At 33.4% G+C, this 117,414-nt stretch overlaps 1 protein-coding gene across 6 annotated transcripts; it reads left to right on the top strand.

Moving 5' to 3' along the window:
* The first annotated feature begins 23,482 nt into the window (after window positions 1-23,482).
* On the top strand, window positions 23,483-111,831 carry LOC126748538 (trafficking protein particle complex subunit 8). 6 transcript variants are annotated; one of them, XM_050457846.1, is made up of 14 exons: window positions 23,483-23,709; window positions 59,827-59,945; window positions 60,035-60,124; window positions 78,369-78,568; window positions 78,630-79,083; window positions 80,832-81,093; window positions 86,886-87,151; window positions 92,548-92,796; window positions 93,986-94,234; window positions 98,745-98,952; window positions 99,286-99,963; window positions 102,359-102,729; window positions 105,419-106,195; window positions 111,480-111,831. In XM_050457846.1, the coding sequence occupies exons 4-14, from the start codon at window positions 78,412-78,414 to the stop codon at window positions 111,748-111,750; spliced, it is 3,942 nt and encodes a 1,313-aa protein (XP_050313803.1). In that variant the 5' UTR covers window positions 23,483-23,709; window positions 59,827-59,945; window positions 60,035-60,124; window positions 78,369-78,411; the 3' UTR covers window positions 111,751-111,831. The 6 variants fall into 6 exon arrangements, with proteins under 6 accessions (XP_050313803.1, XP_050313804.1, XP_050313802.1 ...); XM_050457847.1 differs by lacking the exon at window positions 60,035-60,124 and having other exon boundaries at window positions 78,389-78,568; XM_050457845.1 differs by lacking the exon at window positions 60,035-60,124 and having other exon boundaries at window positions 78,386-78,568.
* Window positions 111,832-117,414: the final 5,583 nt, after the last annotated feature.

Here is a 117,414-nt window from a genome sequence, read left to right as displayed (position 1 = left end):
GTAACTTTCATAAGAACTACCTATCCGAATTTTATGTAGTTTAGACAGAAATTAAGGTTTTCTATTTTTTTAGCAAATTTATGTCCTCGGCATATAGTGTTTTGTAATGCTGGTAATTAAGACTTTTTAATAAAATTCCTACCACGATTTAAGAAGACTACCTCCTAATATAAACAAACGCATACGAAAAATTTGCAGATACCTCCTGCCACATTTCAACAGGCAGTGGATCTCGCGACCTCATCAAGTATGCAAACCAACGGTGAATGGCAAACTCAACACCACATACGCTACAGGAGGTAAAATAACACCCCAAAACCAAAAACCCTAGGGACATCAGACACCTCCAATGACTTATGGGTGTCCAAAAAAAAGTATGGATCTACTTATACAGCCCAAACAGCATCGTAAGTTCTGAGTACGAAATTTTTATGTCCATACGTCTATTGTTGTTATAAAAATAACGTATTTAGTACGTACTTTTGGATACGTAGTTCGTACGTACATTAGTTACGTCTCGCGGACGTACATACAGGTACCTATAAATACTTAGAAAATGTTTTAGCTCCTATATAATATACAAGAATAAAAAAATATATAAATTTTTGTTAACATACAAAAACTATATGCTAGAAAGACCAAACTGCATACAATCGCTGCTCTCCACATTCATCCTAATCTGAATCTATATAATATATATTCCTAACGTATATCTACAGAGCTCCGCCTATATGATATATGAATGTCGCTATATTTTGTGTTAATGGTAAAGTACATGTTAAATTTAATAATTAATTAATTAATTCGTTAAAAATAATCATGAAAATTAGTAAAACAAAAAGTTTATATATATAAAACAAAACCTAAATCAAATGAAATTAATACCGACATTTTTCCTTAGCACTGCCGAGCAGTTTATTTGGCTAAATACCCAAAACTAAATAAGAGACCCGTGAAGAAAAAACAATAATAAAATTTGCATGCCTTGTCTCGATAAGACAGATGTTTTACATGTGAGATTTATGTACAGACTAGTGTATCACATTAAATTAAACATCCTCCAGAGATTTCAGCTCTCGCTTAGCATTTTGCTCCTGCAAATAGATCTTACCACTCGAAGAACAGAGCTTATTTGGTCCAGATTTCGTCTTCCCTGCTAGTAACAACTGGTACTTATTGCTAGTTAGGTCTTCGTAGATTGTAGATGGAGAGCTCTTTAGTTTTTTTTTGGAGTTTGATGTTTGAAACAAAGCGAACCGTTACTGCACGGTCTTCAGAGTCGGATCATTTTCCAGTGCGATACACGGAATCAATATCAGTTACACACTTTATATCCAGTACTTCGTTGACTATTCCAGACACCAAGGTCTCAAGGTTCTTAGAGAGAGTTTTTTTGATTCCACAGATGCGAAGGCTATTGCGTTTGGATAGAGCTTCCAATTTATCTTTAAAAAATGTGATTTCGGTGCTATTAGATTGAGTTGTCATATTAAGAGAATTAAGAGAGGCTGATAAGTCTGCAAGTTTTTTCTCGACACTGTCAAAACTTCGGATGAATTTTTCTTCCAACTGGAGAGCGAAAGTGGTGCACACTTTAGTAATTAATTTGTCATAATAATCCACTTCATCTCCGTCTCTATTTACGTTTGCACTTCTAGTATTTAGAGGACCCTTCAATATAATTATAAATATTTTTTAAACTATTAGATTTTGGTATAGGACATATATACAAAGTGTTCATTAAAGACGTGCTAATGTTTAAAGGGGTGATTTCTGGATCCATTTTAAGAAAAAAAGTTCCTATGAACATATCGATGACCCAGTTCCATACAGCAACAAGTCCGAATTTTGGGCATTTTCGGATTATTACAGAAATTTAACTAAGATATTAACGAAATTTACGGAAATAAGTTCTCATTGCAACAACTCAATATGTTAATTTTTTGCCTATTCTAATCGACATGTTTCTTTTTTTACTTATAATCAATTTAGTATTTCTGCAATTCAATACGGCAACATACACGCCTTAGTAACACATAGCAATATTTCGAGTTGTTTCTCTATGAAATTGGCTTTTTTGCCTTTTCTTCTTGAGGTTATGTACTCATAATTTTTAAGTCGGGTCTGTCACATTGACAACAATTTTTAATAATAGTATTTCTAAACGCATTTTTTGTGATTTTTCTTTATATAAAGTGACTTAAAGGATGGAGTACAAAAAAGGGTCTCCGGGAAACACGTGCACAATATGTTTTACGTTTAGCTACTCAAAACAATGAGGTAAGTATTTGTTGGTGCTTTAGGTGTTTTTTTTAAGGGACAAACAACTCCACAGCTTTATTTAGTTTTTTTACTTTATCTTAGCTTTCTACTGGAAAATAAAATTAATGTGATAGAAGTCAAATATGTTTTTTTTTTTAATTTTATACTCTATTTCAGAAGTGTGTGGAGCAATAAAACCTCATTAGGTATGCAAAAGTGGTACCTGGTGATCCACCAATATTTTATGCCACTACCTTAGTTGGGTATTAGTTTCAATGTAAAATTCTTTCTTTTCGTTGATTGCAGGTTTTGGGTCAATTTATGAGTTTTGCCCATTGTTACCCACTGATAAACATTGAAAACGGTTCGCCAAAGGCGTGCAACTGGGACTTGTTTTTTACCTTATAATTAATGTACTTAAATGCTATTTTATTTTAGAAAGTTACTTTTGTTTAAATGGAATAATATATTTTTTTCACAAATTTATTGAACATAATATGTAGAGTAAAACAGTTGAAAATGTCACTTTTGGATCTGGCACTTTTTGAACAGTGTATAACAATTTCTTGCACAGTAAAACTAGGGTAATCGTGTTTTATGCAATCATGTACATTTAAAATAATAACTTTTTCACTCAGCGATAGTGGAGAATTTTTAGTACATCTTTTCGTTGGACTGAATACCTCCATTTTTTAAATATTGGGATAATAATACTGTGATTACACTACAGCGTAGCAGTGACTACTAACGTTTAAAATATGATTTAAAAGTATTTATAGTCTGTATATATTACCTGACCCCATTTTTGCATGTTACAAAGCGTTAAAAGATAGGTACCTATACAAAAGGATTAAAAGTATTTATTTAGTATTTAATCTCTTTCAAAATAAAGGCATTTAATCCGTGAAAATTAAATTCATAAATATTATAAGTACCTGCGCCTATGAACTACCACGAAATGTAGCCAAACAGAACGGAATTCCCCAGTTTATTGCTCTATATACTTCTGAAATAGAGTATAGTTAGCACCAAAAGCGAGTGAACCAAACATGTTAACAAATATAAATACCGATAACGATGCCTTTGATATTCAAAATAATATTATAATATTATCACCTACGAATGTGGATTTTTCGAGCATTAACCATCCAAATAATATTATTATTGAAGAAGTAAGTCAGATGGATCCTGGGCCCGATGGGCATGAATATGTGAAAACAAGATTGGATGACAAGGATATACAGGTATATTCTTTTACGTGTACAATGAAATAAAATTTAAATGTTATATACATTATTTCTTATTATTTTAGGCAGAGTTGCAGTCTAACGGTGAATTATTAATAAATATTGTGAGGGCCAAAATTGTTCTTTGGAGCAAAATGTTATAATAGAGGTAGTAACTAATATTGCTTTAGTTAAAATTTTGTGGTAATAATAAATTATTATTTATTTGTAGGAACCACTACATACATTATTAAACTTGGATGTTCAGAAAATGGATAATATAGAACTTAGTGCTGATAATAATATTATAATGATTGAAAAAAATGCATTGCAAAATTTTGTTGATTCCAATTGAAGATTCTTTTGAAATACAAACCTTTTCAAAAGAATCTTCAATTGGAATCAACAAAATTTTGCAATGCATTTTTTTCAATCATTATTATTCAACCATTTTAAATATGTGTTTTAGTGTTTGACTTAATACACAAAAACAGTAAGTTTCTTACGAAACACTATATTATTATCTTTTATAGGGAACCAACAAGAATTTTTCCAACACACCTGATATTGACGATGATCATTTTATCTCTAACGATTCAGATCAAGGTTCCAATTATGATCCTAAAAACGAAACTTCTGGGTCCAGTGAGTATTCATCTGAAAACGGCGAGGAAGTAAGAGGTGAAAGTGAAGTAGATAGAGATAATGAAGATTCTGCGAAGAAACGAACTAGGAAAGTTTTAAGATACCCAGAAACATGAAAAAGATCTATCGCCAAAAAAAGAAGAAACGAGGGGTTAGAATATGTTAATGTAAAGAATAAACTAGTTAAAAGTCGAAAAGTCGGATTACCTTGCGCGGCTAAATGCAGATTGAAATGCAGATATCGGATAAGTCAAGAATAACGTAAGGCAATCCATAAAAGGTTTTGGAAAATTGGAAATATTCATCGCCAGAGAGATTATTTTTTACAATGTATGGACCCAATAACTCCCTAAGTATAGAATGCACACCCCTAATAGCAACCGATCCAAAAATTATGCATACCATTTTGAGATCGAAGGGGAAAGAACCAGGGTATGCAAGTAATTTTATCTGAGCACTTTGGATATCAGCAATAAGCTTATTTTCACAGCAACAAAAAAAAAGATGGGAGCAGTATTCTGATGCCAGACATGCGCGGAAAGCATAAAAAGGGTGGTAAAAAGGTAACCGACGAAATAAAAGGTGAAATCCAAAATCATATAAAATCTTTTCCAACAATGCCATCGCATTACTGCAGAGCCTAAACAAATAAGAGCTACATAGATGGAAGCCTTAATATTGCGTCAATATACAGACTTTATAAGGCAAACTGCGAAGAACTTAATAAACCGTTTGCTAAGCAAAACATGTACGAAACCATCTTCAACACAGAATTTAATATTGCCTTTTACATCCCCAAAAAAGACCAGTGTATGACTTGTGAATCACTAAACAATTGTACTGAGACAGAAAAGGAACTAAAACAAGCAAATTATGATAAGCACATAAAGGAGAAAAAGCTATGTCGGCAAGAGAAAGCAAACGATATAAATAAAGCAAAGTTAGATAACACTAAACAGGTAGCCTGTTTTGATCTACAGGCTGTTTTGTCTGTTCCCTGTGGAGATATTAGTGCCTTTTTTTATAAAAGACGACTTGCTACATACAATTTCACCATTTATGATGTAGTTGGTAATCAAGGTTCCTGTTTTACGTGGCATGGAGGCCTTGGTAAACGTGGCGCCAATGAAATTGGAAGCTGCCTTTATATTTTCTTAAAACATCATGCAAAGTCTGGAGCACAGGAGAAAGGTGGCTGATCTCTGTTTATTTTACCGTTATTATCACGGTAAGTGCTCTTCTGAGCTGACAGGCCTGATTCCACCCAGGGCTGTTCCGGCAAGAAGGACGCGTCTAGCAGTTGCGGCTCATCAACATCGTCCACCTGCCTACCCCAAGGACGTCGCTGTATCGGGACTCATTCATCTGGAGAACATCTTCTTTGTGGAACGGGCTTCCACCTCACATATTTCCCGACGCATACAACCTACAGCGATTCAAGATAAATGCCTACAAATATCTTCGCGCAAGCACCACTCCAAGAGTGACATAGGACTTTCCTCTTGTGCTTGTGTTTACCATAAGAAAAAAAAAAAAAAAAAAAAAAAAAAAAGGGTACAAATATTACACTTTACTCTGACAATTGCGCCGGTCAGAACAAAAATAAATTTGTTGTTAGTCTCCTGTTACACTGTGTAAATTCAATTCAAAGTATTGAGGAAATCACATACAAATTTCTAGTGGTCGGCCATACCCAAAATGAAGGTGATGCAATGCATGCCTTAATTGAGAGGGAAAAAAACGTTGTCTTCAAAGTGGGGCCATTTATACCCCCGACCAATTAATTCCCATAATACGACTTCCAAAAAAATGGCAATGCTTATAAATGCATTGAAATGAACTACACTGACTTCTTGGATGTAAAACATTTGCAATCAGAAATTGGTAAAAATTTTAATCAAAACGTTGTTGGCAAGAAAGTCCAGTGGCAGGAAATTTGTGCGATAAATGTTATGAAAAGTAATCCTTTTAGCATTTTTTATAAAACCTCGTACACAGAAGATGACTACAAGGAAATTAATGTTCGTTATAAGACTAGGGGTAAATATAATTCTAGTAATAAGAATATTAATCTAAACAAGCTTTACTCCAATCCAATAAAAATACCATAAGTCAAAAAAGACGACCTTATAAGCCTATGTGATTCTAATGCTGTACCAAGTCAGTACTGGAGCTATTACAAAAATTTGCCAGCTACTTTAAAAGTTTGTAATAATGACCCAGCAGATAGTGATTCTGAATAAATTAGATATTGTAAATAATAATGGTTACTGTTAAACCCATAGAAAACTTTTTATGAAACAATTAAATGTGCTCATTATGTTTAAGAGCCAATAAATAAAAAACATGCATTTTGGACTTGGTGCTTTATGGAACTGGACCATGGATATGTTCTAAACGTCTTGACCCTTGAGGTACAGGGTGTTAAAGTTTTCAAAAAAAAAATCGTTTTTTAATAATAACTTAAACAATATTGTAGACACTTTTAAGAAATTTGGTACAAAGATGCATTTTCTGATGTGCAAAAAAATATTTTCTCTGCTAGTGGCGTCCTTACAGATCTTCTATTGAATATTTTTTGTGAAAAAATACTACGACACTGCTTTTTCTTAAAATAAAAATTATTTGTAAAATCCCCAATCATTATTGCCATTATTCTAAAGGCAAGTAATTGTATATTTTGATCCCCTCATAGATGATTGAATATTTCGTACTCTTGGGGATGCATAGACCCAAGTATTCAAATTGGAATATAATTGTCGTATATGAATTCGTATGGGACTAATTGACCTCTCTGTACAGCGTGTCCCATTGTCATGCGTTTTATGGGGTATCTCGCTTATGAGTGGAGAGAGAAACTTGCGGTTCTTGCGAGAGTTTGCTACTTTTTTGTGAAACTTAATATGCCGTTGTCAAAACTTACAATAAAATGGATGCCGGAATCAAATTCTACAGAAAAAGATCCTATCAAAACCATTTTTTACTTTTTCAATATGTTATACAGTAACAAAGATACGAGGAGTGTTCGAAAATCTTAAATTTTTAAAAAAGACCCTGTAGATTAAAAACTATGACAGCTGTCAAAGTTTTGACAACGGCATATTAAGTTTCACAAAAAAGTAGCAACTGTCGCGAAACCCGTTTCTATCTTCATCAATAAAATAAAATAAATTTTTTTATCAATAAAATAAAAATTCAAGGTCCATGTTAGCATCCGTTCCCGAATAAAAAGTGGCTTACAGTAGTCCCCAAATCCTACCCCACATAAAAACGTCACAGTTCGCTTCTTCAAAACAAAAACTGACTGCAAAATACAGACTTGCAAAACTCCAAAACTGGATACCATATTTCAGTGACTCAACTAGTGCAAAATAAAAATTTTTGCCGAATCTGCGTCTAGTTCGATGCGAACCAATCTTATGGCATTACAGAGAGGAGCCAACCTCTTTTTTACCTTCGCAATATGGAAATTAAGCTTTAAGGCGGAATATTGTGCTATCATCAGAAAACAATGTAGTGGATACATTCGTTCGAATGAAAGCTAGATCATTTATGTAAACAAAAAACAGTAAATAACCAAGCATTGACCCCTGTGGAACCCCAGAATCAATGCTACCCACAGATGAAACCCCCTTGTCGCCCACCAATAGTTATGATTGAATCCAATCAAGAGGACATCCTCCAAATGCATACATTTCTACATTTTAATCCATCTAACATATAAATCCAGAAGCTTTATTAGCTTCTGCAGCAGTATTTCGCGATCCACACAGTTCAATTTCTTAAAAAAATCGCAAAACATTACCGCATCCAGCGAAATACGTCAAAAGGTTTGTCAAGAGGGACAACTTTCTAACCTAAAATTACTTCACCCCCTTTCACCCCGGCCCCCAGGGTCATTACCTTAAAAATTTTAAATGGCAAGGGGTATCGAGTAATAGCTTGTTTAAAAGATCTTTCGAAGTCTACTTTACTAATCTTTGTTTATCTTAATTTGTTCAGATAGAAAACAAAAACATTAAAATATCAGTTTTTATTTCAATAAGTGTTCAAAATGTTGCCCGTTTTTGGCCAAACAATGATATAGGCGATGTTCAAATTCCTGACGGACATTTTCAAAAACATGTTGTGGGATATCATGACAGCTGTCGATGATGCGTTGACGAAGTTCATCCAAACTTTCAGGTTGTGGGGAGTAAACACAATAGATTTCAAATGACCCTATAGAAAAAAGTCTAGCGGCGTTATATCAGGAGATCTAGCAGGTCAGAGAGAGTCATAGCAATTATTATTCTGGTGGATCTCCCGCCAGGAATAAAAATTTTTAAATGACTTGACGCGAACAGAGGATCAAGCACCCTCTGAAATACTGGACAATGGCAAGCTTAGTATTTTCTCTCTAAATATTTAGTCCTTAAGACATAAAACTAATGATTTATTTCTTTTACTAGAAGAGCTTCATTTTCCAGAAATCGTTGCCATAACTGAACATTGGTTGCATGTTGGTGAGCCTGTGATGGTGGATAATTACACTACAATTGCCAGATTTGATAGAACAAATCTAACTCATGGAGGTACTGTGACATTATCTACTAGCAACGACTTTTCAATAGTAAGCAAGTTCGATAATTTAGTTTCTGAAAAAATATTTGAATTTTCTATTGTCTACAATAATAATTTTGATCTTTACATTGTTTGTATTTACAGAACACCTGATGCTGACGTAAATGTTTTTTTCCAAAAATTACTAAGCTTGCTTGAGTCTCTGCCGTTAAAAAGCAAACTCATTTTATGTGGCGACCTAAACATTGATTTTTCCAGTGTGTGTGCTGCTCAAGAATCTCTCCAGTCCATTTTCGACTCTTTTGGCTTAATCATGCACATTAAATCACCTACCAGAATAACTAAAACCAGCTCTAGTTTAATAGATTATGTCGTATCTTCCTTTGAGCCAGATTTCGTCGATTGTACTGTCTTAAGCTCATGTTTCTCAGACCATGAAGCAGTGTTAACAAAGTTTTCCATAACTGAATCTAAAAGTAAAAATGTTCCACGCAAATTAGGCCGTATTTTCTCGGATAAAATGTTTTACATTTTAGGCACCTTTGTCAATCAACTGACTGGAATATTCTCTCTGACGACGTTGATTCAGAATTCTCTAGATTTGTAAAAACGCTATCTAGTCTTTCTCACAAATCCTTTCCTTTGAGACCTCTTAAAAAGAAGCAACAAAACCCCTGGTCTACCCAAGGCTTGCGTACATCTGCTAAGACATGCGCTTATTATCTCATCTTAAGAAATTGTCAGAAAGCGCTTTCACTTTAAAAGCCGTCAAGGATATTTACTATAATAGGAGACTGGCTAAATCTAAAAATGTGGCTAAGGAGACATGGTCGATTATTAATGCTTTAAGAAATAAGCCTTCTTTGTCGAATACTATCTCCACTTTATCTGAGAACCTTAATGATTATTTTGTAAATGTGGCAAAAAATTTGACTACCGTAACTCCTTCCCATGATCCACTTTCATTGCAAATGAGAATTTCCACAGTTTTTTCTTTAGTGTTACCAGAGCTTTGCAGTTCAATTAGGGAAATCAAAAACAAAGGCTCTTCTGGAATTGATGGACTAACTCTCAAAATGTTTTCAAATCTGCCCGAATGTACATTATGTCATCTTATTACTCTAATTAATCAGTCTTTTTAAAAAGGTGTTTTTTCTAACTGCCTTAAGTTGGCGATAATAATTCCACTACATAAAGAAGGAGACAAAGATCAGTCTTCCAACTATCGCTCTTCTTCCCACACTTTCAAAAATTATTGAAAGATTGGTTAAAAAAAGACCTATCATTTTTGCTAAAATTTTTACTTCCCATCAATTTGGATTTTTAAATAACAAATGTACAAATGATGCTATGTTTCCTCTTTTTAATAATATATACTCTAGCTTAAACAACCAACACCCTACAGCAACAATTTTCTGTGATTTTTCTAAAGCCTTTGATTGTGTTAATCATGACATCTTATTAAAAAAGTTGCAATATTACGGGTTCAGAGGAGCGCCTTTTGAATGGTTTAAGTCGTATCTCAATAACAGAAGTCAAGCTGTGAGAATTGATTCGACTATGTCTTCTTGCAAGCCAATACAAAGTGAAGTGCCTCAAGGTTCCGTACTTGGCCCTATTTTGTTTCTTATCTTCATCAATGACATTGCTAATCTAAATATTAACGGTAAAGTCTGTCTATTTGCTGATGATACTAGTTTTACCTGGAGTAATTTGGATATTTCTACACTTCATAGAACTGTATCAAGTGATTTAACTACTATCAAATCATGGTGCGACTCTAATCTCCTTTGTCTCAACATTTCCAAAACTAAAATGTTGTCCTATAAAAATACCTTGCAATCTTTTGTACTTGATAACGCAACAATTGACGAAGTTGATTCTGTAAAGTTTTTAGGGCTAACTGTTGACAACTCGTTAAAATGGGACACACATATTGACTCTTCATCAAGAAAATTAAGTTCCGCTTGTTTTGCGTTAATATCAATTTCTAAGTAGCTTAGCCTATCTACTTCTACAACAGTTTATTTTGCCCTTTTTGAATCGAACTTTCTATAAGCCCTTCCATTCTGGGGTACATGTAGTGCAACTCAATTTGACCGTATTTTTAGACTACAAAAGAGAGCTTTACGTTATACACTGAGACTTAAATACAGAAGTCATTGCCAGCATTTCTTCAAAAAATTTCAAATATTAACTCTTCCATCTTTATTCATATTTGAGTCCGTTTGTCTAATACGCAAACACGGTTCAGCATCTGATAGGCCTTCCCATAATTATCCACTTAGAAACACGGAACATGATCTATACCTGCCTACCCCACATTCAGAGTTGGTCAAAAGTTCCATATTATATAATGCAAAAAAAATGCACAATCATCTGCCATTGGAAATTAAATCCATCACATCTTTTTTTGCATTTCGTAAAGCATTAAAAGCATTCTTACTGAAGAGAGCTTTTTACACAGTTAACGATTTTTTTTTTGTAATCATTGATTTAAAATTTCGCACTAGCTGATTATGTATTTTTACTGTCTGTATATGTTTAGGTATACTGCTTTGTGTAGCTTTAGGATTTTTTATAATTTTTTACTTTTTTAAACATTTTTAAAAATTTTTTTTATCATAGAGAGATTTTTGAATGATTTTTTTTGACATTGTATACATTAAATTGTATATTTGATAATAATATTTTTGACTACTTACAATTTTTAAATTGTATTAATCTGTATATATTGTAGATATTCTATTTCTATCTATTTATTTATTTTCTTTTTAATTTTGTTTTGTTTTTCTTTTCTTTAATTGTGTTTTGTTTGTATTTTGGTGTCTTTTTTGTTTTACAGCTTTGTCTACAAATTGTAACAATTTCTTGACAGTAAAGCATTGATTGATTGATTGATTGGAATTCTTCTGCCTATACCATACAGATGTTCAAGAGTTTAGGAGTATTAAAAAAAAATAAGAACAAGAATTCAGCAAGTATTGATGGTATTTCTTTGAGACTATTTTGTAACCTTTCTGACTCAGTTCTTGCAGAGCTCTGTAAAATTATGATATGTCATTTAACAAGAGTATTTTTCCGACGAACTTAAGTATGGCTTTCGTAAAGTCTGATCCTTCATGTTTTCAACCCATCTCAATGTTGCCAATAATCTCAAAAATTGTAACAGACAAGAAGGCGTTACTACTAACGGTCATATTTTGAACCATATGCGATTCGCTGATGATACTATTGTAAAGGCAGATAATCTCAAAGATCTCCAAATACTTTTACAAAGAATGAATGATGCATATAGTTTCTACGGTATAAAAATTATTCTTAAAAAAAACTAAGTTTATGGTCATAACTAAACGAGAAAATATCCAAAGTAACCTTATCATAGACAATATACCTATAGAGAGAGTTAGGAAATATAAATACCCGGGTAGCTGGATAACGGAAACGTTGGATCAGTCAGTTGAAATAAGATCCTGAATAGAACTAGTAAGAGTAGCATTCGTCAAATTACAAACATTTCTATGTAGCAAGAATATTTAAAATTTAAAATTTTCGGCTCTACTTTATGGAGCTGAGGCTTGGACTTAAAAAGACCGAAATGGATAAACTTGATGCCTTTGAAAGGTGCTTTGAGGTGCTATCGTCGCACATTACAAATATTCTAAAAAGATAAAGTCACGAATATGGAACTGCCTCTATGAATCGAAAAGAGGAAGAAGTAGTTAACACGCTAAAAAGAAGAAAACTTAAATACTTTCGACACGTTATAAGGGGACCTAATACCGAGACCTTTACTACAAAACATAATGCAGGGAAAAGTAGAAGAGAAAGAATAAGAGCAAATTAAAGGGAAAAGAAGCCATGGAAGAAGCAAATCTTGGCTCAGAAACTTAAGAACTTGGTTTGGACTAACATCAAACGAACTATTTAGAGCAACTGTCAGTAAAATAAGAATTGCCCTGATAATATCCAACCTCCGACGAGGAGACTATTAGGTAATCAATTAATGTACTAGATAATGTATATTGGTTATACGGGTTGGATCCTCTGCCAAAATTTTTAAGTTAAAAAAATAAAATATTTTAGTTGAGTATGTAAAGAATGCTTATCTAAATAATTAATATTAAAATCTCTTGCAACCAATACCTTTTATTTTATTTTAGCTGCAAGGGGTACATCGCTGCAAAATGGAAAGCGAGATTTTGCTTTTCAACCTGCGTAGAAAGTCTGGAACTATAGTGCATGGCCTATCTATACATAGCAGATAAATATTCAACAATCTTGAGAAAATACCAGTGAGACCTCAAATTCATTTTCCACTACAAAATTCAACGAACAAATCTTCACGAACGAATATTACACTACCTACGATCGAATTACTTTTACAGACTGGGGAAACCATAACATATCTAAAAATATTATGTATTTTTGAAACTAAATATAATATTTTGTAGCTAATTTTTTATTTCATATGACAGCATTTAAACGATTTCGCATCCATCTTATAAAATGCTCACAAAAACCCTTACATCCTCGATTTTCTTAACCACTCTTTCTAAAGCATAATTTGACCAAAAATTATTCTTCATGTTTTTTATTTGAATTTTTAAATTATCGGCGGGTACCACCTTTGTTTCTCCTGCTTCAAGTCTTATGGAGTATCCCGACAAACTTATTCTTTATCATTTAACTCTTCGAGATAACTTTCTTTCTTTGAAACTATATTGACTCGGGTTAAAGTTGTATCACACAGGTAGCCTTCCGTAGTATAGATGCTGTATACTTTTAAACCTGTAATAGGTTGTTCGCTCCTGTTCGTGATCCCTTATATTTTTTTTCTGTCTTATGGAGTATTCCGATAAGCCTATCCTTTATCGTTTCACTCTTTTTTTAAAAATAATGCCATAGATTTTCAACGATGCTGATGCCCGCATTTTATCGAGCAGGTTTCGTGACTTGTGTTCTGTATTTTCTTTGGTAAAGCCGTTAATTCCACATTTTTGAACATTTTGTTTAAGATTTCTTTTTAGAATATCGAGGTACGCATGTTGATTTATTATTGCATCAATGAAATGCAAGTTTTCAGGACTCTCAGCACTTATACAGCACTAGACTGATTCGCCACCGTGTTTTATTAATTGTGCTCGCAAATTTTTTGCTGCTATGAATTTGCTGGGCTCCTTCCTTACCCATCTGAACAGACTTTCGTCTGGGAAAATAATGTTTTTCCACAACTTTATTTTTACGTTCAGTAGCAAATAAGAGCGTTTATATTTGTTTAATTTACAAATCCGCAGTTTTTTTCGAGCAATTCGGACCTGATGATTATACTTGTTTAGAATATTTCGAACAGAACCGTAGTATGGAACCGGTTAACAATTTTTGCAATGTGGCAATAAGATTTCACACTTTGAAGCCAAAAATGTCATCAAAAAGTATTGAATTTTCAGGATTTTGTACAAAGACCTGAAAAGTCATCTTGAACTTTCGTTGGTCAGTCTTCTAGACCTTGGTATTTTAAACATAGAGGTTTGCATTTGAAAAATAAACATTGATTTTTAATTACCTGCAAGATCAACCTTAAGGTCATAATTCAATGTTGTGTCTGAAACACTTTTCTCGAAAAGACGTATTTTCGATTTGATAGTGGGGTGCTCTATAATGCGTAATTATAGAATAATCAAATTCTATAAAAAAAAAACACATCATTTATCAGAAATCAATTCACATATAAATTCATTTCACATATAAATATATTTACATTTTTCTAGCATTTAAATTGAAATAATAATCCAAAAGATAATAATTTTATAGGAGGGTATTATTACAATATTTTGAGAAGGGAAAAGTAAGTATTTTTTGTAACTAAATAAATTAAACACAAACGAATAAAAATCTAAAGATTTGGCAACAGGCCAGAGTACGCTGGCGCAAGGAATTCGATAAGTGAAGCTCGATCGCTCTTGTAAATCTAAACGATGTGTAAACATAGTTTCATGTTGTAGTGTGTCAAGGTGCCTATAACTTTTGTTATTTATTCTAATCGCGCTTAAAACCTAAAATACTTTGTTTATTTTAATAAGTAGGACCGCTTTCGTAGTGGAAAATAAGAAAATAGGAAGTTGATTAAAACTGTAATGTATTTTACCTATAATTATTGATAAGGCTGATCTTTTTAAAGATAGCTTAATTGAACTCAACCCGAAATAGTCGCATCTTTATTTGTAACTTTATTACTAACATGCTTTCTGAACTAGGTATTATTTTATTTTTTTCTGGTATTTTAGAAAAATGGATCCGAAAAACTTATATGGTTTAAAAAAACTTGTGGTTATGGATATACCTGATGGTAGTGAAGGCGAAGGACTATCAGATGACGATATTCCTCCTATTATATTATCAAGAAACAGATTCAGAAAGCGGTTCGAAGCAAAGATGATATTTCCTTGAACGAATTACGGGTCCAATAAACAATAAAGGTAAAAATCATCCAATTTGGAAGCGAGGTCAACGAGTGAGCGAGTTTTGGTAACATCAGATAAAGATATAAAATTTCTTGGTTCTACTAACCTGCCACCTGAATTGCAGCAAGCAGATTCCCCATACGCATTTTTCAAATTTCTTCTAACAGATGAAATCATCAATGATGTAGTTTATCAAATTATATTATATTCAATAGAAAAAAGACCTCAAAAACCCTTAGATCTTACTGAGAACAGTTTATAGAAACCTGTATTTATATGTCAATAGTGCAATTGCCAAATGCTAGAAGTTATTGAAACTCCAGCCTGCCATTTCTGGAGGAAATAAAACGTTTTTTACATTTCGCGAACAATAACGATGCTATTGCTGCCGGTAATCCTGGTCATGATAAACTTTTCAAAATCCGAGCGCTTCTAAGTAAACTACAAGAGCAGCTACTCAAAGTTTCAAAAGAGGAGTTTTTAGCTATAGATGAGCAGATAATTCCTACAAAAGCGCATTCGTCCATAAAACAATTTAATCCGTAAAAACCCCACAAATGGGGATATAAGGCGTTTGTTCTTAGTGGAGTCAGCTTTTCCTACGATTATCAAATTTTTGCTGGAAGTCAAACCAATATTTTACCCGATGGTTTTTCTGATCTGGAGGTGAGTTCAAATGTGATTCTGCGGCTAACACAAACAGTACCCAGACATATAAATTCATAAGATATTTTCGATAATTGGTTCCATTGGAAATTTATCTTCCGACACAGGGTCTGTTACCACTAAGAACAGTTCGAATAAATAGAGTGCCAAACAGTAATATGCCAAAAGAGTCTGAACTAAAAAAAAACGTCCGAGGAGCTAGGGTAGAGAAAGTTGCCATAATTGATGGTACAAAAATATCTGTTGTTGCATGGAATGACAACAAATTAGTCAACCTTTTATCAAGAATGCCAACAGTCGAGGTGAAACGATTTTCAAGAAAGGATTAGACACATATAATGGTTCCATGTCCAAGAGCTGTAACGATCTACAATCAGTATATGAGAAGTGTCGACCTCTTGGATTCGATCCTAGGATACTATAGGATCAAATTCAGATCCAAGAAATGGTACATGAGTATTTTTTAAAATTTATTATAGCATAAGGCATACGATTTTCTATAGAATACCTACCTATGTATACATGAATATCTTATTGGTTTTATTTAATTTAATTTTTTTTCTTGTTTAAAGTTAGAGCATCATTACAAATACATATTAGAGCGTCGTTTCTACATGGTTCTTGAATAATTGTTTTTGTTCCGCATTTCAATGGTATGGTGTGTAAATACTATCGTTGAACTGTAGTTTTAATTTAGATTTGTTAACGGGAATTGGAGCTCAAATGAGGTGACGGTTGGCGGGGTGGGGGATGTCATGGTTACGGTAGAACTTTGCGTATGATAATGGCTAACATGAATACAAGTTTTACACAAGGTGCTGAATTCGGCGTCCTGAGAGGCCCTACAGGTTCTGACAATTTCCTACTTGGACATCTTAACGTTCGGTCACTGAGCTTGGGTTTTGAGGAATTTACCTACTACTTGTTGCAGCACTCTTACGATATATTTTGTATCTCGGAAACCTGGTTAAATGCGGATTTGGATAGCAGCTTATTTAATATACCCGAGTATAGGTTTTTAAGAAAAGACAGGCGGACAAGAGGTGGAGGTCTTGGTCTTTATTTAAAAAAAGGTTTAGTTTTCTCTAATTACTATTTAAATTCTAGGTACATAGACTTTGAAGTTATGGGTATAACATACAAAATAAAAAAAAGAAACATTTCTATTGTTAAACATATACCGCCCACCTGCAGGAAATATTTCAATTTTCCTAGACAATTTGGAAGACATTTTAACAGGGGTAGTTACACAATTTGATAATATAATACTTGTTGGTGATCTGAACATTAATTTTTTTATCACAGTCTCCGCATGTCAACCGACTTAAATTATTAATGAACATTTTTAACCTCTCCCAGCGAATCTTGGAGCCTACCATGACTAACTTATATACGAATACCTCTACCCTTCTCGATATGATTATTGCCACTCAGAACTTGTTATCTGTTCACTCCAAGTCTGAAGCAGTATCTGAATCTTTAACAGACCACAATCTCATATATTGCCTGTTCCAAGAGCCTAAAATAGTTGGCCCCAAGAAAGGGGTATTATTTAGAGACTATAATAATATAATTATGACTGATTTTATTGCGGATGGATTTTTGATCCAATGGGACGACTTGTACAATAGTGTCCAAGTTGACGATAAAGTAAATATATTTAATAGCAAGATCTTAAATCACTTCAATAAATATGCACCACTTAAATATAAACTCCTAGTTGAAAAGCCATTTAATCCGTGGATTACTCACAATATAAGAACTATGATTAGACTAAGAGACAAGGCTCTCAAAAAATCCCAAAAATCAGAAGCGCACTTACAGTATTACAGGCAACTAAGAAACTACACTAAGCATGCAATTATCACAGAAAAAATAGCATTCTTTAAGCAAGTAACGCATCAAAAAGGAAAAGAATTTTGGGTAACTACTGGCAAGCTAAAACTAACACGTGATAAAAACCATCTATTTGAACTGCCAGAAAATTTAAATAATGCTTCCCTCATTCATGATTTCTTTTTGAGCCACTCCAATATGGCTGACTCTACATCATTAGAGCTACTAAATTTTTACAAAAATAGTAGATTTACTAATGAGATCTTTAGCATTCCTCTATTAGACTCTGATACCTTAAGAAATATTATTTTTAACTTAAAGTCTAACGCAACCGGTACGGATGGTATATCAATGAGAGATGTAAAGTTGTGTTTGCCTTTTTGCTTAAATCCGCTGTTAAATATTTTAAATTCATGTATTGTTAATGACAGATATCCTACAATTTGGAAGAGAGCCATAATCAAACCAATTTCAAAAGTTTAAAATCCCCTAGAACTAAAGGATCTCAGACCAATCAGTATTTTACCTGCTATGTCGAAAATTATTGAAAAACACATTTCCATTGAGCTTGGTCATTTTGCATAAAATTCTTCCAGAATGCCAGTCAGGATTTCGCTTGAAGTACAGCACAAGTACTTGTCTTACAAAAATATTAAATGATGTTCGCTCCAGTGAGGAACAGAAATCTGGCACCTGCATGGCTCTACTCGACTTTAGTAAGGCCTTTGACACGGTAAATCACGACTTGTTACTAGCGAAATTGCACTATTTTAGCCTCTCAGCGAACACTGTACAATTTTTTAAAAATTATTTTAACAGTCGAGAGTGTCAAGTGGCCATTCCCGGGGGGGCGGGTATCACGAGGTACTCAGAGTTTCAGGCAATCTCTTGGGCGTGCCACAAGGCTCAGTCATTTTACCTTTATTATTCTCAATTTATGTTGCGGATGTGTATAAGGTAGTCAAACATGTCACTTTACAACAATATGCTGACAATTCGCAAATTTATATACCAATAAATAAGGAAAATATTGAAACAAATTTAAAAAAATATATTCCCTCTAGGCAAAAGTATTTGTTGTCTAACACTTAGTTCTGTCTCTTTTTGATTTTTTTTTCATAAAATTTATTTTTTTTTCTTATTTTGACAAATAAACGATTTGTATAATTTAGCTCTGTCAGATTTCAAAATGGCAGTAGCAGAGTGTTTGTACAAAGTTAATAAAGCTGGTTCTACTAGAAAGCAGGGTCGTCCAAGTGGAGCTATGGAAAATTTGCAAAACAAGAAAAGAAGGGATCCAGCAACTGATTTTCCAAAGCAAGTTGTTAGAACAGATATGATCATCTTCCATTATGGTGTAATGAAAGGCAAAGATGCAAATATCCCTGGGGCGCAAAAAGCTTCATAAAATGCGAGAAATGTAATATTTTTCTCTGTTTAAACAAAGATAGGAACTGTTTTTACAAGTTTCACATTGAATAAATTTCATTATAAAATAATAAAGGTATTTTTGACAGTTTTTAAATGTTGTTTTAATGAATAATGTGCCATATATGAACCACAAAAAAAAGTAAGAAAAAATAGAAAAAACTATCGAAGAAGGAATTTTTTAAATATTTTTAACGTAATCTTGAGGTCAAGTTTGTACTAGATTTTTTGTATTAAAAACAAAAAATTCATGCAGTAAAGGGTTAAGAGCAGGATGATATGGATCTTCTGGGACAAGCTGGTAGTCGGACCCACTGACATATGAAACTATATTGGACATCACTAAATCTGGACATTTATTTTTAAAATTTGTTATGTTATTGACCTGATATATATTATCTAAATTTAAAAACTCTTGAATTAATAAGGACTTTTTATTATCACAGTTTAGTGAAGAAATATTAAAATCACCTATAACTAAGATATTACTATTTTGTTGTTGTAATAAAATATCATCAAGTGCATAAAAGAATTTTTCATACATTGGCCCCAACGAGGACGGACCCAGGTAGGGGCGTACCCCCTATTAGGGCGCAGCTGCCCCCCCCTAGAAGATAAAATAAACGTCAATTTTCCTGGCAAGTGGGAATTAAAAACGTGTTACCTACTCTGCGCAAAATGAAGTGTTACAAACAAAATATCTTTTCAGTCAGATATTTTGATTTAATATTTTTTTAATCTATAATTAAATATTCTACAACATTCGATATAGTATACTATTAGCGACTCAATATAATTTAAATCTCCCGCAAAACTATCGCATCTTGTAGCTTCCGCTCCCCACGAGACCATCTAGGATTAAAATCGAATATAATTGGGAGAAAACAACATCTAGCACTAATTACTTCTAGTTACGGATGACAGTACTTTTTCCAGTAATGAGAATAAGAGAAATCTGAAATAGCGTCAATTTATACGGTCAATAGCGACATCTTCCATTGAATAGCACGGAGAACGTTCTACCTGGAAAGGAATAGAGAAGAAGAAGAAGAAGAAGAAATAGAGTCGAGTATGTTCTACGTATTTCGGATCGTGAGGCAGAGCAAGGCAATTCAGTTTGATGAGATGACGAGACAACGAATAAAATTTAATTCAGTTCGGAGTTTAATACGAGCCAATATTTCATGCGCCATAGTGTCTTATAGTCTAGTTATGGCGACACGAGATTTAATTTACGTTTACTGCGCAACAATTGGAAACTGGAAATATTACTCTATCAAATGAATATCATCAATTCTTTGAATGAGGTAAGTTAAAACAAAACAAAACCTAATATGATTATTTGATTTCTTTGTTCAAACTTTGAATATCGCAATTTTAGTTTTACTGTTAGGAAGTCCGAAGCAAATGATATTTGAATGTGATGTTATTATAGGTATCTTGATCTTTATTTTCCATATTTTCGTCCTATGCCTAAACACCGTAAGAGTAATTTTGTGTATCCATTTTTTAGGGACAACACGCGAAAAAATAAAAAAAGGTCAGGAAAGTAGCAGTGGAAGCGGAAGCGATAAAAATAACCATGATGAAACTACTCATGTAATGCCAAGATCTTTGCATGCTAACATTGGACAAGCGTCATATTCTCCAGCAGAACTTGTGAATATATCTGTTGCCGACTATTCTTCTCCATTGACGTCCCAACAAACTTATGAGATCAACGTCGATCCTGAAATTATAGTGGACGATGGCTATCATGAAAATGATCTGGGTCGTTATGTTGGGTTGGCTACCCAGCTATCGACGGGAAAGAAGAGGAAGTTGTTACAAAATCCTTGGATCCCGCCCAGAAATTACAATTTTGAAAGTGATGCGAGCCATTTGAAAAGAAAATTTAATCATGCTTGGTTGGATCAATATGCACCATGGTTACTATATTCCAAGCGATTAAAATTTGCTCTTTGTAAGCATTGTGTTTTGTTCCCTCTGCCCATCAGCACTGTGAGAGGAATTTTGGGATCATTTATGGTCATGCCATATATAAATTTAAAAAACATGCATGAAGACTGCCGAAAGTATGTAACGGCCAACCTTCACCTAACAGCGATAAATGCTGCAAAAAATTTTCTTGAAAATGTTCATCTGTAAAGTGGACACCAAAAAGCAGTCGATGAAAACAGACAAATATTGTCATAAATTATTTCTTGTGTATTTTGCGGTACGCATGATATGCCTCTTAGGGGAAAATAAACAGATGACGGTGTTTTATTAGATTTATTGAAGTTGAGAATCAATTCAGGCGACGACAAATTAAAGAGTCACCTGGGAAAGTGCCGTCGCAATGCAATTTGCACATCGCCAAACATACAAAACGAATTGATAAATTTATGTGGCGATATATATAATAAGTGAGGTTCAGAAAACCTGGGAAAAAACAGCTGTCAATAGGCGTGCGATTCTACGACGAAAGCAAAAGGAAAATCAGAAAAGAATTTGTAAGGTTCGTTGAACTAAAGGCACAAAATGCTTCAGCAATTTCCGAAGCAATTGACAATTTCTTGATTAGTCCTAACCTTCCAACCGAAGATTGCGTAGGGTTTGGATTCGATATCTGTTCTACAGTGACAGGGAAAGAGGGTGGCGTACAAACCATTTTAAGAAAAAAATATCCTCGTGCTTTATATTTTCATTTTTCGAGTCACAAACTTAACCCTGTTGTAAATGATGCGAACGCAGTGCCAAAAATTAGAAATTCTGTCGCGATTGTAAAGGATGTTATAACGTTTTTTAGAGAATCACGTCGACTACACATCAAAACTACGCTCCAAACCTATCACGATTGTGTGAAACGAGATGTCCGAAAAATATAAATCAATCTCCTAGGGGAAATTATGCCACCAGACAATCTGCATATCAGTTGCATTCAGCCGTTACAAAACCAGTGTTTATTATTGCTCTACAAACAATAGCCAAATATTCAGCAGTTTTAAAACCAGTAGTGAGCTAAATCGATCGACATGTTCTCGGTGGGGGAACACATCAAAAATATCATGGACATTCTCAGAAATGACCGCGCGTTTCCTGATAGAATAAGTAATGAAATGCTTTCCAAAAGCGCGAGTTGTTGCAATGGATTTGAACATAGAAATTTCCGTTCCACGTCTTGCTCACAAGCAAATACATAGAAGCAATTCGCCATCAGACAATGATAATGAATATTGGCGGTGTTCATTTCATCATTGAATATTCGATTTTCTCAAGAAAATACTCCAGCGTTTATTTTAAGTAAGCTACATCTTTTGTATATGACCAAGACTTACACAAGAACACAGAATCATTCCAAGAATTTTATAACCTGGATATTACTCACGGAGAACTGAACCTTTGGCATAATTTATGGGTGAAGAAGGCTTTATCAGATGATCAATTAAGGGACCTAGAAGTAGTTTATCTGTTCAACAAAGCCAACATTTTTTTCCCTGCTGTCAGAAAGGCATTGATTATTTGAAGCACTATCCCATGCACCACGGCGACCGTAGAACGGTCCTTCAGTACGCTGCGAAGAGTTAAAACGTGGCTTAGAAGCACTATGGGTGAAGAAAGGCTTACAGATTTATGTCTGATGAGCATACATCGCAAATATTTAAAAGAAAGCAGTGAGTTAATTGAAAAGACTGTCATAGACAAATTTTCGGCAAATCTGAGAAGATTACTGCTAAATTAATATACATATACCGGGGGGTGCGTCGCCGAGCGGAACATAGGAAATCTCATGTAAATTTTAAGGGGGTCAATTATTGGCTTCCCTGTACATTTTACAGAAAAAATGAGATAAGATACCTTTTTGAAGAGACCAATCTGGCAAACCCTCGTGCAAAGTTTCAACAAATTTTAATAAGTAAGTCTTGAATTGTTCAATTAAATGTAATTGCAAAATTACCAAATTTTCGGTTCAGGTAAAACCAAACGAGCACCAGTAAAATTATTATTAAAATAAAAAAAAATAAAGCACATTATTATGAAATATTCAATCAACGATGAAATCAAAATTGTCGAGAATTTATTTCTCCTCATTTTTTGTCTTATAACATTGTCATATTTTGTGATTGTAAGACAAATTTCGAATTGGCGTTTCCAAGAAACGGGTCGGTGGAGGGGGACTATTTTTTTCCAATTTAGGCCCTGTTTGATGGTACTAGGTTCAGAGGCTCGTTCGTAGGTTGGCTGTATTACTAACCGAATTCGCCCGAACAGAAGTACAGATTCTTTGATTTCTGCCCTCCTCATAAGTTTACTTACTTTTGCGCGAATTTAAATGGTGGCGCATTTTACTTTAAAAAATGGCGCGTAAAAATTAATAATACCCGGCAACACTGCCATTACACCCACCATTTCTGTTCCTGTTTGGACGTTTTTTTGACTTTTGTAGTTTTTAGTGTTTATTATTTTGTTGTGAATTGGAAAATTGAGATAAAAGACTATTGAAGTGCAGTGACTACTTAGTGTTGTAAATAGAATGGATCATTTCGCCAAAATTCATTAGACCATAGATGCTAAAATTGAATGTACGGGGTAGAAGCTGGAGGAAGATTTTTCAGGTTAACAAGGAGGCATCATAGGTAATCTTTTTTTTTCTTAATATGTCAACAAACTTTTAACATTTTATTATTAAACATAAAAGTAGTAGTAGTAAAAGTAAGGGTGGGGGAGCTAGAGCTCAGCAAGTAGGTCTAAACAGTCCCTTCTTGCCAACCCTAGAATCACCTACCCCTACACTTTCACTCCCAATGTGCGGTCTTCATTGGGTTGACCCGTTCTCTTAATAAAGGCTTGCATTCTGTTTTTGAAGGTGGTAGACACTTGATAATGGTGGGAGATACTTACCAACTGAAACATCGTGTTACATTAAATAAATAAGACAATGCAAGTTCGACAAGATGTTTTCAAAGGCTTGCATGTTGTCTCAGTCCAGATCTTTAACATCTTCCCATTGGAGTGTTGTTGCATTAAAAAGTTTCCTCCTCTGTATCTCAATTCAGACAGAGCAAGCTTTCTCTTATATCAAGAATTAGTTATGCCAAGTCAGGATTCTCACCAAGGCTTTGATACTCTGTCAGGTCTTTGCTAGCAGTCGCCTTGCTTTAGAGCTGTTATGATATGACATCATTTCCTTGGCTTGTCTACATCCTTCTGTCTTTCTCCAATTCTTCCTTGTTTTTTCCCAGGCCCAATTATTAAGTGCCTGGGAGATTCATTTTTTACTGAGACTAAGAGAAGGTTTAGGGTCTACTCATTGCCCTTGACACCCTGGTGTCCTGTGACCCACCTCAGTCTTACTTCCCTGTGTGCTGTAAGTCTTTTCAATGTATCTCTGCATTCAGCATTCCTAAACTAGTGTTGAGCTGGCTCTGGCATTCTGATCTCCTTGAGGGCAGCTTGACTATCAGAGTAGATGCAAATCCCGCTGTTACCTTCCCATACTTCTTGTTTGTTTGCTACTTCAAGTATAGCAAACTTGGAAAACTGGTGTGTTTCCCTAGCGGAAAAGATTTTCCTGTGTTCATTTCCATCCTTACACTCTGGCTCCGTTCCAATTGGTGCTTTACATCCATGATACATTTGTGTACCAGGCCTGGAAACCATTTGGCTTTTTTATTTGGTTTGCCATCCATCCTTTGCTTGTCGGGATTTTGACTTGAAACCCCTTCTTTAACCTTAGTTTGCCACTCTCTGTAGTGCATCTGGATGTCAGAATTGGTATGTTTATTAAATGTGTTGTATCAAAGTTATAGTATCAAATTTAATAAGAACAAATCAGTCAATCAACTAACTCAATTTGGTAACTTTATTCTTAACATTGTTGTTGATTTGTTACAAGAAGAGTTTCTTAATTTTTGGAAAAAACTTCTTGTTTGTTGAAGTACCCATTGAGCAGAAATGCCTTTCAGTATCAGTATATTTTTATTTGCATAAATTCTTACATAATTGAGCAAATAAGGTCACATTTTTGAATAGCACTACATAGGATATGAAAAGTCCAGGTATTAAGACACCAAAATATGGTTCTATTTCTACAATAAATTGAAATTTTTTTTTCTTAAATGTTTGCTTGGATGCTCCTTGTTTTATTGATTGTGAAAGATTAGTATAGAACTTGTCGTGAATAGAATTTGAACGCGTACATGGGGCCACACTCTGTTAAAGAAAGTCTATGTAATAATAGTAATAATTTATTAGCAGAAAATAAATAATACAGTTTCCATAGAATATATCATACAATATTTTTCTACCCAATACTAAACTGGCAAATTCAAGTCAATATTAAGTGCATTAAAATATCCAGCATTGAAAACAAAATTCACCCAAATATACTCCATAATTAAATCCATAACCAATATAATTTTCCAATCTTGCAGATTATTAATTGGTGCACAATTATATTTCAAATATTGTGTGTGCACCTATATCAAGATAAAAAATGTATGATAAGAGGTTGTAATTTTTAATACACAATTATGCTTTAAGCGTAATTAAAAATAGACAATCCCACTTCAATAATGATGACAAATAGGATACCAGAACAATATTTGTTTTCTTGTATATCCTAAATCAGCTAAGAGATTTGATAATTACTGTTTAATATCCATTCAGTAATTTTCCTTGGCTTTAGAGTAACTCTGAACTTTAAAGTTGTCAGGCAAGTCATTAAATACTTTAGGGCTTACACAATAAATATGATTCTGGCATCTCCCATGTTTGGGGTTCTGTAAAGCAACATTTCCATCTCCCATATCTCACATATCTAGTATTTAATCCATGAGCTAACTCTTTTTTGAGTTATTTTTTAACATAAATCTGATAACTGATTTAATATACAATTGTCCCAGATTGAGGACATTACTTTCTTTGAACACTAAGTCTGTGGGATGCCTCCTATTTTTAAAAAGAGTAATTTTTAAACCCCATTTCTGTGCTACATACAACATTGAAATTATTGATGGACCAGCATTACCCCAAACAAATCAAATCGAATTTTATTGAAATTTAAATATTCATACAATATATTTAAGTTCTTCATAGACATTGTTTTTATTAAATCAAAAATTTTGTTTAATTGGCACCTAGAGGTTGATACCCCTGTATGTGCACTGAAATATTACTTATATACTATTCCCTAAAAATGTAAATGTATCATATATTTATTTTCCTATTTATTTACAAGTGTGGAATTAAATCTTATTTTTCTATCCTATGACATAAGTTTAGAAAAAGTTTCATAATTATTTACAATAAAGTCCTTACACCTTTCATTCTTAATCCTACTTATAAATTTAATTTTACTTGGTATTAAGTTGTAAAATTTTGGTGCTAAATAATTTGCAATTTTTTAATTTATAGTTTTTTTATTTGGTGATATAATTAAGTGTCTCAAAGTCATTTTATCATTTGCTCTTGTTTGATGATAATGGTTTACAAATTTTTTTAGGGTCTCTTTTTTATTTGTATAGGTATATAGGTACAAATATAATATATGTATAAACAGTCTATCTATACACACTCTATAGTCAGTTGCAGATGTCACTGTTATACAATGATTTAGTTGGATATTGCCGATCTTTCTTAAAAATGATCTTTAATATGGTGTTTTTCATTACCCATAATAGTTGTAAATTACTTTTGTATGTATCCCTCCCCCCATACTACAAGGCCATACTGCAGCATTGATTCCACCAGAGATTTGTATATTAATTTGATCAGTTTAATGCACAGAAATTCTCTAAGAAGGTAAAATTTGTGAATTAAGGTGTGAACGTGATATATGTTCTGTCCATTTTAAATCCTGATTAATAACTATCCCTAAATATTTAGTTTTCTTTACTTTTTCTTTACAGTGCTTGTTAGGGAAACTGGGATATAATATGTTTTGGATAAATTTAGAGATAATTTAAAGGAATCCAATCATTGTTTGACAATGCCAAAACAAGTATGGTATTGTCAGCATAGGATATAATTTTACCATTTATGTTTAAATTTAGCAAGCCATTGATATATATAATGAAGAGAATAATAATAATAATAAATATTTTTTATTTGCATAAAAGAAACAAAAAAAATAAGTTTACAAAATCTAGCAATAAATGTTCGCAAATAAAAGGCCTACAAATTCAGAATTCTGCCATGGCAGATTCTGGTCTTTAACATTGTGGCCCCACACTTCATTAAAAAAAATGGTAATTTCAGTAACGCTCATTAACAGTAACGCTTAACTAATAACTGATTAAATACCGCTTTTTCTTCAATCATATACCTAATAAACCTACATATAAGAGTTCTAAATTCAAAAAATAATTGAATAATGTTAAATAACAAAAAATAGAAAAATTATTGCAGACAATAAATAAATAAATAAAATGATCCCAATACCAAAAATTGTAATAAATTACTCAAGAAAACAACCATTCAAAAAGTTAAAAAAGAAGAACTTAAATTATATACCCTGCTGATTCATTAGATGTACAATCATCCTATTACGAAAAGTATTACAAGAAATTGATAATCGGTCCGGATCCAAATTTAAAGAATTTATTTGATAAGCAAAATTGTAAGAAAATCATCGTTTAAATAACTGTGTTTTATGTCTCGGAATGAGAATAGTATTTCTTCTTAAATTTAAATGGTGTACATCATTTCTAAAAGTTATTTTTTGATAGAGATTAATATATAGATAGATTTTAATAATAAGCCTTTAATAATAATAAGCCTTTATTTCCAACAAGCAACTTGCCCAATAACAGGAAACAGTTGCAAAACAATGAAAAATATAGTTAAAAAAAACACACACAAACAAACCTAAAAGAATGAAAAGAAAAGAAAAAAAGTCACAATCTCAATAGTTATCCAAAAAATTAGAACAAATAACTATTAATATGATATAAAAACCCAATTATAAAAGTTTAACAAGATAATCACATATTCAACAATAAATGAATTAACTGCAATATACCTACTAACTATAACTTAAACACATGGGTCTTAACCCCAAGAGTAATGATCCACCAAGATATCGACAATCACATGAACCGGAGAGAAATTTATATCGCACATATGACAGAGCCGATTAAATATAGCGCATATTGTATATAGTGGCGATTTCAACAGGATGTTAGTATGAGGCCTTGGCAGAAAGAATGTTAGGGGATGTCTAACATTAAGCCTAGGCACCATGAAACGTACACCGGAAAGAAGTACAGGGCTATCAATGAATCCATTCAGTAACCCATGCAGGAATTTCACAGAGAAGATCATTCTTCTGAGATGTAATGGATGTAGATTGAAGCGTTCCAATAGTTGCCGATGATCAAACCCTCTTACCGGATATATGCCATCCTGCCTGAAGGCCAAAAACTTCTATAGCAAATCTACGCTGAACAGATTCAACGAGACCAACATGATTCTGATAGAGCGGGTTCCATATAATGCAGCCAAACTCCAGTTTTGTTCTCACAAAGCAACAGAAAAGCAGTCTTAATGTAGATTCCAAAGTAAAACTCTGAGAACTTCTAATTATGAACCCAAGCCTTCTTAGGGCTGACTTGACTATGTTGTTGAAGTGTGGAACGAATGTAAATTCAGAGTCAAAGGTGATACCAAGATCAGTAATTTGCTCTAATCTACTCAAAATAGTATCATTAATAAAGTAATTAAAATTTAAAAGTGTTTTTGATCTAGAGTAACTGACCACACTACATTTAGCCTCATTCAAGCCTAACCTGTTAACAGCGCACCATACCTCCAATGTATTTAGACAGTTCTGAAGAAAAATACAATCCTCCAAACCATATTCATTTAAATATAGCTTAAAATCGTCGGCAAAAGCCAGCCTATGACAAGTGAGTGACTCAATCAAGTCATTTATAAAAAAACTAAACAGGAGCGGATCCAGGTTCATGCCCTGTGGCACACCCGACGTTACGTTAAAAAGTTTCGATTTAAAGCCCTCATATTCAACATATTGAGATCTACCAATCAAGTAGGAATGAAATAAATTAAATAATCTCCCTGAAAAACCATACTGAGTTAATTTATGCAGCAAAATATAGTGACCCAATATGGGACCCAATATGGTGCCTTGTGGGACTCCAATTTTTATTGTCAGAGGGTGATTAAGCACTTGATTTAGTTGCAGAAATTGCTCTATTGGAAAGATAGCTTTTAAAAAGGTCCAGTACCATGCCTCGAACACCATAATGTGACAACACATCAAGGAGTTTTTGATGAGGCACAGTATCAAAAGCTGTTATTAAGATTATTTGCTATTTCTCAGACTAGTGAATACATAGCATCTGTTGTACTTAATATTAGGGGTTTAATTATTTCTATATGTACATGTTTAATAATAATAATTTCTATATGTAATGTTTCTTAATATCTGATTATATTCCTATATCAATTTTTTGTCGGCAACACTCCATACATGGAGGAACAACTATTTTAGTTAAACAAACAATTGATGCTTTTTTCTGTAAAATTAATAAGTACGATAGCTTTCTGTTGGAGAAGGTTTTTGAATTCTCCCTTTGCTTTTGTAAGCGATTTAATTTATATGTTCTTTGTGTTTATAGACCATCCACAGGATATATTGGTATGTTCCTGGACAAACTTGATTCTCTATTATCCCAATTGTCTCTACACTCCATAGTTATATTGGCTGGTGACTTTAATATTAACTTCACTGATGTAAGCTTGCTATCATATCATCTTATCATTGATCGTATGACTTAAAGATGCATGTTCTTTCACCCTCACATATAACATCCTCATCTGCAACTACTATTGATTATTTGTGTACAAATTTAAATGATGTGTCATGTAGAGTACTCTCATCTGGTATTTCTGACCATGAAGCCATTCTCGCTAGGATTCCATGCAACACTGTATTTGCTTCATCTCATTATATATAGGAAGAATTTTCAGCAGAGCAAATTTCAATGCTTTTTATTCTACTACAGCTTTGGTTAATTGGAATGCAGTTGAAATGGCTCCTGACCCGTTTACTTTGTTATTTCATCTACTATGTGACAAGATCAATCAGTGTTTTCCTAAAAAGAGTGTGTTTCCTAAAAGTTGTGCAAGTATACAACTAATGCAAACATTATTCTTTATCATCAGAAATATAGTAGTCTATAGAGAAAGACAATAAAAGCAGCAAAGGTTAAAAATTATAGTGACCACTTGAATGTGTCCTCAAATAGGCAGAGAGAATGTTGGTCAATTATAAATGACTTCAGGCATTCTCACAAGAAAGTTTCAGAACCAGTAGTAAGACCAAATAGTTTAAATGATTATTACTGTAATATTCCTCATTTATTGCTCAAGGATGTGAATACTAATATTGATCCTTTGCATTATATTCAACAAGTGTCAGTTCAAAATTTTTTTTTTTTTATCCCGTTAGCCTTACTGACGTTAAAGATGCAATTAAAAGCTTAAAAAACCATAAATCAGCTGGAGCTGATGGAATATCATCAAAATTACTACTCCTTTTGCCTGACTCAGCATTGAATGCCTTAGCTTCTGCCATAAACAATTCCTTTCATAATGGCATCTTTCCAGCATATTTGAAAGAGGCAGTGGTTATCCCTCTTTATAAGGGTGGAGATTTGAGTGAGCCTTGTAATTTCCGTCCAATTTCGATATTATCTACCCTCTCCAAGATAGTTGAAAAACTTGCAAAAATCAGAATTTTGTCTTTTTTGCAACATAATTGCATTTTATCTGCAAATCACTTTGGATTTCAAACGGCAAAAGGGACTCATGACGCTGTTTTCGGCTTTTTGGAGAGTGTCTGTGTCCTTAAATTCTGGAGAGGCCGCGGCGGCAGTGTTTTGCGATTTATCCAAGGCATTTGATTGTGTAGATCATGGAATACTGCTGTCTAAGCTCAATAATTATGGCTTTAGAGGTGTGGCATTGCAATGGCTGGAATCCTATCTGTCTAATCGTACCCAAAGAGTTACAGTATCTGGATGTTTATCCGATTCCAGATCCCTTAAAACTGGTGTACCTCAGGGTTCAGTGTTAGGACCACTTTTATTTTTGCTCTATGTAAATGATTTGGGTTCATTAAAACTGCAGGGCAAAGTGGTTCAGTTTCCTGATGACACCACCATTTTATGGAATCATAGAGATTCTGATAATGTTAGAGCCCAGGTTTTTAAGGATCGTAAGATTTTATCGGAGTGGTGTGCTGCAAACAGGCTTGTATTTAATGTGGGCAAAACCTTTATTATGGGATTTAAGTGTGACGTTCAGGGCCTTATGTTTAGTGAAAACTCCCCCTTGCAATACAAATAAAGCTGTAAGGTCCTTGGTATTACCATTGATGGTCGCCTTTGCTTCGAAGATCATATCCTAAATCTTGCATCAAAATTATCCTCTGGATGCTTTGCAGTAAGAATGGAGGAGCATGAGCTGGGAGGGGTAGTTGCACGTTCAGTGTACTTTTCTCTTATTGAGTCCCATCTTCGTTATGGCTTGCCTTTTTGGGGTTTAAGCAACAAGGGATTATTACAAAAAAAATTTGTGATTCAAAAAAAGGCAGTTAGATACCTATGTTCCGCTGGGTTAGGAGATTCTTGTAAACCTCTCTTTATATCCCAAAAAATCCTAACTCTTTTTTCTCTTTTTATCTTAGAAACAGCTACTCTTATTCCTTATTGTCCTAAACCTCCCTCTAACACTGGTCATATGACTCGCCAGGTTAACGATTTTCCCTTACCAATCCCTACATCCTCCCTCACCAAGAACTCACTTAAATATACCTTAGCAAAACAATTTACAACCATGTTCCTCTATGTATCAGACAAATTTTAGAAGTTAAGAAATTCAAAAAGAAATTAAAATGACTTTTAGTATCCAGGGCATATTATAGCCTTGACGATTTTTTTAACGATACCTTTTGACCTGTGCTCTGACATCATTTTAGTGTTTTAGTTTTGTTTTTTATTAAATATTTTAATTTACTTCCTCTAAATTCTGTTTTATTGACAGCTTTACTTATTTTCTAATCAAATTTATCAAAAAGATGCTTTTTTTTATTTTTTCAATCTGTTTGGTTATAATTAATTTTGGTAATGTGTGTAAATTTTATGGTAAAATGTTTTAGATGTTATGTTTGTTTCAAATTTGAAATTTAAAGTGAATTTTTTAGTTTTTAGGATGCTTGTACACAAGATTATGTTTTGTCTTATGTAATATAGCACATTTTCCTTCTTTCTTAAATATGCACATATATACCTAATACTTACTATTCTTTTTAACATTAGCATCTCTCCAATAGTTAGCTACATTATGAGTGTCATTGAAATATTCGAGCATTGAATAGTAAGACCGAGTACATTTTTTTATTAGTAATTTAAATTGTTTAGGAGATTTTGCCTCTCTAATGCTTCTCGGCAGATGGTTATAATTTTTTTATACCCTCATAAAAAACTGATCTCTTGACTAAAGCAGAAGTTGGTATAGGAAGACATAAATTACCATGTTAGTAAGTAACATATCTCGGATTTTGGGTGAGAAACTTGTGTTCATTTAGAAAAAATCAGGACAGACACTCATGGGGGAGGCTGCAGTTTTTAAATAAGAGAAGAATTGCAATTTGTGCAAAGTGACAAGTATAAAGATCAGATAGAGGATTGCAACATTGCATCTGTTTACTTACCACAATATAACCTTTCTGTATTTGTTGTATACACACCTCCACAAAGTAATGGGCAAGTTTTCAACACACAATTTGATGAGCTACTCGAACAACAGACAAAAAACAGCTATTATAATTGGGGATTTTAATTTGGACCTGTTAAAACATTCTCAAACTATTATCAACTAAAAAACTGTATTGAAATGAATGCTTTTAAAATCCAAAATGAAATAACGCCACAGAATGCAACAAGAATAACTGCCAACTCAGCATATATCATAGATCATGTCATGGCAAATAAAAACTTTTTTTTCTTTTTTTTTTTTTTGAGCATACAGTACACCCTATAATCCTTCCACGTTTATTATCATTTAATTAATACATAATTTGTTTTATAATATAAATGCTATGGTAAAAAAATAACAAATTTCTTAGTAGCACCTAGGTGTACAAACACCTGTGTATGCTAAAAACAAAATAAATAATTTATTATAGTTTATTATAGTTAACAAAATTAAAAAAAAAAAGTATATATATAAATTTTAAATTAGTTCACATAATATCAATTTACATTATACATTCATTGCATCTTAATTTAATTTAGCATACTTTTAAATTTTTCTTCATAATACGGATAGATGTATGATTTTACTTTTCTCTTAAATAAGGTTATATGTGTTATGTCTTTAATTTGCTTTGGTAAAATGTTGTAAATTTTTGGCCCAAGCCAAGTAATAAATTTGAAATTGATGTTGTTTCGACTTAAAGGTATTTCAATTAATTGATCTGCTCTAACTCATGTGTTATGCATATGATTGATATATGTTAATTTATTTTGATTTTTGTGGATATACATGGAAACTGTGTGAATATAAATACATCTTACATTTTGAATTTCTTCAGTGAAAAGTAAGTGGGATGGGTATCTTCTAGGCTTTTTATACATTATTTTTAGAATCGATTTTTGGATTATAATAATAATAATAATAATAATAATAATAATAATGTCTTATATTACCAAAAGTTACAAACATTATTTACAAATCAATTTATTAACTAAGTATGCATAAGTGGCGCAGTCTAGCTGTATAAGCTACTCTACTGAACCACATACGCACACAGTAAATGAGTTAAAGACAGCTAGCGTGATAAAAATAAAAGAAGTATCTTAATTAAAATTACAGAGAAGGGTTCAATAAAAAAAATAGAAAACAACATTATTCAAAGCACAAAGAATGGAGATCCAATTAACAATTTGAATTTAAAAAGTCTAAGATTTGATATATTATAAAGTTTAAAAAAAAAATATATTAATGACCATCTAGGCGGGAATATACAACCACTATCCTGCAAGTCAAAAAGGTAGGTTTTTAACTTTAGTTTACACAACTGAACATTTTTTAAATTCATTGTCTTGAGAGGCACTGGAAGTGCGTTATAACATTTTACAAAATTATAAGTAAAGGAGCGTTGAAAAATTGCACTTTGATGATGTGGCATAGACAATCTATCTGAAAATCGCACGTTGACATTGTGGACATCATGACGAAAAACAACTCGTTCTTTAAGGGAACTAGGTGAGTCAATATAATTAACTATTTTTAAACAAAAAATGCAAAAATGTAAGACTCTCCTATAATCCATTTTAAGCCAGTTTAAAGCAGTATACAATGGAGAAATGTGTTCAAATTTGTGCATGCCATATATAAGTCGAACACAAGAATTTTGCACTTTTTGTATCCTATATTTACTACTAACATCTAAACAAAATCCGTATATATAATCACATTAATTAAAATTAGACAGAACAAGTGACTCGCATAACATTTTTCTTAAATTAAAATTTAAAATATGTCTATTACTATAAAGTATTTTTAATGCCATATAAGACTTCTGAATAAGTTTCTTGACATGTTCTCTAAATCTAAGTTCACTATCCAATATCAATCCCAAATTCTTAGCAGAGTCGACAAAAGATAATTTATTATCTTTTTTTAAAAATATTTAGATTATTCTTTAAAGAAAATGCTTTACTTTTATTGCCAAATATCATAAGATGTGATTTAACAGGATTTATTTTTAAATTATGTTGTTTACAAAAATCACTCAAGGTATGTAAGTATTCATTGACAAATTTTTCAATTTTTTTTTTTTTTTGTTAAGCTTATTTAAATAAATGTTGTACAACCCACCCCATACTAATATGCCATAACGAATCACAGCTTCTATCAGATTTTTATAAATTGTTTGTAAAAGATTTTTGTTAAATATATCTCTGAGAAGAAAAAATTTATGTAGCAGATTTCTGATCCTATTTGTCACATAATCAATATGAGGACCCCATTTTAGGTACTCATCAATTACTATCCCAAGATATTTGGTTTTTGAAACTTCATTAATTTTATCATTATCTACTAATATAGTTGAGAATGGAGGTCTATAACTTCAGTTAATGAAAAGGCTATATAATTAGTCTTAGTAAGATTTAATGACAATTTATTCACATAGAGCCAGCTTTTAATTACCCTGAACCCATTAATTGCTTTTTGTTGAGTCTCTGGTCAAGTATTTCCACTGAAAATTAATCCAGTATCATCGGCATATGAAATTGATTTTCCATCTATATTTATTTTTAACATGGAATTAATGTAAACTAAGAAAAGAATGGGGCCCAGAACAATGCCCTGTGGCACACCCATTTCTATTCTCAATTCACTACTTAGTGTGTTATTGATTCGAACCCTCTGATATCTGTCTGTAAGATAGCTTTTTAAAAGTTGTAGCACTGTTCCTCTAACTCTATAACAATCAAGCACATTAAGAAGTCTTTCATGAGAAACAGTGTCAAATGCTTTAGACAAGTCAAGAAATACTGCAATACTTTTTTTGCCCAGATTTAAATTTTTAACAATTTCAGATGTCAAAGTCATCATTGCATCATTGGTACTAGAACCCTCAAGAAAACCATATTGTTGTGGTGAAAGGACATGGTTAGCAGCCAGAAACTCAACCAACCTTTTCTTAATACACTTTTCTAATATTTTAGAAAAATTTGTGATTAAGCTCACTGGCCTGTAATTTTTTACAGCAGTGGCATTGCCGGATTTTAATATAGGAGTCACAATCGATACTTTAAAGCAATTTCGTACTTTTCCGGTTTCTAGACAAACATTCATTATATGTTAAAGAGGATCAAGAATTTCAGTTTGTTTAATGACCCTTGTTGAAACCCCATCATGACCAGATGCACAATTATTTTTTAGAGAAGATATATGTTCAATAAGTTCGTTTTTTGTTACAGGGCTAAGAAACATTGAGTGAGGATTATTAAAATCTACTGCATATGTTCAGAAACTACAGCATTGTAGTTTCTGAATAACTGGCGTTTTAATTTATCCCTATGCCTAATGGAAGTTATTAAGCCTATTGTGATCCATTTTTTAACCTTTTTTAGATTATTTTTGGGAACAAAATATTTCATTTGAGACTCTTTCATTATTTGTAGATATCTTACTAAAAAGTTATTCATAGCAATTCCTGAGTCATTTACACTTACAACATCTAACCAATCCCAAGTTTGTAGCAACAATTTCATTTTATCTATATTAAGTTTTGTTTTGGTGATTGTGTCTGGTATCTGTTGAAAATCTTTGGAATCGTTAGTATGACTTAAATTAACCATTACAGGATTATGATCAGTAATATATGTGCTTAGTATGAATGAATCAAGATTATGTTTAAATTTATTTTTCCACTTAACGAATATATTATGGTCAAGACACGTTTTGGTTTCAAATCGGGTTATAGAATTTATAAGAGATTGAAATCCCAATTCAGCCATACATGCTACATAGTAAGCAACATCATTGTCTTCCACATCTAAGAGGTCTATATTTACATCACCTATAAAAAATTCATAACTATTTAGTTGTGCATTTGTTTGAAGGAACTCATATATATCATCTATAAATACCCTTTTTAATATCGGTGGGGGTTTGTAGACAGAAGTAACACCAAAGGAAATGTTATTCTTATTAAATGTTAATCTTCCAATTGTTACTAATGAGTTTGGCAACCAAATGAAAGAAAAGCATACATTGATACAAGCTTTCACAAATAATATAACACCATAATTTCTGTTAAAGTCTGCATTATTATAATAGGTATTAAAATCGGGTATATTGTAGTTATTTATATTTGAGATTTGAAAACATTCACTCAAGATAATAATATCAGTAAAATCAAGTTTACAATTTTCTAAGAGTAATAACAACTCATTGAGATTCTTTATAATACTTCTTATGTTTAAATGCAATGTTGTAAACTAATAACTTACTGTCCCTGGAAATCTGTTCATTAAATTCAATTTCATCAACCATTTGGGCAACATGCGGGTTTAACTTATAATTTAACTTAACTTGAGACTTAAGGACCATTATGTCTCAGACCATAAAATAATGCATATAGAAGTAAAAAAACAAATATGTATGAAAAAAAAGAATTAATAAAAAACATCTTATGGAAAAAATGGCTGGATAGTATGAAGAATAATATGGAAAAAAAATGTAAACACATTTAAAGATCTTGCACATATTATAAACTTAGAAGGAAAAGGAAAAAAGAATTAAAATAAAGCAAACTAATTATCGGCTAAACTAAAAGAAAAACACAGACTTTGTGTTAGATGGAAGAGGCCCAAAATGAAAATAGTGAAAAAGAATTTAAATTTAAAATTTTATTTTAATTTAAAAATGCACTAAATAATTAACGAAAAAAAAGTACAGAAAACATATGCAGAAAGAAAGTTTGAAGAGGTCAAGGGAAACTCCAGAAAAGCATGGACAGTAATAGATAAAATATGCAACCGCAATAGGCACAAACATCAAAATATAAAAAAAAAATAAAACAGAATATGAGAGAAACACTGGCAGAGAAAATAAAACAAAATCAGCACATTATGTACTTGTTAGAAAGAGAAAACATTCAAAGCATAGACTTAAAGCCAACAAATAAAGAAGAAATAAGAGAAAAGATAAAAGAACTGAAAAATAGTTGTGCTCCAGGGAAAGATAAAAGACCTTCTACTATTGTTCAATATAATTGCACCCACTTTTGTCAAGCTTACCAACAACATATTGCAAACAGCAAAGTATCCTGATGAACTGCCAAAATTATTCCAGCCTATAACAATGGAGCGCATGAAGACATGAACAACTATAGACCAATTTCACTGTTGAGCTTTTTTCTCAAAGGTGATTAAAAAAATTAAAGCAAGACTCATAACATTGATAGAAGCATCATTTAAGTTTGATTATCAACAAAAAAGCAGTACTCTAGGGACAACAGTGGATCTTTTAGAATATGTAACTGGAGAAAAGCATATAAGTAATAACAGTGTTTGTTGACTTACGAAAAGCTTTCGGTAAATATTGAATTCTTGATGAACATATTTAAAATATGGGCTTTCATGGTACATGTCACAACTTACTAAATTCATAGTCAAGTGGTAGAAGGCATTACACTATAGTAAATAGAGAAAATAGTAATGAATAAAATCTGAGTGTGGGTATTGCTCTGTACTTGGACCAGTCCTTTACTTGCTATATGTACATAATTTAAAGTACTACTAAATATTTTCTGGAGAAAGTAAAAAACAACTTTGGAACTGTATTTTGGCTGGTTTTGTAATAATAAATTGTTTCTTAATGTGCAAAAAACAGCATTTATAGTAATTAAGCTTAAAGGTAAAAACCATGTAATCCGCATCAGTGGGACAGATCTCAAAAGAGTTGCTGAATATAAGTACAGATAATTTATCCTGGTGTAAACATTTAGAAAGGGTTATAAACAAAATTGTTCTTTTGCTAGGAGCTATAAGAAGAGGTGAACGGCAACTGAATGAAAACTCTTAACTGTTTTGTAGAACAACACTTGCGATACCTAATGCCATGCTGAGGATACAAGTATTGGACAATTAAAATCAAAGCTTCAAAGACTTCAAAATAAAGCAATTAAAGTGATTTTTGGACTAAACTGCTACATTTCGAGTGGGCAAATCAATAAGATTCCATTTTTGAAAATAAATGTGTTAAATATACTAGAACAAACAAACTTTATATACAACATCCAAAATAACAATATTAAACTGCAGAAAAATAGGGAAATTAATACATACAACACAAGAACAAACCATCAACTAAGGAATACATATGCTAGGACTGCCAATTTAAAGAAGCATTCAGGAATACAATAAGATCCGACAGACAATATTTGATGGCAATTCAAGAAACCTCTATTATAAATTTAAAAAAATTATAAAAGACAATAGTTGTGAGTGTTCATACTAAATTATTTTTTTTATACTTACTCTTGTGCTTACTAATTATTTCAATGGGATTAAGAAGAACAAACGATATTTGTTTGACGAACTAACTTTATTTAGGTATGTTACATTTTTTATAAATAGACTCTATAGGACCTGGTGCCAGTTTTGTTAACACTAATAAATTGTTATTAAAAAAAAACTTTTTACATTTTCACAAAAAAGTTTGTTGCAGTTGAAAATATTTGTCAATTCATAAACATTCATGCGATCCTCAGCTGTTTTTAACTTGTTCCTTGAATTCCATTTACTGGATTTTCTTGAATTGGTAACCTTATTTGCCATTTTATCAGCCGCGTTTTTTGTTTCTTGTCCAGTTGATGGAAAATCATCAAAATTCTTCTGGAGACTTGTTGGCTGCTTCCAAGAAACCAATAACTTCTTCCAAAAGAGAGACGCTCTGAGGTCTGTACAATTTTAGTTCTTTCCTGTACTATGCTCCTTGTTATTGATGCTTTCATTGTAGTTATTGTAAAACCTTTACAAGCAGAGGACCAAAATTTAAATATACTTGTACACTCTGCTAAACAATTATGTTCCAATTAAATAAAATAATGACGGTAAAACCGACGAGAGGTGTGCCCTGATGACGAATTTTCACTATTTTTTTTTGTTCAATTGTCCCCATAAGTTGCGACCCTTGCGACATTATCACGTGTTGGCTTTTGCTGTTGATGATGATATTTGAGGTTAGGAATTGGTGCGCTTTGCTAGTAGCCGACCGACGCGTGACAGTAGGGATGCGCATAATGACAAAAACATCGATGTCAGTTTCGATGTTGGACATCAGTAGAAAATATCGATATTTAAATATCTAAATATGAAAAGGTGTTTTATAATACTTATAAATCAAACACTTTCCTTATTTGTATTACATAAGTTACATTATTATGTGTATACAAATTATAACTAAAAAATTCAAAATTATAATATTAAGTAATATTTTAAATATAAATATGTATACATATTGCCGATCTCGATTACCGCGTAAAAAATAAAAAAATAATTACTTTACAAAAGATAAATCTAAACTAAAGATAAAGCTACAGTCTTTGGTGAGTTTTACTATGGCTAAACAATCCTATGCGAGATTTGCAAATCCGGCCACAAACATCACACGGAAATTCCTGCAGAGCTGGTCTTTGGGTTCTTCTAGTCGGTTGAGGAGCAACGGACGTCGCTCTTCTCCATTGGACACGATTGTTGACTATCTCTTCCCAGTTGTTTTCAATTCCCAATAGCTTTAAATCATCGTGGACGACATCTTTGAAGCGTTTGTATTGGCCTCCCGGCCACCTTGCACCTTCTGTTAGTTCTCCATACAAAAGAGATTTTGGTAAGCGCCGTTCGTCCATTCTGTATACATGACCCAGCCATCTCATTCTTGCCCTTCGTACCATAGTGTCAATATTTATACAGTTTGATCTTTGCAGAACCTCATTATTAGAAACTTTATGAAACCATCTGATTCTCATCATTTGTCGCAGTTGCCGCTGAAATTGTTTAAGAGCCTTTATATGTCGTCTGTATGGGATCCATGATTCGCAGCCATATAATAGCGTTGGTACAATTATCGCTCTATGTACTGCCGTTTTCGTTTTAAGACTCAGATTATGATTGTAAAACACTCGATCCTTAAGACTCCAATACGCTTTTGATGCAGAGCTAATTCTGTTTGCTATTTCGTCGTCTATGTTTAGTTTTGTACTAAATACGCTACCTAGGTAGTTAAAGCGTTTAACTTGCTCCAAAGTCTCGCCATTGACCTGTATGAGCTGAGGATTATCTAATGCAGGAGTTATAAGAAGCTTGGTTTTTGACGTGTTTAGTTTTAGACCTAAGGCTTGGTATGCCCAGGCATAAGAAGCAAGAATTTCCTGAAGAGTTTCTGCTGTGTACGCAATCAGCGCACAGTCATCCGCATATTGAAGATACGTGATAAAACGCACTCTTGTTCTAGCTCTAAGACGTTTTAAATTGAAAAGCCCTCCATCATATCTATATCTGATTCCAATCCCTCTAGCAGTTAGATTTCTGTCAACAATGATCGATAGCGCCGCAAGGAAAACATTGAACAAAATAGGAGCCAGGACACAGCCCTGCCTAACTCCCGTCTCAGTGGAGAACGGTTCGGAAAGCTCACCGTTTACTAGCTTGATTACTTGTATGTATATTTTCGACCACTGAGACGAATTTATTTGGGATTCCGAAACATTTTAAAATGCACCAGAGGACCTTTCTGTTAACCGAATCAAAGGCCTTCGCCAGATCTATGAATGCGACATGTAATTGAGTCTGATGTTCTCTCGCCTTTTCTTGAAGTTGGCGAAGTGCAAAGATCAGATCGTTGGTTCCTCTGTTTGGCCGAAAGCCGCTCTGGGTTTCTGGAATAAGTTTTTCCACTACTGGTTGTAGTCTTTCCGCTAAGATCTTTGATAGAATCTTTCCCGCTATCGACAGTAATGAAATGCCGCGATAGTTGTTACAGTCATACGCGGAGCCTTTATTCTTGTAAATGTTTATGATATTGGCGTTTTTAAAGTCTTGCGAGGTTTTTTTGCTGAGCCAGATTTTGTCTAAGATAGATTTCAACGGTACAATAATATCGTCACCGGCCGCCTTGTAGATCTCAGCTGGTAAGCCGTCGGGCCCCGCAGCTTTATTATTTTTTAATTTTTTGATAGCTGATCGAATTTCTTCCACAGATATTGGACCATCCAGTTCGTGTGCCGTTTCATATTGTGGAATCATGTCTATCACTTTGAGGTCAACTTCGTTTGATTGATTAAGTACTGTGCAATAGTTTACCCTCCATCTTAGCATGATATCTTTTATGTTTTTAATAGTATTGCCGTGCATGTCTTTTACTGGGCATATATTTCGGCGGGAAGGACCGTACACTTCTTTTAGAGCTTGAAAAAACTTTTTGTAGTCTGAGTCATCTGCGAACTGCTGTATTTCGCGCGCCTTGTTTGCCCACCAGTTGTTCTTTAGCATTCGCGTTTCCTTTCTGAGTTCCTTTTTAGTATCTCTAAGCTTTGTTTGCGCAGCTATGTTCTGAGGATTGCTAAGAGCGTTTTCCTGAGCTACGTACTTACTTTCCAATAGAGGTTTTATCAGGAGTTCATTCTCTTTGAACCAGTCTGGCTGATGATTGCGCGGCATGGTTCCCAGAATTGAGCTGCTAATGTCCATTAGATTTTGTTTAACTAAAGCCCATTGTTCTTCTAGATCTTGTGGGAAATTATCGGCATGAAGATTTTCCCTAATTTCGCTACGAAAATGCGAAGCTACTGCTGTATCCTTGAGTTTTTCTAGGCAAAGCTTTTTGTTGACTTTCTTACTGTTGCCACGCCTATACCTTGGTTTTAAGTTGATTTTTAAGTTAGCCAGGACCAGGCGGTGGTCCGTCCAGCACTCTACGTCAACTCTGGCTTTAGTAACTTGCACTTCGTTCAGATTTTTCTGGCGTACTATTATGTAGTCCAGCATATGCCAGTGTCCCGATCGAGGGTGACACAAGTACCTTTGAATTTATCATCCATTTGAAAGAAGGTATTTGTTATGGCTAAGTCATGTTCTGTGCACAGTTCCAATAGCAACTCTCCGTTTGAATTTGCTTTTCCTATTCCGTGGGCACCGATAACCTCTGGCCATATATCAGCTGCTTTACCAACCCTGGCATTGAAATCTCCCAAGAGAATAACATGTTCTTTCCTTGGTATTCTTTCTAAGATGTTGTTCATAAAATACTTCCTTTATTTCAAGGTCTGCGTCCAGTGTTGGTGCATAAGCCGATATGATGGTAACATAATTACCATTAGCCACTTGGTATTTGAGCAGCATAAGTCTTTCGGAGATGCCATGAGGTAGTTGTTGGAGTGATTTGACTATATCGTTCTTTATCGCGAATCCTCCGGATAATCCATCCTCTGGATAACCTCTCCAGAAAAAGGTATAGTTCTGTTCGGTTAAAGAACCTTCACCGAGTAGATGGGTCTCAGAAAGGGCGGCTATGTCCACATTAAGGCGGTTTAGTTGATCTGCTATAACTGCCGTTCTTCGTTGTGCATGAGTAGTTCCTTCCCAATCAGGACACGATGAGAGTCATTTCCTACTCTCTCCTTGACGACGATGATGGTGGATTGTCCTAAGGTATTCTGCTTATACCGGCAGAGACTCGGTTGTCTTTTAGTCGCCTCTTACGACAGGCAGACAATACCTTGGGGCTATTCTACAACCGTACCCGAACCCCACACGGGTTAACACGGGTTAAATATAAAAGTAGTAGCACTGAAGTAGCTACTGGGGTCAAAAATTTCTTAGCAACTTTTGATAGTACCGGATATGTTGGTGCTAGTTTTTCCCATAATTTAAATGGATTAGGTGAAAATTGGCATACTGATGTTCGTAAATAAAGAGATACTTCATCTTGAAGTGTATCATTGCTAGAGCTTGATGTTTCTTGGGAATAATGGTGCTAGCTGTTACATATTTCTCTCCGGATATCTCCTTGGTAGCTACTTCTAAAGGTCTTAATATATTCATAATTTCTTTTAACTGCACCATTTCTAGACCACTAATCATTGCTGGTGCAGTTGTATAATGAATTAAAATTTCATTAATTCCTGCGTGGAGTTTGGTAAATCTCTCAATCATGTAAAATGTTGAGTTCCATCGAGTAATTTCGATTTTCGTGGCTTTCCTAAATTTATCATTTTCTACGACACTGTGCTTAAACCAGGTGACTATTTTTTTTACTTTTTCGAGGAGGGCTTCTAGTTCGGGTACCGATTGTATTGCTTTTTCGACAAATAAATTTACATGTGTGCAAAACAGGGTAGATGTTTATTTCTCCCCAATGCTCTATCGACTGCTGAAATCATGTTTGCACCGTTGTCTGTTACGACGGCCGTAACTTGCTCCTTATGGATGCCCCATGATTCAAGCATTTTTAACAACATATCCCCTAAATAAGAACCCATATGTCGTTCGTCTAGTTGTTGTACTCCTAAAGTGGCATATTTAATTTCGTAATTTGCTGAGTAATGAACAGTTATTCCTAAGAAGCTCCTAGTTTGCATAACATCTGTCCAAATATTAGTGAAAACTGTTAAATTATTTAACCTTGATAATTTTTGTTTAAATTGATAAGGCTTCAAATTTCTTATCCAACATATAATTAATAGTGGATCTGTGAGGAATTTTGTAATGAGGAGCAGTGCATTTTAATAACTCCTTAAATCCTTCATTACCAACAATTGATAGAGGCTGAAAATCCCTGCAGATCATGAAAAGTATGGCAAATGTTTTAATTTTTGGTTGGGCGCTAGAAAGCTGAGATGAATGAGACGATTACAATTTTTTTGATTGTTCTTCACTGCCATCAGATTCAATAAATCCTTCTCAATAGTTCGAGGTCGATGGTGTTGGTTCTATGGTAGTAGAAGCAAATAAAGATTCCGAAGAAACTTCTTTTTTCCTACAGTAGCAGATGTTGATAACAGTTGCACTGGAATGATTTTTTTTTACATGCCCCTGCAAGTTAGAGGTGTTCCCTGATGTTTTAAGTTTTTTGGCACAAAAACGACAAAGTGCAGGCCCATCTGATGTTCTTTCAAAAAAACGCCAAACATCTAGGTCCAAAAATTCCTCATATAGTAACAAGTCCTCTATTTTTACTATGTGTGTTTCGCACATATTTGGTACTAGACAATATAACGATGAAAGTGATTTTTCGTGATTTGCAAATTTTGCAGATAGTTCTTCTATAAATTGATCAAAAAAAGGAATTGCAACTGTGATTCGAAAATATTCCTCTGCAGTAGCTACCAGGGCATTAGAACGATTCTGCTATCATGAAACTATTCTAGGCATTTTTATGCATTCTTCATCATCTATAGACTTTATAATAGCTTCAGATTTTTTAAAAATATTTTTGAATTCTTGATCTATATTCAGTCTCATATTCCTGACCTGACTAATAACAGTATTCACATGCTCAACAGCGCTAAATAGATCAAAATCCACAGTCTGGAGAATTCTGCATAACGGTAGAGTAAAAGCAAATAAAGTGGACGCTGTTAACATACTGATGATAAACTCACTGGTCATAATAGCTCGAAGGAACTGCAAAGCTTTTGAAGAAGTTTCGATGTCTCTTACTTGTTTTAGTTCTTCTAATGTTTCAATAATGGGTTGAAAAACTTCAGTAAACCTAATTAGTCCATCATGATTTTCCACCCACCGAGTTTCACACATGGATGTTAACTTAGTCCATTTACTATTTGGAACATATTCTTTAATTTTATTTTTTAATATCTCAGTGCGCATAGCTGATATTTTTATAAAATTTGCAATAGATTTTATTGTTCCAATACAATTTCTGATACTCTGAACCTTACAGGAATGGCAAGAGCTAAATTTAAAGAATGATATTGCTGCTGGATATTTTTCTTATTAATTATAGCCTGGACACCTTTAAAACTGCCACTCATTGCAGCCGCCCCATCATAACCCTGTCCAACCATGTAGGTGCAATTCACTCCAAGTGCTTGTAAACTTTCCAGCATTACTGTCGCTAAATTCTTACCAGTAGTATTCTGAACAGCTACAAATTTCAAAAAATCTTCCTTCAATGTATAGGAAGAGTTGTCAACATTTTTATCAAAATCTATATATCTTACACAAAGGGATAATTGTTCAACACGAGAAATATCTGTAGTTTCATCCATCAGAATAGAAAAATATTTTGCTCTGTTTATTTTAACTACAATTTCATGTTGTATTATTTCACCACAAATTTTGATTATATTATTTTGAATTATTGGGCTTATGTACATTGCGTTTAACGATTGTCCTTGAATGTGATCCATTAAATTTTTGTCTCCACATGAGAGGCGCATACGTAGTAACGCTCTGAAATTTCCGTCATTATGAATGGGCCGATCCAAAGTTATGGGTCCAGACTCGGAAGTTCCTCGTAAAGCTAACTCTTGACGGCCACATAAGATAATTGTCTCAATAATTGGTACTAGCTTTCTTCTGTTTTCTGCAATTTGCTTCGAAAGTTGCAATAAAGTTATCGGCAAAAACGGAGTTATTTTTGTGATAGTCAGTTTTACCGTGTTGAATAAATACCTCAATAGCATCTTTCCACTTGTTAAAAGGTTTTGCAAATAAAGCTTCTGCACAATATTTACACACTGCACCTTGTTCATCTTAGTTCATCAGTGTAGCTAAGCCACTGAAAGCGTTTTAGCCACCCCAATTGAAATTTTAAGTTTCTTTTTTTAGAAATAGGAAATTTATATTTTTCATCTGGAATCCATCCAGCCGTCAATAGTTTATATTTAAGAGCATCATCAAGTTTTTTAACAAAACACTAACCGATGTCTAACTCATGGATATTATCTTCAGATGTTGCGATTTCATCTTTATGCATCAAATTTACTGTTTGGCTGCAACTTGCAATTTCTTCTGTTGATTCGGTTAAGGTCGTTGAAGGTTTATTCTTTTTCATAAAAAAATCAGTTAAAGAGCTTTGCAAACCTAACCTAAAAATAATAAATAGACGAATCTATTCATGTCGCATGTCGCGGAGCAGCGTTGCAACATTTGCAGATCTCAAGCTTGATCTTCAGTCATCACCTAAAACGTCACCCGCGAGCTTAACGGATTTTTTTTACGATTCCAGACTATTGTGAGTTTATTTTTCGTTCATTTTTAATATAGAAAAAGTGATTTTGCACTTTAGAAATGTCCTTTTTTGACCAATAGAGTGATTTAAATACTATTTTATTGTATTGTTGACCGTGATTAAGTAAATTAAAAAAAAAAGAGTTATAGTTACCAGTCGTTTCAATTTTATTTTACGTTATAAGATTTTCGGGGGGGGGGGGTTTGGGGGTTTAAACCCCCCCTCCCTGATACGGCCCTGGTCAGTACACGAACTTAATAAATATATCTGGACTGCTAATGCATAGCGCCACGATATCCAAAAATGACCACTGCCTGGTGGCCGCCATTTTTATAGTGGTTGTGTCGTTTTGATGTTGGTCACTCAGAACATTTTTAGCGTTGCCAACAAAAAATATATTAAAGCCATATTTTAGCGAGTAAGCGTCTTTAAGACATCTCATTCGAGCGATCAAGGCATGACGTCACCGTATAAGGCGCTTTAAGCATTTGATATGTACAAGTTGATATGTCAAAGTCAAAGGGAAACTATACAAACAATAATAAACAATAAATATTGATAACAATTTTTCGATATTTTTTTAGAGTTGAGAATCATTATATTCCTTATTATTATTTTTAATTTATTTAATATTAATGTATATGAGACAGTTAAGGCGTCCAAACCAAATAAAAATGCAGAAAAGAATAAATTATCAAAAGAGCGAATAGATTTGCAAAAAATACAGTGAAGAACGTAAAGGTGAGGTTGCACGAATATTTTTTAAATTAATAGCCTTTTTGTCTATTGTATTTCCTCTTGGGCAAATGTCTGCCCTTTATAAACGTTTTCAGGGCGAAACTAATTTGTATTTTGTTACGATCTAGATCTGATTCTAAAAATGTATGAGATCGGATTTAGACGAAACGTTTTGAAAACTTAGACAAATCGGTATAATCGGTAAACATAGAAGTTGTAGACAAAGCCAATAGACTGTACATTAAAGGAATAAAAACGAGAAACTAATTTAAAATAAAATAAAATTATATAAAACTTTGAAAAATACTTAAATGCTAATCATTAAAAAATTCACCTAAACTATAGTACGCTTTACTAGCAAGAAATATTTTCGTCTTTGTACGCAGGCTTTTTTCAGTCTCAAGTTGTCTTATTTCTAGTGGAAGTTAATTAAACAGCTTTCTACCTCCATATATGATAGAGCTACGGACAAGTTCAAACTAAGCAAACTGTTTCCAAAATAAAGATACAACACAGGGTTAAAATATTATGACTTACAAAAAGCGGCCGACATGAGTCACGAGGCTTGGCCCCACATAGATATCTAATGGCCCTTTTCTGGAGTACAAACACTGAACTAAAAAGTGAATTTGAACATGAACCCCAAAAGCAAATTCCATATCGAAGGTGCGACTCGATAATCGCGAAGTATGCAGATCTGGTGCCACCAGTCCGGCAATAACCCTTAGGGCGTAGCAGTCTGATGAGACTTTTCTAAATACATTCACAATATGGTCTTCAAATTTAAGAAACTTGTCTATGGAAAGACCCAAAAACTTACTGAACGGTGGCATGGTGATGGCTTCATTATTTAAACATATATCATTTGAGGCTATGAGTGCAATATCGGACTAACCCACAAAAATTCAAAATCAACCGTATTATAAAATATTATCCGTCAAGTTAAAATCTATTTATTGCACAGTGAACCAAACGACCTATTCCCTTTCGTTACGAGATGGCAGCACTAAACTAGTTATTGAACTTAATTATTAATAAAAGTTTAAAGAAGCAAAGTGGACTATCCTCAGTTAGTCCACTGTGCTGCTAAAAGTAAGAAGTTTATGTGCTAGAGACACCCTAAGAAAACACACTGAACTGGCAAAAAGTGGAAACGCAGCGGTCATCTGTTTTGATCTAATGAAGACTCTTCCTACACATGTACTTACCACAGGCAATTGTTACTATAAAAGGCAGTTATGGACTTACTGCTTTAATATACATGCTATGGGAAGCAATAATTCGTTCATGTTTGTATGGGATGAAAGTATTGCTTCGAAGGGGCCGCAAGCGGTGGGATTTTGTATTTTATATTACATTAAAACTTTATTACATCGAAAAGACTTATAATGTATTCTGACCAATGTGGTGGTCAGAATCGTAATATAAAAATGTCATTGTTATGTAACTATATTACTGCATCTCCATTATTTACTATGGAAGAAATAGATCATAAATTCCTTGTAAGTGGTCATTCCTATTTACCATGCTACCAAGATTTCGGAATCATAGAAAAAGAAAAGAAATTCCATCCACATATCTTTATACCTCAAGACTGGCATACAGTCATAAGACATGCTAAAAAAAATCTTTTTACCATAATAGAAATGGATACTCGAATAATGAAGAGGTTTATTTTAACACAGTAAAATTAAGGATCTGCCCCTTTTATACCCAAATGGTAATGCCATTAATGAAGCTAAAATAAAGATCTCCTTGAGTTAATGGAATTCATCCCTTGTATATACCAAGACTTTTATAAAAATCTGAGGTCATCCGCTCAAGCAACTGGAGGTGAAGTAGTTGGCCCAATTGAGGAAGAACAAACTTTACGTATTTAATAACTACCTACTTAATAAAAAAATAAAGCTTCTATATTTTTTTATTTATTCTCGTGGCAATACGAGTAATACAGGTTTTGACGTAATACTTATAATAGCTTAAGTTATAGTAACCCATTAAAAAACCCAATCAATTTTAAATGCAGAGTGGACTAACCCACATAAAAAAATCGAATATTAGCCATATCCAAAAATTTAAAATAAATTCCGCAAATATAAGTAAGACTCAAGAACATTCAATTAATCCGATCTACAAAAATGTCTTTCTAAAAGGGTTTTGCGCACTCTCATTTTCGTATTTTTTTAAACCTATTTTTTAGCACTTAATAATATTGGGGTTAGTCCGTTTTTGCACTCATAGCCTCATTTGTATTACATTTAAAATTAAGGATATTTGTTTTGGAAAAATTAAATGTCAAAAAATTTGCATCACACCAGTCTTTTATTTTTAACAAATCTGCACGTATATTGGCCTCCATTTGAGAAACATCAGAGTCGTGCCAGAGGATGGTGGTATCATCGGCAAACAATGTAAATTTGCCAGTTACCTGCAGTTGTGGCAGATCGTTCACATAAATGAGAAAAAGTAAAGGACCAAGTACTGATCCTTGCGGAACACCCACATTTATATTAACTTCCTCGGAGATACCACCATTAAATTTGACAGCCTGGACACGATTTGATAAGTAGGAACGATGCCCTTGAGTGGTCTCAAGGGCAGTTCCTCCGAAACCATAGAACTCCAGTTTCATCAGCAGCACTCTGTGACTCACGCAGTCAAATGCCTTGGACAAGTCACAGAATACCGTTGCTGCAACTTCACCAACATTCAGTCGGTTGTACAGGTGCTCTAGAAAGCTAAAGATAGCATCATTTGTGCTCACAGACTCACGAAAGCCAAACTGCTGAAGACTTAATAGGCCAAACCTATTTAAAAATGAAACCATCGTCACCTTAACGAGCCGTTCCACTATCTTGGCTAAAGTAGGCAATAACGCTATAGGTCCAAAGTTAGAAGGACATTCGCGATCGCCACCCTTGTAAAGAGGAACAATCATTGCTCTTTTTAAGCACTCTGGGAAAACTCCAGAAGCAGAAAATATTTTAAGAGAAAGCCCATCCCAACCTGATGAACTCTTATTCTTAATATTAACCATTAACTGTTTAAGCTCTTCTACACTTGTGGGGGCAAAAAAGAAAGATTCGGCTACTACCACATTGCTGAGATAGCCCCTGGGATCTATTTTTTGTGAGAGATTGGCTGCAAGGTTACTAGCAATATCACAGTAGAAGGAATTGAGGACATTGGAATCTAAGGTACTTGGAATAACCAAGACATTATTTTTGCCCCTTAGCTCATTTAAAATCTTCCAAGACTCTTTTGCTCTGTTGGAGGAATTATTTATCCTCCTTTGAAAGTAGGTCCACTTAGCCATTCTGATTGAGTTTCTGTAAATCTTGCGCTATCTGTTATAATAATTTAAAAATGTTGCGTTGTTCATAGCGTATTTCCTAATGTAAAAAAGGGAGCGCATATTTTTTCCAGATACTCGTAAACCCTTAGTATACCAAGATTTCCAAAGGTACTTACTACTTACTCGCTAAAATAACGGTTACTAGGCACTTACTCGCTAAAATAACGGTAATCAAGTTGACGAATCTGACTTTTGACGTGCGACTTATCACGAACTAAATTTATTTTTTTCATTGACATTGTTTTTAAACCATCATTGAGATTCTAAAATCCACGACTCAATATGATTGATTCTAAATAACAACTCAATTGTGACTATAGCGGATTGCCTAGTTTCTGGCGATTTGTAAACGACCCTTGGGTATATCGTCTGCAACATGCGATGTATCTTCCTCCTTATTTAATACGTAAATAATGTATCACCATCTTTATTTAAAGGTATTTGGTTCATTGTTTCCCAAAACCGAATTATTGTAAATTGTCTCTCTGTGTTGTTTATCATAGAATATTATATAGAGTTGTTTATTTTTACTTTATAAACCCTTGCTAATTTCAAACCCTCATAAAATCATCTATATTTTGATTTTTATAAGTGATTGTACTTATTAATGTGGAAACATTGTACATAGAAGGAAAGTAAAAGGCGTAATAGTAAAAATAGAACGAAAATAAAAGTGTTTTTAACTGAATTTGTTAAGTAAATACAAGCAAACATTTAAATGAAGATCATCATTTTCATGGTATTAGGATTTATAAGATTTAAGTTTAAGTTTAGATTTATAAGAGTTCAGAAATCATCAGTATCAGAATAATAAAACAAATATTTTAAAGTGCGTGCATCTATCCCAGCTTAATTGAAACTTTGTCTCATTTTAAGTGAGGATTCCTTTAACGGAATACATTTTAACGGAATTCTTAAAGAAGTACAAGAAAAATCACAGATCTAACGCAACTATCTTATATTAATTTCTTAACTAATGTAACTTTCTATTTTGTATTTCTAAACATAACCTCTCAAAAACTTTAATTGTTTTGCTTCCCTACAATTGGTACAACTGAAATTTGTCAGAGTGACCAACATCAAAGGACACAATCACGCAAAATGGCGGCCACCTACTAGTGGTCATTTACTTTTCTTTGAACCTGGCAGTCCAGGTATATTTATTAAGTTCGTGGGTCATTAAGGTAAAATAGAAATATTTTTTCTTTCAAAACAAAATCACTACTAGATGGCGGTACTAAATGTTTCGGTCTTAAATTTACCATATAAGAGAATAAGTTTTCCTTAAAATCGAATTGCCTATATCGATGTAAAGAAAACATCGCAACAACAATATCGATGTTTTTTTTTATAGCAAACTTCGATATTTCAGAAACATCGATGTTCGATGCGCATCCCTACGTGACAGTCGGTGACAGGTTATCTTCCCGCTTTTACTGCCGGTTCCGTGCGCGCTTTTTCATTTTTACAACCGCCTTGCGCACCGGTATGTCGGGGAAATTACTCTTAAGTTCATGCGTTTAGTTTTCCAAAAGAGAGTGATTTGCAAAAACAAACGGTAACGAGCAATGCGGTGAAACGATTTAGCGTCTGGTAAATACTCTAAAGTGTGTAAATTACATTTTCCTAAAGGTAATATAATATGCAATATATTTCTGAGCAGGCTACCAAAACAGGAATAATTATTTTAGTCAATTTAAAAAAAGAAACCCGATCAAAGGAAAATTCTATTTTTCCAAGTTGCCCCGATTATTTTTCGAAAAATTTACTTGCGCGGAAAAGTAAGGATCAAAAATCCAAGCAAACTCAAAAATTCTTTTGCAAACTTTAGAGCAAATTAAACAACAGTTTAATATTCATAAAGAGGAGACATATTTCCACAATTTTAATGTTAAGGGTGGGTGGTTTTTTAGTATGAAGTTCTGATAATTTAACATTATTTAAATTAGAATATAATCCTGAAGAAGTCCTGTAATAACTTTGAAATTAAAGATATATTTATATGGCCAGTGCATTTTTGTTTCGATACCAAATTTAAAGCCATCATTTAAAACTAGCAGTTTGTATAGGAAATATGGTTGATACAATTGATAATAAGATGATGTCAAGTTCCTTAAATTTTAACATGGAATCTTTAAGTTACCTACCAACTAGTAGCAGTGAAACATATGAAAGTAGTCAGATCTCTCATAGTAGAAGACCTTCACAAAATTAAAGAGTGGTGCATCTGCAATCAGCTTGTATTCAATGTTGATAAGACTTTTGTTCTGGGCTTTAAGTGTAATGTAGAGGGTTTTTTGTTTGATGAGCATAGCCCACTACATGGGGGGATTATTGTCGATTTCTTGGCCTCTTCATTGATGAGAGTTTAAGGTTTGACAACCATGTTTTGGGCCTCGCTGCTAAACTTTTTTCTGGTTGTTTTGTAGTCAGGGTTGCCAGGCATGAGTTGGAGGGGTTGTTTGCTTGTTTAGTTTATTTCGCCTTAATAGACTCTCATATCCGTTATGGGTTGCCATTTTGGGGTTTGTGCTTCAAGGGACTCCTTAACATAATTTTTACTATTCAGAAAAAAACATTAAGGTATCTGTGTGGTTTTGGTCTGAGAGTCTCTTATAAACCTCTTTTTGTAGCTGAAAGAATTTTAACAGTTTTCTCACTCTTTATATTGGAAACTGCAACACTCATACATAAGTCCGAAGTTCACCATCCTGCACTAGTCATAATACTCGTCAAGTGGGCAACTTATCTCCTTCCAATCCCCACCTCCTCACTTACGAGAAATTCTCTTACATTTATTAGTCGTAAAATATTTAATCATGTTCCTTTTTCGATTAGGACTGTTACAGACCTTTTAAAAGTTTAGGAGAGAACTAAAGAAATTAATCTTACCAAAAGCTTACTACAGCATTGAAGAGTATTTTAACGACTCATTTTATTATTTAAAATTAATTATATATCTGTTAATCAGATTTATTTTATTATTAATTTTTTTTTTATTATTCTTGTTTTATGTTGGTTCTCGCCTTTTCTTTTCTTCTTTTTTGGTTTTTTCTTTGATTATATAAAATATGCTTCTATGTACAATCAAAATCGATTGTGTATTCTGTTTTTGTCCTGTATCCTGTATAACCAAATAAATACTTGTATTATAAATTCTAGGATTAGGAAGCTTTTAGCACAAGTTTGTAAATTTAGCAAATAAAGTATATTTTGACTTTGACTTGAACCACCAACCGAGTCAAATTACAAACTGATTCCGACAAAACTAAAAATATAATAAATTTTGTTATAGATTTATTTATTCATGCCAATCCACAGTTGAATGAAGAAATTCCTCAAATGAGTGAAAAGAATTGTTAATTAACAAATCTTTAACTTTTGAATATACAAAGTGGCTGAGGCTAGCAGAGCATTAAAAAATTTCACTCCATAGTGCAAAACCCCAGTTCTTGATCTGGAGAGTCGATGGAAAGGTGTAATTAAGGATTATTATTTCTGGTAAAGTGCCAGTATCAGCATATGTAGCATAGTCAGTCACATTTTCCTTAAATAAGAATAAATGCACAGGGTAGAGTGAGAATTTTCAATTTCCTGAAGTGGGATTTACAACACTCTCTGTAGCCTAAAGAAGCAATCACCATCACACATCTTCTTTACAATGCAAATATCTTAGACATGTGCACCGAACTGATAAGACAGTATGTCATTATAGAATGCAAATAGCTGAAATAAGCAATCCTGAGGGTTTCCATTGAGACAGAGCCTGATAAATTACCAATAAGGAATATGCATCTTGATAATTTGTATGACAACTCTTCAATGTGACTCAAGCGATTAAGAGTGGCACCAAGGAAATTTACAGTTACATTTGAGAGATGCGGGAAAGAACCAAGATCTTGAAAAGAAAAAATAATCTGCTGGGTTTTGGTTTCATTCAAACATAATCTGTTTGAAACAGCCCAGTCGTTCAAGTTTGTACTTGACTCTTGAGGTATAAGAGAAATATTCGCTTCACAAGCATCAGCAATTAAAGAAGTATAGAAGAAGCAGAGGTTCTTTCAAGTATAAAAGGCCCTGATGAATTAACACAAAGCCTAAAATTAGTTTCAGAACAGATATCTTTATTAGGTTTAACAATGGAGAGCTATAGATATTCACCCAGCACCATCATCTTATGTTTAATTTTATTTATGTGCCTCCTCCATACTGCCTCATTCCAAAATAGTAAAAAACATTTGCTATACATTTTTAACAGATCCTCATATTGATGAAAGAAAATTTTTGTAACCTATGCTCCGCATATTTTTCAGTACTTAATAGCACAGTATATTATTTCGGAGCATAGGTTACAAAAATTTTCTTTCATTAATATGAGGATCTGTATATCTATCTACAGTGCATTTTTTTTATCTCGGGTCATAGGGTTTTACGTGTAATATTTTCAACCCCATGTCAGAACCTGTTCTATTTAATCGATAGGATTGAAACTTCAAACAAGTGAAGTTTAAGTTAACAGACTTTAAAAAATCCCATTATTTTGCAAAAAAATTTGCGAGAAACCTATTTAAAATACGTTTTTCTGATGAAAAAGTTTGCTTTTTCTGCACCTCGTAACCTTCATTACCTTTACACTTCAAAGCAGGTAGACAAATATCTGACAGTGACACAAAATAATTTCCTCAAAATCTCAAAAATATATCTTCAAAAATCAACAATAAACAAATAAATTGTTCAAAGTGACCTCCAAATTAAGCCAAACAAAAGCCCAGACAGTTGTAGAAATGTCTTTTAACATTTAGGAGCTGCCGGGGAGTAATGGTACGCGAAGCCTCGATAATTCTATTACGAAGAATGATAGATAGCCCCGATAAAAGTTATCTAAAGGCGAAAGATCGGGGCTTCGCGCCGGCCATTTAGATGGCCCAAAACGTCCAATCCAGCGTCCTGGGAACGTGGCATTCAAAAACTCGGTAACAGTCGCTGCACTATGAGCGGGGGCTCCATCATGTTGAAAAATTATCCTGCCATTTTGAACAGCGTTTCCTAATGCGGGAATGACCTGCACCTGAAGTAATTCTAAATATTTTGCAGTATTCAGGCTACCCTCTATGAAAAATGGTCCAATTATTCGATCTCCAAGAATTCCTGCCCACACGTTAAGTTTCTGTCTTGTTTGGGTATGCGTTTCCTGGATGACGTGAGGATTTTCTCGCGCCCATATTCGAGTATTTTGTTTGTTGACTGTACCCTTTGTACAGAAAGTACTTTCGTCTGATAATAGTATTTTGTTTGTAATTGTGGGGTCGTTATTAATTCGTTCCATCCACTGTTCACAAAACTGCATTCTAAGAAAATAATCATTAGGCAAGAGTTCTTGAACATTTCTAAGTTTAAAAGATTTGTATTTTTCTTTTCTGATTGCCTTATAGCAACTACTCCTACTTTTTCCGGTAACTTCAGCAAACTGAGTAAGACTATTTGTTGGATTTTCTTCAACGGCCAAGCATACCTCCATTTTAAATTCTTCGTCTACTACAGTTTCGGTTCTTTTTCGTTTTAAGTGAGAACTGGCGATGCATCCAATCGTAATAAATTTTTCATGAAACCGTTGTACAGTTGATCTAGACGGGACGGGACGGTTAGGATAAGACACGGCAAAATTATCTACCACTTCTTGCGCCGACATTCCTCTAATGTAGTTTGAAACCTTCTCAATACGTTCCTCCGTAGTGTAAATCGACATTTTAAAGAGTTTTTGAACAATTTCAATGGAGCAATTTAAAAATTATTTTGTGTCACTGTCAGATATTTGTCTACCTGCTTTGAAGTGTAAAGGTAATGAAGGTTACGAGGTGCAGAAAAAGCAAACTTTTTCATCAGAAAAGCGTATTTTAAATAGGTTTTTCGCAAATTTTTTTGCAAAATAATGGGATTTTTTAAAGTCTGTTAACTTAAACTTCACTTGTTCCAAGTTTCAAGATAAAAAAAATTATCAAGATAAAAAAAAATGCACTGTATATACTTTGCTATTAGATAAAAACAAAAATGTTATATTACTTTTTGATGAAATTCATATTGACCCCTGTTTGGATTATAAAGGAAGCAATACTGTATGAACTGCAGTAAATAACAATACTGTTGCATCCGCTGCGGTGGCATTTATGTTAACTAGACCATATTTAAGTTTCAAAAAAGTTATTTATGTCCTGTGTCCGGAATAAATTCGGAAATGTTATATCATTTTATTAAGACAATAATAGAATACTTAGACGAAATTGGTTACCTAGTATTTTGAACAGTTAATGATAATAATGCAGTTAATAGCAAGGCAATGAAAAATTTTTCACCCTTTCTTAAACTCACCATAGTTTACCCAAATCCTACTCATCCAGCAAAAACCCTATTTTATATTTTCGACACACTTCATTGATTGATCTATATTTTTACAACTGACTTGATTGAAAACCTGATCAAACATTTTCTTATCCTGATTTTGAGACAGGTTAAGAAAAATTGCTGCTTTTTCGATCATACAAAGACTGCATGACTTGGAACAAGACAAATTATTAAAACATGGCTATTCACTTGGCTTAAATGCTTTATATCCATCATCTATAGAAAGACAAAATGTTAAATTAGCACTTATAATACAATACAATTACAATACAATTTTTAATCCTTTTGCTATTGAGGCTCTGAAGAGCTTTGTTAGTAATATGTCTTCTTCACAAGATACAGCAGATTTTATTGACAATATACTCATATTATGGACATGGTGGAAAATTGTAAATGTTAAAAACTGCCCTTAAGAGAAAAAAAAATTCCAAATATCTTAAGTCGACAAACACACACAGCATTAAGTCATACCATCCATGGACTTCTTCTTCTTTAAGTTGCTAAATACTGTTTAACTGAGTTAGAAATGGATTATTTATTATTAGGCAAATTTCAAAGAGATCTATTGGAAGGGTGTGTTGGAAAATATAGGCAATTAGCTGGTGGGCATTACCATATTTCTGTTTGTCAGCTATATGAATCAGAAACAAGGCCTAGAATTCAATCTATATTATCGCTAAAATCTAAGCATTATGGAAATATTAACATAACCAGTTTTTTGAATTTGATTGTGAGACCCTGGGTGATTTTTAGACTGTAGATACTCATTTAAGTTATTCTGATCAGATTAATAGTGTAGTATCCAAAATCGTAATTGTCGTAAGACTCAGATAAAACTATAAAACCTGAGTTACCAGTTGTGACTTATTTAAGTGTGATAACATAAGTGCGATTTTTGTAAAGAAAATCTTAGAAAGTAGAAGATTCTTATAATCTAACTCAATCCTTAAGTCGTGGCGCTATATTTTATCCTAGTAATCAACTACTAGATATAGTGATTGTATCATAAATTGCATTTAAAAAGCTAATCAATGAATTTGAAGAAATATTTCTGGACATCTACAATATACATATAAAGTATTTTCTTTGCCAATTGTTTTTTAATCATCTTATTAAATATAAACTTTTAACGCCTTTTGAGGAATGCAAAAACCATAGAAATACTTCAAATAATATTTTACTTACTACCATTGCTAACACATTTCTTAAAAATTATTGCTCTAAATATAATAATAATCAGCTAAGTAAAAATAGAAAAAGGAAATTACAAACCTACAATAAACATAGTGCTATATGGAGAAAATAATTAAAGCTGACACTAAACCCCTGCAATTATGACATAAAAATTCCAATAATGACAAATCACATTTCTGTCGATAGTTTGTGGGTCACAATATTCAAATCTTTTTTCTGTTTTATTTCAAAAATTACGAATTCAAGCGCTATTTTAAGGCATCGTCATAAATATTGATTTTTTCTTAATAATGACAACATACTAGTTGTACTCAACTGTACAGTTGAGTAGCTTTAAGCTAGACTTGCGCCAAACTTTAAAACAAAAATGAGGTATTGTATTAGCATTTATTCATTATGTAGATTTTTGTCATTATTTTTTTTTAAGTCATTGTTTATTTATACTAATTTTTTTTTAAATGGAAATCTTAGATACAAATAATAAAATATTTAAAAAAAAAACTAGTACTCGTAAGAAAAATTCAACAAATACATTAAGCGATTTTTGCTTTGAAATTTTTGTTTTGCCAAATAAAAAATCGAATATAGTGTGACTAAGGGTTCACGTCTGGCAGCCCTGTTTAAACCAGAAACAGATTGATTGTTGGGCCCTCTGAATGTCGAGGAGTAGTATTAACCGAAAGTGAAAATGGGTTTGTGACGTCATAACAGCGGGTAATTTAAAATTTGGTTATGGCGCCAAATTTGAATTGCGCTCTACTTTACCGTGCGCTCAAAAATTAGTGGAAAATGTGGGTATTTTTTTTCTTCGCAAATTAAAGTAGGCAGATTGAAAAAGTGTCAAATCTTGCCTTTTTTGTATTTTATTAAATAACTATACTTTATTATAATTTCTGATTACATTTCCTACTAGATACGTAGGTCTAGGCTTCCAAAATTAAACAAAAAATATTCACAAAATATCTTATTTTTCTACAAAAAAAATTAACAGTATATATATTTTCAACAAAAAAAATAAAATATGAACATTTTTCCCAATTCTTACAACTTACTTAATGAGGAACTTTGTTGTATGAAGAGCAAAGTTTGCAAAATAGAACTTATACAGAGTGTGGCAAAAGGTTATAGTAAAATGTTAAAATCACCAAGGAAATTCCCCCTATTCAATTCACTAGTAGTGTTCCTTAGTAAATATTATAAATTAAATAAAGCAAGATGTAAATATGTTAAAAGTCAAATTTAGAGGAGTTATAACCTTTGAAAATTTCAGAAACAAAGAAGAAGTAAGTAAAGGGCCTAAATTAGATCCTTGTGGTACACCTGAAATTACCGCAAATGACTGAGAACTAGCTGAGCCTGAGCTTGAACCCGCTGGACTCTCCCAACAAGGTAAGACTCCAGAAACTTGATCGCACTCTCTGACATTCCATACTCTATCAACCCACCAGCAGTATAAGTTTGTCAAATGCCTTTTCCAGGCTCCAAGAGTTGTATAGGATGCAAAATTGCTAACGCATTGAAATGCGATACCCAACCTGAGAGAACTCAAATTTGGCATCGCATTTTAAGTAAGTTTCGACGCTGAAGATGTCATAAAGTCTATACAGAAACAAGATGAATTCTGCTCTGTCTTGAGCTGCACTGGGTAATTTATTTTGGAATCCAATGTCTAGAAATGAAAAGCATATGAAGTATTAATTTTTAAAATCATTCAAAAAAAATAAAATCTTACCTTATTTAGCCATATTGTCCGTCTAGGATGATGTGGTATTACTAAAGACCTGGGTGTAGTTTTTAACTTTGAATACATCAGCATATTCTGTTGTTGGTTGCTGCTCTATGTGATCAGAAGTGGTCAGTCAATAATTGTGATCTAAAAAAAAGACATTTTTAAATGAAATGTCCTATACATCTTGGACTCGAGGAAATAAAAAGATATTATATTATTGATTTCAAACATATCATTCAAAACATCATTGGGCCACACAATAGTGGTGTCAGTCTAAAAGACACATTACTAAGTTCAGTATAATATTTTTTTACTATGATAAAGCTAAATCATTAATTAAAGAGCTTAGTTTAACCCAAGTAGTTTTATCATTTAATTAAGCTGAACCTTACACCTCTGGTGGGGTAACTTGTTACACGGACCATTCTAACTCACCTTGTATTAAGTCTGGAAAGTTAACCAAAGGTATGACATCTGGATGAATGTGAAGTAAAATAGTTTTCAGATGCATTTTCATGGTTTCAAGAATTAGAATCTGAACCCAAATATTAAACATATTGGGCATTAGAATCCATTTCTTAGTTTTGTTTACATTTTCACTTGTTATTTTCATGAAAAAAGTGCAGTTTGTTGCAGTTTGAAATATTTGTTAATTCATAAACATTTTTAGCGCCATTTAAATGTCGAGGAGGCTTCTACTCCTTTTTAGTATCTGTATTATTTAGTATAGCTTAAATCGCCCAAGCTTTCAAGGCCCTAGTGGACATTTAAATTTTAAGGGATCTTTATCCAGATTAGAGTTGAAAATATTTGTTAGTTCATGAACATTCATGACGTGATCCTCATCTGTTTTTAACTTCTTTTTGGAAATCTATGTACTAGATTTTCTTGTAACTGTTATTTTATTTGCCATTTATCAGCCTTCCTTTTTCTGGTTTTTACCGGTACAGTTTTGGATAGGAATTCATCAAACCCTTCTGAAGGTTTTGCTGCTTCCAACAAACCAATAGTTTCATCCAAAAGAGAGAAGCTTCCAGGTCTCTATAATTTTCCTTTTTTTCCTTGATATTCCTCCTTTACTGTGCTCGTTGTTTTTGGTTGTTATGGTTTCGTTTATGGTTTTGTTATACAGTTATTTATTATTGCAAAACCATTACATGCAGAGGACCAAAACTTAAATATACTTGTACACTTTGCTAAACATTTATGTTCCAATAAAATAATGAAAGCTCTGGTGGGCATTTAAATTTTAACGTGTCTTTATCTAGATTAGAGTTGAAAATATTTGTTAGTTCATAAACATTCATGCGATCCTCCTCTGTTTTTAACTTCTTTTTGGAAATCTATTTACTAGATTTTCTTATATCTGTTATTTTATTTGCCATTTTATCAGATTTTCGTTTTTTGGTTACTACCAGTACAGTTTTGGATGGAAATTCATCAAACTCTTCTGAAGGTTTGGCTGCTTCCAACACACCAATAGTTTCATCCAAAAGAGAGAAGCTCCCAGGTCTGTACAATTTTCGTTTTTTTCTGGAGATGCCTCTTTTACTGTGCTCGTTGTTTTTTATGGTTTCGTTATACAGTTATTTATTATTGCAAAACCATTACATGCAGAGGACCAAAATTTAAATATACTTGTACACTCTGCTAAACATTTATGTTCCAATAAAATAATGAAAGCTCTGGTGGGCATTTAAATTTTAACGGGTCTTTATCTAGATTGAGTTGAAAATATTTGTTAGTTCGTTAACATTCATGCGATCTTTATCTGTTTTCAACTTCTTTCTTGAATTACATTAAGTGGATTTTCTTGTTCAGTTACTGTATTTGCCCTTTTATCAGCCTTTCGTTTTTTGGTTACTACCAGTACAGTTTTGGATGGAAATTCATCAAACTCTTCTGAAGGTTTGGCTGCTTCCGACACACCAATAGTTTCATCCAAAAGAGAGAAGCTCCCAGTTCTCTATAATTTTTCTTTTTTTCCTTGATATTCCTCCTTTACTGTGCTCGTTCTTTTTGGTTGTTATGGATTCGTTTATGGTTTCGTTATACAGTTATTTATTATTGCAAAACCATTACATGCAGAGGACCAAAATTTAAATATACTTGTACATTCTGCTAAATAATTATAATTAATAAAATAAAACAATCAAAGCTTTGGTGGGCATTTAAATTTCAAGGGGTCTTTATCCAGATCAGAGTTGAAAATATTTGTTAGTTTGTTAACATTCATTCGATCTTCATCTGTTTTTAACTTCTTTTTGGAAATGTATTTACTAGATTTTCTTGTATCTGTTATTTTATTTGCCATTTTATCAGATTTTCGTTTTTTGGTTACTACCAGTACAGTTTTGGATAGAAATTCATCAAATTTTTCTGGAGGTTTGGCTGCTTCCAACACACCAATAGTTTCATCCAAAAGAGAAAAGCTTCCAGGTCTGTATAACTTTCGTTTTTTCCTAGATATGCCTCCTTTACTGTGCTCGTTATTTTTTATGGTTTCGTTATACAGTTATTTATTATTGCAAAACCATTACATGCAGAGGACCAAAATTTAAATATACTTGTACACTCTGCTAAATAATTATATTTTAATAAAAAATAATATTATCAAAGCTTTGGTGAGCATTTAAATTTCAACGGGTCTTTATCTAGATTGAGTTGAAAATATTTGTTAGTTCGTTAACATTCATGCGATCCTCCTCTGTTTTTAACTTCTTTTTGTAAATCCATTTACTAGATTTCCTTGTATCTGTTATTTTATTTGCCATTTATCAGCCTTCCGTTTTCTGGTTTTTACCGGTACAGTTTTGGATAGAAATTCATCAAATTTTTCTAGAGGTTTGGCTGCTTCCAACACACCAATAATTTCATCCAAAAGAGAGAAGCTCCCAGGTCTGTACAATTTTCGTTTTTTTTCTGGATATGATGCCTCCTTTACTGTACTCGTTTGATGGTTTCGTTATACAGTTATTTATTTATTGCAAAACCATTACATCCAGAGGACCAAAATTCAAATATACTTGTACACTCTGCTAAACAAATGCTAAACAATCTATTTACTAGATTTTCTTGTATCTGTTATTTTATTTGCCATTTTATCAGATTTTCGTTTTTTGGTTACTACCAGTACAGTTTTGGATGGAAATTCATCAAACTCCTGAAGGTTTGGCTGCTTCCAACACACCAATAGTTTCATCCAAAAGAGAAAAGCTCCCAGGTCTGTACAATTTTCGTTTTTTTCTGGAGATGCCTCTTTTACTGTGCTCGTTGTTTTTTATGGTTTCGTTATACAGTTATTTATTATTGCAAAACCATTACATGCAGAGGACCAAAATTTAAATATACTTGTACACTCTGCTAAACATTTATGTTCCAATAAAATAATGAAAGCTCTGGTGGGCATTTAAATTTTAACGGGTCTTTATCTAGATTGAGTTAAAAATATTTGTTAGTTCGTTAACATTCATGCGATCCTCCTCTGTTTTTAACTTCTTTTTGGAAATCCGTTTACTAGATTTCCTTGTAACTGTTACGTTATTTGCCATTTTATCAGCCTTTCGTTTTTTGGTTACTACCGGTACAATTTTGGATGGAAATTCATCAAACTCTTCTGAAGGTTTGGCTGCTTCCAACAGACCAATAGGTTCATCCAAAAGAGAGAAGCTTCCAGGTCTGTATAACTTTCGTTTTTTCCTAGATATGCCTCCTTTACTGTGCTCGTTGTTTTTTATGGTTTCGTTATACAGTTATTTATTATTGCAAAACCATTACATGCAGAGGACCAAAATTTAAATATACTTGTACACTCTGCTAAATAATTATATTTTAATAAAAAATAATATTATCAAAGCTTTGGTGAGCATTTAAATTTCAACGGGTCTTTATCTAGATTGAGTTGAAAATATTTGTTAGTTCGTTAACATTCATGCGATCCTCCTCTGTTTTTAACTTCTTTTTGTAAATCCATTTACTAGATTTCCTTGTATCTGTTATTTTATTTGCCATTTATCAGCCTTCCGTTTTCTGGTTTTTACCGGTACAGTTTTGGATAGAAATTCATCAAATTTTTCTAGAGGTTTGGCTGCTTCCAACACACCAATAATTTCATCCAAAAGAGAGAAGCTCCCAGGTCTGTACAATTTTCGTTTTTTTTCTGGATATGATGCCTCCTTTACTGTACTCGTTTGATGGTTTCGTTATACAGTTATTTATTTATTGCAAAACCATTACATGCAGAGGACCAAAATTTAAACATACTTGTACACTCTGCTAAATAATTATAATTAATAAAATAAAATAATCAAAGCTTTGGTGGGCATTTAAAATTCAAGGGGTCTTTATCCAGATCAGAGTTGAAAATATTTGTTAGTTCGTTAACATTCATTCGATCTTCATCTGGTTTTAACTTCTTTCTTGAATTACATTTACTGGATTTTCTTGTTCAGTTACTGTATTTGCCATTTTATCAGCCTCTCGTTTTTTGGTTACTATCAATACAGTTTTGGATGGAAATTCATCAAACTCTTCTGAAGGTTTTGCTGCTTCCAACAAACCAATAGTTTCATCCAAAAAAGAGAAGCTTCCAGGTCTCTATAATTTTCCTTTTTTTCCTAGATATGCCTCCTTTACTGTGCTCGTTGTTATTGATGGTCTCGTTATACAGTTATTTATTTATTGCAAAACCTTTACATGCAGAGGACCAAAACTTAAATATACTTGTACACTCTGCTAAACATTTATGTTCCGATAAAATAATGAAAGCTCTGGTGGGCATTTAAATTTTAACGGGTCTTTATCTAGATTGAGTTGAAAATATTTGTTAGTTCGTTAACATTCATGCGATCCTCCTCTGTTTTTAACTTCTTTTTGGAAATCTATTTACTAGATTTTCTTGTAACTGTTATTTTATTTGCCATTTATCAGCCTTCCGTTTTCTGGTTTTTACCGGTACAGTTTTGGATAGAAATTCATCAAATTTTTCTGGAGGTTTGGCTGCTTCCAACACACCAATAGTTTTATCCAAAAGAGAGAAGCTCCCAGGTCTGTACAATTTTCGTTTTTTTTCTGGATATGCCTCCTTTACTGTACTCGTTTGATGGTTTCGTTATACAGTTATTTATTTATTGCAAAACCATTACATGCAGAGGACCAAAATTTAAATATACTTGTACATTCTGCTAAATAATTATAATTAATAAAATAAAATAATCAAAGCTTTGGTGGGCATTTAAATTTCAAGGGGTCTTTATCCAGATCAGAGTTGAAAATATTTGTTAGTTCGTTAACATTCATTCGATCTTCATCTGTTTTTAACTTCTTTTTGGAAATGTATTTACTAGATTTTCTTGTATCTGTTATTTTATTTGCCATTTTATCAGATTTTCGTTTTTTGGTTACTACCAGTACAGTTTTGGATAGAAATTCATCAAATTTTTCTGGAGGTTTGGCTGCTTCCAACGCACCAATAGTTTCATCCAAAAGAGAGAAGCTCTCGGGTCTGTATAACTTTCGTTTTTTCCTAGATATGCCTTTTACTGTGCTTATTGTTATTGACTGTTTCATTATACAGTTATTTATTTATTGCAAAACCATTACATGCAGAGGACCAAAATTTAAATATACTTGTACACTCTGCTAAATAATTATATTTTAATAAAAAATAATATTATCAAAGCTTTGGTGAGCATTTAAATTTCAACGGGTCTTTATCTAGATTGAGTTAAAAATATTTGTTAGTTCGTTAACATTCATGCGATCCTCCTCTGTTTTTAACTTCTTTTTGGAAATCCGTTTACTAGATTTCCTTGTAACTGTTACGTTATTTGCCATTTTATCAGCCTTTCGTTTTTTGGTTACTACCGGTACAATTTTGGATGGTAATTCATCAAACTCTTCTGAAGGTTTGGCTGCTTCCAACAGACCAATAGGTTCATCCAAAAGAGAGAAGCTTCCAGGTCTGTATAACTTTCGTTTTTTCCTAGATATGCCTCCTTTACTGTGCTCGTTGTTTTTTATGGTTTCGTTATACAGTTATTTATTATTGCAAAACCATTACATGCAGAGGACCAAAATTTAAATATACTTGTACACTCTGCTAAATAATTATATTTTAATAAAAAATAATATTATCAAAGCTTTGGTGAGCATTTAAATTTCAACGGGTCTTTATCTAGATTGAGTTGAAAATATTTGTTAGTTCGTTAACATTCATGCGATCCTCCTCTGTTTTTAACTTCTTTTTGGAAATCTATTTATTAGATTTTCTTGTAACTGTTATTTTATTTGCCATTTATCAGCCTTCCGTTTTCTGGTTTTTACCGGTACAGTTTTGGATAGAAATTCATCAAATTTTTCTAGAGGTTTGGATAGAAATTCATCAAATTTTTCTAGAGGTTTGGATAGAAATTCATCAAATTTTTCTAGAGGTTTGGCTGCTTCCAACACACCAATAATTTCATCCAAAAGAGAGAAGCTCCCAGGTCTGTACAATTTTCGTTTTTTTTCTGGATATGATGCCTCCTTTACTGTACTCGTTTGATGGTTTCGTTATACAGTTATTTATTTATTGCAAAACCATTACATCCAGAGGACCAAAATTCAAATATACTTGTACACTCTGCTAAACAAATGCTAAACAATCTATTTACTAGATTTTCTTGTATTTGTTATTTTATTTGCCATTTTATCAGATTTTCGTTTTTTGGTTACTACCAGTACAGTTTTGGATGGAAATTCATCAAACTCCTGAAGGTTTGGCTGCTTCCAACACACCAATAGTTTCATCCAAAAGAGAAAAGCTCCCAGGTCTGTACAATTTTCGTTTTTTTTTCTGGATATGCCTCCTTTACTGTACTCGTTTGATGGTTTCATTATACAGTTATTTATTTATTGCAAAACCATTACATGCAGAGGACCAAAATTTAAATATACTTGTACACTCTGCTAAACATTTATGTTCCAATAAAATAATGAAAGCTCTGGTGGGCATTTAAATTTTAACGGGTCTTTATCTAGATTGAGTTGAAAATATTTGTTAGTTCGTTAACATTCATGCGATCCTCCTCTGTTTTTAACTTCTTTTTGTAAATCCGTTTACTAGATTTCCTTGTATCTGTTACTTTATTTGCCATTTTAGCAGCCTTTCGTTTTTTAGTTACTACTGGTACAGTTTTGGATGGAAATTCATCAAACTCTTCTGAAGGTTTGTGTTGTCGTGCATGTATAAAACTACCCGTTTTAAGGCCTCGACGTTCGTTAAAGGGAAATAAAACTAACTAATTAGCTTCATAACCACTTTACTTGATATAAGCCGTCAAAAAATCTACTAAATAAAAAATGCGACAAATCTACTAAATATCGGTAAAACATTTATGAAAAACACCGGCGTAAATCCGAAAATTACCAAAATTAAATCTTATCAATCGGAGCCCGTTTTCCCGAGCGGTCGTTCTTACATACCGCGTGAAGTGACTGACTGCCAGCCCTCGCCGTCTAAAAATAGAATCAACAGTGAACAGTGTCTCCCTCTGAGAAAACCATTCATATTATGTGCAATAAATAAGTCAGTGTCGTCGACAGTTTGGCTGCTTCCAACAGACCAATAGGTTCATCCAAAAGAGAGAAGCTTCCAGGTCTGTATAACTTTCGTTTTTTCCTAGATATGCCTCCTTTACTGTGCTCGTTGTTTTTTATGGTTTCGTTATACAGTTATTTATTATTGCAAAACCATTACATGCAGAGGACCAAAATTTAAATATACTTGTACACTCTGCTAAATAATTATATTTTAATAAAAAATAATATTATCAAAGCTTTGGTGAGCATTTAAATTTCAACGGGTCTTTATCTAGATTGAGTTGAAAATATTTGTTAGTTCGTTAACATTCATGCGATCCTCCTCTGTTTTTAACTTCTTTTTGGAAATCTATTTATTAGATTTTCTTGTAACTGTTATTTTATTTGCCATTTATCAGCCTTCCGTTTTCTGGTTTTTACCGGTACAGTTTTGGATAGAAATTCATCAAATTTTTCTAGAGGTTTGGATAGAAATTCATCAAATTTTTCTAGAGGTTTGGATAGAAATTCATCAAATTTTTCTAGAGGTTTGGCTGCTTCCAACACACCAATAATTTCATCCAAAAGAGAGAAGCTCCCAGGTCTGTACAATTTTCGTTTTTTTTCTGGATATGATGCCTCCTTTACTGTACTCGTTTGATGGTTTCGTTATACAGTTATTTATTTATTGCAAAACCATTACATCCAGAGGACCAAAATTCAAATATACTTGTACACTCTGCTAAACAAATGCTAAACAATCTATTTACTAGATTTTCTTGTATTTGTTATTTTATTTGCCATTTTATCAGATTTTCGTTTTTTGGTTACTACCAGTACAGTTTTGGATGGAAATTCATCAAACTCCTGAAGGTTTGGCTGCTTCCAACACACCAATAGTTTCATCCAAAAGAGAAAAGCTCCCAGGTCTGTACAATTTTCGTTTTTTTTTCTGGATATGCCTCCTTTACTGTACTCGTTTGATGGTTTCATTATACAGTTATTTATTTATTGCAAAACCATTACATGCAGAGGACCAAAATTTAAATATACTTGTACACTCTGCTAAACATTTATGTTCCAATAAAATAATGAAAGCTCTGGTGGGCATTTAAATTTTAACGGGTCTTTATCTAGATTGAGTTGAAAATATTTGTTAGTTCGTTAACATTCATGCGATCCTCCTCTGTTTTTAACTTCTTTTTGTAAATCCGTTTACTAGATTTCCTTGTATCTGTTACTTTATTTGCCATTTTAGCAGCCTTTCGTTTTTTAGTTACTACTGGTACAGTTTTGGATGGAAATTCATCAAACTCTTCTGAAGGTTTGTGTTGTCGTGCATGTATAAAACTACCCGTTTTAAGGCCTCGACGTTCGTTAAAGGGAAATAAAACTAACTAATTAGCTTCATAACCACTTTACTTGATATAAGCCGTCAAAAAATCTACTAAATAAAAAATGCGACAAATCTACTAAATATCGGTAAAACATTTATGAAAAACACCGGCGTAAATCCGAAAATTACCAAAATTAAATCTTATCAATCGGAGCCCGTTTTCCCGAGCGGTCGTTCTTACATACCGCGTGAAGTGACTGACTGCCAGCCCTCGCCGTCTAAAAATAGAATCAACAGTGAACAGTGTCTCCCTCTGAGAAAACCATTCATATTATGTGCAATAAATAAGTCAGTGTCGTCGACAGTTTGGCTGCTTCCAACACACCAATAGTTTCATCCAAAAGAGAGAAGCTCCCAGGTCTGTATAACTTTCGTTTTTTCCTGGATGTGCCTCCTTTACTGTGCTCGTTGTTTTTGATGGTTTCGTTATACAGTTATTTATTTATTGCAAAACCTTTACATGCAGAGGACCAAAATATTAATATACTTGTACACTCTGCTAAACATTTATGTTCCAATAAAATAATGAAAGCTCTAGTGGGCATTTAAATTTTAACGGGTCTTTGTCTAGATTAGAGTTGAACATATTTGTTAGTTCATCAACATTCATGCGATCCTCCTCTGTTTTTAACTTCTTTTTGGAAATCCATTTACTAGATTTCCTTGTATCTGTTATTTTATTTGCCATTTTATCAGACTTTCGTTTTTTTGTTATTACTGGTACATTTTTTGATGAAAAAACATCAAAATCTTCTGGAGGTTTGGCTGCTTCGAACACACTAATAGTTTCATCCAAAAGAGAGAAGCTCTCAGGTCTGTACAATTTTCTTTTTTTCATGGATATGCCTACTTTACTGTGCTTGTTGTTATTGATGGTTTCAAGTATGTATTAATTATCAATTATATATTATTTATCCTTGTACATGTACAAGTCTTTAAATTTGAATCTTCAGCATTGCTCCTATGAAAACTCTCCAACTGCAAGAAGTTGAGGGATTTTTTGAGGGTAAAGCACCACTCGTGGTTTTTGTCTCAAAATATTCTTCATCTTCAAATCAAATATTTATTTATTTGGCACACATTACACCAGTGAACTAGTAATTAAAAGTAATGACATAAAAATATAAATAATTCAGTAACTAAACTAGAAAACAACATGAAAAAGGAAACATACATAAAATTGAAAACACATACAATATACAATAAACACAATTGATTTTCCACCTAAGGCCTAATAAACATTAGAGTAGTTTGCAATTGTGGTTAAGCTATATTAAAAATATCTATGGGATTCTTTTTAAGTATGTGGTTACATATTATCAAATAGTAGATCAGATGTATTAGATGTAATTTGTATTTGTTAATTAAATAGGTCTCTATGAGTTCTGTATCTGTCTATATTATTTTTTACATATATATAAGATGCTCTAGCATATAAGCAGAGGGAAAAATTAATATGCCCTCACTACATGAAAGTAGCAATGTGTATGTGTATGCAATCCTCTCTGTAACCAAAACCAGACATAAACCTCAGAGCCCTTCTCTGGAGTTGAAACACCCTGACAGCTTGTGACGAAATATGCCAGGTCAAAATTCCATAAGTCATTTTACTATGGAAAGTGGCAAAATAAGCAGTCTTTAGTGTTTCATTAGACACACACCCTACCAGACTGCGTCAGGCAAAAACACAGACCTAAGACTGCTGCATAGAGCCTTAATCTGGGGCTTGCACCCCAACTTCAAATCCAGGTGTACTGCAAGAAACCCGACAAATTTTGGTTGCTCAGTGTTGATCTCTCTGAGGGCGAAAAACATACTCTGGGTCTTGTCCGTATTAAGCAGCAAACGATTTGATAAAACGATCTCCTAGCAAGAAGTCCACTAAGGATTTTTGGTTTTCATTTTCGATTTTATCTCTCTGTTTTTTCTCGAATATCGGTAGTTTTTTTATTGTCCGACTTCCGGCTGTTGGTTTTTTAGGTTTTTCAACTATTTTCTTTTCCTTTTTTCTGGTAGACTTAGAAGACTTACCCATGAAAGGTTTTGATTCGTCCATATCAGGTGAAATTTCTAAACCTGCAAAGTTCTTTCGTTTATCGGATTTTTTTTCAACTAATCTAATGAAAACATATATGTTATATTTTTCTCCATTGAAATATTATTTTTGCTGGCAAGGTGCTGGAATACAATTTGTATATAATCTATGTATCCATATGTTGTATCTGATACATCATTTTTAATTTTATTGGATTTATGTATAGGATAACCAGTATAGTGAACGAATCCATTTCTCTAGAGTACAGTAGAGATGTAGAAAATCTTTTATTTTTCTTGAACATGACCTTCAATATATAAATTTGTGCAATACTCAAGAGATGATAAAGTGTTCTGATACAGCCCGCCCCCAAACAGTCACACCATATCTTAATAATGACTCCACCATAAACTGTTGTAAATAGCTGTTTATTTAAAATTTCTGTCAGAATATAAAATTTATAAATTAGTTTTCGAATATTTTTTGATCCAATTTCAGATGTTTGTCCATGCAGATTCCTAGATACTTTGTACAGTGCACTTCAGCTAGTTCATTGTTTAAACGGTTTATGTATATGATATGATACTATTATAATTAACTAGTTTGATTTTGATATATTTAAAGATAATTTAACAGAATCCCACCAGTGACTATTGAAGTCTGACCATTGGAGTAATCTGTAAAATATGATTCTAGGTCTGAAAGAAAGTCAGGTGTGTTTATAGAGGATGACCTGTATATACAAGAGACTGTAAATGAGATATTTATAACTTTGAGTTCAATGCTGGTTAATATAACTTTGGATAAAGAGAGTGTAACATGTTTACTGCACGTATTAAATTGGATTTTACATAGACTACTGTGCCACCACTTTGATTAAAATCGTCTTTATTATAGTACATGGAATAGCCATAGCTGTAAAATTATTTATCATCACCCAGCTGCCATGTTTCAGTAAAAACAACAATAAGTTGGTTTCATTCCCTTATACAACTTTCCAGATCATCCCTGCTAACTTGCTCTTCCAATCATATCCAGGTATCGGTATTCTACTAGGTCTTCTTAATTTTGGTATTTCTATATCATATCCCGTAAGTTTCTTTTCCATCTCCTTCATTTTCTTTGTCATTATTAATTATAGAATAAAAGTTAAATTTTGTTTATTGGGAAGATTCTAATACTTTCCGGGTTTTTACCCACTATTTAGGAGTAGTCCTAAAACACATTTTGTATTAGTACCAACTCGTTCCTCACTTTGCCTCAGCTCCGCACTCTGGGGTGTCGCTTTGCCAGCTCCCAGGTCGGGGTTTGGAGGGGTTTTGAGCGTTTTGGACTGGGATCGGTACGGGATTTTGATGGGGATTTTTTGAACTTTGAGGAGTCGTCCGAAGTCTTACCCCGCTTTTCGTAGACCTATCAGTCAGGTATCCGTCAGATAGGTCCATTTTTTGCTGATTCTCTTTTTCATTCAGGCGTTGGTGGAGCCCCCCACCGACGATGGGTCGAAGTCGACGTTTTTCTCCGCCGTTTGTTGTTAGGAGTCTTCACTGGTTTGTGAATAGAAATGGGTGGTTCACGCTGTGGATATATCAATGACGTGCTTTGAGAGTGCAACTGCTACTGCTAACTGCCAACTGCTCAACTGCTGCACTGCCCACTGCGGGTCAGTGCATCGCGAGATATAGAGAACGGACATGCGCGGTACTCAGTAAAGGCGGTAACAATAGTGGTGGTACGGACAGAAACGGTGCTGAGTTATTATTAAACGCGATGATAAATTAATAATTAACGCAGTCGCGCGTTTATTACCAAAATAGATTTCCTAAATTTACTGGGCAAAGCTTAGTTGTCAATATGAATGTTGAAAGTTATTAATTTAAGTTGGAAAAAGAACCCAGTAACTCTATAGATAAATAAGAGTATTACAGATAATTTAGTAACTTCGTTACAAACTTTGTGTATGCAACACTGAATATTCTGTATATACTAAACACATCAGAGGGATCAACGAATTTGAATTAAAATTTCACGTCTTCTTTTATTTTGGCATTATTACCACCAACTTATTGGTGCCTTGGAGGGTAGTAAGAAGATTCATTCCATTTACACTGACTTCTTCAAGCCATTTGACAGGGTCAACCATGGTATCTTACTCAGTAAACTTCTTGGTCTTGGCATCTCAGGTTCTCTTTTGGACTGGTTGAGGAGCTACCTTACTGGTGGAACTGTGAAGGTTAACAACTTCACATTTTCCCCATTACCAGTCTCCTCAGGGGTGCCACAAGAGTTTCACCTGGGGCTTCTGCTGTTCAACATTTTCATCAATTAAATCAAATTCTGTTGTGGCCATAGTCATTTTCTGCTCTTTGCTGATGACCTTAGGTTGTTCAGGGAGCCTGCTCTAATGACTGTTAATGACTGTCTTGCACTTCAATATGACAATAATCTAGAACTTTGGTACCATGCCAGTGGCAGGGATCTCAATATCTCCAATGCAAGATAATCACATTTTCTAAGGCAAAACAATAATGTAATTTTATTGATCATATAAATAATATTCCTCTAGAGTGTCTGCAACAGATAAAAGATTTAGGACTGCTACTTGATACTTGATCCCTAGGCTTCACTGCACATGAATCACATTATTAATAAGAGTCAAAAATTGTTTTCATTCATTCAGGATTTATTAAACGTAGTATCAGAAATTGTAATCATAGTACTCCCCTTAATACTTTGCCTGTCTGGAGCCCAAACTTTACATTTCATATCCACAGATTGGAAACAGTTCAGCGTAAATTTTGCAGGTACATTCACTACAAGTTACAATGATGAAGAATTTCATTATAAGACTCTTAACTCGATACTTGGATCTTGAAATCAGCTAGAAGGGAGCAGACTTAAAAATTCTGTAAAGATTAGTCCATTCAACCATAGATTTTTTATATCTCACTTCACAAATCAAAAAATTAAATACTTAGGCATATGGATAAATCGGGACTTAAATTTTAAAGGTCATGCAGTTGAGGTCATTAAGAAGATTTCATATAAGATTAATTATTTATCTAGATGTACACCTTACTTAAGCTTATGGACAAAAAAACTATTTACAATGTACTTATCCTGCCTCGCTTTAATTATTGTTCTAGTGTATTATTTTTATTAAAACAAAATGAGTTGTCTCGACTTGAACAGTTGCAAAATAGGGCCATACTAGGTAAAAAAAATACTAGGTAAACCAAGATTGACCCCAATAAAAAATATGTTACTTAAAATGGTTATCAATCAAAGAGACTCTTCTACTGAATACGCTGACATTTGTCCATAAGATTAAAATTGGTCATGCTTCACAGTATCTGTTGAGTAAAGTTACATTCTCTGCCGAAATACATGGTCATAACACGCGATCGAGAAGTTATTTTTATATAACTAAAGTTTCTCCAGAACGTGCTCAAAATTCATTATTTTTTAATGGTCTAAACAAGTATAATATGTTGCCAATAGAAATCAAAACAATCGAAAGTATATACTTCTTTAAAAGGGCTTGTAAACATTATTTAATCATAAATTTAGTATAATAAACCTGATTTGTAGCTTTAAGCTGGTTCAAATAATTAAATATAAATTTTTACTTAAATTTTGCGAGTAAAGAAAAATTTTCCGGAAAAAATACCAGAACAAAGGGCTTACCTGACTGGCTCGAATGGATGTCCTGCAAGGCCTTGCACCGTTTGTCCGGTAATATAAATGTCCAAAAAGGGTCTGCCGCGACACGCCAAATAACGTGTCAATCAACGAGGAAACTTTGTCACAATTGACTTGACCAGGCGATGGATTCAGTACGAATCCCATACTCCGCGCACTCACGCTTCAGCCTCGATGCCGTAGGGATTTTTTTTAAATGCGCATGAGTTTAAAATTCTTGTAATTTTAGTTAATGGCAAAAATGTATGAAAACGCAACAAAACCACTTATTTCTAAAAAAATTTTCATGTTTTGTCTGGTTTGTGTCTCGTTTTTGTTTGTATAATATACATATGTTTGTGGTAATTGTATAGTTGTTCAATTCTTTTTTAAAAATGTAATATGGTAATTATTAAACAACCTTGTAGTATAAGTTGCATTACTTTTTGACTAAATAAACGATATATATATGTATATATAATCAAAACATCCCAAAAGTTATGTCTAAATTCATTTAAAATTTAGGTGTGTTCGAAAAAAAACGAACGAAAAAAAACGCTCGGACCCGAGTTGCGCATTTTTGTACGTGAAATTTGTATATACAGGGTTGCTCAAAAATAAATTACGACCATCAACTTCATTTTTTCAAATGAAAGCACCTTTTTTTTAATTTCATTTTTGAATTTCGCGTAGAATTCTACGTATGTTTCATGTATCATGTCCTATACCTAAAGTCAACAGTTATCTAAAAAAGGCGACCAAACATTATTGAAGTTCACCTTACGAGTCACCTTATCTCTGAGAATTTTTATACAGAGCAAAATTCCATTCATTCGTGTTTTTTTATTGTTGGCTGGTGACCGTGTATTTTCATAGAAACTGTATGACAGTTGTACGCCAGATATTGTCAAGTGTGAAGTGTACGAGCAAAGTTGCGGTTTTCACAATGGTAAAGTTAACGGAACGAGAAAAAATAGAAATTCTGTGCATGGTTGGGTTTGGTGATAGAACACGTACTCAAAAAGAAGCTGCTCAATTATTCAATGAAATCCATTCTGATCGTCCTCCGATATGTCAAAAGGTGGTGAGTAGAATAGAGGCTAAATTTAGAGAATTCGGTCATGTTAGAGGTCTGCCGAAATCTGGTCGTCCTGCTCGAGATGAAAATGAACAACTTGAAGTTTTGCTTTCTTTGGAAGAAAATCCATGCACCCTCTATAGCAGATTGGGGCAAATTTACACATGGCGAAATCAATAGTTCACCGAATAGTTAAAACGCACAAATATCACCCCTACAAAGTTATTCCTGTGGAAGAGTTATTTGATGACGATTTCGATAGGCGAAATGAGTTTTGTGAACGCTTACAAAAGATATGCAATCTAAATAATAATTTAGTAACAAATATTATTTTTTCCGATGAAGCCACGTTCTGTTTGAATGGTAGTGTCAACAAACAAAATTGTCGATATTGGGGAACAGAAAATCCGCATTGGATGATGGAGGTAAACACCCAGGACCCTCAAAAACTAAATGTGTGGTATAGAATAGTGCGCTGAACAGTAATAGGCCCCTTTTTCTTTGAACAGACTTTAACAGGACAAGTGTATCTCGATTTTCTCCAATTTGAATTAGTTCCAGCATTACTAGCTTTATTTCCAAATCCATTGGACCCAGACTATCCTGACGAAAAACTAATTTTCCAGCAAGATGGCGCTCCTCCGCACTATGCTGCCACTGTGCGTACATTTTTGGATGAAACCTTTCCCAATCGGTGGATAGGAAGGAGAGGACCCATCGAATGGCCTGCTAGGTCGCCTGACCTAACACCAATGGACTTTTTTTTGTGGGGATACCTCAAGTCGAAGGTATTTGTTAATAGGCCAAATAATCTAGACGACTTGAAAGAGAGAATTCGCAGAGAAGTGCGCGCCATAACTCCGGAAATGATTGAAAATGTGCAACAAGACTTTATTGATCGCCTTGGACATTGTCAAGCCGTGAATGCAACCACTTTGAACATTTAACTTAATTTTTGTTCTTTTTTTATTTGTTACATGAATCGTCTTTTTTTCGATAACTGTTGACTTAAGTTATAGGACATGATGAAAAAATTCAAAAATGAAATAAAAAAAGGTGCTTTCATTTGAAAAAATTAAGTTGATGGTCGTAATTTATTTTTGAGCAACCCTGTATATACAAACTTCACGTACAAAAATGCGCAACTTGAAATAGAAATCGACGGGTCCGAGCATTTTTTTTCGAACACACCCCTGAATTTTAAATGAATTTAGACATAACTTTTGGGATGCACTGTATATATATCTTGCAATACATGTTCCATCCAAGCTTTCCATATTCCTTTTTTGAAAGACAAATTATGTTAAGAATTCATTCATTCCTCAAACATTAAAACTGAGCAATGAATTACATTTCTTTCTTTGTTAGAGCTTTATCTGGCCTTCATTTGTCAACATAGTTGATCGTCAATGAATGGGCACGTTTTTAAATTCAGCAGGATTTTTGATGGATTCCATCAAATGGTTGGCAGATTGACAGCTGCTTGACTGATGACGTAAAACAGCTGATGTGTGATGGAAGCTCAAGCGATTGAAAAAGAAACGCTTTTTTTGTATTGTTGTGTGTTTTGATTTGACTTCACGTAAGGTGCTAGGGTGCAAAAAAATATTACCCCTATGCCCTTGCATCTTGCAATTTGCAAAAAAAAATCTTAAATTGAATGAATGCAGTTAAAAGTTAATTATCTTGTTTGTTTTGGTCAAATCAAAAATTATTAAAAAAAAATATAAAATGTTAAAGTAAACATCAACATTTCCATCACACCATTCCACCAAAACGAAAATACGATCGACCAGTCAATCATTGATGGACCCATCATATTAATAAATATAAAGAAACGTGATGTGATGGAAAGCAGATAATTTAAAAACGCAAATAGCAACTTTTGCTTAAGCGGTGGATCGACTGCTGTATTTAAAAACGCGCCCAATTTTCATATCATTTTCAAATAAATAAATAAATATGTTATTCTAGTGTTAAACTGATTTGATTTTGGAAATACTCTGAAGAGATATTTATTTATTTCTTTAACATTTAACAACTTTTTAGGTGCCAATTTGAAGAAAGTTTCCAAACTAGACATTTATCAAAATATCTATTTAAATTTCCAATATGTTATTCAAAAATGTTAATTGTGTTGGAAACTTTTTTGCTTCATTATTTAAAACAATATTATCATTAAACAAACATTGATAGCTCAATTTCAATTGAATGGTGCCATTTTTTCAAGTAAAGAATTATGAATATTGTAATAAGCATAATTTTTTCATCATTTTTCATCATTTAATTATCAAAATTTGTTGAAACTTAAAATGTGAAGATTACCTGCTTAGATTTTCGGTCCATCCAGCAGCTAATTGATACTCCTTAGCCATCATGTCAGAATGCAAGTTGAATCCCCAGGAATTCATTAAAAATGCATTTACCCCACAAATTGCAGTCTTATGCTCACCTGCTACACAGAAGGCTTGTGAAAAAAATAAATTAGATTTCACAGAGCTTCTGCAACCATTTTCCAAGCTTAATAATGATGGTAAGAAATCAAGATTATATTACTTAAAAATATTAAATTATTCAAAATGTTTAATTTTTAGTTAACTACAAGGATCCTACTGGTGTTGTTACAACCCTGAAAAACCTGAAGCTGACATTTTCAGATATAGATTGTAGAGGATTACACTATTCTGTATCAAAAAAACTTTTAAATAATTCAGTGAGTGAAACTCTGGAACCAAGAATAAGAACTGTGGAAATTAAAACACATAGGCTTAAAATACCTGATTCCATGCCTTGGTTTGAAAGTTGGAGAGATACCTTTTTATGGATTAGGTACCCCTCAGATCATGAGTTCACCAAGCATTTCCTTGGCTGCCTTTTAGTTGTATCCTCCAGCGAATCAAACCCAGTTGAAGCAATGCGCCTACTAAATGTGAAGCTAGACGAGATGCTCACCAATTCTGTAACTGAAAATACACCTAAATGGTTTAGTCCCAATGTCCTAAAATATTATGTACTTCTACATGATAATGTTGATGGAGATATTACATCGTAAGTATTCGTATCTATTTTGAGTCAAATCTATATTGTTGTGACAAATTCATAATTAATTACCTATTGTAACGAAATTACAAGATTTTGTCTTTATTTTATAGTAATAAGGGTAAGCCCAGACAGTGTTATATAAGAAAACTTGCCCCGTTAACATTTAACCTCTAAATTTATAATAACAAAAAGGTACATTTTAAGCTTTACCTGTAAATCATGAGGGGCTTGTCATCGTAAACATACATAAAGAAACCAACTTAAAGAGGTCTAGCCTGATAGTACCATGGAAAGGTTCGATTTCTTATAGGTTATACCTAGTTCCCCGTTGACTATGTTGTAGTCTTTATATACACGTTTGGTGAGTTGAATCTTACGGATTGAGTTTTAATGTATTAGACCTAATATATAGAGAGTAGACAGAGAACGACTGCATCGGTAACCTCCCACCGATAGCGACGCCGATTCTCCGTACCGCTCGAAATGTGAATTTAATTTCGGCTTGCTCGGAGTGATGTTTACGAAACACGAAAGATAAAATTTTATGTTGTTTTTTAACGTGCTCATAATCGCAAGTCAAAAAAACAACTTTAATATGCTAAAATCTTAAAAATCTTTGGTGAAAACTAAGTACAATATTCTAAAATAAAACGAAAAATAACTCTTAAACAAAATAATAATTCTAATTAAATGGATTATTTAGTAAGGTGTTCAAATACACCTCCTTGTTGGGCTTCACAGTATCCCAACCTGTCGTAAAATTCTTTACGTACATTGGCTAACATTTCAGGTGTAATGGACCTAGAAATATTAATAATTCTAAGCCGCAATTCGTCCAAATTAACGGCTCTTTCATGTCGGTGTTGGTAAAGACTTTCGGTCAAATAAAGAAGTAGTCGCAAGGCGTCAGGTCTGGAGATCGCGGAGGCCATGGTATGGTACCTCTTGTGGAAATAAGCCGTTCAGGAAAAGTGTTTGTTAAATAGTCCTTCACTTGTCTAGCGTTGTGAGCGGGACATCCGTCTTGTTGAAACCAAATTTCCTCAAAATTAACATCCAAGTTTCGTACAGCAGGTATAATATTTTGTTGCAATAAAAGTAAATATCTCTCAGAGCTTAAGGTACCATCAATACAAAGAGGCCCTACAATGTGATTGGCTAAAATACCAGCCCAAAAATTTACCTTTTGCGGGTATTGAGTTCGTAATGGTACACTCAAATGTAGATTTTCCCGAGACCAATATCTCACGACTGAAGAATTATGTTGACCTAGAAGAGAAAAAGATGACTCGTCTGTAAATAAAATATTACTTGTGAAGTCGTCATTTTGATCGATTTTTTCTCTTAAGGTTTCACAAAACTCCAAGCGTTTTATTTGATCTTCTGGAAAACTTTCTTGAGTGTTTTTAATTTTATAGGCTTTGTACTTATTTCTTTTCAAAATATCACGCACTGTACGACTTGGAATATCAAGTTCTTCAGAAATTTGGGAGCTAGAACAAGGTTTACTTACTTCCACAAAAGTACACACCTTGTCCTCCTTTTCAATCCTAGCGTCAGGTGTGTTGTTTAATATAATTTGACATGTTTAATATTTTTTCTTTGGAAAAATAATGTCTAAAAAATCTAATACGTTTTTGGATTTTAAGATTTTTTGATCAATTAATATCATTAGTCAACAATAAATAATATAATATATATTTATTATAGTCCTTATGAATTTTAATTTGTGTATTATATATTTTTTATTTTAGGGCAAGTGAAAGTTATAATTCGCTTAAAAGTATATATGGAGCTTTAAACTGCTATTGTTTAAAAATTAACTCAAGACCACCAGGACTGAATACCGGTGAGCACTTGCCAGATCCTTGGAGCCAGTTTTTAGTTAACAAAATCGACTCTCGGGAGAACTTATCAAATGTTAGCCGAGAAATGTCAATGGAAATTGGAGAAGAGATGAGCGAATCCAAACACTTTATCTATCATCCTCTTAGTCCTGAAATTGAGGACATGCCGGTATGTATATTGTTAAATTTAAAAAGTAAAGAGTTAAAATTATTTTGGTTTTAAAATTTACATTTAAAAGTTGACAAATTATTTAAAGACTTTTTTAAAGCCACTTGCAAATGTTAAGGCGATGGATACATCACCAGGATACATACAGCCACGGCTATCGCTCTACCGAAAAGCTATTAATATCTACCGTTAAAACTTTTACCCCTACTTTCAATTTTCAAAGTAATTTATAAAAAAGGGAAACATCATAGAATAATAATTAATAGGAATAATTACAATTCATTGCGAACTTGAAACATGAAGCGACATCTAAACGGTAGCAGCCACCAAGTTCTTTTATCGTCTCTGTCGATTACATATTAGATATTTTTTTCGCTTCGGTGATTTCCCCGTGTCTTAAAAAAAGTCAGGCGGTGAATACCCTCATTTTCGCGCATGACAAATAATAGTCAATACGTCAATAGACAAATTGTCGGTCTTTTTCGGTCGGTCGGTCTTTTATCACTATTAAATTTATACGTTTAATTTGTATATAGTATAAGATTTAAGTGAGCTTATATTATAACAGAGCTAACAATGATATAAACAATTTTTTTAAATTATTATAATACTAATAGGTGCATGTATAACTTTATTTGTGATAAAGATCCGAATTTATCAGATTCTTCAGCTGGAACGTCAAGTAGGCTAAAAATAAAAAAGAGAAAGTATAGTCAGCAATATAGAAAAGAATAGGAAAAAGAATTTCCAAATTGGCTAGCTCCTGGAACGTCAAAAACAGAAGGCTATTACGAACTGTGCAACAGAAATATTGCAACTTGTAAGGCATCAGAATAGCACCAAAGTGCACCAAAAAAAATTTTTAAGTCATTAAGAAACAGCAAACTCTAACTTCTTTCATGAGGCCAAAAGGCATATCCGCCTTGGAAACATCTGGAAAAAAGCAGATTGCTATATTCCAGCACTCATAGCGAAATATAATTTGTCTTTTCGAGCAGCAGAACATCTTCCATCACTCATTTCCAAGATGTCCCGATTCCGAAATTGCACAAAATATGAAATGTTGGAGAACAGAGACTACTGCCATAATAATTGGCCAATCGGGTGTGCGATACCAACATATGTGCGATTTAAGGACATCCAAATTTTCTTTGATTATATTTTCACCAAAATAAGTAAGTTTTTTCGTCGTGTAAAACATTAAAAAAATATGTACCTAATGTTTTATTATTATATTATTTTTTTTAGAATCCATGACGGATTTCTAAGTTTAATTGAAATGAAAAGTTTAAAAGCACAAGATATTTACAAAAAATCTTTGATTTTTTTGAAGAAAAGCAAATTTCGTTTTTTAAAAAACTTTATTGGCTTTGCCTCTGATGGAGCAAACTTCATGCTTGGAGCAAATTATGATAGATATTCCTCACATTTTTCTTATGCGGTGTATCTGCCATAGTTTTGCTTTATGTGCATTTAACACTTGTTTTAAATTACCAAGAGCTGTTGAGGATGGTGTAAGGGATATCTATAACTATATTGGTAATAGTCCCAAAAGGATAGAAATTCTTAAATACTTTAAAATATTCACACAAACCAAAATTCACAAAATACTACGGCCGGCACAAACGCGCTGGTTGTCTGTGGAAGCTGTTGTTTCCAGAATAATAGAGTAATACAATGCTCTAAAACTTTTTTTTGTCGACGCAATTGCAACTGACACTGGTCCGCTAACTTATTTTTAGATAATATATTGTTACTTTAGATTTTCATTGTCGAATGTGCAAAATTTACTAAGTCCTTTTAACAATAATTATGTCATCAAAATAACGATATGATTTTGATGACATAATATTTAAAAACATGTTATTAATAAACCTAAATGTATTTTTGAAGGCACAGAGGAATCCATAGCACCTTTAATAATGCATTTTCCAAACTTAGTACCAGAAGATGATTTTCAGAAAATATGGAGAACGCTAAAAAATTCGGATTTTTCTAAACCGTCAATAATCATTGATCCAAAATCGATAACATCATTTTGGATCAATGTTCAGGCTGAGCAGTATGCTGATGGTACCCCGGTATATCCTCTGCTCTCAAATTTTGATTTTAATATTTTAATTTTGCCTCATTCCTCTGCAGATGCAGAAAGGAAATTTTCACAAATTAATTTATTAAAAACAAAACAGAGGGACAAACTATCCACTAACAGTATTGTTGGTCTGATGCATTCGAAAGAATATATAAGCAGCAGTGAATGCTTTAACTTAAACATTGATCAAGCATTTTTGTCATATCATAATAATAATATGTACAAAAAATCTGATTCTGATCAGGTAGGTAAATTCGTCACAGCCTAAGATTTTATGATTTGGCATTTATGTATTAAATTATGTAATTTTTTTAAAACATTTCTTGATATATAATTATTAATATATAATATTTCTTGACATATAATACATAGTATAAATGTTAAATTAGTATTACCACACATACAGTTTTAGGTGGTGGCAACTTTAATGAACTTTAGTTGGATATTAAATTTTTGGTAATAAGACTTTTGTTGATCTTAACCATATTTTTGTGTATATTAACTTTTACAAAAAAAAAACAATGTGTTTAATCAGCTTATTAATAATTTTAAATACAAAAAAAATCTACCGTTTTATTTTCAAATCTACCGCTTGCGGTGATTTTGACCTGGCAACATTGAATGGATAGATACTGTTTCAAATCAAAAAAGTCCTGATTATAAACAAATATTTGTTTTTATTAAATTTAATCCTTTCGGCAAAGAAGGAATACTTATATGTACTATTTTTATTCATGTAATTGCCGCGAAAAAGTATCCAGCCTTCCGCACACAGCTAGTGCACATGCTAATAATTATTGCGCGAGTTGCAATAAACTCAGAAGGACACACCGGCAATACGTCCAGTATCGTTGACCCGTCTCTTAAATTTGACGGATTATACCAAATTACACGTGCATGGTAATAAACTGCCAACATTTTCCCGTTAATTGCACGCATTTTTATATTACCATTCGTGTCAAAAATTCAGGGTACCCTGTGGAGAAGAGAAGCACCAAAAAAAGGTAGGCTGACTATTCAAAATTTTGTATTAATGATTTAAAAATTTGGATGTAGAAAGATCCGAGAACCATTATAATTATTCCTCTTTTTTTGCACCTATTCTTTTGAGATAATTTTGTATTAAAACTAGTAATTTTCTTTGTGGCTTAAAAAACGGTATTTTCTATTATTTAAAATGTTCCAGAAAGTTAACGTACCTTGGTTGCTGAAATATGCCATGCATTAGCATAAAATAGAAAATAAATAGCATAGCCTTAACATAAGCACAGCCTTAAGTTAAAAAGAGAACAACAACGATTTATTAATTCCCCGATGTCCCACTTATGTTCAACTTGGACCAAATACAGGACGAACCAGAAGAATTTGTTTTTAATACTGTTTTAAGGCAAGTACTACGTCACTTACCTTTGGACTAAAGGCAAAGAAGTTATTGACACTGTTCCTCGAGTGATTCAGAATTGGACACCGAAAATATGAGTGTTAAAGTAGGGTATCTCCTCGAACTGAAAGCAACAAAGTTTTGGGTGAAAGCAACTGAAGGTTTTATGCCACGTATGGCATTACCTGAAAACAGACCTTGCGTAATACTCCTTGACTTTAATCGAAATTCTTCTGTAGTAAGTTTGTTTTTTATAAATTATTTTGATAAAATCTTTTCAGTTATTTTGCTCAGTCAACTAACAAAAGACTTTTCATGTTGTATCAGAAAACTAAGAAAAGGCAAGAACAAACGGATTCCCACAAAATAGTAATATTAATTGGAATCCTATTTATTGTGGTTTACAATAGATTTTCGTCAATTTCCAACTAATGGTTATCAAAAAAGAGACTGGACAATGAAGCAATAAATCTTGCAATGACCAGGGATCATTCCGAAAAAAAAAAACAGTCGACGCTAGCAAGATTTATTACGTCGGAAACCTAGTGCGATGTCTGAAGGGTATATTTCAAAAAGCTAGATCAGAAAGCACCGGTCTATTGACGAAAGTATGGCAAAATTTAAAGGTAGCTCCACCCCTAACAAATATATTTCTCTGAAACTGATAAAGAGAAAAATACAAATTTGGAAAAAGTAGGCTCAAACAGTGAAAAGACGGACATCTGAAATGTGTTTTCAATAAGGAAAACACGCTAGCTTATTCTTGGATGGATACAAAGATTGTCGTACAAGCAGAGATGGCAGTTAGTTAAGAAAATCTCAACTACTCTAATGTATACACTTTTATAACCTCAATATGGACGGAGTATTTGTGAGATCAGTTGACAGGCTTATATTATATAGGCAGAAAAATCTTTGAACTGGTGGAAAAAGATATTTTAAAAAGTTCTTCTTACAATCGTAGTAAATTCCTCGATCATTGATTGATTGAAAGAGGTACACTACCTACCCACGTTTCCATTTTTGATATATTTGTTCGATCTTCCAGAAGGCCTTATTGCTGTTGATAGACAAGAGGCTAAAGTTCGTAAAAGGTCATACGGTTGTTCGTCAACGTCTTCTCACATCTTGATGAATGTGGGTGATTACTTAAACTAGGACTCAAATCACGACCAGAGCCAAGGGCTTCATGAGAAAAAACAAGATGTATCAAATATTTTGAACTGCTGGAGCAGGTTTTAAGGGAAAATAATGTATTGAATATTTCACAACAAAATATATACATTTTTATATCAATGGAACGGAATTGCAGTTAAATAACAATCCAGGTAAATTTCTCGTAAATAAAGGCGCTAAATTGAAACTGGATCTCTAGTGCTGAAAGGGGGTAACACTATTTCCGTTATAGCCTATGCAAACGCAGAAGGCAGTTTTTCTCACTCTGTTGTGTATTTAAGAAAAAAATAAAAAACAGAAATTGAACATAGCCTATAAGAAGTCAGCTTAGCTCACATCTGGCATTTTTTCTCTAATGGTTTTGTGATTTTTTTTAGTGCGGAAAGGACATTCCTTGCACTATTAAATTTTGCTGTTGTCAATATCGTGATTCTGTTTTGTTTGCCCAACACGCATTGGCTGCAACCGCTTGATTGTTCGTTTCAGTATGGACATGTTTAAAATGGGCCCATGATGAAATAGTCCGCAACTATCCGAAATAGACAAATTGAAATTAAAGGATATATATATATATCTATCCGTGGTTGCATTATTAGAATTTAATTTTTGTTTTTTTTATTGGAAATAAAATTGTTTTTGTTATCACCAGCATTTTTTATAAAAATGCAGAATTCATAATCGTTACATTACGAATACGTGTTCCATCTTACTCACAAGTGTAGATAATATAGCAACAATGAATTATTCGACATTTATTATTACAGTACTTTTGTCGATAAAAATAAGGCAACCGTTTTACTCTGCAAATTATACATATAAATACAATTGTTTGTATTGCGTCTGGGTATAATAAAGATCAGAATGTGAGCGTTTTAAATTTATCTTAGTAGTTTTCGTGACATTAGATTATTTTTGCACAACCAATAATTGTTGGATAGGCTGGGTCCGATGGATGTTATTCTCAGGAGAATAGAAACTAGTTGTCTGCGTTAATAAATAATATAAAATAAATTTACAAAGATATAGATATTCAAGCAGTATAAGATGTTTTCTATGTATACCTTTTCACAATGTGGTTTGTGATAATTACTATAAAATATTTATTGTAATTATAGAGTTTATCCATGTACGTGTTTTTTTTAGGTTACGGAGCCTGAACCTCCTCTAAAAACTACTAGAAAATGGAGTCATGGAAGCTGTCTTTCTGTAGAAGATATAGAACACGTAAAAACTATGATATATGAGTTTACTGTAAGTTGTTTGGTGCCTTATATTGAACAGCAAATTGCTTTTTTAAACGATTCAGTGGCAAACAAGAAAGGTGTCAGCAAGTCACTGTTTAGTGCTACAAAAAGATGGTTTAGTACCAATAAGCCTGTCAGTAGTCCTTCTACAGTTAACCACTTAGTGTAAGTTACAAAATGCATCTTTTTTTATTAATTTATACACATGCAGGACAAAATTAAAAGGAAAATATTTTTGAGTAGTATTTTTTGTGCAAGGTAATAGTACGTTTTTGGAGCGCTGGGTATAATAATTACGTATCTCTGTATCTTTAACTGCAAAGGGTGGTGCGAACATTACTGCACTTAGGGCTCAGTAGGCCCATTGTGCGCCTCTATTAAAAGAGTAAAGAACCTCAGAGCCTGGAGATCGTGATCCACACCAATGATAATGCTTGGGGCGGCCAAGGCAGCTTACTTTGTAAATACAGCAGCCCGAGTCTTAGCTGCCTTAAACTCAATCAGACTACACTCACCCCACTCCAAAATGATGTTAATGTCGGCTGAAGTCGTTGATATATAACAAGAAAACGGTAGGAGACAAGATGCATCCCTGAGGGACACTAGCGTTAACTTAAAACCTCTGTGAATTGTGTTTATTAACGACAACCTTCATGGATCGGTTTTCGAAGAAGCTTCCAAGCCAAGCAACGAGAGTTAATGGCAAACCATAAGAATACAGTTTATTTAATAGGTTTTCATGCCCTATCGAATGCCTTTGATATAATTAAATGCATTTGATCCAGAGCTATTGCACAGGATTCACAATTTTTTCGATAGCCTCGGTCCAAACATGCGTAACGCCAGTAGATCTGTGTTTTCATAAATGATATTGACGGTCGCAAATAATGTTGGTAGACTCCAAGTATTTCAAAATTTGCTTGTTGACGACTTTCTCGATTGCCGGGACTAAAGCAATTGAACGGTAATTAATGGGCACCGTCTTTTTTCTTTTTTTTGAAATATCATTTCTGCGTGAAACAAAAAACAGTTTTCACAACTGTCGTCGCAGCATAACTGCACACTTGATACTTGGCCTTGTTAGTGTACAAGGTTTTGAGAACTTTTTTAAGATCTCTGTGACGGAAAACTATCTTTGGCATCAAAGATTCATTCTTCCCTACATCATTCTTGCCTACTTAATGGTGAAATTTTTTGCCTATAGAAATCTTGAACAACTGCTACTGCTAGAGACCAGAACGATCTAATTCCGTTTGGGCAATTGAGAAGTTGCCCATTCCACACTCTCTCATTATATTTTTCTTTGCAGGTATCGATCTTCTGCTTGCACGAATTTCTCTAAGCAACAAACGATTTGCAGGGTTTGGGTCTTGGCGCGATTTGTGATAATCATTTTTGTTGTAGGCTGCCTTGGTGCAACTTGAACCACGGTTTGTTGCCTGAAGAGCTTTTCAAAATGTTCGGATATAAGCTTCCATATCTGCCAAAATCACTTCTGAAATCTTAGACATGTATTTACAGGACAACGACGACTTACAGTTTCTGTTAACACAAGAACCCCCCACTATCCCTCTATAGGTAGAAGAAATACATCCTCTTTTATAGACATCTGCCTTAAGCTCAGATCACTTTCCGGTCTGCGTTCTCTGGAATAAACTCAGAGAGAGTCAGCAACAACTACAACAACCGAACCGGTCGAACAACCTACAACTACACCAACTTCGACTGGCGACAATACCGACAAATACTCAACAACGCCACTAATATTTCTGAACAGATTGAGACCATCGAACAATTAGAACGAGAAGTTGAAAATCCGACCAAAACTATACAACGCACACGAAATATTTCACCCACTAAGGTAATATGGAAACCCAAGAAGGAGAAACTCGCTTTGGATATCATGAATCTTATTCGCCTGAAAAACCGTGTGCGAAAGAGGTGGCAAAACACAAGACAAGACGAAGACAGATAGAGGACTAACCAACTAACAAACTTAATACGACACAACATTGAGACTTACAAAAGGACTGTTGAACACAAAAATTAAATAGATTCACCACGGAAGACAACTCGCTGTGGAAGAAGCTTCCTCTCCAGACCTCTTAAGTCGAAGCGTGTATTTGATTAGAGCATTTCTATAATCAGACGCACGTGAAGGTTAGCGATTAACTTGTTCCAACGACTTTGGCAGCATCTAGCTGTGCACATGCCCTCAAATTTATTTTCATGGAAAATCTAAGCTGACATGTTGACACATATTTTCTAAGATTTTCAGTTTTTAGTCCTTTGCTTTGGTTAGAGCAATCTTAAAAAGCTAGTATTCGAGAACCCGGCCGTTTTACAGATATATTTTTATGTTGGGGGAAACCAATTGAAGTTTCTAGCTATTCTTTATTATTTTTAAAAAGTTCACTTTTCCTTAAGACGAGATGTAAATTGAGACAGAGTATGTTTAAGTTCACCTATTTCTTCTTCAGGACAGTCAGTTAATTCTTTAAAAAGGCCTTTTAAAAAATTAAAGTTACCCGATGGTAACTCATCCATTTTACAAAAAAATTTTAGGAGTACACACTGGAATATACTAGTAACAAAACTTATGCGAAAGGCCCGAGTTTTAAACACAAATTGCTGTCATTGAAAGGTGAAAATAATTAATAGTGGATGTAATTTTCAAACTTCACTAATACAAATGAGTCTTCTAAAATTGCAGTTGTTTCGGTAATTGCAGTAATCGTGTCATCTTTCTGTTCCTCAATCATATGATATTGGAGATCAGCTAATGTTAATTCATCATCCGAAGAGTCCGCTAACTGTAACTCTGAACTTTCAGATTCCGTTTTTGATTCACTCTCACTTGTCTTTTTCTTTTTACTTTGTACGTCCTTTTTATACTCTTTCTTGTCTAAAACTTTTGATATATTTCGCTTTACTTTTGTCACTGTCTTAATATTTGGGATTTTATGTTTTTCTGTTTTGTAAAAAAGCTCTTTCATTTTCGGCGTGCTGGTTAAAATAACACTTTTCTTCGATTTCCGTGTTCGATTTGAATTTTTCCTGGGCGCAGCCTGTGGGAATCCTCGAAACTCAAATGGTGTAGTAAAGGAACTCTCTGATGTCGACGCTATTTCAAACGTTGAGTTTTCCTCATCTAGTCCACTTTCCCTAATTTTCGTTGCACTAGATAAATCGCTGGAGGTAGCTGCAATGCTTGTTGACGATATATCATTAATAATGGTAGCTTGTATTACCACCATTCCTTTTTGTGTATCGTCATTTTCTAAATCATCTTTTTGTCTGTCAGTAACCGAGGATGAAAGAAAATCAGCTTCCATAAAAATATTTTTGTTAAACGGGTAGATTCCTGTAGATTTGAAACCGTTTATAATATTTTTAGGAGTCATAGATTTTGAGTGAGCTATACCGACACATTCTGCAATTTGGTATAATGTCATAGGATGGTTAAGAAGCCACGAATCAATTGCACTGTTGTAAACATTTTGAAAAAAAAAATACTGACTTATCTAAAGGCTGCATCTTGTTACTTGTGTGTGGAGGTAGGGTTAAAATGATTATGTCATTCGATTTTGCTTTTTCTGCTATCTCCAACGACATATGTGTTTCGTGATTGTCATATATTAATAGACATGGATTTTCTTTCGTAGTAGAAGTATACTTAATAAAATGATCTATTACTTAGGTGAAAAGGTCTGCGGTCATCCAGCCACTTGGATTGGTTAGTCCCAACGTTCCTGGTGGTGCTCCATTTAACATGAGGTTATTAAATTTTTTACGTGGCAAAATAATTGCTGGCGGTAGAAATGTTCCATCTGCTCGAATTATTGCACAAGTAGTAGCTAGTAATCCTCTTTCGGCACTTGTGCACTGGTTTAACTGCTTAGCTCCTTTTTGTTCTACTATTTTATGAGGCCGCTGAACGGTTGTTGTAGCCGTTTCATCTAAATTATATATTCGGATATCTTGAACAACTGATGGGTGTTTATTATATATTTGCTCTAAATGTAAAAAAAAATCGTTCAACATTAGGTTTTGTAAAAGAAGTAATCCTCGAGATCCGAAGCTTTCTCTCACTTCGGGCCTTCTAATGCTTAAGGATAGATTTCTCCTTATAAAAGCCCGTAACCAATCTTTGCTTGCGCACCTATTACTTTTCCAAGATTCTGGCATAGTAATATTGTTTTTAGCAGCCATTTCGTGCGCCAATTGTCTAACTTTTAGGGTATTTAATCCGTATGCCATTTTGCTGCAGGTTTTAATGTAATCACACATAATCTTTTCCTGCTCTGAGGTAAATACTAATCGAACAGCATAATTTGGCTCCATCTTGGCTTTAGGGTCATTTTTCTCTTTCATCACATATCGCCTTAATGTGCTAAAGTTTATGTTAAACATCTCTGCAGCAACGCGAAGTGAAGTTCCATTTCTTTTCACCTCTTGGATGGCTGCCGTCATTTGTCCGCTTGTAAATTTGACTCTTGTTCGTTCTTTCGTCTTTCTTACCATGGTATACCTGCAATAAAAAAAACGACAGTATAGAATGATCATAATGGTACACAATGAAACACGTATCATTGTGTACTACCTGCATGTGTTTCAATGTGTACTACCGCATGCTTTAAATTTCAATTCAATGTAAATGTGAAGCCTGAAAAATGTTGGCCCCAATATTTATAGGTTAAAACTTATACATCACAAGAAGTAAAATGACATATTAATAAAAACTAAATCTATTTATTTGAAGGTAACATACCTTTCTATGTTCGATCCTCTTTTCAATATTTATCCACAAGAAAACAGAAAACGCTCCGTAAAGTCTTTGTTGGTGGGCATACGAAAACTAACTAATGGTGGCTGAGGCAATACTGTATGGATCGTTCGCGACAGCGCTAGTAAAATTGTGGCGGCAAATTTAAACGAGTTAATAGCAGTGTTTCATTGTATACTATGTGTCAATGTGTACCACTCTCCCCTACATGGTGACCTGTGTGTTTTAGTTTTTCAATTATTTCCGAGTATTGAGATATTTGCCCCACTGTGCGACTTACAGTTTTCGTACGGATATGGAATACTAGTATACTATATTACCAACAAGCCATGCCATATTTGAGGTTAGATCTAGCCTATCGTAACAGCAAAAACCAAATAAACGCAACAGTATCAGTCACAATATCAGAGGGGCGTCGTAACAAATATTTAAATAAAAACGTGCATGGAAAAAATTTGGGGCTCAACAACAAATCAAAAGAAAAAATGAAATTCGGACCTCCCCATGTGGTAAACAGAAACCACACTGAACCTGTGCGTGCCAGTTTTGTCAGTTTTTTACTTAATTAAGTAATGTGCTTTACCCTATAGTTGATAATATAGTAATATCAACTATAGGGTAAAGTAATGTTAAAAAATATATGTGTTTTTGCTGTTGCTATACTGCATATACTTCTAGTATACGTACTATTGATCTTGAATCACGTTCTATGTATGTATGTAATTTTGTAAAATACTGTTTTGATAAAGTTGTAATTTTGATGATTTTTTTTTAGATATTTACCCGATTCTTCCGAAGTTCAAATTAGAAAGCTTGGAGATCTATATTTTATGTTTGAAAATTACTCTTTGGCTTTTCAAATGTACCACACTGCCAAAAGAGACTACAATACTGATCAAGCATGGCTTTTTTATGCGGGAGCATTGGAAATGGCTGCTCTCTCTGCCTTTTTGGCTAATGAATCTAGTAGAAAAACTTTAAATTACATGGAGGAGAGTATTACTACTTACTTGACAACATGCAAGTAAGAAAAGTATTTTTGGTTGTCCGTTGTTTGCAATTTTTTTAGTATTTTTTTAATAAATTTAGGATTATTTGGTTTTTGAATTCGCCTATACTTATGATTTTTCGTGATCTCAGTCGTTGTAGGTTATCGGAAGTAGAGATAATAATGAATCCTTTTAAAAAGACTTCTCAATAGAGTTCAAGAATTTGTTGTTATAAATTTTCAATGAAAGTAAAATAAAGTTAAAAGCAGTCGTGTGGAAGGTGTAACTTGTTACAAAAGCAGCTAAATTTCCTATAGTGATAGTAGTTATAAAATTTTACCGAAACATAAGACTTTAAAATTATAACCAACAATTCTCTACATAAAGGTTCGAAAATAAACCTTCTTTAAAAATGTAATTTTCTATAATTTTCAAATTATTGTCATTTCAAATCATTAGGTCAATGTTTATCTTATTTTACGCAAAATGAATGAACAACGCATAACCAAAAATTTCCTTAACTTAAAATAGAACGAATTAGACCAACTTAACTACACCAGAGTTGCACAAGTGCCAAATTAGAATAATATCCGGAAATTTAGAAAATATATTTTATTCATAAACAAATGGTTGTAATTGTGCGCCCTGTATAAATTACTTAAATTCCTTCTCAAAAATTAGCTGACTTATTTTGAAGGTTTTTCGTTACTTGTAAAATTGTCGTCCGATACACGGTTTTTACTAAAAAAGGGTTTAAAAAATGGAAATACTATACTATACTATATAAATACTATATCTAAATACTATACTATTAGGACCGCTGGCCTGTACAGCATCAAATGTACGTTCGACACGCAGCGGTCCGCAGGGACCGCTGTGGCCCGGTACACTTTTTCTCCAGCGGTCCCCACGGACCGCTGTGGCGTTTAACGTGTTAAGGTCTTCCACTACAAGGTTGTACGAGTAACCGATATATGCAGCCAATCAGTCATATTCAATTAACCAAAAGAGTTGACAACCTTCATATTATTTTCTACCTGCAACTTATTTCCATAAATTTTAAAACTTTGGCACAGAAGCAACTCTGGTATAGGTAAGTTGGCCTAATTCGTTTTATTTTAAGCCAAGAATTTGAGGTTCAGCGTTGTACACTCATTTCGCGGACACCCTTTATAAGCTTAAGGAATGTCAAATAAACTTTTTTATTATTAATAAACCTTGTAGAATGCCATTCTATGCAACTAGAGCAACAATATTGAGTATAGAATGCCTTAAAGCCAAAGATCTCTATGGTGAAGCAGCCCTTCAGTTAATAAGGATGACAAGTGAGGATTCAGATCTTCGGTCAGCTTTGTTTCTGGAACAGGCATCCTGTTGTTTCCTACGGAATAGCATGTTAAGAAAGTATGCGTTTCATATGGTTTTGGCTGGTCATAGATATTTCAAAGCTTCCCAAAAAAAGCATTCTTTAAGGTAAGCACCAATACATACATATTTTTGTTAAAATAGTATTATTATAATAGTATAATTATATATATATGAGGACGTTCAAGTTTTACGTATAGAGATTTATCACAATTATTTACCTCTCCAATCACGATTGTCAGTAAAAGTAAGAAAAGCTTTTATCCCCTTCTCCCAGACTTACGTAAACATTGATATTTTAATGTATTCTGTTTTTTTTATTTGTCATGAGCAGCAGTTAGATAATAGGCTTAGCATAGAGGAGTTCAACGCGCATAATATTCATTTAAATAAACTTTATTGACACAATATTCAATAAGAGTAAGATGCAAGTATTATAAACTTATTAGGTAATATTACAAACAAAACAAACTTCTTTTGAATTTTTAGTATGTATGTCTATTATTATTTTAATTAACACTCTTCAGAACATTATTATCTATTCCGCATCGTTCTAAGTTTTCCATGACATTGGATGTTTATGCTCAATGTTGTGTATTTGCCCACATTTATCCGATTCTAAAATGTTCTACATTGTTTTCATCGAGCCAGTCAACATCTTATATGCTATAAATTTTGACAATGATAATAATGCACAGTTTATTCGCATAACGTGTAGCTACTCTTCTAAGCCTAACTTTCATATTGGTGTGCTTGTTTACTTTTTTATGGATCTTTCTCGAACGTGACTGTTTAGTGACTGGATGTAGCATGATCAAGACCAATCGTTTTGCATGTTCGATTTTATAATGAGACAAAAATAATCGTAGGGCATTTGCAGAAAATCTTTGAGTGAAGAATTTACCGGTAGAGCTAAATTAATTGGAAGATTGAGAAATTGCCCTCCATCTGATGATATAAGAAACCTGTTGTCTAGTAATCTAAATAGGCCACTTCTTGGATGATAGCATGCATTGTTACTACCATTGCTACCATTATACATTTCCTGCAAACTGGAAATTGGAACGTTTTTAAATGCTTATTACTTGTAACACCACGCCTTCTACTCTGTTGTACGCACTTTTGCCAAGAGCATTGGTAGCTAAAAACAATGCATCGAAATCATGTCGCCTAAAGTGTAGTATAAGTGATTTTCATCTGTTCCTTTATCACACGTTATAATTACCACTGTTTTAAACACGCCATGGTCTGTTTTAGCTAATGGTTGAAATTCTTCAAGAAGCGTCTCGAAATCATGAGTGTAAGCAGTAGATGAACTACCTTTTCCACTTGGAATAGCAATGAATTGGTCCAGAATTTGATATATTCCATGTGCAATATAAAGCGTGCTTACTTATTTGCCGCAGTTATTTATTTATACTATTTATATTACTTACTTATTTGCCGGGCTTACTTATTTGGTTGACACCAAAGGGACCCGAGCCTTATTATCTTGATATATGAAAAATATTCTGTTCTGGTTTAAGTATGGATGCTAGGGTCCCAATGCTAAATAATGGATTGATGTTTCAGCGGAATGTTTTCGTCCCTCTTAAGAATTAGATTTTCTGGGAATCAAACAAAGATACATATGTCTCACTTGGACTAATGTCAAATCCTATTTTGCGTAATTCTTGTGTGGGTTCATCAAAAGTTTTTACACTGCGAATAGTTTTACTTCCAAATAAAGTATTATCCGTTATTGTTTTCAGTAGTAATGGTTGAACATTTTCTGGGCGACGAAGTACCCGCTGAATCCCTTAGGGAGAATTTTTTTTTTATTTCTGGATTTTCATAACAAATATATTCTAGTTCTCTTTTAATATCATTTCTGTATTTTTTCTTGATAACTGCTATTTGAATCTCCCTGTTTCACTGTTTTTAATTCTTCGTACAACTTAATGTTTTACGATTTATTTTTCTTGTCAGGTTCATTTATAGTTGCCTTAACGAAATCAAACTAATTGTGTAAAATTTCCTCACACCCTAAACTTTCAAACTACGAAAAATACTATTTAATTTATTTAAAATGTTAAACATGGTAATTGTAGAGATTTGGTTAAGCTAATTAAGCACTTTTCAATTGGGGGATCTGTTGGGCGGACATGTCTGTCAGTATATATATATGTAACATCAGTTATACTATCAAGTGGCTCCGTGGCTCAATATTGAATTATGGAATTTTATTTTGGGGGTCGTCTGTTGAGGCTATGGGTGTTTTTTAGGCACAGAAACGCATCATTAGATGTGTTTTTGGTGTTTCAGCAAGAACTAGGTGTAGGCGATATTTTAAAAAACTGGGGGGTTTTAACTGCTCCATCTTTGTATTGTTTGGCATTGGTCATATTTGTTAAAAAGCAGCCAGATCTTGTTCAGAGAAATGACCAACACTATTTAGAGGAGGAAATGTCAATGATTACGACAGGTCATAGTGACTCACGCATTCCTCTACATCATTCAGCTTTTTTTTGAAAGAGGGCCCAAGTTCAGGGTGCTAAAAGCCTCCCGCTCTTTGCCACAGTGCATTAGAGAAATAAAGTCTCAAAATGTTTAGGGAGGAAATAATGAAATTTCTTCAAGAAAACTGTATCTATAGTTTTAATATGTGGTAGATATTATGGTACGTGAATGCATTCGTATTATTACTATTAGTTGTATTTATTCTTTTGTTTCTATAGATAAATAAATCTTTTTCTATTAACTTTTAAGTGTCTGGTTAATGAATAAATCTTAATTGTGTGCTTTTATTATATCTGTTTTAGCATAATTTAAATTTTATTACTCAATTTTAATTATAGTAAGTGTGGAAGTAAGCATTATATATATATATATTTTTCTTATTTATGTTTTTAATTTGTATCACATACAGCACTATAATGGTGCACCATCTTGACGTTGCTTTATGTTTAGAGATAATTTTGTTGGTGGTGAATAATCGACTAATAAATGAGATAGAACTGTGGACTGTATAAAAAGAGAAATTTTGATATTATTCACCATTGAGCGGCGAAACAAAGGGGCCTTAACGACTTACCCGTGAGGATCTAGTTGCTGGATTTTCGTGCACTTTATAGTTCTCATGAATTTGAGGCGCCTCTGTTTACACTAATTTTGAGTTTGTAGAATTAAGGTTTTTGCGGTACCCGAAAAGATGGTGGTACTTTCAACGAACAAAACGAGAGAGATACTGCCGCTTATTGCAATCCAAAATTCTTCGCGCATAGCGCATGTCGCATAGGCAATCGATATATAAAGTCAGGTTTAATACATGTGTGTTAGTAGTTGGCTTTAGACACCCCCTCCCCCCCTTGGTGGGACCACTTGACAAATTTTATGGGAGAAAAGTGATAGCACTTGCTTGAAGTTTCTCATATAGAAAAGCAATTAGTCACTATCATTTAGGCCACTAACAGTTGTCACTCACCAATATAAAAGTAATAATTAGTCTCTGTCTTGACTGTCTGTAAACTGGGGAAAATAGGCCTATTTCGAAGGTAATTTTGCACTAAATGTTGATTATGATTATTACTTTGTAAGTGAAACGGCTTTATAATCACGAAATACCCATTTTTCCTAATATTTAAGCAAATAAAGTACTAAACTTGATACAGGAATAACAACCTCACGATAAAAATATCTTTCTATATTTCTTAATTTTTTATTGTTATCGAAAGTATTTTTCTCAATTGCTGGTTGTAAACAAAGGGCAGAGATTTATTTAGGGTTGATTAATACTTACATTTAGAATTAGATACTGTTGCTAAGGGTAAGAGGATAAAATAAAGGCAAATTGAGCATAATTATAAAATTATAAAGAATTTATTGTAATTAAAGTGTACAACAAAGGTGGCGCTCCATTAAAATTTAGTTCCGTTTTTAAAATCGATGCCACTCTACATTTTGAGTGATTGTGCTAGTCTATCCCTTTGAGCTTTGTTGATCCTTTGAGCACTTCAAAGGCAGTTTTTGATCTTCTCCTCCTTTTCCTCCCTGCCTTGTCCATTCCTGTGTACCCCATTTATAACAAATGATCTGTTTATCACCTTATTTTATGAGAAGGTTTTGCTCTCGGCTGTTTATCTGTATTTTCGCATTGCTGTTGTGAATCCACTCCGGGGTTTTACCATGTGCTATAACGTCTTCTTTTTATTCTTTAGAATTTGTAGCTAGCTTTATAATTTGTATTTTTTCTACAGTCTTACAGGTTGGCAAAAAATTAAAATATTTTATAGGTACCTACTGCTAATGATTCTCTTATGAACCTTTGTATACCCGCGTCAAATAATGTAACACGCATACCCGCGCACTAGCTTCTAAGCAAGTACGTTAACGTATCCATTATTTATAGCAATCCCCGAATATGTGTTTCGTTTTCAAGCATAGACAATGTGTGGGGTGCCATATCTGTAAAAAAACTAAATAACTACTGCTGACGTAATCACCATCTCAGCCTCGTCACTCCTTATCTTGTCAAAAATAAGCAAAGCAAAGACTGACATCCTATATTGCTTACATAATACTTGAACGGCTTTTCTTTACCAATATTTTTGTTAAAATAGTATTAAATAATTAATTTTAGATGTTACCGCCAAGCCTACCAAATATACGAAAATGTAGGATGGGGATTAGCAAGCGATCATATACACTACTCAATTGGAAGGCTTGCAACCAGCCTGAAAATGTTTGATAAAGCTGAAGCCTCATTCGCGAAATTACTAACAGGACAGAGCAAGCAGTCTGCTATGCAGCAAGCTTTGTTTTTAAAGGAGTATCTGGCCATAGTAGATGTAAGTAGAGCTACGATTGAGAACAGTACATAATGAGAATGACTCTTACTCTAAATTTTTTACTTATGTCATGCAATTCATGATTTCGGAATTTTTAAATCAAAAATACAAAATACCTTGAAATCCTGGTTAGCTTAAATGTGAATTTCGTCAGCGTTGTCAGTTGCCAAAGATCTATAAGCTTCTTCTGTGCTTAATTGCATGAAAAGAGATTAAATTTTGAAGAAGTTGCTAACGGATTATTATGATTTATAATTTTTCTTCTTATATGTCTTTTATATCTAAACTTTATCAGCTTCGTATTCATTTTTAATACAAAAAGAAATGTTTTAGATAAAAAGTAAAGAGGACAATTATGGATTTCCTATCCTTCCCGTCCCAGAACTTAATAATGAAGTAAAAGTTCTTGTTGGTCCAACCAAGCCTCTCATGACGCCTGGAAAAGTACCTGCAATGGGAATTAACTTTAGCACTTCCAAAGATGCTGCCAATAACAGATGGCATAAGCTTGAGGAGATGATGGTAACAGAAGAGGCAGGAACTCAGCCTATTGTATTTAAGCCTATGGTCAATCTGTATTTTTCAAATAATATAAGAAATGGCAAAGTTTTAGCAATAATTAATGAGCCTATTCAGGTATCTGTACAGCTTGTAAATTCTTTGCAAACTGCTCTAATATTAAATGACATATATTTGCTATGGAGCTTCGAAAATGAAGGAGAAACAATTACCAACGTGGAAACGAATGAAATGGCAGATTCTTTTATTAAAACTTATATTACAAAATCTTTAGTTATTCAAGGAAACTCTAAGCAAGATGTGATATTATCTGTTACCCCACTGGTAACTGGAGAATTAAAAATTTCGGCTATTTGCTACACATTAACTGGCACAAGCACTAATGTAACAGAAAGCATATCCGTGAAAGGAAAGCAACTATTTGATATGAATGGTGATAATACTGGATTACCGATTTCTGTAGAAGTTGCTGCGCACGCGCCATGTTTGCAGGTAAATTTTAAAGCTTATCTTATATTTAAATACTTGATTTATTTTATTTTGCTTACGTCTATATTTTAAAAATTACCAAAATTAGTACATTTAATATGGCGTCGTTGTATTTTAGGTCCAAGTAATGACACAATATTAAAAAAATTTAAAATATTAGATCAGTGAATATTGTGTTATTTCATTTGAATGGTAATATTGAGTATTTTACAAAGAACAAAATATTATGTTATTACTGAAATTTAGAATAAGATAGCGACGCGTTAAAAGTTAGTAATACGTGCTCGAAATATACATCTCAATGCTTTTTGTCCATTGTTTAAGATCAGGCTTTTCAGATATCTGTTGTCAATATTGTATACTATTTTGTTTCGTCGGGTGTTTCTGAAATAACTGATATTTGAAAATTTTCTCCTGAAAATGCCGCGCTTATCCAAAGTAAAGCAATATTTGGCTTTCGTGGAATTCCAAGCTTATTTGTAATTTTCTTTCACTCAAAAGAGCATTTCATTGAAAAGATGACGTTTTTGTTGAAATTTGGAGAGTAGACAAAATTTTTCCCGTATTTAAAAGGATGAATATCCCAAATTGCCAATCAGCGTGTTATTTTAAGACAGTGAACACATAGCACAAGCCATAATCCATCAAGTGAGTACCGAAATGTAAAAAAACGTCCAGTCATTCTCATCCATTTTGACATCGCTAATTTCTGTCGACTTCAATGAAAGAGACATCGTTGCCAAAGCACACACAGGGTTCTGGCCAGTGAAAACACAGATAAAATCTGTTAATATCGATTCAGTAAAAATCGATTAATAATGTGGCTACCGCGCCTGGCAGATCAAATGCACAAAATTTGACAGCCTTAACCATCACATTACAAACCAAAAAAAAATTAATTAGACAAGACTTCATAAAATATATCGATTAGTCATAGTACACAACAATGATGCACACATCCATTGACGGATGAGAAGACGGAGAAGATGCATGGTCGGTAGAAATCAAAATGAGACGACACTACAGGTATTCTCCAAAGTTGCCTCATTCCACGTTAGACCCTAGAACAAAGTCTGATAGATACTTGGATTGAATCCTAGATTTTCTTTATGGTATTCTATGGTTTTGATACATAGAATTTAAGATAAAAATAGGCTACATCGCATAATATAAAAAAACAGTCCACCATTAGTAACATTAAACTTAAAAAATACAAAAAAATTAATAAAATATTTGAGAACAATTTAAACTCGGTCCCTTCCTCATTCTGGAAATTTTTGTATACTAGCGAATAACATTTTCAGTTTGAGTATGAAAAAATCTATAAACAAAAATGTTAGCATCTCTGATTTCAGTGGTAGTAGCTCTTTTAAATTTTCTGTCATAACAGAAAATAATATAAAAACAGTATAAAAAAAACTAAAACCAACAAAGTCAACTGGTTCTGATAATATTTCAGCTTACATTAATAAGGTACATCCAAGTTTATTGCTGCATTGAAACATATTTGTAATTATGCTATCAAAAGTAAATATTTCCCGATATCCTAGAAACGGCACATATAACTAATTTTAAAAGTGGCATTAAAAATGAGCCTAAATGTCACTTTCGTTAGCTTTAGCACATTTTAAAATCTAAAATTTCAACATGAATTTATGAAAGATAAGTCCACCATAACGAATCTATCCATAATATCCGAAGCTGGAGGTGAGGAAATATGAAATAAAAACTAGCTGGACGTTATTAACACATATTGTGAGAAAGCATTCGACAAATTCAATAATGAATTTTTACTTATGAGCTAAGTATAAAGGACGATATTTATATTTCTTCAAATCATACCGTTCAGATAGAGTCGAGTCAGTTCAAATGAACAGTCGTGGAAAATCGTTAATTTTCGAAAAATAAAATAAAATCGACGAATTTTAAGATCGCCACTGTAGTCAGACTATATAATGCTCTAGTTAGGCTTACCTAAAGCGTGCTTCACAGATATGGATGTCTTTGGGTCTGCAGATATCGAGTATTACTGAAAGGGTTCAAAAGACTTGTCTGCGTTATCTTTATTTCTTAAAAAAAATACATATACTTATGGTATCATCGCTGTTATAAATCTAAGCTGTGATAACTTTCACTTTAAATCTCTTTTACAAAGAAGAAAACAACAGGCTGTGGTATATCTTTACTATATTTTAACTGTATTTTCAATTTCATTTAATATTCCTTACAATTTTTTTATTGTAAATGGACAATATGGTATTTATTATTTTTAATTTTTTTGTAATTAGGTTTCTGCCTATTAGAAATGTATAGGTAAATCAAAATATATCTTACAATTTATAAAACTTAAGACATATTGTTATAAACTTACTAATTATTTTTATGGTTACTATTTTAGATGAACTTTTCCGAATTAAGCACGGATTTTCTATCAGGAGAGTTGCAAAGAATAACCGTTGACTTTCAGAACACTGGATCCGTGCCTTTAAAAAATATTATAATGGCCACGTCGTTACCGCATTTGTTAAGTAACTGTGAAATAAACCATCAACAAACCGAATATACCATAAATGATGGAGAGACTCCTCAAATAAAGGAAAAATTGACCCGCAAAAATCATTTAACTACTGTACCCTTGCCTGGAGGTCAGCTTGGGAGCAATCAAAGTATTTCGTTCTACATTTGGCTGAAAGCACCACAGGATAAAGGATCTTGCTTGATAGATTTGCTGACCTACTATGAAAACATTGATAATAGAAGTGTGCCAAGGTAATTATGGGGTATATTTATCATTTTAAATAAGTAAAGTCTCGAAAAGAGCATAGTGAGGGGTTACGAGTCCCCTTATTTGCATTCTAGTTTAAACTAAACCATTTTCCATTTCTGTTTTTACCTTTTTTAAGTCAACTAAATGAAAAAAAATCACGGAAAAAAGAGCACTTATAATGGATTAAGCGGTTATGTAAAACCAATGGATTTGGTACTCAGTTGCATAATAATTAGTTCTTCTTATCCATCCGTTTTTCAGTTACAAAGTTTATGGAAAGTTAGATGATAGGCAGAATGTAATAATATATGTATACAGGGTGCCAATTTAAAAACTTTCAATGTAAATATCTCTGAAACTAAAAAAGTTAGAAAAGCACATTTGGTACAAATATTATAGAGGTAGAGGGAGTTACAACCACCATATTTCAGTTAACGGGTGAGTCACCCCTTGGTGAGCCCCGTAGCACGCCAAACCCAAAATTTAAAGTGGCATCACTCTTCTTGTGATTCCTTAAATTAATGGTCTTTTGGAGTAGTATTCACCTGCACCAGGTGTAGTATTCACCTGCACCAAGATCAACAGAAACAGATCCCTGGGGTATATTTTGGTGTACCCACGTTGGATTGTAAGACACTTCAGACACTAAGTTTCATGAGAGTCCGGTAGGCATTTATTTCAATACATAAGTAATACTAGATAGAACCCATAACTTTAAACATTATACAGGATCTAAGAGGGTGCCTCTGTGATGCTTTAGACCCAAAATGAGATTTTTAGAGAATTTTTTTCTGAATATCATGCTTTTTGTTTTGTGACGATATTTTTTGTTTATTAATCATCCAACTGGTTCTATTTCTTCAACAATTTTAGGTTAAATGATAGATTCCAAGTAAGATTCGCCATTAAGGTTCCGATTAATAAATAGAGGCCTGTCAATAGTATCAGCTAATATTTCAGCCCACACATTGATTTTTTCTGGATATTGTCTGTTTTTTTCCCTGAAAACATGCGGAGCTTCATCACTCTAGTATCTACAGTTCTGTTTATTTACAGAACCATTAAAAAAAAAGTGCATTCGTCGTTAAAAAATATTCTTAAGCAATGTATTTTTAGTAATGAGTAATATGTAATTTTTCTGTTATTCACTCGAAAAATCTATTGTTCGGTCAGGAGTCGTTTTCACGCAATTCCTGAAGAATTTGCATTTTGTATGGATGAAAATGACTTAATTTAGATACCTGACGTAGAGATTCAAGAAAAAAATTTCTGTTATCGGTGAAGCTTGGCATAGAGACAATGTAGGATTTATAGCAGAATGTGATAATACTTCTAATTGAGCCGCTTTATGAAGTACTCTACGCTGAACTTTTTTTTGTTTTCCATCGATCCTCTTTCTTCAAATTTGATTTTTTATCTTATTGAAAAAATCGTTACTTTGACAACGCCCTTGGACAAAGTACTTTGTCCAAGGGCATGTTTTCAGATAGTTAGAAATTACTTAAATAAATAATATTATTTTTGTTTAGCCCTAAATGGGAAGCATTTTGAGTATCTAATTAAATAAAAAAAGCACGTTATAAAACAGAGTTTATTTTATACCTCTCTTTAATTCTGTATAAAATTTAGGACAAAAATCTTGAGCAGATGAATACCACTCCAAAAGACGTTTCATTTAAGGGAGACAAAAGGGGTGGTGTAATTTAAAATTTTGGGGTTGGGTGCATCGGGCCCAAGAGGCGACTCACCCTATAACCAAAATATGGTCGTTGTTGTTCCTTCTACCTGTAAAACATTTGTACGAAACTGCGCTTTTCTAACTTTTTTAGTTTCAGATATTTGCATTGAAAGTATTCAAATTGGCACCCTAGACTTTAAGACTCTCCTTGAGCAACGGGTCTCTTCATCTTCAAAATTTGTTTTGGTTAATGCAGTTTATATTTCTTTCTCTTACGCTATTTGTTTTTCTTTCTTCATTTTTGTCATTGTGCTGACAAACCCGATTTTTTCAATATTACATTTTTTTATGTAGGATACGTTCCGTTTACAATCCATTATGTGCAAGTAGGTAGTTTTAGAAAAATTTTAATCCAATTTTTTGCAATAATATCAACATCTCGTTTTATGCATGTTTTTATGCATTTTATGGTATTTTCTTTTGTGTCTTGATTCATATTGTAAAGCTTACTGTCACAGGACTAATAAATATACAAAGTAACTTGTCTATCTCTTACATTGACGACTCCTCCACTGTCGGAACTTAGCAACTGTTCAGTTGTCACAAAAATGGAATAATGCATGCTAAGATTCAACAGTAAAAAAATACTACTGAAATTAGCAGTAATGAAAATTTTAGCTACGTCAAAATAAAACTCGTTTCTATTTTTTTACTCAGAAACCTTGCATCGTACGCAAGGAATCAAATTATTCCAAACCGCTTATAAACAAAATTAAGGCTTATTCTTAACACACATATTGTTGTTAAAGTTAGGACGCTGCAATTTGGGACGCTCTGTATGTTGTCAAATAATTTTTCTGCCGATAAATATTAAGAGGTATTATTTCTACCATTGTATGTCTTTTTTATGTGATCCCATTTCAACGAGATAAGTTTCCCACTAATCTCAATGATACAAAAACAAATTAAATTATAATTTTTTGTTCGTTTTTAAACAGTTCTTTTATTTGCAGGTATCGACTAATAAGGCATTGTTGGATGTTGTCCGTACAAGAATCGATATTCGCAGAAGTAGCTACACAGTGTAGCTTTAATTCAGTTACAGCTAAAGACCTTTCTTTGGCCTTAAAAATAACAAATTCCAATAACATACATAACACCATTTCGACCAAAATTACTTTATTAAACCTAGCGTTGCTTAGTAATAATTGGATTTTGACAAAAGATTTTAGGTCGCCGCCGTATATAAACCTAAATTCGCAAGAGTCTGCTCATATTTTCTGTAAAGCTAGAAGGCAAGTTTCTAAAGAAGTTCAATATTCTTCTTTACCCATCAGTTTAGAGAAAATGACCTTGCAGAAGTTGCCAGATGCTTATCAAACTTTTGCCAAAAAAAGCCACACACCGCTTCTTAATGCCTTTAGTACTAACGTAGAATGTAAGAAAAGAACGGGTACGTTAATATTAGAGTGGCGGGCGCTAGTTTGCGATTCTTCAGCTCGTAGAATTGTTTATGGTCAGAACTGTATTCCCATTCGAGTAGTTAACAAAGAGCAAGAGCTTGACAAAATGATACAGAACGCAATTATAGACTTGAATAGCCCAATAGATAAGTGCAAAAGAATTGAGAACCAAAATTATGTTACATACAATTTATTTTTCCCATTATTAGTTAGACATAATTTTACAAAACAGAGGTGCTGCATTATTCCGGTAAAATTGACATTACATAATAATATAGAGGATGCTGTTCAGTTCACAGTTGATATTGGCGATCCAAAAGTCGAAAGGTAAGATTGCTTTACTTACTTTATATAAATAAATAATTTGTTTTATGGTTAATAAAATTTATGAAATTACGGAAGAAATAAAATTAAAGAAAAGAAAATACATGTAAAAATATTGTAACGAAATTCCGGAACACACTTTTATTGTCAACGTCAAAAACACTAACCTAACTCGCCTTGACTGTCGTTTAATTGTTTCCAAGGTAAAAACTGACTAAACAATTAAAACTGAATGATTTGTCACGAAGCGCGTCCTTTTTAAAACCCGATGGAACAGTTTCGAAATATTTAGAATTATCTTCATTGTTTTTGCCCAAAGAGACCAATAATTGTAGGAGAATACTGACCGTCAAAGCAAGCAAGTATACAAATTCTAGAAAATTAGAACTACAGGGATTTACAATAATATAACCTAAATAACCTAAATTGGGGCCAAAATGGGGCTCTCAAACAAGATGAACTACTTAAAAACTAAACACTATAGATGAAAATAATAAACCAAACGTAAGTAGAACCCTAAAGAAACCCTACGAATCAACTTCAACTACAGAATACTAATAAAATTGTACAAAAACTAGCAGAATAATTAACGTATTTACATTTTCATAATAATATCATATAGGTTTGTAAAATAAAATAAAAATTACGCACTGTAAAAATATAAGTATAATACGCAGTCGTAGCATAAATAAAAGAAAGATAAAAACTTAATTAAAAGAATATTTATAAAATTTAATAGATTAGATAAAAAGTAGTCGTGGAAACATGATGTCCACAAGTAGTTATCGGATTAACTTGTGACTCAGTTTAATAAAATTTTAGGGTAAAATTGGTGTATTTTTTAGTCGTTAAGGTATGGTGTTCCTAAGCCGACCCCCGTAACTTTTATAGCAAAGACCGTAAAAGTGACATAAGTTGAAAAGAATTGAATTTAGGGACAATTTGTGGTTCATTTCAAAAAATTTTGGACGTCAATCAATATTGATGTTCGCCCCGCCGGTCTCCTTTCTTCTTTTGGGTACGCGATGGAGCCTACAGGAGAGGCACAAGCAAATCTGATCAAAATCTGATTTTTGTGCATGTGAGTATCCTGTCGATGTGTCCACTGGAACGGTTTCTAAATGAGCATAGTCATTATCTCTTTTTTCCAGCATCGTGTATTTCTTCCAAAGCGTTCTCTGGGTTCGATCGATCAGTCAACACATAGGGATTAATATTATTCCAGTTGATCTCTGGATCTAGTCAGTCTGTCGTAAAACTAGGCATGAAATCAATCTTCTGAAAGATATATGCGTCCATCGGCCATATACCCGTCGATCTAAAGCCGACTTTGATATTTATTTCAGTAATGCCAATTTCCAATGCCGGGATGTCAAATATTTGAACAAGGTATTCTGGATTCATTCCCATGAATGTATCAAAGAGCGTGTTTATCGCAGTTTTGAAAACGTTTACGTCAAGTGGCTTAAGAGCGATGAGAGCAATGGGATTGAGATTTGTTCAGTGTTTCGAAATCATTGGGTTGAACGCACTCGCTATGGCTAAACTTGTAGCCTCGGGTTTCAGATATGCATGGGTGTTTAGAGATGAAACTGCGAAAGCATTCCAAGCCGGCCATTTTTTCTATGAAACGTCCAAACTTTCGGTATATTGGAAAGCCAATTAATTCAATTCGGTTTATTCCGAATTAAATGTCAGACAAACGTAAACGATGTTGTTCTAACGAATTCTCTTGTTCTTCAGTGAATACCTGAAAACAAATTGTAAATATTGTAAATAAATCGTTCACTTACCTTTTTATTTTTTATCCTATTTTATTATTTTCAACAGAGAATTTATTTTACAGTCAGAATATAAATAAAATCACCCTAATCTTATTAATGTTTACTTCTATTGGTGGAGCTTCATTTTCCTGAAGTGATAGCTCATTGTTTCTCCGATGAAGTAAACGTAAATCGTGGAATAATAAACTCATTTCCTCTTACACTGATTTCTTCTAGACTAGTTGTGGCTCTTGCCGGTAGCAGTTGCAACTGCTTTCTACGATTAGTTCCTATTCTTCTTTTTCTTGTAGCATCTGAATGCTGCAGTTGGATAAAGGATTTCTAACTTATTTCAGGATAGGAACAAGTAATTAGACATCGGAGAAAGGTTGCCAGTTATCTTTAGATGGAGCTCGAGTCCCATTCCTTGCGGAAAAACCAAAGTTTAGATGAGTAATTGAACTCGGTGGCTACTATCACATTTCGCCATTCAACGGCCGGTTTTCTCTTATTCTCAAGAGAAATTTACTATTAGGGTGTTGTCCACATTTCGGACTTCCTTGAACTTGAGTGTTTTTTAACTATATACTTTTGATTAGTATCAAGTTTGATTCATATCAAAGTGCAGATCAACATTTCTTCAAAGAAGGGCGCATTAGTAAACATCCTCAAACACTTTTCCTAAAACACCTGAAAGGGTTTGATGCTCGTCTTCCTGGTATTCTAGAAAATGTTCGAGGCCTAATGCAGCTTCGGACGTAAAATCTGTTTGTAGAGCAATAATTGATTACTAAAAGGAAGAGTACTCCTCCAGAAGTGAAAAGAGTAGAGTGCATGAATGGTTCCATTGCATTTATATATACTCCAATATGTACTTTACCTCATCCTTCCAGGGAAATCCATAAATCTGCAGGTTATACAAATCCATATATCTGCTGTACATTTTTGCAAATAGCAAAAACACAAGCGTCGTCCGCGAATAACGCGACTTGGGAGTAATGTGTGCTTGGGGAATAAAACTGGTGCAAGCAGGGAGCCTTAGGGAACTCCTGCTCTCATCCTGTTATAGGACGTTATGGTCCCATTTATTTTGATAGTTAATTCCCTATCTTTTAGAAAACTTTTAATAACTTGATGAACTTGTAGATCAAACCGTCATACCACTCTTTCAAAGGCCTTTTCGATGTCAAGCGTGATCATGACGATAGAGCCCTTCGAATTGAAAGAATTCACCAGAAACCGTTCTTGTATCCCTGCAAGGTGCAATTCAGTTGATAATCCTCTTGTAAATCCCCACTGGTCTTTTGGAATTATTTTGAGTTCATCTAGCTCCTCCTATAATCTGCTTAATACGGCCTTTTCAGGAGAAAATTTATTTCAGTGATGGCAGCAGACCAATAGATCTGTAACCTTCCGGTTTTTTTTATGTTTTTACCCTGTTGAAGTGTTAATATCATTATTGCTTTTTTCCATTCTACCGGAAACTAGCACAGGTTGGCTGATGCCATAAATGGTTTTGATGTCCAATAGTGTATTGTCAGGTAGCGTTTTCAGTAGTTTGTTGTTTAATTCATCATGACCTGGTGCTTTCCTATTCATTTGGTCTTTAATTAGATCTCTTATTCCTTATAGGCTTATACTGTTGTAGTTTGGTAATGCGTTTAAAGATAGGTTTACGATTTTTACATCTGAGACTTTATTTGTTCACGTAGTTTTGTTAAAAGTTTTCGCCTTATCCCAGTCAGAATGGCTATATGGGTTTTTTCGAGGGCAAGATTTAGTTCTTATCGAAACATCCATCCAATTACTTTTTTTAATGCAGCATTTTCTTCCCATGCCAGCTGTATCTTGGACTTTGCACTAATGACGAAGACAAGGTGGTCTACAAAACCTACTGTCCTTACTGTACTTCCATTATAGTAATTTAGAGTAAATGCTGGCTACATATTTTGTGTATAACATCATTATTTACGTGCGGTATTCTTTTAATTTGTTATATAAAGGGTGTCCCAATAAGAGCGCACGTTTTAATTGGTAAATAAAAGTCATAATTTATTTTAAACTGAGTGTTATTTATATTTTAATGTAAAGCTAATACACTGCAATTAAACGTGAAAAATAATATCTGGCAAATGGCCGCCTCGACTTTCATGACAGACTCTTATTCGTTTTGAGAAATTTTCAATTACATTTTCACATAATTGCGACCCAATTTCGCTAATAATACGTCTAATTTCGTTTTTCAACTGTGGAATTGTTGTTGGGTTATTAGCGTATACGAGGGATTTTAAAAAACCCCAAAGAAAAAAGTCACAAGGCGTTAAATCGCATGATCTTGCGGGCCAGTTCTGGTCTCCATTCCGTGAAATGACACGACCGGGAAACTTTCTTTGCAACAATTGAATTGCTTCACGTGTAGTGTGACATGTCGCACCATCCTGTTGGTACCACATACCGCCCGTATCCATACCATCCAATTGAGGCCATAAAAACTCAGTGAGCATAATATTACGATAGCGTTCGCTGTTCACGGTAACTGAATTTTCAGCCTCGTCCTCGAAGAAGTACGGTCCAATTACTCCACCTGTCCAAAGTCCGCACCAAACAGTGACTCTTAATGGATGCATTTTCTTCTCATGAATGACTCTAGGATTTTCTTCGCCCCAAATTCGGCGATTTTGTTTATTAACAAAGCCATTAAGGTGAAAGTGTGCCTCATCGGTAAACAATTTTTTTTTCGAAAAATCGACATCTATTTGTTGTTTTTGCAATACCCAAGAAGAAAATGTACGGCGCGTCGCATGGTCCACTGGCTTTAATTCTTGGGTCAATTGAATCTTATAGGCATGTAAATGAAGATCTTTTGTTAGAATTCGGTGGGTGCTCTTCGAAATGTGCAACTGCTGTGCACGATGACGGATAGATGTTCCCGGATTCTCGCCAACACTTTCACGCACTGCGGCAATATTTTCAACAGAACGGCTAGTACGGTGACGCACTGGTGTTTTTACATCCACGACAGAACCATTTTGTTCAAATTTATCAATTAGTCTTTGGACGGTCGTGTGATTTGGTGCATCGTGTCGACCAAAAATGCCCCGCAATTTACGAACTGTTTCCGCAAAACATTCTCCATATTTGTAGTGTATTTTAACAATAATAATTCGTTGTTCGACCGTATATCGTTCAATGGCTACTAATCGCAAACTGTTTACATTATTTCAGTTTTTTTTTTTGACATACTGCGATAAAATAAGAATGCTGCGCAATTCAAAACGTGCGTTCCTATTGGGACACCCTATAGTATTGGCAGGAGGTAAGGTTTCGATTTGCAGTTCTCTTTGAATATCGTCCCTTCTGGTTTTAGCCGAGTGTGTTTTCTAAGTAAGCTTCAACATTCAAACTAATTTCAAAATGACCCAAAATTCTTCGATTAGACATATCAGCCGGAATATCTATTTCATTCGATCAACGAACAAATTTTCAAAAAATCTTTAACTAAATATGCTTATTTTTGTTTCCAGGTTTCAATCGACTCCTAAACAACCTTACCATAAACCATACTGCGGACTTCAAAATGCAAGTAATTTTAGTTGGCTAGTCAATGGCAAGAAAAAAGAAGTCTTGCAGCCCCTCTCAACAACATCCGTTAAATTATCTGTGATAGTGACTACGCCAGGTACATTCGAGTTGGGATCAAAGTTAAGAATTTTTTGCAATATAGTTGATAAAGATGAAACATTAGCGCTACAGTCATGTGAAGTTTATTCTAGTTTAATTGTTATTGACGCTTAATATTTTCTTATTGGTAAAATAAGTTTTTGAGCGTTTTGTTTTTATGTATATTAATATATTTAATAAATAATTTATCGGTTATATTTTTTGTTTTGATTGTAATAAAGAAAGTTTATCCAAAATATTAAACCTAATGTATTAACAAAAGTAAAGTTATCGTGTCTGTTTTACGGTTTTTAGTTTAATATTATGTCCAAATATTAAGATTAGGATAGCACTGCAAGTATTTTGGTAAAATTTTTTGGTGTCGTTGTGAACTGATGAAGGTGAACTTTAAAACAAAATGGCTCTCTCAGTGTGACATTGAGAAAATTAAGAACATATTCACGGATAGGTTTTTCATTTGCCGAAAGGGTGTCAAATATCATTAACAAAAAGGATTTCTGTTAAACTCGAGGAACAGCAGGAACGCATAACTAAGCTAGAGGACCAGGTAAAGGACTTAAAACAGGCTAATTCGCAGTTACACACCTCCCTTGATAATTCGGAATAGGAATCCCGAAATTTCAACTTGGGAATATTTGGTATCTCAAAAGAAGATTTAAAGCCAAAAATGCTGAAATTGTTCAAGGCAAACCTAAAAATGGAGGTTGTTACTAGCGCAGACATACAAAAATACTACAGAATTTCGTCAAAACAAACAATCAAAAATTCTCCGCCGGTAGTACCCATCAAATTTAAAATAATAAATTTATAAAAAAAAATTATCACGCTCCGCCGTGATAAAAAATCGAAAATACCCTAAATCTACGGGAATTAGTATCAAGGAGGATCTTACGAAATCTCGTCTTAACCTTATGTCTAAAATCTTAATAAATAATCAAGGTTAGGGTGAATTGAAAATTATAATTTTTGCTGTAGTTACACAACAAAGGAATTTAATTGTTTTTTTTTTGTGTGTGATTTAGTATAGTATATTATCAAAATCATCATTTGTTTTTGTTATTATTATAATAAGTATTAAGGTATAATAATAGAAAAAGGCTAGGAGGGTTTGGCCATGTCCAAGCGGCGGGGTAGCGATTTATATAACATCAAATCTATGATATATTCTATTACTGAGTGAATGTTCTGAACTTATTGAGCATATATAGATTAAGTTTCTTATAGGGATCAAAATATTATTATTGGAAATGTCTATAGGCCACCTCGTACAAATATCAACGAATTTCTGATCAAATTTAAGGAAATTCTACGGGAATTTTTGGAGATTTTAATATAAACTTTTTAGATGATAAAAAACCGCAAACAAAAAATTTGATGAGTGTTCTTAATGTTTTTAATTTGAGGCAGGTTTTAGATACACCTACAAGAATATCTGAAACCGATTCTTCTTTGATTGACTTAATGTGTAGGAACTTACCCCATTTACAAGATTTTGGCACGAAAGACATCGGTATCTTCGATCATATGTTGATTTATGCAAACTTTAATTTTAAAGGCGATATCCCCATTCCTAAGCGCTTTAAATATAGACCTTTAACTAAAATTAATTTTAGTAATTTTCAAAGAGATCTTGAACTTATAAATTAGAAACATATTTATGCGAGAGATAATATAGATGATAAAGTAAAGTAAACTTCATTACAAAATCTATTCTTGACATTTTTAATATTCATGCATCCCTGAAAATAGGTCAATCAAATAACAAAAACTATAGGCCTTGGATGACTGACATTGTCAAATTAATGATTTAACTTCGAAACCAGGCACTAAATGGATATAGACGTACTAAACAAGCTGAGCATTGGAATTATTATAAGCAACTGCGAAATGTAACTACTAACTCAATAAATTTGGGGTGTGGCCTGTACTCGGACTCGCGTCCAACACATGTTAAAAATTTAGCATTAACACATAGGTATATCGAAATAAGACATTGTTTCTTATGGGGATTATATTTGCATTTTAAATGAAGCCTAAAGGTAAATTAGAAACTTCTTTAATGCTGTAGCGAGGAATTTGAATCAGAATATTTTTAATTTTTTTCTCAAAAGATTTTTGTGCTCTAATTGCTCTTGGAAGGGGATTGAAATGGTTAATGGCCCAGTACCCTGAACCAGTTTGGCCTCGCTTTAGCATCAAATATGCTGGAACCATGCCATGTCTATTTCTGGTTTCATAACTATGAATGTAAATATTTTTCTTGATATAATAGAGATTTTCAAAAATGTGCTGGACTGGGACAGGAATAGTGAGTTTAGATGACTAATTGCATTTCTTATTATTACTATCTATATATTATAATAATTATGTCTAATTGGTCAGAACGTTACAGTAAACGGTGAGCGATACAGAAACATGATAACCAACTTTTTTGTGCCTCAATTGGAAGCCGTTGCAGGCGTTGCAGAAATGTGGTTTCAGCAGGATGGTGCCACGTGCCCTATAGCGCGCCAAACAATTAATTTACTGCAAGAGACATTCGAGCAACGAATAATTTCAAGGAATGGACCTGTAAACTGGCCAGCTTGTTCTTGCGACTTGACGCCATTAGATTATTTTCTTTGGGGCTATGTTAAGTCGCATGTCTACGCTGATAAACCCGAAACACTTGAGCACTTGGAAGCCAACATGCGACGCGTGATTGCCGAATTACAGCCTGCAGTACTGGAAAGAGTGTGTGAAAATTGGACCTCTAGATTACGCCACGTACGCGCCAGCCGTGAGGGTCACATGCCCGAAATCATTTTTAAATATTAATGCCAAAAAAAATTCTTTAATATAAAAGCAAATTCGTTCATGTCAATAAAATATTTTGTGTTTAATTTCAATTTAAAGTTCTCCGCCTCTAAAAAAAAACACCCTTTATATCACTTTTAACTGATATTGTGGGAGAGGTTTTTGGAAATGGCAATGTCTAGGATATCTGCTCGATGGGTGGATCTGGGTGTGTAACGGTTAATTTTTGCTTAAACTATTTTATATATTAATCTAATTCTTTAAAAACAAAGTTTCCTAACTATTTAATCAAACAATTAAAAATTATCGAACTGTATATTACTATTTAATTCACAGCCATCCTGTATAAATAATAGTCGGTTGAAAAGAATCCTAGTCTGGTATTCTTTGTACGCGTTCTTTGTTTTTTTCTGGGTACATTGTTTTTTGGGTTTTTCGCTCACGGTAAACCGCCGAGCATCGATCATTTTCTGCCAAGATCCACTTCTGTGCAACTAGTACAGACTAAAATAGCTGTTTTGTGGCAATTTAACGCTTTAGTAATTTTGCGTTTCTTTGTGGATTAATAGCTACAAAATTAGCAAATTAAATGAATTATATCTCTGTAGGAGTTCTTTTGAAATTCATTTGCTGTCTTTGGTAAATTTCTGAGACTTTATTCCAGCTTAATTGGTTTTTTTGGGTGACTATATTAGGTTTAAATTTCTTTTTAGCTTAAATAAATCAATTTATATTGGAGGACTCGAAAGTTAGAACAATTTTATTAATTCTGTTGCTTTCCCATTGCTGAATTCTGAAAGTGTAAAAAAAAAAGTATATAAAAGCCACAAAATTCCACCATTGTGTAAGTAAAAGATAAACCTATTTTTTGTAATAACTATTAATATTAAGTCATAAATAATAAGCCAAAAATATTAAAAATAAGTTTTTTATTCATCTTGAAGTTTTGATATTAACTGTACATTTTATTGACACTAAAGAATAATTTTATTACATAATAGCTTACTTCTAAAATTTTATTACAACAAATTAAATAATTAAATAAGTATTCTAAATTTAAATTAAATATTTATTCTTAAATTTATGACAAAACTTACATGGGTACTGGGGTATTTTAGGGTTGAAGGATAAGGTGAAAAGAAAGACCCAAAGCAGGTCTATTCTTTCTCGTTGGTCTCCAGTTTTCAGATTGGCTGAAGGTTAATTTGGTATGATGAAGTTCCAGATATGTCCAGTTGTTTGATGGTGTCCTCGATTCCTTGAGTCTGTTGTGGTATCCCAGGCTGCCAGATAAGTCGTTTTTTTGTAAATTTGATGCAGCCTAAATGCTGAAAACAAATTGATTAATATATATTTTTTGTTATTTAATTTAAGGCTAAATTGAAAACTTACCTATTTTTACTTACCGTGTCCAAAGTGTAATTTTTGCAAGTATTTATTTTATTCAAAAGTAGTGCTTAAAATACTACTTATCAACACAAAAGGTGTGATAACACAGTTTTTTAATTTTTTTATATCGGCAGAAGTGTAAACCAAATTGTGATCACAATAAGGTAGGTTTATCTTCGTTGTATTTTTTTATAAGCTTTATTAAGTAATATCATGGTATAATAGCTCGTTTTTTTAGTAGTGTTGATATTTTCATAACCTTACGTTTATTCCCCCAATTAAAGTTATATAATTAACAACCTAAATTTGAATTAAATTTACCTGTCACTTGAAAATAAATTTTATAGCTTTTATTTGACCCTAATTTCTAGAGGCAGAGCTTTTACAGGACTTATGATTCGTAGATACTTAATGATTAAACTTGGGTCTTTATTATATGCAGTAGTAAGTATTGTGTGGCCCTTTACTTAAATTCTATAGGGATGTTTTAAGGGTAATTTGGTCACTGGCGCCCCTGAGCTTTATTTATTTACTTCCTTTGTTTTAAAGAACTTGCACGACCACTCTCCGCGAGATAGGCTAGCCCAGCACTCTTTTCTTGTCCACCCTTTTATATTGCATTTTATGTTGACCTATGGTTAAATATATGGGTGGCAGGTGGGTTCTGATCAAGCATCAATGCATAATAAGCTTGGTTTGGGAATTACGGAGTGTCCTGCTGTCTTGGGTACTTCTTTTGGAATCCCATGGTGTCGGTAGCGGATTTTAAAAGGGAGTCAAAGATGTTGGTGGAAAAGCGGTGAGAGGATGGTCTGTATACCAATGTTATTTTGTGTGGTTTCTTTACAAATTTAAGAGCTATAGTTGTGTTTTTAGTAAAAGGATAAATGTTCAAATTTTTTTTGTTAGGGAATGTGAGGTTTTGGATTGCTGTTCTACCTCCTTGACTGTCTGACAGTCTGCCTGTTTTGTTAATGATGTATAAATGTAATTTGTAAGGTTCCATTTTGTGTGAGATTTGAGCATTGTTTCTTGTAGTAGTACTATGTTTATGTTATTTTCTGCCATGAAATTTGCAAACTTAAATCTTTTACGCAAAATCGAGTTGGCATTCCAAAATAGAATTGTCAGTTGATGTATATTAGTGTTTGTGCTTTGGATCTTTGAGTTTTAGGGAGTTTGGAAGAAAAGGGATTTAGGCAGGGGATTTTACTATATTTTTGTGTTAACAATAAGGTCAATTTAGGGCTTTAGGATTTTCAGCTGAGGGAATAATAATAATTGTAATAGTGAATTAACGAATTGGAATTGTAGTGGGTGTTTGATTCAGAGGGTTTTTTGGGGTCTATGAGGTTGAGTGTGTTGTGCAAATCAGTGGGTTCCTTGGGCGTAATTGACTTTGATTCAAATTTTATCGAATTTTTAGGGCATCTATAATATTTAGACACAGTTCTTTCTATAGTATTCAGTCGCAGTAACAGTATTTAGATACGGTTCTTTCTTGGCACATGTTCACCGTCACACTTCCTGCATCTTGGCTTTGCTGCAGAATTCTGCAGGAAGTGGCTCTACTCCAGATACCTTTGACGCTGG

This window comes from Anthonomus grandis, chromosome 22, assembly GCF_022605725.1.
Source record: "Anthonomus grandis grandis chromosome 22, icAntGran1.3, whole genome shotgun sequence".
NCBI lineage: Eukaryota > Metazoa > Arthropoda > Insecta > Coleoptera > Curculionidae > Anthonomus > Anthonomus grandis.
Note: the sequence above shows the minus strand (reverse complement) of the source record. Positions and strands in the feature narration are given on the sequence as shown.

Bases quoted from the DNA above. Each gene is read 5' to 3' on its own strand.
- LOC126748538 (XM_050457847.1), top strand. From the start codon at position 78,412: ATGTCAGAATGCAAGTTGAATCCCCAGGAATTCATTAAAAATGCATTT. The intron at 79,084-80,831 runs GTAAGTATTCGT...TTTTTATTTTAG, and splicing joins GTTGATGGAGATATTACATC to GGCAAGTGAAAGTTATAATT. The intron at 92,797-93,985 runs GTAAGAAAAGTA...TAAACCTTGTAG, and splicing joins ACTTACTTGACAACATGCAA to AATGCCATTCTATGCAACTA.